Source organism: Melanerpes formicivorus, unplaced genomic scaffold (genome assembly GCF_026170545.1).
Source record: "Melanerpes formicivorus ecotype bairdi unplaced genomic scaffold, bMelFor1.0.p_v2 SCAF_2, whole genome shotgun sequence".
Classification (NCBI taxonomy): Eukaryota; Metazoa; Chordata; class Aves; order Piciformes; family Picidae; genus Melanerpes; species Melanerpes formicivorus.
This window is the reverse complement of record NW_027142354.1, coordinates 26137223-26247261: the sequence shown is the minus strand read 5'-3', so window position 1 is coordinate 26247261 and position 110039 is coordinate 26137223. Positions and strand designations below refer to the sequence as shown.

Genomic DNA, 110039 nt, shown 5'->3' with positions numbered 1-110039 from the left:
ACCCTAGAACTCTGGAGAGCCCAGATAATTCAAAACAGACAGCTGTCTGGTAGGAGTGACTTAGACCAATGACTGTCTGGGCTGGGAGAGGTCTTGGTCACTGAAGTATGGGTGTAGGCATGAGGGACCCGTCTTGGGGCTTGGGCAAGTTCCTTCAGCACTGGAAATTTGGAGAGCAAACATCGTTTCCAGTAGAGAAGTGGTCTACACATCTGTGATGAGGAACCACACAAAGCTCCAGGGCAGAAATTGCTTCATCTAAGTTACAAGCAAGTTTTGCTTGCTCCCCACCAGCACTGTTTTTGAACCAGCTGGTGGAAAAACCATAAAGGAGCATACATTACTCTTTGGTAAGCTTGTTCTTAGACATTTGTCCTCCTGTAATGTTACAGATGAAATCTCAGTGACTAGGAGCTTCCCTGGGGCTGTTACAGGATTTCCACGTAGTCAGTTGAGTTGACACCACAATTAACAGGTTGACCTAAAGTTTGGCTCTAGGCTGATGGTAAAGATACAGTACAACTTACCCCAAAATTGGGCACTCAGAGTGGTTTGATCTGGGATTTCTAGCCCCTTCCTCAACTCCCTGGGATTTATCCCTCCCCCTTCTTCAAATCCCTTTAGTTGTTTCTGGAGGAAATATAGACAGGATCTGCATGAAATTTAATATGCCAAATATGTCTCAGTGCAAGCAAGTGCCTGACACCTATCTATATTATTAAAATGTCTTGAAATTTTACATCTTGCAAGGATGGCAATGCATGACTTCAGTGACAGCAAAATCATTCTCTCAGTGAGATGGAAGCCAGAGAGGGCAAAACAGAGAACAAGCAATAATAAGCAGTACTCCTGTGTTGGCAGGGCAGCGGGCCAAGAAACTGTCATTTTATTGCTACTTTTACTGAGATTTTGGCCAGACTTAGTTTCTGGAGCCAGCTCAGTGTCTCAGACTGCAGGTCATGGGATTTGCTGAAGGGCTTAAAGGCAGTGGTGCAGCCCTGGGCAGCAACTACCAGCAGCTCAAGTGCCTCCAGCAGCCGCTGGTGGCTGCCTGCACTGCTGCCAGTCTGGTGAGAGCTCCTAGGTACCCTGACTCACCAGCAGTAGCTTGGTTTCTCCAGGATGAGGGAGTGAAAAAAAGAGCTGCAATTACTGGAATTATTTGCAGCATTCTCTGCTCTGGAGAAACTCAGTTGCAGCTGAACAAGGGTGGAAGCCAAAGAGTTTAAATCAAAGCAAAGGCCAGAAAAAGGTTTCTTAAATATAAGCTTATAGGTACACACTAGAAGTTTCCTTCTTGGCAGATGTAAGCTCTGAAAAATGTGGCAAGGAGAGCAGGATGTTCAGTCAACCCTTTAATAACAAACAGCTGTAATACAGTCTGGGCTTCCTACAAGTAAAATAATTTTTGCCACCAAGCTAAGTGGACCCAATGCTTCAGATCACATATCTGGGAAATGTCAGGATGCAGAGGACCCATGCAGTGAATTTTCTCCTTCTATTTGAACTTTGTTCCCTCTTCTGGCACCTTTCTTTCTCTTGCCTCTACTGCAATGCTGTGTCCCACTGCATCTCTTAGAATCATAGAATCACAGAATTGTCAGGGTTGGAAGGGACCTCAAGGATCATCTAGTTCCAACCTCCCTGCCGTGGGCGGGGACACCTCACACTACATCAGGTTTTTCAGAGCCACATCCAGCCTGGCCTTAAAAACTTCCAGAGATGGGGCTTCCACCACCTCCCTCGGCAACCTGTCCTAGTGTCTCCCCACCCTCATGGGGAAGAATTTCTTCCTAACATCCTATCTGAATCTACCCATTTCTAGTTTTGAGCCATTCCCCCTAGTCCTATCATTACCTGACACCCTAAAAAGTCCCTCACCAGCTTTCTTGTAGGCCCCTTCAGATACTGGAAGGCCACAACAAGGTCTCCTCAGAGCATTCTCTTCTCCAAACTGAACAGCCCCAACTCCTTCAGTCTGTCCTCATAGGAGAGGTGCTCCAGCCCTCTGATCATCCTCATGGACCTTCTCTGGACACTTTCCAGCACGTCCAGATCCTTCCTGTAATAGAGGCTCCAGAACTGGATGCAGTACTCCAGGTGGGGTCTTACCAGAGCAGAGTAGAGCGGGAGAATCACCTCCCTCGACCTCCTCTCTATGCTTCTCTTGATGCAGCTCAGGATGTGATTGGCTTTCTGGGCTGCAAGTGCACACTGGTGGCTTATGTTGAGCTTCTCATCCACCAGCACTCCCAAGTCCCTTTCTTCAAGGCTGCTCTCAAGCCCGTCACTGCCCAGCCTATATTGGTGCTTGAGATTGCCCAGACCCAGGTGCAGGACCCTGCACTTGGTCTTATTGAACCTCCTGAGGTTGTCATGAGCCCACTTGTCCAGCCTGTCAAGCTCTCTCTGGATCCCATCCCTTCTCTCCAGTGTTCTGAACGGTCCATCCATCAAACCCATACTTTACCAGCCTGGTGCCCAGGATGTGGTGCAGGACAGTGTCAAAGGCTTTGCTCAGGTCCAGGTAAATGATGTCAGCTGCTTCACCTTCATCTATTAATGTTGTGACCATGTCATAGAAGGCCACCAGGTTTGTGAGGCAGGATTTGCCCTTGGTGAAGTTGTGTTGACTGTACCTAGTCACAACTTCCTTATTCTTCTGCCTCAGCAGTGCCTGCAGGAGGATGTGCTCCATGATCTTACTGGGCACAGAGGTGAGACTGACTGGCCTATAGCTCCCTGGGTCATTCTTTCCCTTTTTGAAAATGGGAGTTATGTTTCCCCTTTTCCAGTCACTGGGGACCTCCCCAGACTGCCAGGACTTTTGGAATATAATAGAGAGCAGTTTAGCAACCTCATCCACTAGTTCCCTCAGTACCCCTGGGTGTATCCCATTGGGTCCCATGGACTTGAACACTCTCAGGTTCTTCATATGGTCATGAACCTGATCTTCACTCACCATGGGCAGTTCCTTCTTCCAGTCCTTGCCATTATCTTCCACTATTCTGGGAGCGCGGCTGGAGCCCTTGCCAGTGGAGACTGAGGTAAGGAAGGTACTGAGTACGGATGATGGAGATTGGAATCAATACAGCTGATCAATATGATCTAGTATTGCTCCTTTATTGCTTCAGTGTTGTTTGATTATAATGCAAGCATAGTACAGAGTGGACAGTAGAGCTAACAGGCTAGTAAGAAGTGCGTAGAAGAAGTGCGTATCAAGAAAACCTTTACAACTTATGTAAACTCGGAGGGCATTGCTGGCATGGCTTCATTGGTCCCTCACGAGTGACCACACACTGTACTACTATTGATTATTGGTTAAACTAGTAATAACATGTGAGATTGTTGATGCACGTGTGCGTCCTGTTGTCCCAAGATAACTCCCTGTGTTTATAGCTACCAGTGTCCTGCTTTGGTTACATGCTGTAGGCACAGCACTATTCTGCTACACTGCTAGCCACTTCCACACCCGCGCTGGACACAGCCTACCATCATGTCAGGCCCCAGGCCTACACTGCCAGATTGCTCACACTGCTCGTTGCCACCATTACCACAATTGAGAACCTCAGCCTTCTTCATGTGATTTGTTACCAGCTCACCTGTTTCCTTTCTGAGGGGGCCCACACCTTCCCTAGTCTTCTACTTACCATTAATATATCTATAGAAATTGTTACTGTTTCCCTTGATCTCCCTGGCTGTACTTAATTCTAACTGAGCTTTAGCTTTTCTAACCAGGTCTCTTGCTGCTCAGGCAGCTTCCATTCCAGCTGTTCTTTCCTCCACTCCTTGTAGAATTTCTTTTAGCGTGACAGTGTGTCCAGGAGCTCCTTGCTCATCCAGGCAGGTCTCCTAGCATTCTTTCCTGCTTTCCTCTTTGTGGTTATACTTTGCTCCTGAACACAGAGGAGGTGATCCTTGAACACTGACTAGCTGTCCTGGGCCCCTCTTCTTTCTAGGGCTTTGTCCCACAATACTTTGGCTAGCAGATCCCTGAAGTGATCAAAGTCTGCATGCCTAAAATCCAGGGTTGTAAGGGAAGTTTACCTATGACATCCTTTACCCAGGCACCAGGGAGACAGAGACCTCTCTATGAAGTGGGTCCGGTCTGCATGTTGGGCCCTCCGCTCCCCTCACCAGGAAGTCACCTACAAGGACCCTTCGATTTTTCTTTTCAGGGTCAGTTTTTATGGTTGGCCTGAGGTGAGAGCTGGCATTTTACATCAACAACAACAAAAAACCCCTTGTAAAACACTTACCTAGACACAAGCAGGAAATTTTCAAAGGTTGCCTTCACTCTGGTTATTTGGCTTCAGAGCACAAGTCCAGGAGACAGCTGAACTTCAGGGTCACAGGCACTCTTGCCACTTTTGGTAAGGAGGGAAGCTAAGGCTAAGGTCAAACCCTTGTGTAAACCTCTGGTTGGTTACTGAAATCACTGAACCAAAAAACCACAGAAGACTCTTTCCCTCCCTCACCCTGTGTTTTTTTTTATTCCCTCATTCATTTTGGAGACAAGCATTATAGGAAGACTGCAGTAAGCTAATTTCAGAGCAGCTATGTTTTTTGACTTTTTGGCATCCCAGTAAAATCCTGATCTGCCAAGGGCATTTGGCCCTGTATCTTGATTTTGTATGAAGGCCAAGTTTCATAGCCATTAGGCAGCAGATATGATAAATGCTATGGTTTAGAGGTTACCTACTGGAATCTTTTGCCCCAGGAGATATTCAGAGTAAAATCCTGGGGGATGCTTGCATAAAAAGAATGAGCTTTAAAAGTAACTTGTTGAAATGAAAGGGAGTAGGCATGGCTGCCAGGCTTCAGAAAAGCCTGTCTCAGGTGTAACAGGCAGTTATCAACCCCAGCAGTTGCCCTGAGAGAAGGTGTCTTTACTGTGCTGAACACATAAAATTGCCTTGGCAAGAAAATCAGGCAGGGTAAGCTGTGGTCTGTCCCGTGACATCGTCACCTTGAAAAGCTGAGAGGACAAGAAGGTGCAATGCTCCTGGGAAGAGGGTACAGAGGGTCTGCTGAAAGAGGGGGGAACTAATTGTGATAGTTCCTTCCATTATGGTCAAATACATTTGATCTCAGATCACTATTCTTTGGGGGCCATTCAGTACCACTGGGGAACTCCTGGATCAGGGATGCAAACAAATCTTGTGATCACCTCCCATCTCACATTCATTGACTCTAGAGTGCTGTCGAAGCTTGCCAGATGGTGGAAGGCCAAATGAAGATGTATATCCTCGTTGTGTACCACTTGGTTACACCATGTGTGGTGGTGTAAAGCCTATTTGTGAAAAGGTAACAATAATAGATTTTTCAATAAAAAAAGGTAGGAAGTGTCCTGCTGAGAAGAATCAGCTGTGCCTGGATTACCTGCTCTGTAAAGGCTTTCACTGGTACTAACTTACAAATGTAGGACAACAAAACTACTTGCCTGTCCTCACAGTAATGAGAACAGACTGATTCCCATGGGTCGTGGACAAAGCCTGGGGACCTGTGCGTGATTGCTGTCTACAAAGTCAAGTTTGTATCTTACAGATGTGACCTGTGAGCTCTTTGGGGGTGCTTTTGCCAAGTGATCAGCAGGACTCTGCCTGCTGCATGCTGCTCCAGCACCTGCAGCCATGACCTCAGAGGCAGCTCTGTGCTATCTGAACCTCAGCAACTATGACTCAAGTCACCAATAAACAAATTGGTAGCTGTCCTTCAGCAGGCAGTCACAGCACATTTTCTACTCTGCCTTTACTAAGCTTCAGTCAGACATGAGACCTGCTGAGTCTACGTGCTAAGGCAGCACCCACATGCTTTGGGTTTGCCTTTATTAGAGAGGATAGTTAAGACCGTGCTTATGTAAGAATGAAGCAAACTACAGGTAGGTCAGATGCTAAATATTGTTGGAATACCACCTGTTAATCGGCTGTTTGAGTCTCTCCAACTGAAATTCTTCTTCAAATGCATTTTTAGTTGTTGTTAGAAATTCAGCTGAAGAATAAACCAAATTGAGCTGTCTTACAAAGACATTTCTGGAAGAACTGGATGGGGGCATGCAGAACAAAAACTGTCCTTGTAGCTGCACATTTGATTCTCTTACACTTTGAGAACTTGCTGCATAAGACAGTAGGCAGAGAAGTGAGACTAACTGCTGGCTCTGACAGACTCTTCCTTTTTTGTGACATGATTTTAAAACCTGTATATAACCATCAACCAATTAAAAAATGGCCTGAAAGTTTGTCGTTGCTAGTTCTGGTCACTTGTACCACTTGCAGTGAGCCTGCTGATGGGAAGCAGTGAATAAATTCTTTATTTTGCTTTGCTTGCATGTGCAACTTTTGCTTTACTTATTAAACTGTCCTTATCTCAACCTAGGAGTTTTCTCACTTTGACTCTTGCAAGTCTCTCCCCAATCCTGCTCAGTGAAAGTGAGCAAGTGGCTGTGTGGTATTTAGCTGCCAGCTGGGATTAAACCACAACATTGTTCCTGCAATATTGATCCAGATACTACTTTGGACTGCCTGAAGATAATGAGGGATAAGGGGATATCAGGTTTGAGATTTCAGTCTCTACAAAAAGTTCCAATCTCATCCTGTCCCCAGCTGTCAGGTAAAATGATAAAGCAAAGAGAACTTCCCCAACAGCCAAGCTTGGAAAACAGGTACAGTGCATTGATTTAATCTTTTTTCTTGACCTGAAAAATTCAGTTTCTAAATTCTAGACAAAATCATTCTTGGCTGCCTCTCAAGCAGATTCAGGATGCCCCAAAGAACTCCAATGGCACTGAGGAAAGCAGGGTATAAAGGACAATACAGAAAGCAGCATGAAAGCCTTGAATGTTCTATTTAAAGTGACTTTATTAAAACATTGTTAATATAAAATGTGACCAAGTACATTTTTTTTTAATAAGAATGTTAATAAAAACATATTAAAGAAAGAAGGAGAATCAACTCTTGTCAAAGCACAGGAAAAACCTACCAGGATAAGTAAAAAGTTCTGCAGCATGTTCTACCAGCTGGTCCCAATGTGTACTAGGGTTGAGTTAATTGATGGAAGAGACAGGCAGCCCATGTTCTTCCCTTAGAAGCTTTAAGGTATTTAGCAGAGGCTTAAAATAGCTCTCCTCAGTAGTAGGAGACTATGCTTTCAGCTCTCCCTATATCAAAGTCAGATTAAAATGTGCTTCTTCACATTGGATTTGTAACTTTTCAGCAGTTGAACGTACAGCAAATTAGATTCACTGGTCACTGTAAACCCCTGGGTTAACATTTGTCAGCTTTACAAAGAAGGTGCAAGTCAATACTAATACACCTAAAGAATTTCTGCTGAAGTTGTTCTAGGCTGTATTAATGCAGGATGCTTCTAGCAAATGCTAAAAAAGGTCAGCTAAGAAAAAACCCAGCAAAGTCCAGGCTGGTAGAAACAGCAAGTATTGTCTCAACTGCTGAATGCAGAGACAATATTCATGAATTACAGGAGTTTGTGCATCTCAGGAAGCATGTAAAGAAGCTTGCAGAAGTTTAGTATGCAGTGACTTATACTCTGTGGCAATCCTCCCTTTCAGCTAAGAAACCTTTATAAGAAAATATTAGGAAAAAAATGAGAATTTGGCCTTGGTGGTTTGGTTTTGGGGATTTTTTTAGTATGTGCAGTGGGTGGCGGGCAGGGAGAAGGGGATGGCTTACAGCATTTCCTTGATCAGCAATTACGATTTAATGCACTACCAGCATCCTCTGCTTGTTCAGGGCAAGCAGCACACCAATTAGAGGAAGGATTCTTCCAGAACATCTCAAACTTTTTCTGTAATAGGCAGAAGAAAATCCTGCAGCATCCAGCTCTGCACATTTAACTGCCCCTGGCACTGAACCAAATGTCAAGTGCTAATCCATGAGAAGCCTAGCACAATTAAGGTCTAGGAGATGGTGACCTTCCTATAGCCTTGGCTGGGATCCATTAGAGCTCTGTGTTTTGCCTTCTACCCCAAACAAATGCTATGGGACTATTGCTGAGGTAAAGGGAAAGGTCAAACCTTTGGCATCGGAGCAGACCAGTCACTGGCTGTGCGTAGGGGGAGTTAAGGCTTCAAGGTGAGGTAAACACAGTGAGAATCAGTGTGTAAATCATGCTGCATATCACAGACAATAGATTCAAAGGACAAGCTAGTCTTGTTCTCTACATTTTAAACACCAAACAAAGGTCATTCAAATGCAGAACTGGAGGCAAGTCTGCTGAGGGCCACCTTGAGGTGCCTCGCTGCACCTCGGGAACAAATGCAACCCAGATGTTGAGCTCTTAAGGGAATGTAACCACACAGAGGAAAAAGCACCAAAGTTGATGAGTCCTTGAGACGATAAGCTGCTTAAAAAACAAAGAAGCCTTATACTGCTATGACCTCCCATAAACATAGTGGTTTCCTGACACATAGGTAATCTACACTCCAGCAATTCCCAGTGCTGTGTTGCCAGCACTACTCTAGTAAGGAGGCAGTGAAATCATTTGGCTTGTGTTCCCTGAAGAGAGTTTCTCCCGTTCATTTGGTGTTGTCCCATTTCCTTCCACCCACCCCCAAGTCTCTAATCCAAAGATCAGAAACACCTGTCATTTCCCCAGGTTATTTTTCTAATACTCTTATGTTATTTTAGCAGATTTGAAGGGTACAAACATAGTGCTTCTTTGGATCCATCATTTTGGTAATGCCTTTGCCCTCTTAAAAAAAAAAAACAAAAAGAAAAATTCAAATAAGTGGTACAAAAGTTACTTTCTAGCTAAATGAAATATAGAAATCAATGCAATTCTTTTGTATGTTTCTTTTTCATACTGGTTTTGTTCTGTTTGTTTACCTGGCCTATGGAATTATTTGCCTATTTGGAACCATCAGATGTGCAATGTTCTTTCCCACAAGCCACGCTAGCAAGGTTTTGACTGAAAACCGCAATCCAGGCCTGCAGTTTCCATTTCTAGAACATGGAGACTCATTTGTTTTTCTTTAACATGTGCATGGTAACTTCACCCACTCTCTCAATACAGTAGCTACGAAAAATTTTAACAGGTATTTAAAAACCCCAAGTGAAACCACACTTCTATCACTGTTTAAAAACCAAAAACGCATATGGTATTACAAAAGTTTATACAAAGGCAACATTTAAGAGTTTCAAAGTTACTTCTAGAAAAAGACACAAATGCTAGTAAATTAACATACAAGGAGAAAGATACTCCACTTCTTCCCCCAAATTGGTTTGATCTACAGTATCTTTTACCAGTTGTCTAGAAAATCAAAGCCAGTCTTCAAGATAACATTGCTTGTACTAGTCTGCAAGGGGAAAAAAAAAAAAGAAAGAGAAGATGTGGTTGTTAATTATGGTATTACAAACTTAGTACTTAACTGCCTAATATTTCAAATTCTTCACCATGCCTTAGGATACCTAAGGCCCACATCAGAAAAAAATACATTGGAAAATGGTAGACATGGAAAAGTATTCACAATGAGAATAAAAGCAACTCCAGACAAAAAAAAAATTCTTGTAGTAGTCTGTGGGCAAAATGTCATTTTTTCCTCCATGAAAGAGAAATAAGCATAGAATTATAGGGTTGGAAGGGACCTCAAGGACCATTTAGTTCCAACCCCCCTGCCATGGGCAGGGACACCTCATAATAGATCATGTTCAGATTGCCCAGAGCCACATCCATCCTGGACTTAGAAACTGCCAGGGATGGGGCTTCCACCACCTCCCTGGGCAACCTGTTCCAGTATCTCACCACCCTCACGGTGAAGAACTTCTTCCTTACATCCAATCTGAATCTACCCATTTCTAGTTTTGTTCCATTCCCCCTAGTCCTATTATTACCTGACACCCTAAAAAGTCCCTCACCAGCTTTCATGTAGGCCCCCTTCAGATACTGGAAGGCCACAAATAAGGTCTCCTCAGAGCATTCTCTTCTCCAGACTGAACAGCCCCAACTCACAGGAGAGGTGCTCCAGCCCTCTAATCATCCTCGTGGCCCTTCTCTGGACATGCTCATAAAGCACAAAGATCAATTTTTAGGCTGGAGTGAGAATTGCAGAAAATGAAACAAACAGAACATAAGCATTGCTAATTCAATGGATTGCTTGCTGCCATAGCAATCAGCTCTTTCCAGAAAACTAGTTTAAACTTTGCTGACAAGTTATTTACTAGGCTATCAAGAACATGCTCACTCCTGCAGTGCTGCACTTTTAGCCACGACATTTGGAAGTGATTTTAGCGTTCAAGACGATTATTCATGAAATACAGCTGAATCTCTGGATTCTCTTCCCAGAGCATGGCTCTCTTCCCCAGCACAGGGAGGAAAAGCAGAAATTAAGAAAATTCCATCCCATCCTCTGCTACTCTGTACACTTTTTCACATGGGAGGTTGATCCTCCCCAGAGAGAAAAATCAGGCTTTCCAAACTATTTCAGTTAGCTAGAGAACATTCACCAATTAATTAAAACTGTAACAGACCATTAACAGATAAAGCCTTTAACTAAAATTAAAGGACTGCTGTAGTTTGTAGCAAAATGGCTCAAGAAGCTTACATGCTAGCTTCAGAAAAGTACTAAAATAGCTTAAGTTTTGTTCTAAGTGATGCCACTTACTTCTTCTGCAAGTATTCACCTCATCTTTCTGACCTTACTTCATCTTTTTTAGGATTTAAACCACCACTGCTGGGAAATACAGTAGAGAGAAGCTATGCAGCATGCTTGCAATGTACAGCAACATGTCAGGCTTCTGCCAGAACAATGCTACAGATTCCAAACAGAACTGCACAGCTCTGAGGAGCTATTCCCTTCTTTCACAGCTTTCAGGCTTCGGATCTCTCCTTTCCCTCACCATGACATATCCTGTTATTCCTTTTCTTTTCTCACAGATCAGCATCTGCTTTTTAAATAACTTCATCTGGCTATTGAGCTGCCGAAGGTTATTTTTTGTTGTTGGGTTGTTTGGGTACTTTTATTTAAAAAAACATTGCAGGCTAATTCTGGAAGCTCATTCCATTTCTATTTTGGACTTTAAGAGAAAACATATTTGAAAGCAACCCAGCTGTCTGGGACAAAGCACTGGGAAGTGGCTGTTGGGCCACTTAAAACAGCTGAGAAGCTAGCTTGCCATTCACTATCGTGCTGCATGTACCAGTCAAGTATCCTAGACTCTACTTTTATCTACTTTTCAAGTTAAAACACTTATTTCCACTAAATTTTTCCAGAAAAACTAAAACAAAACAAAAACCCCTCCTTGAATCGATACAGCAAGCTTTTTACCACATGCTGTTAGGTTTTGCTGTCAGTTAGCCACTGGATACCGTGTCAGCATTTCTGGCATTCCATTTAAATGATGCCTTTATCCTATGCACTGTACTACATTACAGAATACTTGATTGAAGCAAACACTGGCAGTTAAGATTTGGATCATATAGATTTATTCAAATTAGCAGGATCAAAAGCCAGAAAGCTTAGCTTTATAAAGCTCAGTGCTTTATAGATTTTCTAATCTCCCAGAGCAGCACTGTCATAATTTAATGTGCTATATAATTTTTAAATGTAAGAACAGTGGATACAGCAGTACTTACCTGTCCAGGCATTTGTGGATCTGTAAGTATAGTACCATCAGTATCTTCCTTGTTTGTCCTAGAAGACGCCAGGTCCTGAGGTGGGTCAGGAAGAAAGAAGTCATCTAGAGAGCTAGGAGGGAGTTGAGTGGGTTGAGGTTTCTCCCATTCGAGAGATACAGAAGGTAAGCTGGGGGCAACAGACTTCTCTGGTTTAGTTGTGCTGGGCTTCTCAGCTTTCACAACCTCCTTTGGAGCAGACTCTTGTCTGTAAAATGAAGGAAGGGGTTTCTCTCCTTTCTCCATGGACTTGATCTGGCTGGGGGTCAAGGACTGGAACTCAGATTTGTCTCCTTCAAATTTTGAGCGCTCTGCATTTATCTTCCAGAAAGAGGACTCCTCTTCTTTTCTGGATGCTATCAACGCATCAGAGCCAGGGGTCTTACTGGCCTGAGAAGATTTTGGGACTTGGACACCCAGTGCTGCTTTAACGGGCTGCCTCTGTTCATTTTGCAACGGGGCACCACCTTGCTCTTGTATGGACAGAGATGCCACACTGAACTCCATCTGACTCTGTTCAGGGTTAAAGAAAAACAGTATTTCAAAGCCCTTCACAAAGACACAGCTTCAGACATCTGATCTTGATATACATAAACAATCCTTTTCACCACAGCTAGGCAATTCCCAGCCAGATGCCACAGCAAAACTAACTTTCTCTGCAAATACCTATTTTTGCAGCTACATAAAAATGGTAACTTTTGAGTCTGAAGGGCGAGCAAACATGAGTCCTAGACCTGCAGCAGAGGATTCAAAGAAATCAATTGCATTTGAGTTACTTGGTGCCATCCAAGGCAGCACACACAGCACTAAAACACTGGAATAGCAGCACTAATGCATCACTTGCAAATGCATTTTCAAAGCCACAGCTGTTTTGCATGAAAATAGAAACCAAGGCTTTAAAGGGTAGTTTAAAAGGCAGTCTTCCATTATAGTCCTTGAATTAGTTGGCAACACACTACAATGCCATAAGGATTAGATGTAATGGGTATATGCAAATACTATTCAAATGCCCCTCTGAAGGAAGAGGAAACGACTCCAGCAGGACCAGTTCTTCACTTATTCCAGAGCCCTGTTGTACTTTTACTTGCAGTGCAGATAGCTACACTTCTTTCTGAGAGGTAATACCGGGTCAAAGGAAGCAAGTGGTCACAGTTAAAGAACGATACAGACCTTGAAAAACTCACCCCAAAGCAAACAGTTGTTCAATATGTTCATTTTATTTAGCACCACTTCACTAATCTTGATTGTCCACTAGTTGGACACTCTTTAGGCTAGTAAAACTTCAGTCATTATGAGGAACACATATGTGCTACTGTACTTAGGAGCACAGCACTATTAGAAGAGCTAGAAAAGGACCACCAAATGTCTAGACTTTTTTCCCCCCTGTATACAAGAAAAAAAAATCCATTAAAAATTACATTTCTTGTTAGAGCTATGCTGTTGTCTTGACAGGCCTGGAGTTATGAAAAATTTCAGAGGGCATTTCAAATACTACCTTTGCTACAAACTGCTAATAAATATTTTGAAACTTCATTACAAAAGTGATGTTCTCCCCATACCAGTCCATTTTCTGGCTTTTCCTGGATAAAAGAACAATAGCAGCTAAAGAGTTGGAGTCTAAAACAAGTTCTAGTTGCACATAATTTTCACTAGCAATGTTTGATCTTAAGTCCTTCATCACTGCACCTGATAAGTTCAAAGGGATTCTAAATCCAACAGGTCTCACATGCCTGCTATTTAATATTCAGAAATTTCTCACTGAAGCACAAATCTTAACTCAGCAACTGATTATTTCTAAAACAACCTCTTTTCTTAAACAGTCAGCAGCTGCCTACATAGATCCATGGACTAACCTCTGACAGTTCTAAAGAATTAGGTACTTCAGACATGTTTTCCAAGGCCATAGACAAGTATTGAGTTCTGTGTTTTCATTAAGAATATTCTGTGTTATCTAAAGGTGCAGAACACAAAACAAGCTGCAAGTAATTACAGTTTAGCAAGGGTAAGGTGAGTGCAAGGATGCATGCAACTCTTACCCAACAGCTGAACACCCCACCCTGCCTGCATTTTTTACTAGGAGGAAAAACCTTAGTGATCCAATTTAATTAAAAAAAGAGAAGAAGGGGGGAAAGGGGAAGGGAAAGATGTAAAATTAAGAGCAGGTGATTTTTCCTTAGATAAATTCTGCATAAACAAACTATGGGTGCAGTGATGCCGAGAATTATATACAGTAAATGACATTCCCTATATTAAAGTACAGGGATTTATTTCCTAAGCTGATTTGGCAATACTATCAAATAGAGATTTTCCACCCTGAAGTTAAGATGCTTTAAGACTCTGGAAATCATAAAATCCCAGCTTAAAAAACCCCACAATACAATATAAAATAGACTGGCACTTCGCCAGTATCCAAGAGGAGAAAAAACAAAAGACATTAAAAAGTTTTATTTCTTGGAAGACTTAAGTACCTTGTCATGTAGGAATTAAAACAGTGCTACTTTCTATCCTTCAGCAGTCTTCCTTCTGAGTAGCCTGGCCCAGGGATCACACTGGAGATGACAGTAGCTAAAGGCCACCACAACAGCAGTCATTCTCAGTAAAATTCTTCCTTCACCCCCCAGCCCAAGAGAGAGGGAAGGTCAGTGCCCAAAGGGCAGAGGAGCCATCACAGCCCCAGATACACCATAATAGCACTGGGGAAAAAAAAAAAAATCCAGGAAAAACACTGATGGAAGGGATGCAGGGGGCTGTTAGAACAAAAATTAGAAAAAGGCAAACCAACAGGATGGCTTTGCCTTTCAGCAACAGACAAGCAAAGCCAGGCCTCCTGGGAAGTTCTTACAATTTGGAGCAAAAGCCACTGCCTGTGTTGTGTTTTATGTTCTTTTGAATGAGTCCAAATATCAACTTTGAGCTCTAGTTTGGAAGTCGCAGGCCACTTCTAGTGTGGAGAAAAGTGTGACACTGCAGCACAATTTCAGGCAGTTGCACTCCTTCCAACCCACTCGTGGATGCATGTTCTGGAGAGGATGCCCTCTTTGTCCTTCTAGAACAGAGACCGTGGGCTGTACCTTTTGATTTCATAAGACAGGACCACCCAACCTTTAAGGCTGTGTATTTGTTGCTTTGGGGATCACACCATTCATAATCTGGCACAGAATGATCTGATTAAAAATACTTCTTCAGGAGTTTGCTTTTTCCCTTAGGGAAGGCAAAGAAGACAAGACTACCCTGACAGCTTCTGAAAGGCCTACATCTCAGCATGATGTAAACACTGCCTGGAGAGGTCAGATGTATAATTCTGCTTCTAATATTTAGCTTGAAAAGATAAGGACTTCTGTAGACCAGTCACAAGTTATTCTATTTTCCTTCAAATATATAAATGCTTCTATTTGACTTTCAAGGTTACTGAAGACATCTGAATCCCTAAGAAATGTGGCCAATGAAAGAAAATTAGTAATATGCTGTATCCTTCAAGTTACAAAATTGGCAATAAAATACTAAAGACACCCTGTTCCTCCCAAATCAAAAATAAAACCAACAAAGCAGCAGTATAAGTAGAGAGATAATTTCAGAGAAGACCTATGTGTGAAAGACCCATGTGTGAAACACCCCATGCTGACATCTAAGTCATGAGTAGTAATGTATGTTTTAATGAGTCACCAGACACCAGAAATGTGAGTTTAATTAGCGTTCTGTTCTCAGTTTCTTCTATCAGATTGCAAATTGGCAATTGATTGGGAAGAAAACAACATTCAGGACAGTTACTCCAAAGAAAACATGTCCTTTTCCCTTAGGTTTGCCAGCTGTCAAATGCACACCTCTCCAAGCCCCTGCTAACTTAGAGAAGCAGCTGGTCCATAAAGGGTTGTATTGCATGTTTGCCTTCCCCAGGCTGAGGGAGAGCTGCAGCTGCACACAGCAGAAAAGCACTTTTGATACTCTACCAGCTGCCACTATGGGGAAGCCAACACTGAACACTATGGTAAGACTTGATGGTCAAAAGTGAATTGTCATTTTGGCACAGTTTGGGATTCTAGAGAGAGGCAGTTTCAGTCCCCAACTGCTTTCATAGATTTTGTATTACTTTGAGCTGCAGTTTCTGTATTTTAATTCCCCATGTATGGTACAAAATGCAAACACTTTCTTTTTCCTACCACTTGTTCAAGTTGTAATTCTGGCAACTGTTCAGCCTAGAAAGTCTTCAGAGTTTACAGACAGGCTAGTACAGTCTCAACTGCAATTTCCAGAATTTGTCAGAAATCAAATAACAGCAGTAGTGTTTCCAAGACATTGCAAGAGCTTGTTGTTCTCAACACATCTAGAGAGAGAGTGTGTGTGTGAAAGCACACATGAAGTAGTACTTTGAAGCAAAGCAAACCTGTAAGCCTGTGTTCTCTCCAGTCTCAACCCCTTGGTTGTAACACAAAGGCCACCTAGGTCTTGGATCACTTTTCTAATAAATTCAAGTAATATTAAAACTGCAAGTTGTAAGAACTCACCTGCCCACCTTGCCTGAAAATGATCATGTTAAGATATTTGGCAATTTTATTTAGTGAATTAAACAGTTTAGACCTCAGTTTCAAGGCAGGGATAATCCACTGAATTCAATACTGACTGTATCTACTCATGGGAAACAATGTATTCTCAAAGAGAGGCACCACACACTAAGAACCCAATGATCTCATAATACTGTATAAAAGCAGGTCTCAGTTCCTAAGTCTACATTGGAAACAAGAAGACCACAAAGAACTCAGTAGCTTTTTTTCTCAAGCATATTATTCACTCATCTGGAATGTGTAATATTTTACTGAACAGTCAAGCAAACACAGCCAAAACATGCTGTTTTCCTTGGCAGCCTGAAAAAAATAAAAGTTTAAGACAAAGACTGCAGTAAGACTGTAAAAGCAACTTCTTTTCAGCGCAGACTGATATATGCAGCACTATGAAAGCCAAGTGCAAAATTAGTTAGAAGATTACTTTGCTGAATGGATGAAAACCAAAATAAATATGGGATCCAAAGGAGCTGCATTTCTTGTTTTGCTTCCTGTGCATACCATGGGTGTTTTCAAGATCTTTCCAGAGCCAGAAAGAAATCCCTAGGTCAGTGGAGACCAGATTCAAGGGAAAAAATAGAGCAAAGTGCTCAAAACCAAATTAGTAATTTTAGTCCCTACAGAAAGACAACACCAAACATACATAGCATGGAGTTTCAGAGAAAACATGATAGGTGATATGAACTGCATTTTAGTCTGTCACAGTTACAGGTTAGCCTGAGCAAAACCACACTGACAGTATCTGGTATGTGCATGGCTTTACAAACACGAACAACTGTCTCAAGGTTGATGCACATAATTGAACCCTTAGCTGAGAACATCTGACTGTGTAGATTAAAATAAACATTGAGCACAGTTCCTATTACCACAAATTGAGGCATCTGGGCTCATGAACTAATAGTCAATAGTACTCTTATAGCACTGTGGTTTAAACATCTGTAGTCTAGATCAAAAATGCAAAGGAAAACTCTAAAACCTCAGGCATCACTCTTCTTTCCCTCCAAGGAAGCACTGCCAGTTATGCCAGCCTGATAAAAATAATCACACTGAAGTACAGTTTGTAACAAGCAGTTCTAGTATCAGGCTTCTAAGGAAGGCAGCGGGGGGGAAATGTGCCGCTTTCTTTTCATTTAAAAAGAATACAAACACAACCAACCAGGACTTGTACAAAGAATGATACTGAAGACTGTCTTTTAGTTTTAGCTAAACAGCTTGCAAATCACAGTTTTGTAAGTGCAACATCCTTTTTTTCTTTCTAAATAATCACTAGGATTAGATCACTTCTGCAGTCATGTAATTGGGGAATTAGGACAGGGAAGGCAGCAGGCAGATTACTGAAGAGATTGATGCTGGACACTGACTTTTTACTCTTTTTTCATTTGTTTGCTTTTGAACACACCTTGAAGGCTTCTTTTTGTTTGTTTGTTTTCTACAAATATCTAAGCACCTGCTGAAAGCAGAAGCGAGTTAAAGCACAAAAAGCCAGGACTTAGGTAAAAAAAATACAAGAAGGACTCACTAAAGCTACTTTCACAGCTATTCTTCTACCTGTATTAAGACCAACAAATTTTTAGATCTGCATGTGTCAATTTTAAGCATTTGGAATAAAACCTATTTTAGTTAACAGCATTAATTAGGAATAGATTTGAACTTCCTCCCATGCTGCTCCCTTTTTGCTTTCAATATGGTAGCTGAGATGACAGACTGAAATGGTGTTTTCTGTCCACTACTAAATTAATTTTAAAAGAGCACAACCAACAAAACACACCAAACCCCAGAAAGTTGTGAGTTCAGGAATAGCTGCAGAGAAATTTTATTTCCAAACCCAGGCACGATACTTGTTTTCCATTTATACCTCAGGGTCCGTGCTAAGTTTCACTGAACTTTTACTTCAAATAAACCAAGAAACCTCAAAGGCTAAACTCAGCCAAAAAATGTCAGCTTTCATCTCACTTAACCTGAAGCCATAAATAGAATGCCCTAAATTCATAAACCTGGCTTTAGCTCCAGTTAAAAATGTAACCCACATTTAAAGATGTCTTATGTTCATGAGGGGTCCACCCATGAACCAAATCACTCCACTCCCCCCAGTTCAGTCTCTAGTTTTCAAATGTCAGCTGATTTGCAGTACCATGAAAACTTCTTGGTTATTGAGCAGTTTTCCTTCTGAGAAGTACTCGCTTTCTATTACAAATGTTACTATTTTAAATACTCTCTAACAGATAGCTTAGCAATTTTATTTGCATTTCAGCTTTGTTGGCCTCGTTTAAGGGGTTTAAAATAAAAAGGTAAGACAAGAACTTTAAATACACATCAAGCTGCTAAACATGGTGGAGATAATTGCGAAAGTGTTTGCTGTGATACAAACAACTTTGGCTATGTTTTGCATTTGTGTTTAAAAGGACAACACAGAAAGTTTACTTTTGACAGAAGTTACCAAGACCTTCAATAATCTTCTGCCCAAAATGACAGTAATTTAGTACACCACTACCTGGAAAAGACTGACAGCTATGGAATTAGTGAATGCATTTTGCTAGCTACCATGCAATGACTATGGGTATCACATTTATCAGCTGAGAGAGGCTCCAACTTGAAGAAAACATGCCCTCCCCTCTTCTCACTACCCTGTCAGTTTTCCTGTAGGTTAGTTACAGACAAATACCAATATTGCTGCTTTGTTTTCTTAGTCTCAATGACAAAAATAATAAATAAACAAAACATAAGCCTACTACTTTTACTGATTTACATCTCTCCTTTCTCATTCTTTGCAAAAGCAGAAAGTGGACACCACACTCCCTTCCTTGGGTAAGGGAGAGCACACTCATGCAAAGCTGCGAAAGAAAGAAGGAATTTCCTCATCACAGCAATGACATGCAAAAATCTAAATTAACCCAAAACCTCTGCATTAAAGAGAGATCAAGGAAAAGGTTAGGAAAGAATAAGCCATCACAGGACAGAGCTCACAGAATGGAAAGAGCCTGAAAACCAGAAGTAACAGTGGGAACAACAGATCTGGCTCAGAAGACACCAAACGTTACCATTACAACGTGCCAACCGATAGAACAGCTCACTCAGGTTTCTCTGCTATTTCCCCATGCTGGACCAATTGAGCAAGGATGCTTTGTTCTCAGCCAGTATCACATGGAGATATTGCTTTCCTATATTATCCTATTAAATTACTGAATCACAGAGTTAACCAGGTTGGAAAAGACCTTCAAGATCATCAAGTCCACCCTATCACCCATCACCATCTAATCAACTAAACCATGGCATCAAGTGCCTCATCCAGTCTTGTTTTAAACACTTCCAGGGACAGCGACTCCACCACCTCCCCGGGCAGCACATTCCAATGGGCAATCACTCTTCCTAACATCCAATCTGAATCTACCCACTTCTATTTTGTTTCCATTCCCCCTAGTCCTGTCATTACCTGACACCCTCAAGTCCCTCACCTGCCCCATTTTCCCCCTTTTTCCCCTCAAATCCCAGAGCACCTGGACTCTACTGGAGTCTCCTCCCACCCCAGGTGTGGCCACTTTGCCCTCCCCACCCACTCCCATTTTTAATCCCCACCAGGAAAGGCAGAAGTCCTAAGCTGAGCCCATCTGGGCTGAGGATTCTCCTCTCATCACTGGTGAGTGCCCATAGTGCACATTGGGTGATGGTGACAACAAAGACTGGGGGGCCTAGTGGCCCCCTGGTTGTTAAGGACAGGATCGATGACTACTCCAATATCATCCACGAGTGCTGGCTGGGGCTGAGCTCCTCTCTGTGGTATCTTGGCTGCTTGAGGGTCTTGCCCCTGGCTCTGGGATGGCTGCAAAAATGGTGGTGATGGAGGAGGAGCTGTTTAGTCAGATGATAGGATGCTAATCACACTGTTTTTACCTGGAGGCCCCTTGAGTCTGCTCTCATCAATAAATCTCTGCTGTTGTGCCTCATTTGCAGACCATTTCTTCCCCCTCACTGCTTCATTTCAGAAATAAGGAAGGAAAGGAAGAAAAAAAGCAATAAAGCATTCTAGACAATGCATTCACTTATCAAGCAGCTCTGATGATAGGTTGAACTCTATCTCAAACGTCCCCTCCAACCTGGTTAACTCTATTCTATTCTATCAAATTAGTCAAGCAAGATTTTCCTTTAGTGAATAGAATAGAATGGAATAAGCCAGGCTGGAAGAGACCTTCAAGATCATCACGTCCAACCTATTATCCAACACCACCTAATCAACTAACCCATGCAACCAAGCACCCCATCAAGTCTCCTCCTGAACACCTCCAACGATGATGACTCCACCACATCCCCGGGCAGCCCATTCCAATGACCAATCACTCTCTCTTTGTAGAACTTCTTCCTAGCCTCCAGCCTAAACCTCCCCTGGTGCAGTTTCAGACTGTGTCCTCTTGTTCTGGTACTGGTTGCGTGGGAGAAGAGACCAACCCCCACCTGGTTACAGCCTCCTTTCAGGTAGTTGTAGAGAGCAGTAAGGTCTCCCCTGAGTCTCCTCTTTTCCAGGCTGAGCAATCCCAGCTCCCTCAGTCTTTCCTCATAGGGCTTGTGTTCCAAACCCCTCACCAACTTCATTGCCCTTCTCTGGACTTGTTCCAGCAAGTCAACATCCTTCCTAAAGTGAGTGGCCCAGAACTGGACACAGTACTCAAGGTGTGGCCTAACCAGTGCAGTGTACAGGGGCAGAATGACCTCCCTGCTCCTGCTGGCCCCACTGCTCCTGATGCAGGCCAGGATGCCATTGGCCCTCTTGGCTGCCTGGGTACACTGCAGGCTCATGTTCAGCCTACCATCGACCAGTACCCCCACTACTGGTTATGGAATAGATCAAAGAGTAAGCATGAAGCAAGATCTCCACCTTTAGAAATGGAATACTCAGCAGCTGAAGAATTTAGCTGAAAGACTGACATGATATGAGATACTGGGTGTGGGGGGGGGGAAAGGAAAAGCCCACACAAACCAAACAACTTACAGCCCATAATGCAAGACAAAATTGACTCTCTACAGTTTTGCTAAAGGAAAAGGTCATGCAACTTTTCAACCTCTAGCTGATGTGCAGCTTTTATCTCGGGTCTTAAGGAGGGAGCAGGAGGGAAGAGGGAAGCACAACTTGATTAGCTGAGACAATTTCTAAAGCAATCTCTTCCTCACCTCACTTTTCATCAGCAGTCACACAAGGAGTCACACATTCTGCAAGCCTCCATTCATTGCAGAAAAGGAAGAAACTAGAGCATGTATCCATTGTGGTCCCACATTTTGAGATGCCAGGAGGACAGTGAAAATACTCAGCAAGTGATAAACTGCAGGCTAGGTGGAAGAGCACATCACCAGACATACTAGCACTTAAGAAAAGACAACTTCCAATTAAATAGAAAATCCATTTGAGTGAAGATGCATCTCTTGAAGGATCTCCAGTCTGTGCATTACACAAAGCACTCTCTCTAGGAAGTTCAAGTGTTCTGAACAGAAAATCCTGTCAAGGTAGAGCTTAGAAATATGATTACAGCTGTCATATTCCAAAACCTGAGTTTTAGGGTTTGCACTAAAAACAGGGGAGAGGCAATACTATTGTCTCCAACATATGACTTATTTCACCCTATTGACAATGGGGTTCACACTCTTCTCACTATTTTTCTTTTCTTGACAGCTTCACCCAAGTACACTCATGCTAAAAGCCTCTTTAGTATTATACTACAAGACATTGTCTGCTTCTTCTAAGGGTCCTGAAAGACATGAGAGCTCTCCTGAGCTACCAGGTTTCCACTGCAGGAAATTCTCCACTGCCACTTGAACCACCACAGTTTACAAGGGAGTTTTAAGAAAAGCGAAGGCTAACAATAATTTCTCTTAAACTGCAGCACTGTAGGGTGCAAGGCTCCAGAAGTCACATCAAGTTCTAGGTTAATCAGCATTTGCAAAGCACAGATGGGATGCTAGCTTTGGGCAGTGACCTTGAGCAGGGAAGGCTGACAGCAAGTCTAGGGTCAACTGGATTAATTTAGTATTCACTGGTATTTCCAAAATAATTAGTCTGCATTATACTAAGATTATTTTTCAGAAGCTCATATACGATTATCTACATAGCTCAAGGGCAAAAAAATGGAAGAAATAGGGCAGAAGCAGCTATCTCTGGCAGACTAAGCCAGAAAACAAAATCTGAAATGTGTGATTACATTATCATGCCCACCATACCCAGCTGAGAAAGGTAAAGAGCTATGTTTTTGCACCCCAGTTTTCTTCAACAAGAACTGAACTTGATATCCCACCACAAATATGGCAAATAGTTATCTCCTCACATTGCAGGTTCAGACAGATGGAGAACACCGCCTCTGTGGTAGTCTTACAACAATCCCACTGTAAATAATGTTTTAACAAAACACCAGAGGTAAAGCAAGGGGGAAAAACAAACAAACAAACCCAAAACCAACGTATCATGGAAAAACTTCATATTTTGAAGGATCTGGTTTTTGGAGAGGAAGTAGGGCAATGCTTCTAGCACAATCTCAGGTTATCAAGTTTCATTGCATTCTAGAATGTAAGAAAAAGATGAAGCATAGGACAGGCTGTAAGAAAGAATCCAATGAAGTCACTAGATGTCTGTTCCTTTCTCACCCAACTTCCTAGCTACTTTACTCTTAACTTTAAAAGTGAAATACATTAATGTTTATACAGTATCTGAGACACTGGTCTTGGTGAACACGGCAAGCTGCTTACAAGGTTTACAATGGAAAACCAAATCATTTGTCATGAATCAGTTTTACACCTGCATTTGAAGCCAGAGTATCAATTTGTGAAGTACATTTTGTGTTTCTGTTGATGTAACTCGAAGCACACCAGCCCCCATTTCATTTGCAGGATGGTCACTTTACAATGTTCTCAAAGAATAAAGGTGACATTAGCCTACCAAGTTTCAAAATTAAGACAACATAAATGCACAATCAACAGTGTAAAATGACAAGCCAAAACTAAAAATAATATTGCTGCATATTTACCTTCGTTTCCCAGGAGAAGGGAGCCGAGTGTTCATCTTGCCAAGTTATGTCCTGAAATAAAATTCAAGAATGACTAAAAATCATAAGAGCAGCTTTATCTGCTCAGAAGCATCATACAGATGACATTATGTTGCACAGCTGAAAGCATAACAACCACTACCACAGAACATGCTAAAAACAAACAGCACTACTTAAAGATGGCACTGATTACGTTTTGATATTGACTGAGGGCAAGTTCTCTGAGGGGAAGATTTTAAATTAGTATACCCATTTAACCTACCAAGTATATGAAATGGTTTCCCTACAAAGAGCTTTAAAACACATTTCTGTTTTTATGCTAGGCATTTTCTTTAATAGTCACTAGCAACACCCTGGGACAGAAATAGTAAGAAAAGCAGGGGCTTTAGAGAAATAAAGTCATATTTCCACCCCTTCACAGACCAAAGAGCATGTGCGCATCCAGGCAGTCACATGGCAGCAGAACAGCTGCACATCCATCAGGCCAAGCCACAACTGGATCCAGCCGTGGTAAGACACATCATTGTGCTACTTCAGTGATGATCAGTCTGAAGAAAGCATTCAGTGCTGCTGAACGGGCGAGACAGCCTCCAGAGTAAAATCCCAACCTGAAATAGTTTCTTGGGCTTATGAAGCAATCCCAATTTGAGAAATTAAACCAAACTCTTCACACACGGCATGCCCTCCAGAAATGGATGTAGTACACATTGAAAAAGGAAGAGGTGGAAAAAAAGATAAATAATTATTACCCACATTTATTCAAGATTTGCAACAAAATGATCACACTTCTATTCCTAGTTGTGGGTGAGACTCATTTGTACACTGGATGGTCGCACTGGAAGAGGTAAGGAGTTGCACCCTCCACAATGAGTATACCACTGCTTGGCCACCCCAGTACTTCAGAGGAGGAACCGGAAATGGAATGGCAGATGGAAGGAGAAAAGCCAGAAATAACTATGCACAGGTAAGGAGAGGGCAGGACAAGAGCTGGAGTACTTGTTTCACATTTCTGCTGTTCAAAGAATAACAGAACTAGACTATGTTTTAAACTAACATAAAAATTCCACCTCTTATTTCTGACCTCTGCCTTTTCAGCAGCCAAGGACTACGAAATTACAGTTAGAAGTGTCTGAAATCATCTCCTAAACATGAAAACATTGCATTCTCCAACTATTACTCATTTGTAAAACACAAAGTTTCTAGTAGTGAAATGGGCTTGTGAAATATATTAGGGTGATTCTGTGTTTTTAAAAAGACCTGGGCTGATAGAGACGATCTAAAAGGAAAATCCTGGGCTCTGCTGGACCATACACTCTGGTCCAAAGAGAAATTTGGTGCAGGAAATTTTTGCCAAGGATACAAGTGTTATATCAGGTTCTCTCATTCCAGCAAGTGCATACTGGCATAAAGAAAACAGACAGTGTAAAAGTCTTGCTTTTTAGCATCTGTTCTAACTTCTATTAGCATTTGTATTGTGAAGTGCTGCTGACCACATGGGAATGCTACATCACTTAGGTGAGATGCCTAAAAGCCAAGTGAGTGTCAAATTATTTCAAAATCATTTTAGGACCAGATCCTTTGCCTATGAAGCTGGTGAAATTGCAGAATGCGTGACAGGAATCACAGTCTAGGAGGGAGGAGATGGGAGAGTTCAACAGTTACATGAAGTCTCACACTGTAACCCTAATGTCCACATGGGGTCTGGACAAATCAGTATTTCACTTTAACCACAGCAGCAGAGGACAGAAATTGAATCCAGAAAATTGAGTAACACTCCTGCAAGCTCACACAGCACCTTAAAGCTCCAGACACATAGGCATAGCTGTCAGTAGGTTTTCCCTAAGGAGTTTAAAGGAATCTCTGACTTCTTGCCTTTCACAGGACATGCAAATCAGCTGTGACCAGATTCAAGTTTATGGGCAAGCCAAGACCATCCTCAACCTGGATCTGAGAAAGCCAGCTCTTTATTTCCATGTATAATGAAAATGTAGACAGCACTTCTTCACCTACCACTCTGCACATCCTCAATTCACTGTGGCTGTAACAAGCCCTTCTGACAGAGGGCTACCTGCAGAAGGATAGAAAAGCAGCATAGGGAAGGCAAAGTGAATGTATAATATGGTCGTGCACAAGGATACGTCATTTTCTACAGGCCACAGCAAGTCAGCTTCCCACTTCCTAGAATCTGATGTCTTCTCAACCACCATTTCACTCACTGGAGCCTCAAACTCAAGTTTAGGCAGAAAAAAAACCCTTCTGAAATGAATTAATGGTATTTTGGTAGTGGCTGTTAAAAAATTCCTGTCAGAGACAAAGCCTAAGACTTCTGCAGATCATTTCAAAAGATGAAAGCAGTAGTCTATTGTTAGGCAGGAGAAGTTCACTGAAAGACAAGAACCATGTATTTTTGTCTTAGAAGGATGGCTTGTATCTCAGGCTGTAGAGTCTAGGACACCTCAGGGCCAGTAAGTCTGAGGAGCTTTTCCTACATTCAAGAGATTTTCCATGGGATCTAGCAAAGGATAAAATAGGATAAGACACAGTTTGAGGATACAAAGCTTCAAGTCATTAATGCCTATGGTTATTGGAATGTACTTGAAGCTAGGATGAAGGAGACAGTTGTTAGTTTCTGTCCACTATCGGGGAAGGTAGTTTGTGGTCTCCACCTCTTGTGCCCTCACACAGAAGACATGCTGAGGATCAAGTGAGAAACAGAAAAACAACATAATTCAACAGAAAGCAAAGTCTGATGTGCCGGATGTATGTTTGTCACCAACAAAATAAGTAACTTTGCTTTCTGTAGAATAAAGAAGTTCTCACAAGCCTGAAAAAAAAAAAGGCATAAAAGCATCAGCTATGATGATACTCACAAAAGTAAATGACAAGTGAAAATTCTACAGAAAAAAACCCAAAACTTCAAGGCTATTTATCATCAATACAGATTAGAAGAGATCCATATCTGGTCTGCTTTTGTTTTCAGCACACAACAAAGCCTTCTTCCAGAAAAAAGGCAAATAAATAAACTTTTGTTCAACAGTGTTAAAGAACCGATTTGTAAGAAGAAGGGCCTCATGCAACATATTTCCAAGCTAAAAAAAGAGAGAATGAGAGGCAAAAATCCAGTCATGCACTTGACTTCAGCAACCAGCTGCAGAATACATAAAAAAGAATCACAAACTATGTTTGCTATACATAGACAGCTTGTTGCAAAACAGCACCTGAATTTCAAAATGGAAGGCACTGGTAAAAATGTGCTAGCGTTTCTGGCACGCACATTGCTCGGTGCAGCTGACAGTAACAAGGCAGTCACCGACAAATGAAGTGTTATCAAAACACTGCCGTGCACTAAAAAGCACAAATCTCTATCACACCGAACACACCAAAAAAAACTGTTATATTAAATATTTGTTGGTTTAAAGCATTTTTAAGTAGGAGATAAAAAGGGTTGATCCTTGGGTTTGGTGCCAAAGTCCTAAAGGTTAAGCAAAACAAATACTGTGTCTGCCTGTCAAGCTTTCCTATAAAAAGATGATTAATTAAGCTAACCAAACTCTCTTACCTGTGTTTTCTCCATATAAAATGTCTACCCTTTCCTAAAGTACATGGCATTTTCTTCAATTAGAAGAAAAGTTATTTCCAGTCCAATTCTTTGAGCTGATGGGTACTCAAACACTCAATATCCCTTTATAGAAGAACAAACCCCAGAAAACTTAAAAAATCAGAAAAACAAGACTTTAAAGCCATGTGTATGTCACATACTTGTGGATAAAGAGTGACAGTATTAACAGAAGAGTGAGAACTTGTTGTAAACTGAGTATCTAAATTATCTGTCACTGAACTAAATAAACAGAAAGGATCCAGTGGTATCAAATAACATCAAATCAAATGTTTAACACAAACTGACCACTACATTGAAATTTTTCTAGCTGTTCCCCTCAGGGTGGCTTATAATTTATGGTGTATACCAAAACTAGCCCATTCATATTACAGCAATCAATACCAGATTCTATTTCCAGATTTTCCTCTTCTCAGATAACCCTAATTTTTTTACCATTATGAGCATTAGACATAAAATGGATAAATGCCAGCAACTGGAGGCTTGTTTGGAAAGAGGAAGCTGTGTGTGAAGGATGTGGCCTCCAACAGCCCTCAGTCAGAATGCCTAGGCTGTCTAGACAGAATATGATGGTGAAACAACAAATGTCTCTTGGTACTGAGCCTATGTGCAATGACAAGTCAATCTTCAGCCAACATGACAAAACTTCTTTCATGAGGGTGTTAAATGACCCTATTAGCCTGGAAGAGCTCAAAAACATGTGCATGACCTAGAACACATGACTCTGGAAAACAGAGCAAGATAGAGAAGCAAGAAATGTTTGGTTTCACTAGAAGGTGGTATTGGAAAATAGTAGGGCTTGTAACTCTATCAAGATTGTTGAACTGGTGTACTCTGAGGTCTATTTCAACTAATCCAACACTGTACTTGAGAAATAGTGTTTGGGGAATCCCTTTCTTTCATCAGTATTTTGGAGACCTTTTAAAACACCTCCAGTCCTTTGACAGCAAGATGGGAGAGTAAGAAAGAAACTCTGGTGTTCTGCCACTGATCCTCTTAGGTACTACATTCACAGTGCACACACAGCTTCAATTATTAACTATATGACTGGCACTGCTGCAATGAGGGTAAGATAATGGAGAAGGTGCAGTGGCTCTCAGCTGACTCTAGGCATTTGCTAAGAGTCACACATGGTGCTTGCTGCAGTGCTATAGCACTATGAAATGATGGGATTATGGCTACAGGATGCCACAGTCGTTTTACTGTACATCTATTTTCTGTCACAGCCTTCCCACACAGCCAGCATACTGAAAAGTATTTTGAAAATGGAAGACATGCTTATACCTTGAGAACTTACTGTCCTGGGCTACAAGTCCAGGAGACAAGCTTGGTATTAGAAAAGATACATGGAAAACTGTGGGGGTAAGAAAGAGGCAACCAATTATCCTGTGATATAAGACCACTATATGTATCATCTGAACCACTTTATCAAAGTGGTAACATGCATGAAACTGGGAGTGAAACAATGAGAGCCTTGGATGGGTAAATCTGTATCTACAGCATTCAGCCTTGTTTTTCTTTCTCAGGTCCTCCAAAGAACACAAGGTGGAAGAGATTAACTTTCCATGCTTAAAGCAATCACAGAAAGATCACTACAGATTTCAACATCATTTAACAGGGAAGATGAGCTGTGGCTGGAAACATGAAGCTTTTGGAGCAGGTGTCAGCAAGAACATCATTAGAGCACGCACACTGAAAGCACTGCAACATTTACAAGTGATTCCCAGGCATGCAGATTACTCCATTTCCTTGCCTCAGGGTCCCATACACTGTGAGCCACGGACAGCAGTGAGGACCAATCTAAGTGCCCTGAACAAGGGTTGGGTGACCATAGTACATGCAGCAGTTACATCTTACAAAGACAGCAGCAGTACAGCTCAGTAAACTGTCAGACCAGAAGACAGCAAGAAAATAAAGTTCAGTATAGACAAAGTATTTGCATGCCTAGAAGTCTGAACCAAAACGGTAAGAGATCAGCCTCAGTAGCTGTGTAACAGCAGGACAAGGAGCCAGGGCAAATATCCAAGAATCACGTTGAATGCCAGCAAGGGAGCAGGGGGAGAGGAAGCTATCAGATGAGGAGCCAGGAAAGGCTCTAAGACTCAGTAGTGCACTTGGAAGAACTAAAATGGAAATGGAGGATGCCAAAACAAGTGGAATCTCCTTTCTTCTGAAATTCAATTTATATTACCTTCAGCTTAGAAGTAAAGGAGGAAGTCAGTTTGGCCAGATGCTTCCAAAATTAAACAGCTGGCATTAAGTATTTTAATGAAGCATGCTTTCTTTGGTTAATAGCTACACAAATGCTAACACCACCACTATTTGTATCACAGCTGTATTTCATGGCAAGAGAGGAAAGAAAAAAAACTTGCCAAGTTTCAGATGGACTCTCTAGCTCTTCTGTCAAGCAGGATATTTTTATTTCCATATAGCACAGCCCAAAAACCTACAACATGCTTGCTTTCCTTCCTGATCCATGTAATTCAAAGCAGAAAGTACAGCAGAATCACCTAAGACTGGGAAAGCTGAACTTACTTTCTATAGTCGCTAAGGTAAATCCTTTCACAACTAACTTCAGGTTTAGCTTTCCTTTCAAAGATTACTTACGCAGCAAAATTTACTGTCTCAGACTCCTCTAAATCTCTTTTTCACCAGGGGTTATGGTCTGTTACTAGCAAGTATTTACCCAGAATTTCTGGTATCATGGACTAAAAAAGTCTGCGCTGTTCTTAAACTGCAGATACGACGTGTGTGTGGCACATCATCACACCTCCCTGACAGGTGAAATACAAGCAGCAGTCTTCTAGCACAAAGCTGATCGGGAACCATGATGCTAAGAATCTGTGTGCTTCAACCACTCCTCACAAATCCCATTGCAAGGTATACTGGTGAGGAGGCTAAAAGCAGCACTGGTCTCTTTAAATTAGATTGATTACACAAGCAAAGGAGACCTTTTTTTTTAATTATTATTTTTTCTGGTAGAAGACACATAAGTTAATAACCAATAGGTTACTTTTAAGATAGTGTAAGAACAGAGTGAAAGAGGTCAGCTCTGTAATCGTACCAAGATGTAAAAGAAAATAAAACAAAGTAAATCTCATACACAGTAAGAGAGAGACTGTATCTGAAAAGCATGGCCAGCAAGCACTGCTAGACCCTCCTCTTCAACAGATCACACTCAGCAACACAACCCACTGCCACCAGACCCGGTACCCTTACACCTATGGATTTCCAGAAGGGCTGCCACGCTTCACCATTAGACAGATGGTTCTCAGAAGGTTCAAAACCCACATTTTTTTGCCGTCTATCTTTCCACACCCATGTTTTTCTTGGCATGTGACATGGAACAGTCCGCATTTTTTTAAGGTGTCAAAAATATCAAGAGCTGTAACGTTGTCAGGGTTGTATTTTTAACTGTGTCTAAAATTAGAAACAAAAAAAAGGAAGGTATTTAATTCAGTGTAAACACTTCTTAGAGCTCATTTTCAACAGAGGGCTATTTCCAGAGCTAGGCATACCCATGCCCCATTTTCGGGGGTGGTGGTACCGGCCTCATCTCTAAGACTCCGTTTTGCAAAATCCACTTCTGCTTATCTCGGACAAACTCTAATTCGGTGCCTTTTCTGCTTCTATAGTCGGAACAAGTCATGGAGGGGAAGAGAAATCAGTCTCATCACTAGGGTAACTCCCCCACCACCGTTCTCAACTAGAATCGCCCGCTCCCTGCCACAGCCGACCGCTGGCTCGGCGGCGCCACACGCCCGCAGAAGCAGCCGTGAAGCCGGAGCAAGGTTACGGCTACCCCACCGCCGACGGCCCGTGCGGCGGCGGCGGGGCTTGGAAGAGCCCCAAGACCCGCAAGGACAGACCCCCCCAACAGGCGACCCAGGGCCAACGGCCCCTGCCCGAGCACTGAGACGAGGGGGGCGGGCTCCGCCGGCGCCCCTTCCTGCCCGCCCCCCGCCGGTACCTCGTCGCCGAAGCGCACCACCTTCTGGCCCGTGTTGATGCGGAGGCTGGGGTAGCAGGAGGGCGGAGCGGCGGTTCGGGAGGCACCGCGGTGCGCGGCGTAGCGGGCCTGAATGTGGGGATCCACCAAGCACTTGTCGATGATCTCGTCCTGCTGCCGGGGCGGCAGCCGCTCCCACTCGGGCCCGTAGCGCTCGCGGATCCGCTCCTTCTCCGCCATGATCTTGCGCGCCATGGGGCTCAGCGAGGAGAAGTAGCTGAACCGCTTGCGCTCCCGCTCGTCCAGCGGCCGGTTCCCGTTCATCACGGCCGTGCGGGAGGCAGCAATCGCCGCCGCCATAGAGGCCATGACCACCTCACCGCCGCCAGCCCCGCACACACTGAGCCGGGCGCACTCACACGGCGGGAATGGGAACCGCCTCCTCCGCCCTTCCCTGCTCAGCTCCGCTCCCCTCCTGGAAACGCCGCCTCCACTCGCTCCCTATAAAGGCCAGCCACCGCCCCGCACACCCCGCCTCCCGCACGCCCAGCACCCGCGGCAACCCCGGCCGGCCTCCCGTGCCGCGCCGGGCGCCCGGCACTCTCAGGCCTTTCGCACTCTGCCTCGCAGCTGGCCAGCTGGAGTATCGGCCTCCCCAGCATGCTTCTGTAGCGTTGCTGGCTGTAGCGTGGGGCTGAGCGGGTCAGAGCCAGCCCAGGGGTGCTTAGCCGGAGGCGAGTCCCAAGCTGCGGCCACGGCCACGCCCATGACCTTCAGTGCCTATGGTGTCACTCTCGCGTTCTCGAGGAGTCAAGCAGTAGTATTCCCAAGCTGCCGAGGTCAGGAACCGCAAGAAAAACTTGCCTCAGTTGGCAAAGCATTGTCAAAGCCCAGAACCCGCCTTTCCCAATTTCTAAGTAAGTATAACATGTTTCTAGCACAAGAGAAGGTCCGACGGGACAGGCTATTCCATCCCACTCATCGTTTTCAGCAGCAAGTCAGTCCAAAGCCTCTGTATTTTTTTTTCTTTTCCCCCAAATAAGCTGCAGCCTAACTGTAACAAGTCCATGAAGTAGGTATTACATTGAAATCGCTAGTGTTTTGGTTTTAGCATTCTTCCTCCAGCACACCTTTCTCCCATGTTCCCTTACTTAGGAGAATAGGGGCAGAAGGCAGTTGGTCAAAAATAATTGCAGCACAACACCAACATTTTTAAAAGAATGTTTCATTACAAAATTGTTCCATCTTTCTGAAAACAAGTTGTCAACATTATGACCAGCTTGTTTCCAGAGTAGGCTGTTTAGCCTTAACTCTTTTCTCCAAGTCTAATATACTTACAAGGGGATCTTGTGCTAAACCAACCTTCACTCCAGCATCCTGCTTGTTCTATTGGGCCTTCTCCATGCTCAGTGCTGTCCAAAGTCATCTTTATTGACCACGGGCGGCTGCAGTTGTCTGCCAGAGTTCCCTAATACACCAGAATTGCAGAGGATAGCCCATCAGTGCTGTGTAGTATCTTAAAAAAAAAACACATTGTCTAAGCATATCTTGGTATATGCAAAGGTTCCTAGATCCATTTTCCACAGCCACTTGATCATAGCAAATTTCATTAGTTGCAATTTTTATTATCCAAACATGGAACTCAGTATTTGGAAATTAGAAAATAATTCAGATGAAACTGTACTCAAAGCCATTTTAGGTACTTTAAAATACTGAATTCTCCCTTAAGCAAAGACATGTAAATAAGGCAGAGGATTTATTTGAGACTAAATCTATTTTGGCTTTTGTCCTAGATAGTTGCATGGGAATTATTACCTTCAAAACATATATTACATATTGAGGTTCAAATGAATGGGTTTTCATTGCTTAGTCCAGTTTTCCTCATTCTGCTTTCTTTAATAGAGAAATGGTTGAAGCTGCAATATATTAATGCTCCTGTTTAAGAGTTCAATTGATATTGCTAGACCAGCTGTCTGAGATGACATGGAAAACGGTAATTAGATTTCTCCACATATCTGGCTCTTAGGAGACAACTGTGGCTCTCCAAGTCATCACATACCAGCCCAGTTATATAATCCTGTTTTGTTTGTTAAACTTGTTTGAGAGCATTTGACTTGAGCTCCCTTTCTTAGTCATCTGTATCACGCCCAGAGAAACAAGCCTTTGAAACACGTATACACACACACGCACACTCACACCTACCCTCCTCCCTGCATCTCCCCTGAATTATCTTCTTTTTGTCTGGCAGGGGGGAATGGGTATGAAGTCACTTACAGGACTAAGAGAAATGAGAAGGAAATCTGGGCAGCTGCAGCTGTACACGGTTGGTTTGTCCATGGAAATTTCTTCTTCCCCACAACCCCCTCTAATCTTATCCCTGAAACGAGAATCCTCTTGTTTTTCAGTTCCAAGAACTGTCTGGTCAGTGCCAACATGTCCCCTTTCTTAATGAGTAATATAAAGTGTAAGAAAACTTTACAGGCTTCAAGATCATACCATTAGAACACAATGCATGAGTGATGTTAAGCACCTTTTCCTGGCTACTGTACCTGTTTCTCCATTAGGTAGGCAGAAAATAAGAATTCTTTCCCTCCATAATGAAATCTAACACAGGTTTCTGAAACATCTAGACCTTCAAAAAGAAGCAAATAGTGCTTACTTCTAGTGGGGAAGGTATTCAAGCAGGAGGAGGGTGGGAAAATACCTTTGTCACAACTGGACAGCAACCTCATTCTCTCAATGAAAATTCAAAGGCCTTCTTTATCCTTACTTGGAAAGTAGTAACTAGTTTGTCTTTTATGTAAATTCTGATCAAGAAAGTTCTAAATGCATGTTTATTAGCATCAGCCAGGCAAATTTGCCTTTAATGTTTTGGATAATGAACTTTATTTTAGAATTTTGTATGCAGAGCTGCCTTTCCACCCCCCTTAAAATGAGTTTTACCTACTCATAATTATACCTTTCCTTCTAAATGCTTAGCAGCATTATAAAGCAGATTAATGCTCAATAATGGCTAACAACTTGGATTCTAAGCGTTTCCCCAGCTTTTTTGCATTTTGAAGACTCATCTGTTATTCATCCCCTGATCAGATACACATACCTCAACTTAGCGTTTTTCCCTGCAAACAAGCAGAAGAGGAAAAAAAAAAAGCTTAGGAAAAATGGGCTCAGACATGGGCACAGCACTTGCTTTCTGATTGCAAAATGTTTCTACAGCTCAAACATTATTCATCAGACCAATAATGATACGAAACTGGGGAGAAGTGGCCAACATCCCATTAAGCTGTGCAGCCCTCCAACAAGATTCAAACAGGTTGGAGAGCTGGATGCAGACAAACCTCATGAAGTTCAATAAGAACAAGTTCAATAAGAACAAGTGCAGGGTCCTGCATCTGAGGAGGAACAACAGGCACTAGTACAGGTTAGGGGATACCCCGCTGGAAAGCGGCTCCATGGAGAAAAACCTTGGAGTGCTGGTGGACAGCAAGTTCTCCATGGGACAGCAATGTGCCCTGGTGGCAAAGAGGGTCAGTGGTATCCTGGGATGCATCAAAAGTGTCCAGCAGGTCTAGGGAGGTTCTTCTCTCCCTCTACTCTGCCTTAGTGAGACCACACCTGGAATACTGTGTTGTTTTGGGCTCCCCAGTTCAAGAGAAACAGAGGCCTGCTAGAGAGCCAAGAGGATGGTTAGGAGACTTGACCATCTCCCCTATGAACAGAGACTGAGTGACCTGGGGCTGTTTAGTCTTGAGAAAACAGAAGGGATCACAGTGCAGAGGGGTTTCAGAATACATGTTGTTTCATCCAAAAGATGTCCAGACAGGTAGATGCATTGCTAACATGCACTCCAAATGCAATGAGCAGCCAGTACATGAACTAGACAAGCAGATAAAAGTAAAAGCTCTGAAATGCATATAATGTGGAAAGCAAGCTACTCGTATTGGGTGGGATGTACTGTTTCCTAACTTACATGTAGTGTGCATCTAGTATGAAGGATTTTCACATAGAGAGTGAATCCTGGAAACATGTCATGTCCCTATTCTGCCAGTGATCAAGGTAACAAGTCCTGAAATCTAACTATAAGGCCTCAGGGTTTTTCTTCTAATGGATGTCAGAATTCATAGCAGTTTCTAACTTACCTTGTCACACTCCCCCCACCCCCTAACTTAAACATGCACACACAGGGGCATAGAGTCCACTTTGAACCCACTAAGTACTTGTGTGGAATAGTCAAGAAAAGACTCCCCATTCAATAAATCCTCCCCATTCCTCTATTACAGTAGGTCACCATTCTTGATACTTTGCTGTATTTTTCTTGATTAAAGAAAGGATTGAGATTGTTGTAGCCAGAGGAAAATAACCACAGTATTGCTGTTAGTACAGTTGTGGTATGCAAGCTGTTTCCCCATTTCCCTTGGTAAATAAATTATTCCTGAGTATATCATATTGCAAGGTTAGGACAGATATTTGCAATTAATTGTCCAACAAGGCCCTTAACTGGAAAATTAAAAGCAAGAAAAGAATATTTCTGTTAAAGGTGGCAGCAACAGAATCACATTTTATACCATCAGTATTAAACAAGTTGAAAGTTATATCTAAAGCAGAACAGTTCTGTAGACTTTCTGAAACACTGAATATTCAGGCAGGGGAAAAAAAAGGAAAAAAAAGTTGATCAAAGCCATGCCCATCCTGAAGTCATCTGACCTGAGAAGAGCTCTAAAGTAACAGAGCTCAAGCTAAAATGAGTAACACTCAGTCACAAAAATATCATCATCATTACAATCAGAAATTGGTTCATGGTACTGTCCATGTTGTTTGAACTGAATTAGTCCTGCCCCACAGGAAGCCTGCCTTTCCAGAATGCTGCCAGGCCCTTCCAATAAAAACAGCCCAAGGAGCTCTCCCAACAGACTGTCAACTTGTTGATATCTTTTGACAATGTCCACCTCACCAATGCATACTTGGAAAAGGAGACTGATGTGTTTCTGACATGTACTCACCAAGAGCCTAACTCCAAATACTTCATTTGTTTGTTTTTGTTTCCAAATGATGTTTTCCTGAAAGTCATTCTTTTAAGCTGACATCTGTTCCTTCACTGGATTGCACTAATGAAATGCCTTTGTGTTTACCATTTACTCACAAGTATACAGCTCATGAAGGTTTCCATGCAGAAGACAGAAGAGAACAAATGGGAAGTAGTATAGTGGTGTTTCCCACAAAGACTACTTTTCTGTTGTTTGTTTTTTTTTTTAATACATTTTCAACTGCAGTCTGTTCAGGTAACTGTGGTCCAGTTTCTTACTGCTCTTTGGTTTCGCCCCCGAACAACTGTATTTCTTGTTACAGTATGTCTCAGTACAAGAAATCATCTGTGTTAATTTTTTCCCCTATTATTAGTCACAGAAAGGTTCATTTTATTGTAGTGATAGCTAGTCAAGTAGGCTTACTCTATTTAAAAAAAAAGAAATAATTAAACCCAGCCCATTTTGACTATAATTTCCTCTTCAAAATAATTTATGAAACAGTACATCTCAGCCTTTTATTCTTGGCCTTTTATTTGTATAAATTATACAACAACTATAGTTTTTTTTAGACAATGAGATGAGTCTGTATTTAGTACTTCAATCATCGTTCTCAGGGTTGGAAAGGTCTCCGATACTGATGGTAGGCTCTTGTAAGAAGGTGAAATACTGAAAGAGGAGAAAAAAGATAATTATTTTTCTTTTGCTGAGTTTTATGGTTTCCTCAGAAGTTAACATGCTAACTTACACTTTTCTTCATCCCCTTCTCCAACAAATTTGAGACATGAAATCAAGGATCGGTTGCCCACAACCAGCTTTTGTTTCATTCTGTATTGTGAGTCAGGAGTCATGAGAAAGTAACTAACATAAGAGAGTCTTTTTAAGCAGCAGAACCTAAAGCAAAATTTTATTGCTTTAAGTCTTCAAGCCTTACTTACCTTACCCACTATTATTCTTCTAGTATCATAGACAAATTAGCCACTCAGGTTAATTACCATCCTATTATTACTTCAAGTCCTTTGGGCTGTGGTTCTACAGAGATTTTTCTCAGCATCAGGCAATGAACAAATTTTTCATTTTTCCACTCTGGTTCATTTCTTGCCCATTATACATCTCTCATTTGAGCCAGCAATACTATCAGCAGGACTACTCTATGAAATGTTATTGGTTAAAAATTAATTTTGGTTTTGGCCACTTGATGTGGCCCTGGGCAGCCGGATCTAGTTGAAGGTGTCCCTTCTCCCCTCTCACGTACAGGAGGGTTGCACAAGATGACCTTCGGGGGTCCCTTCCAACCCAATGCAATCTGTGAATCTATTTAGCACACCTCAGTTCCCTAATTTGGCTTGCTATAGATTCCCACAAACTTCAGCAGAACAACTGAGTGGGTCAGAAACACAGAAGCAGGGTAGAAATAGCTTAAGATGACTTTGCTCCCGAAAAAGAAGTTCCACTTTGATAAAGACATATCTTGGGGGGGGGGAAAGAACAAAAAAAAGGACATGAACAGGGGATTAAGAAATAAGTTGAGTATATGAACTGGGAGATTTGCATTAAAAATATTGTGGCAACTATAAATATTTTATATTTCCAAGACAACCAAGTCCCAGTATTTGTGCAGACAACTTTTAATAAAAACCAGCAACTTGCTACACTACAGTTTAAAAATGTCCCTCCTTGATAAATGTTGAATTTGACTTCATTTACATGTAGATTCTTAGCCCATGTCTGACAAAGATATCCTTAAATCTTTTTAATAGCCTTATTTATTTAGGAAGAGCTTTTATAGTCTAGTGAAATCCACCAGGCTGAGAACCACTGATAATAAAGTTAAACATCGATAATCAGTATGAGGTATTTGGCATTAGTAACAGTTGTAGAGTTTCTCAGCCTCCCAGAACAACTCAGGTTGGACCCAAGTTCGGGAGGTCTGTGATCTAACAAAGTAAGGTCAACTGTGACCAGAGTGTCAGAATTTTATCCTGTCAGGTCATGAAAATATTCAGGGATGGAGACTGCACAGCCTCCCTAGGTAGCCTGCTCCACTGCTTGGTTACTTTCAGTGTGAAATGATTATTGTCAGTCTGAATCACATTTCAACTCCTTCCAAGCACTGCCTGGCTCCAATTTCTCAATACTCACAGGCACTACAAAGCTTCTGCTGGGGCAAAGCCTTCTCCAGGCTGAAAAAGCCCAGTTCACATCTGTTAAGGCATATGCTCCAGCTCCCTGGCTATCTTGGTGTCTCTACTTAATTTGTTCCACTTTATCAGTCTTTACTGCAGATGCCCTCAAGCTGGATGCTTCTAGGTGTGGTCTAAAGTGCTGAGTATGCCCTAAATCTGATTATCCAAACAGCTGTATATCTGTCTAGCTGTCTATTTGTCCAGCTCATAATGTGCTGCCTTGGTATGAAAGTATTGTAGGAGTCCTTGCTGAAGTGAAAATAAACATCAATTGCTCCTTCTCATCACCAAATCTAGTCATTTTATCACACAAAGGAACTACACTGGGTCACACAACATTTCTCAAACCTATGTTCAGTGTCCCTAGTCACTCTCTCCTTCATATGCCCTGAAATGCTTTCCTAGAAAGTCACTTCATGATTTTCCTAGGGACCAAAGTGAGGCTCACCAGCAGGTCATCTTTCTGGGGTTCTTGAAGAAGGATGCAAGATTTCCTTTCCTGAAGTCCCCAGAAATGCCCCCTGATGTGCACAACCTTTCAGAGGTTATAGCTGGCCTTGTAAGGACACTGGCCAGTTCTCTCAGCATGCTTTAAGTGTCCTTGACCCTTGACTTGAAAGATACTAAAACTGGTTTTACCTCTGGCCCCATTTGTAGATTTTGTATGGGAAATAACTACTATGGGACAAATGAAATACACCAAATTAATACTTTTGACAAGGAATTAATGTGTTTAGTATTCAAAAAGCAATTAATATGAAAACAGACATTTTAAACCATTATAAAAAATTACATGCAGTTATACTAAGTAATATAATTCTGTATACTGAAAACTTCCATCTACTTTGAAAATATTCTCCCAGTTAAAATAACACTAAAGGAATTATTAGTTTGAAGAGGTAAGAATGGGGGCGGGGGAAGGTAGTCAAAACTTTCCCTGGCTTTATTCACTAAACTACCAGATATATTAATGGTAACAAATAAGAATAAAAATGGAGATTTGATCACTGGACAAAAAGATTATATCAACCTGAATAATTTTTCTCAGAAGATAACATATAAACAAATGTTTAGAGTACTAACTACTCTGTTAAACTAAACTACCGTGTTTGTAAATTCAACTCTTGTCTTTTCAATATCTAGATAGTGTTAAAAAACACAATCATTTACTAAACTCATAGTTTCTAAGTAACACTTTGTGTATAGATCTAAATTTTTTTATATAAGTCATTCATATTGTATTTCCCCATGCTCCATCTGAACAAAAAGACTTACCTTTTTAGATTCATCCAACTCTTTGCTATTTTGCTAAAAGCTTCAGACCCCGGTGCTGTCATTGCTTCAAAATCCACCAGCTGGAAATGCAAACAAATATAAAAAAAGATCTTAAGAAATTAGAGAAATTTTAGGCGGGAAAGTGCTCCTTCTTCCCTTATGCTGGATGTTCTCTTCAGCACCTTTGAGGCTCACTGGAATCTCACACATTCTTTTGACAATATATTAAAGGTGCTCTCACTTCTTTCATGCTGAATAGGCAACACAACTAACAGACTAATAATTGACTAAAGAAGGGAAACACTTTTTTGAGCAAGATGGTATAGTATTCAAACGCAGTTACTTAAAAACTAAGACTTTTTTAAATTAAGTAGAATACAGAGGACAAAGGAATCAAGAGAAGTTGCAAATACATTTCTACTTACCAAGCCCTAAACGCTCTGGAATACATAGAGAGAAAAGACAGAAAATTTCTGCTGTGTGTCAGAAGTGTCACCAATTCTGCTGAAGTGTTTTCACAGCCCTTCTCAAAGAAAGCTGGAAAGAATAAGCTCAGCACACTGGAAGTGCTTCAGTTACAAATACCTAACTATCGTGGGACACACACTGCTAAAGTTTGACTAACTAGAATTACTGCACAAACTATCTCTAAATCCTACATACTGTCAGGGCAGCAATGACATGTTCAAAGCTGTTTCAGGCTGTAAGAAACTGTAGGATGCAGATACCCCATGTGCAGTAAAGAAGTGTGCAAGTTCTGGTCATTCTTACAGCTTCTTCACATTTACAAGTGTTACTTCCTATACTTAGGATGATCCAGTGTATTTTGATACTTGCCCTTCCTTTAGGGATTTTTCCTGATACTTCTTTTCCACTTGCCATGAGTGCTCCCATGATCACTGAATAAGCTATCACACTAAAATAAAATAAAAATTAAACCAAATTAAGTATAGCAAGTCTTTCCATAATGCTATTTAGACTAGCAAACAGCACCGTTTCATAGAAGATTCATATAAACCCCACTGTACCAGTTACTTTACTTTAGAAGCAAAGCCAAGCATAAAACACAGGAAGTGAAATCTTTTCCACCACTGGAATGAAGTTACAATCCTGTGGAGTTTAACTCCTGAAAAGCACTCTTTCTGCAGTTGTCAGAATCATAATTTCAGACAAGACTCCATAGAGCAGAAAACAAAGCAAACTTCTGTTCCTAGAAAGCTTAGCTGTAGCCAGTTCATGAACTTTACTGCAATAGAGCTAGGGACAACGTTCAGTCACATCTTTTCTTCTTCCCCGCCCCCTCCCCAATTTAAACTTAATTCTTTAATTGTGAAATTCAGACAAAATTTCTCTTAGTTTTTACATTCTGTAAGATAAAGTCTGATTATTAAAATGAAATCTTGCAATTTTTTAGAATTTTATTCTCTACTGAATTTTGTTTAGTAATAAGCTTAAAGTCTTCAGTGCCTTGTAGAACAGAGAGTCATAACAGTCTTAGATGTAGCCAGGTTTGAATTAAACCAGAATATCCATTGAAGAAGTTTGTGATACATGGGACTTTATAGTTTTGTTTGGTGACCTTGTTACACTTGCAATAAAATAATCTACTGAAATACTGGTTTGGTGTATTTTCTTAAAGCACGTTATCTCAAAGATGTGTTTTGGTAAAGCTTCCTGACTGAAATTACAGTGCTGTTTCATAATATTGATCAGGAATCCAAGCATTACAATCATAAAAATTATACTTCTCAATTTGTGAGCTAAAGTCTGTAAACAGACTACCCATAATTTCAAATATACATGCAGCTATCAACAGCTACCATCAGCAATTGCAAACTGGCTTTTAGAACAGTTCCCACTGCTGTGGCAGCACAGAATGAAAGACTGTGCAGGACACAGAGCCTAACCCAGAGCTTTTTTAGCTTCTATTTATTAAAAAAAATATATTAAGATACACAACAGATGACCAGTCTATGCATGCATTCAAGATAACATACATGATAAAGACAATCACTAACCTAGATCCTCTTGAAAGTGGCATTAAATTATAGAAGTAATAAACTAACGACAGGATCAAGTTGCAAACGGCATCTACTTCCTAAGCAAGAGATAAATAAAAAAAAAAAAGAAAGAAAAAAGTGAATCACAGAATTTCACAGCCAGGTAATACCATGTATCAAGGGACACATACTGGAAAGTCTGACAGTACCGGCATTTCACATTTTTTTTAGAAGAATCATTTCAAGTGTGAATGTCAACCTAAAAAGCTGAAGTCCAATTAAAAGATGCTCAAGCAAATTTTGTTTTGTCATTAAAATCTATGTGAAACAGTTCATCTACACTGAGTTACAGGATGAAAAATGGAAAGCACAAGCTCAGCTGTAGTCAGATTGTTATTGCGGTACAAATCAAACCATTATAGTGCCTCTCATGAATTCATGTTACTTCTGATTTGTAGCCACCATGAGCCAAATCCTAAGCAGTGGTTATAAAGATGATGAAACAGCATACATAGACCCACAAGAACAATGCAGAACATAAGGTTGGAATAGGGGAGGGAGAAAGGAACACACTGTGATACCAAGATCTTGTCTGGACTCTCTCCAATACAGGAGAAAAGCATAGCGAATTTTAAAACAGCAGAAATATGGCAACTTCTTATGGTATTTGCCACATTTGGACTTAAGCAGTCGATTTTACTCAGATCTCTCAAAATTATTACAACAGTGACTTAAACAAGGTATAAAAACACACAGAATTTTATTGGCAAGTTTACCATTTCCACTAATACCGCCTTACCCCCAACTCTGCAGACAGAATTAGGATTTTTCCTTTAGCTGTTAGATCCTTATATAGTGCATCTATTTCTGCATGATACAGCTGTGTTCTCTCTTCTGTTGTCTGAGTTTCTACTGAAAACAGTATGTTCCCCACTCTATCAAGATGAAACAAAAAAGGGAAGTTAGAAGCTTTTTGAACAGAACTTGATGCATAATGTAATACCCAGGGTAATTGAGAAATGTACTACAATCAAATACAACACAATAACCTTTTTTTACTACCATTTTTCTTTAAGCATGATATTACATTTGTTACCCCCATTTTCATAAAAAAATATAATTAAAAATTACTGAACTAAAAAATGCTTTGTCACATTGTAAGTTTGTCTGAGAGAACACAAAGATTTCTGTCCACTCACAGATTAATTATTTCCATAGGAAAAAAACCAAACCTGACAAGCATTAGTCTTGCACTTGAAGTGTAGGTACAAAGTAAGAAATATTTCTATTTTATATAATGTAAAATACATTCTATACAAAAATCTTAGGCCCATGAAGATAAAGTGGAGTTTTGCTGGTTTAAACTACCAAAATGGAATTGCTTTGGCATGAAAGAGTTAAAAACCATGGATCAAAACACATTGACTGACACAGAAAAAATCTGTGCAGGACTGACATGTAAAATATTTTCCCCCCAAACAATGAGGCCATATATTGAATGTCATTTCACTGTATATAGGCATATGATTCAGAAGGGAAGTTTAGCTTCCATACCACTCACTGGAAGTACACACATTTTGGGGAAAATTCCAGTGCAGACACATTCAAATTTCATAAACCAAAGCTTTTAGTTAGTGGTAGAACAAAGCCTCTGAGCCTCAAATTAATGCTCATTCTTTAGGAAGACAAGGAGCCAGAAGCCATAAAGTGAGAAATTTACTATCTCAGCCAAAGAGTGGCGCAATGCCCCTTATTGGTATCTTCATACATCCAGGTACTATTTAAGTTGGCATTTGCAGATGGAAGGTCTGTAAGTATCTCCAAAAATGGCCAAAAATCCAAAGGGAAAATAACTTTTTCCATTCTTAGAACACAGAGATTTCCATTCAGGATATTTCAGTGACCATAACAGATAAGGTCTAACAAAAATAAATGTACTTTTATATGGATATAGACTGAATAAGAAAGTCTCTCCTCACTTTTGTGTTAAGAGAATCACCTCAGCTGAACCTGCTCCATCAACGTTACCCATATTCCCTCTGTTAGGGAACACAACAGGAATCAGAAGTCCTCAAATGAACAAATTTTTTTAGATATTCACAAAAGTACCTCTAGAGAAAAAGCCCACTTTATGAAAGTGGAAATTTTACTTGAGAAGATTAATTGCTAACACTTCATCATTACTTAATGTAACTGAATCCCTGAAAAAAACCAAACATACTTATCTCCTGTTATTGTAATTGTGAATCCATCATATTCTTTCCCTTGATCCTTGAGGCTGGGGACTTTTGTGTTCACAGTAAACCCATCCCTTGTTTTACTGTTAAACTGCTTTCAAAAGAAAAAAAATATTAGCATCAACACCCAAAATACAAGGAACAGAAATTAAAATAGATGAACTGAGGGAACAGGATGAAGAGTCATTGCCAACTACATTATTTAATTTATCCTGTATTTCCTGCTGAACTCAAATACTGAATGAGGTATACTGACAGTCAACTTTATATAGCATATATAGAATGGCACCATTTATGAAAAGCAACTGTACAAAGCAGTTTGAGTTGTACAGATTTCCCCCCAAGTTACATGTTGAAAGTGACCTTGTGGTGCAGCAATGTAAATGCAAAAGCAGGAATCTGAGAGCCTGTTTCATATTTACACTAAGAATCAGTTGGATTAGTCTAAGTGTGGGTTCCAGAATAAAACTTGCAGCAACAATTTCTTAACTGTGATCCAATTTCAATTAATGTTTATCCTCACCAGAAGGAAAAATACCATGATGTAGCTTTGTACATTTTTTAATCTAAGTGCAGCCAAACTGTTATATAAACCAGGCAACACTGCATTTAATTAAAGCCAAAAGCCCAGCTTTTGACATACCACATTCTCCAGCTACCCCAGTAACCAAACTACATCCATATTAGCAGACATTCCTTTTACACAGCCACTATTAACGACTGTTATGCAGTAGTGTTGAATGAATTACTCAGGCAATTATTTAAGATAGATTTTGTGATGCAGAATGTTTTCTTTAAAGAGAATCTGTGTTTATTTTAAGGAAACGAATCTGAAAGCCTCTAATGAAAGCCAGCATTCCACTGCAATGTAATTCGGAATGGGATACAGGAGATTCAAATCACAACAAAATGTACAGGTTAGGAAACCCAGAAAGAATATTTGCTGCCACCTGAGACATTTATTTCAAAATAAGTCATGCACAGTCCACAACATTTATATATTTATGTTATCCTCTTGGAATAACCTATTATTTTTATCTCCATTAATAGCATCACTTCTGGCCTGTAATTCAACATAGCCACATTTAATGCCCTGCAAGGCCCTATTTGCAGGTTTATGTGTCAGTAGGGAACACATAATTCTCTATCCACTCCAACATCTACTACTTCAGCCTAAGTTTTTGCTTCTTTTCAGTTAGTACCCAATTGGCATCATGTTTCAAGGCCAAGAATACAATAATATAAAATAAAGAATAAGGTAGCACAGCAATATAAAAAGGATTTCCACTCTTTGAAGACACTTGAATCTCTTTGAAGACACTTATTATAATACATATTTTTAAAAATAATTAAAAAACGTAGAAAAATGTAGTGCTTGAGCTAATGTAGCTTCTGTAAATTGCAGCATGAGTGAATGCTACTACTGTGAACAAATCCAAACACAGGCAGTCTAAAAATAATGGCAGTGCTGTATGTTCAGAGAGCTATGCTCTGTGGCAATCCATTAGCTTTACTTAGATGTAAAATTGCAATGTGGACACACCCGATAAGAAAGCGATGAGTTTGATTCTATTTAGAATGACTGTTTCTACCCAAATTTTATTATATGCTAAATGAAATCCTGTTTAATCCTTTAAAAATAAATACTTTGTAACAGCGTTTTCTAAATCCAAATACATACACACTGCTTATCCTGGATTAATTTGGGGCAGCTGGGGGAAAGGGGGGAAGATAGGCAGAGGTTGGTCTCTTCTCCCAGGCAGCCAGCACCAGAACAAGAGGACACAGTCTCAGGCTGCACCAGGGGAGGTTCAGGCTGGAGATCAGGAGGAAGTTTTACACAGACAGAGTGATTGCCCACTGGAATGGGCTGCCCGGAGAGGTGGTGGAATCGCCATCACTGGAGGTGTTCAGGAGGAGACTTGACAGGGTGCTTGGTTGCATGGGTTAGTTGATTAGGTGGTGCTGGATGATAGGTTGGATGTGATGATCTTGAAGGTCTCTTCCAACCTGGTTTATTCTATTCTATTCTACTTAGCTCAAGTCTTTTAGCTTTAGAGTATAAATCATTTTGTACATCATATACACAAAGCCCTTCTACAAAGACCACCATCAGCAAGAAGAAAACCTGCAAGTTTCCACACTTCTTTTCTGACTGTCTTCCAAAGGACAAGAATGTAAACCCAGATTTCATTTCAGATTAGCTATCAGTCACTAAGGGCAACTATTCCCTCATTTCCCTGAGAGCCCCAAAATATACTATTTTGAAAATTTTATTTCATTTACCTTCATTATGGGAAGAAGATCTTCTACTTTATGTACCTTTTCCAAAGCTTCTCGAACCTCTAATAGTCCTTTTGGGTTATTAGCACTGGGATGGGGGGAGAAATAAAAATGGAATTGCAATCATTGAACACATGTAGCATTTCTGGAAATCCATCTGTCTTTAACATAATTAGTCATGGTGAGGTAAGTTATGGAAAGTTATTTAATTATTTCTTATCTGAAAACTAGTTCCTTCATATTTGGCCACATGCTTTTCTCCTATTCAAATAGACATTTTCTCTTTTATTAGCTCAGCTTATTTTTTCATCTTAAAAGGTCAACTCCAAACTTTGTATTTATCTTTATTTGCTGTTGGCCACTCGAAAGCATTACCAGGGCAAAGATAAATTAGAGAGTTCAAAGCTAAACCAGTTTCTTAATTTTTAATGTTATAAGAACACTGTTGCCACAAATAAGCCAGAGGTGGGGAAGATGTTCTACTCAGAAGAAACAAAACATAAAAAGCAAAACAAAACCCACAAAAACCTCAAACAAAAACCCAAAACAACCACCAACCAAAACACAAACACGACTACCACCACACCACCAAAGGAAAAAAAGAAAGAAAAAAAAAAAATCCAAAACCCCACAACACCCAAACAATCAAGGTTCAAAACAGATGCCAATAATTTTCACATTACCTTTAGTCACATCTGTCATTCAAGATTCTAAAACTGCCTTCTAATCAAGGACAAATCCATCTATGTAACAGGTAATAAGGATTTTCTGCCCCTTTAAAACTACGTATCACACACCAGTCTCAATTAAAATTACCTTCCATATCTTCTTTTCTCTTTTGTCCTCATTGCTATTATTTATTTTAATCTCAAGATTCAGAGACACTGTACTTTATTCTACCAGGAGGAAACCAAGCAGCTTTAATAAATACTATTCTAGAAAGAACTGAGACCCACTAATGCCAAAACTGTGGGTACAAATTCAAAACTGTTATTAGTTTCTAGGTACACTGTAATTCACAGGCAACACTAGGTAATTCACAATTCTTTTTCCTATTAGTTTAAGTTTTTATACATGTCAATGAATAAGATTTTGCATTTCCAATAGGAAATAATTGCAGACATTAAGAAAGCTAGAACTTACTATACTTAAGAAAATACCTCTTGGATTTCCTGAAATTAGTATTACCAACCTGCAACTCAGTATTAGCAGAGGATTGAATCGGGGGGGAAAAAAGTGTATCAGTGATTTACCCATGATAAACAAGGATCCTATCTTTGATAAACCGAAGAATTTTCTCAAAATATTCCAGATACCGCATGTTGATGACCTGTCCCCTACAAAGGAAAGAAAAGGTATTTTAAAGTGTTGTTTTTCAACCCAGCATTACAGGGCTACAATACAAGTATTACTCATTAATATTTGACAGCATGTTACCCACAGATGCTTTGTAACTTAAAAGGAAAGCATTAGGTTTGTCGTAAGTGGCGAATTGTCCATTCTCCATTTTGAATACAGATGCCATGGTGAACTTGCAAAAGCTCACGTATCACTAGTGCTGTTCTCTGGCAGACATTTAAGGCGTATTTCCCCATTTTCCGTGTGCCAGTGTCCAGTAAATTTTGTCTGATAATTACCAATTTGTACAAGGATATAGTCTTCCTCAATTGTTTACACTTGTAGATATTACGGAATTCTCAGTGCGCACACAGATTTACTTTGACAACCAACATTCTCCAGTTTACATATTTGCCAATACATATGTGGATCTTCTCTGACAGTCCACATCCATTTTTATTGATTCACTTAAGCTCCTGTACACTGAAGTAATTTTGCTTTTGACTCCTAACAGTCACAAGTAGTAACTGTTAAACACAAAACATCAAAACCAGGGGACACTTTTTTCCCCCGCTTGGACTATTAAGGAAAAACTTGGTAGAAATCTGCTAGGATTAGAACCACTCTGAGAGGAAAAATTACATACCATTATTGCATTTGTAGGAGTCCTTCCTCTTCTCCCAGTCTACAAAACAAGATTTTATAAAGCAAATGTTATTGCTCTCTGAGGAAGCAAAACCACTGTCAATCACAGGAAGGTGTACACACCTAAATCTTTCCACTTTAAGTGATTTTTAGCAGCTTAAGTCCCTGTTTAATACTGACTCAATCTCTCAGTAGGCCTAGTCTCAGAATAATGGCAGACTCAGTCTTTAAAAACTGAACAGAATTAGAACATATATACATATCTGCACATAGGAAAGGGAGGTAGGGAAAGCAGGAGGATGAAGACAACCCATATAGATAATTTGCCCTTGTTGTACGTCCCATCATTTTCCATCTGTATTTAACAAAGTATCTGTACAACAGGCAGAAGCGTGTCAATACAAGGAACTGCATCTTCCTTTAGTGGCATCTTGGCAAATACATCCAAATCAGACCTAACATTCCACAAGGCCAGTAGCACCCACAAAATACTTCAGGTGGGTGGTCAGAAGTGCTTTGTATTTTTCCCCCCCACACTCTTTCTCCTTGTTAAACAAACATTGCCTCCCAAGAATTCAAAAGTAGCAGTGTTCCAGAGTGTGTCACAATTTTCATATGAATATTGAGTGTATCATTACTGTTTAGCTGATCTCAAATCCTTGTTTTGCCTATGAAATTATCATAAGCTTTCAAAAACATTTTCTTTAAATGGAATTTGGTAGCTTTCACAATTTAAGGCCAAGAGGAGGTAAGTCAAAGTTGCATTTGTCTATAGACTCGTGAAGTAGTGACATCTGATATACTTGCAATTTTGAGAATGTTAAGATCTGGAAGGCTATTAAACATTGTGAAGTGCAACATATTTCTTATACACCTTTTACTAAAGGTCCCCAAATTAACTAAAAAAAAAAAAAAAAAAGAGTAAAGGTTTTGTTTTCTGACACTCTCCAAACATTTTACCAGTCTTGAAAGGAATCTTTCATTCAGCAGTCACTGAATGCTGGTATCTCATTTGACAGGAATTACTGAACAACAATGGACTTCAAATGCAAAGAATTCTGAGTAAAGAAAAAGGTTATGTCAAAAGATATCTAATCCCAATATTCTGGCACACAGAAATACTGATGTACAATTTAGACCAAATATAACCAGAGGCAGCTTGAGCTCGGCATGACTACATCTGTGACAGATACTAAAACAACACCCAGGTGTTATTGTTACACTTATAATCTGACTGAACAGCTGATATCTTTGTATATTTAATAATCACGAAAGCTGCCACTTGTCTGGCTGAAGAATCTATTGTTGCATCTGGTTTACAGGTATCCATGCTATAGAAAAAAATTCATCCTCAGTCATACAGTTATGAAAATAACTGCAAAATCATACACCAGATGAAAAGCAACATATTACGTCTTCCTGAAAAAGTAAAAAGACCATAAAGTGATCACAGTTATCAACAAAAAGCTATTAGCCCTGTAGTCTCTATCTTCAATCACTAGCCATTTTACAGCTGAGTGGTGCAAGAAGACTATCCAAAACTGTATAATCCAGTAAGAGTAAACTGTCATTTAGAAACTATAATGGACCTGAACATGCTTCAAAAGTAAATAAAATCCTCCACTGCCACTTAATATATTAATTTCTTTTATCCCTCACTTCATATGAAATAATTGTGAGAGAATCCAAAAGCAGAAAGAAATCACTACAGAAGAACCGGGTCTCTTTAGCTTGGAGGAGACTGAGGGGTGACCTCATTAATGTTCATAAATATGTGAAGGGCAAGTGTTGGGAGGACTGATCTAGGCTCTTTTCAGTGATGTCCAATGACAGGACAAGGGACAATGGGTGTGAGCTGGAGCACAGAAGGTTCCATATAAATATAAGGAAAAGCTTTTTCAATGTGAGGATGACAGAGCACTCAAACAGGCTTCCCAGAGAGGTTCTGAAGCCTCCTTCTCCAGAGACATTGCAAACCCACCTGGACACGTTTCTGTGTGACCTGGTCTACGTGACCCTGCTCTGGCAGGGGGCTTGAACTAGATGATCTTTCAAGGCCCCTTCCAAACCCTAACATTCTGTGATTGCTTGTAGTGCAGAATGGGTTTCCCAATACAGAAAGAATGAAATCACCATCTGGTACTAAAGTATGATCAGTTCCTCAGGCAGCAGTATTTTTGCGGGTTCATATCTATTATTCCTTCCAAAAAAAGTCCCAAATCAATAGTTTTCAGAAGACCACTACCTGGGTGTCAAAAAAGCACCACCAAAATGCTGGTGAGATACTCAAAAGTCAAGGATGGAAAAACCCAAAGAGTTAGAACTAGATTCAATGTGGGCCTACCATTCTGAATGTTCATTAAGCTTATTTCAGATTTTATGAAGTCACCAAAATAGCTGTAACAGTAAATTATGAGTTTTGCTAGCATTCCCTGTTGTAAGAACAGTTACAGTATGTTTGCCAGTGAAAAACGGAGTTGTTGACACAGAGTTCCTATGCAGATTCTGGGACACATTTCCCCAGATTTAATGTTCAATGATACTTTCAACATGGTAATTGAGAGTTGTTATATGAATGCCCTTCTGCCAGCACAGATCACCGAGAAACTAAGCTTTTACTCTGACATGTAAAATAAAATCAAGAAGAGATGAAGTATGAAATGCATCCTTCTCTCAAAGTACAGATGGTTGTGAGTTTTGCTGCACTGTACATGTGAAGAGAGAAATGCAGCAACAGCAAAGATGGACAGAGCTTGGAACGCAAATGTGATACTTGGCTTGGGGGAAGGCAGAGGCCTGAGCATAAGACTGTTCAAGAAGCAGCACATCCTGCAAAGCACCTACATATCCAGGCTGGGGCTTAACACTACATTTTAACCACTCCCTGTAGTAAAGCAGAGGCTGATAGGGTCTAATCTGCAAAGTGGAAAGGAGGAGCATAGACAAATTCTTACTAGTCTTTGTATGTGAACATTAGAGTAATACTGATTTTCTCTGCCTGAAATAATTCTTGATGAGGCTTTGCTTCCCTTACCCTTTTTCCACACAGCTTCTCAAAAAAGAAAGAAATAAAAGCAGAATGACAGATCAAGGATTCAATATTTCCCATAGGGGAGGGGAAAGAAGAAAGGAAAAAGAAAGTTAATTAAGATGAAACCTAGCTACATATTTACTTAAATACACTCTGCTCCTGTGATTGACAGTGATGTTGCCACTCGGAGTCTTTCACACTTCTACCACATCCTGGGAAGTAGCGTAGCCATGGCTATAACACCAAGTCTTGCAGCATGGGAGAAGATGGAACGTACAACAGTGGTTGAATCTTTAAAATTTTACCTTGGTCTGCTTTGAAGATAACTATGGTTTTCCTCTCTATTTTAAATTGGTATTAAAGCTAATAGAACAGCATTGTTTCATTACTAAAATTTTAAAAGCAAAAAATCCAAATGTTCCACTAGGAAACAGGAAACAAATACTAAAGCAAAACAATAAGCAGAAATACATTCAATACTGTAATACTGTGTTTCATGAATGGTTTTTAAGTTTTGGTATAATCCCTCAGTGTGTGTGGGAAGGCTGTTTGGTAAAACTCTCATACCTGATTAAGTTAATGTGATTATTGAAACCTCTGCTAAGGCTTCGGGCAGGCATTTGGTCCAACCAAAGCACAGGCTGGTCAGGGTCAGCTATCCTGCAAAGACAAAGGATAGTAATATTGTCAAACACTTCACTCCATGTAATGTTTTTAAATTGAGGACTGTTCACACAGAGTAATTTCAGACAAAAGCTAGAATTCAGAGATCACAAAAAAAATCCCTTTTTATTGAAATGCATGTATAAATTTCTTAAGGGAAAAACCCAACTCATAGCATTTCATGCTGTAGGCATTTGAAACCAGTAGTTTTTGCTAGCCTAAACTGCTATGTACCCTATGCTCTTTCACAGCTTTGCCTTAACCACAAAATGCTATTCCCAACTCTTAGCCTCCTTTAACAAAGAAGAAAAATGGAGTATTTTCAGAAGTGCACTATACCATCCTCCTCCTTTATCAGAATACTTTCTAGTTACAGAGTGGAAGCAAGCGTTTATTGTCTCATCTGTGACTTCATCCCTTTAGTTTAGGGAAGCATGCATCATTATTACAACCAGTGTAAGGCTTGTTCTCTCTCTCCATTTACCATTACCTTCGCCACTTCACAGCAATATCAAACATATCTCTCCACTGCATCAGTCTGGTTTTGCCATTCATACGAACTTTAGAGTTTGCCCAAGTCCGCTGCACAGCTTGCATCACTTCTAGCGTGGCCAATCCCATTGCTGAGGGTGAGAAAGGAGAAGAGAGAGACAAACAAAAACAGAAAAATCAATTAGAGCCAAATATTCAGTTTTGTACACAAAAGAAAACTGAAGCAGGAAAGCAACATATTTACAAGAAAAGAATTGCTAACATAAAATCTGGGAGATCATGATCTCCAGTCCCCAATTAGGTCAAGAAACTGCTGACATAACATTGTAATTTTAAACTTTTTATCTGATCTGAAAGAAAGAGCATAAAACTAATTGGCAGATAACAAAAGTACAGCATTAAATTGTCACCACATTGATTTCCCCCTCCCCCAGATTTGCCGTATACCTCTATGTATTCTTTTATTTGGAAGAAATCCTGGAGTCTCATACTGCATCATGGAACCCAAATGATCTGCTACACATACGAGTTCTTGCACATCAGGCTTATAGCTTTCAAAATTCTGAAATAACACATCTCTTACAGAAGAGAAAAACATGCATAAGACACAGGTTGGCAACAAAAATCCTGACACTTGTAAAAAGCAATGTTTGTCTTATAATGACTACAATTTCTGTGACAAACACTCAAAAGCAATATAAAAGCACTTGTTCGTCCTCCCACCCTACTGAATGCACACATTACATTGCAGTTACACTCAATATCTCAAATGAAACCTTGGTCTTACTCTATTCAGTGGTAGATCTTATTACTGTCACAAACTTCAGACTTGCTCATAACAAGTGGTACCAAATAAAGTTCACAAAAAATACATTATCCTTCAGTGTTACACTCACCTTAACACTAAGTAAGAAAAGAATGTGTAGAAACCAGAAACCTTATTCCATAACTTCTCATATAATTGTGTAAAAGTTTCTTGGGCTAAAAAGGTGAATTTTATTTCATATATACAAAAGGCCATACATTTTTAACTCTGCAATTTCAATGTTTTGGGTTTTTTACACAGATACACAAATATGTATCTAGAAACTAGTTTACAGCATGAGAAACTGCTATCCTTCCTTCACCTATGTATTTTTGAAGCCTATTCTAATAACTCCCCTGCTTTGCTGACTGAAATCACTCCCCTCCTAAACTACTGGTTACCTAAATTACTCCCAATATTTTTTCCTAGAGAAACCCAGCTGCCATTAAAATGAATCTATTATGTATCTAGGAAATCGCACGTAACAAAATAAAAACTAAACACACAAGAAGGAACTGTAATGAGGGTACTACACAATGCTACAGAGAATATTTCAAACTTATCAATTCCTTAATTCAAGAAAAAAGAAATAAACAGTAAGACCATAGAATATGGAACAGTATGTGATTACTGATTATATGAAAGACAGAGATGAAGAAAATGATCATAGATGTAATTCTTCTTCTTTTATGAGCTAAGCCAACTCCAATCCCTATGACTTTGAAAAGGATTTCCACACTCAGTGGATTTCCACTTTCTCATAGTATTAAACATTTATTAAAATATGCTCTAAGAAGGATTTGGTATAGCGCTTTTAAAAAGTCAAATCAAAAAAAAGCCACAATCAGAGTAGGTGTAAAAATAAATGAATAACTCACTTTATATGTGGCTGTAACCCTGGCTGTTCTTCATAGTTTTCTATAAGAAAAGGAAGATTTTTGGCCCAGTGGTCCTTGAAATTTCCAGGAAGATCCATATCAATATTATACTCTGTCAGAGGAGTATCCAAATGTGCATGCAAGTATCTAGAATACTCTGGAGGAAAGAAATAAAATGAAATACTGTTTGCATAATCAGCCAACTCATGTAATTACATACCAACAAAAATCAGATTATGTTTGTCAGTTATCCAACATGACTTATTAAAGTCATTACTTTTAAATAATTTAGTTTTGCCATTAGCTAGTTTCCACGACAGAAATAAGTTCATTTCAACTAAGCATTGCAAAACTCTTCACCATTACACAGAGATGTATATTTAATTTGTGGTCTTAGTTTAGCCATATGAACAAGTAAGAATCAGTCCATAGATTTTTTAACATATACAGCAGTGTTCAGGAGAATGTACAAAAGGCCGTAACTACAAGCATGCTTGCACTTTCAGGGCTCTTGAAAGAAAATTTGAAAAAGCTAACCAACCAAAAACCAACCCAATCCTAACTTACCTCGGAGGTATTTAACTTTCAGATATTCTGGGCTGGCCTTCTGACCTGGTAGCGGATCATTTAGCATAACTTTAGTCTGAGCTTTTATGCCTTCATAAAACTGTCCCATTGCAACATGGCTGAGCCCTTTCATGTATTGGCATACTTCATTATATGGTTCTAGCTGCAGACATCTCTAGGAGATAAAAAGAACAAAGCATCCATAAATCACAGCAGAGAATAAGTATCATTGAATAAACTCCTTGTCAGAAGCCTGGATGAAAAGATTTACTGATTATTAACATCTGCTTACATCACAATTTTATTTACAATTATGTTGAGCACTTATACTGTTAGTGAATGTAAAATATTTCCAGCCTCACGGAAGGGCAGGTGAGAAAGGAACCACTATTGCAAATATGTGTTTTGTCATACTTGAATTTTTATGAAAATAGATGACATTAATGATACTAGCACTACAGAACTTTCAACATCTGTTGAACTAAAACACACTCCTGGCAATAGTAGTGACAAGTCGCTTTTTGCTTGTTCAACATACATATTGTGCCATTTCTTCCATAAATACCTACACTAGTTTTTGTATTAGTACACTTCTGTACATTAGTACATTCTGTTAGTCAACTATTTACTATATGTAAACCACATAGCAAATACCTATTTTAATTTTCTTAATTATATGCTCCAGTTCTTCAAGTGACCAATTACATGTCTTTAGAAGAGTATTTCCATTTTAAAAGCTGAGCTATATTTTCAATTACAACAGTATTAACAAATTGTGGTACAGTAGGTGAATACATAACTGCACAGAAAGCGTTCCACACACATATTCAGGAACGGATGCAATTGTTTCTACACCTCATTTCACCGTTACTGTTCTGTCTAGGAAATGAGATCATTATTTAATGCCAGTGGAGAAAGGCAAGATTTTATTTAGCTATGGAACCATGCACACTTTTTTTTTTTTAAACAAGCTCAATGAACTGCAACATATTCCAAGTTTTTCAAAAGAAAGAAAATACCTCTGAAAAAATTACAGAGATACTGGAACTTTATATGCTTACTGTAACTTCAAAATTCAAAGAAGGCTAGATTTTAACCCAAACCAAAATATTAGCAAGAACACATTTACCAGCTTTAAAAAAAAACCCAGATAAAACATTTAAATCAGAGCTTGGTATTAGAAAGTCATAAAACAGAGGAAGTATCTTAGATTTAGCAAACAACATTTTTCATTAAAAATAATAGGGGTTTATGTAACTTTAAGACAGGCTTCACAAAAAAAGTAATTTTAGTTCAGGTACATGTCACATTTTGAATGAAAAACTTTGACGTTTGTTCATTTTACTGCACTTGTTGGATACTAGTTCCTGTTAAAATATTTTGGTTTTATTTGGGGCCTGCTTACCTTGAAATTCTTTAATGCTTCATCTAAGCTACCATGATGATAAAGCATCATTCCTTTAAGCTGTAGTGTCTGAACGTGATTTTGATTTAGCAGCAAAGCCTTCTGGAAGCTCTCTGTCGCAGCATCAAAGTTGCCAAGTTCCCTAGGTGATTCCAGAAAGTGGAATTGAACAATATAAAAGGTAACAGTAACAAATGAAATTACTTATTAAAAAAGCTGTTTTAACACATCCAAAGAGGAACACAGCACCAATGGAAAACTTCTTTAACAAAAGCAGTAATTCTGCAACTATTCTGGTAATAACAGAACAGCTGTACAGTTTTTCACTCCCAGAAATTTGTACTCTGAAATACAACTGTAGAAGACCACAAATTTTCACAATCCTCAGTGGACATAGACCATAAAACCCCAGAGCTATACTATTTCTTCAGAAACTAAAAGAAACACAATTTCCACAGAAAGAACTCTTGGAAAAATTTCCAAATTTGTGACAGGTCTTTTAACTTCTAAACATAAACATGTTCTAAAAAATACAATAACTACTTAAATGCTGAATAAGAAAGCATTTGGCATTTGAAAGCTGAAACTAAATGAAAACACATTAACTGGAATTACTCCATGTGCAGGATAACTTACAATAAAAATAGCACAAAGAAACTACAATGAAAACATTAAAACAGAAGTTGGATGTAATTTTTCTTCAGTTTAATCCAGCACACCAATTTTAAGATCATGAAATTCTTTCCACATCAAATTATATTCGATGGAATTAATTCAAACAAGCAACGTTAGAAAGATCAAGACTTACTAAAAACAGTTGCCACAAGGAATTTTTAGACAGAACAGCAACTAACCACAGCTTCAAATAAATGCACAAACACTGAAGTCACTATATTTGAATCAAGAATCAATAGGTAAAATTCTATAACTCATATTATACAGAAAGACGAATCAGACTAAGAATTCTCTATTTGCACTATAAAAAGAATTCCTTAAAAGGCATGTTTTAAAGCATTGTATTCAAAACTTATCTGATGCAGAAGAAAGCAAGAACGCAAGAATTTGACAGCTGAAGTTAAGTGACCTGGTGAAATGAGGTTATTACTTCTGCCAGTTTTAAGAGGCGAAGTATTCATGGTTACAAAATTCAGACTTATAGCTGGACATCAGTTAGTGTCCTCACTTATTAACAATATTCTATTCAGTTTCTGGCCTTCTCTAACTGCTGAGCATTTATAAAAGTCAATGCTTTATACTTTAGTTTTTTTTAAAAGAAAATAAAATCCTTCCTATATTTTGTTCCAAAAGAGCACAGAAGTTTTGGATACAGGGGCCAGTGAAAGGGAGTAAAAGCCACAACTCTAAGCTCATTAGGAATACTCCATCTGAGTAACTCTCGTTTCGTAAAACAACAATGTGATGCAACATTAAATATTTTAAAGATTGCTTTTTTCTCTCCTTCAAAACAAAACTTATTCAGATTAAGGTTACTTGGGCACAGCTGATCACCTGGAGAGGGAATCTCACATACAAAATAAAAAAAAGCATTTACTGGAAACGTAGGAAGGCAAATGGCTATCCTCGAGGATAAATCACTGATTACTATTTAGCATCTTGAAAGTACTTGCACACCACAATAATAAGTAACAGAAAAACTCAAGAGGAAGTGAGTGATTCTACAGTGAGTTCAGAATTTAAATTACTGTGGTAAATAAGACAGAAGGCCACAAAGTAGAAAAAAAAACAAAAAAAAACCCTGCCACTGTCTTCAGCAAACGGTTTGTATGCCAAAGGGCACATAAAGTTTAAAGAGTGAGCACACAATCATGTAATGCTTCACATCACCATAACCAATTTAACCCTCCCTACACAAAACCCATTTATGTTTCAGCAGCACGTATGTTGTAGATTATTGCTCTGCAAAAAAACCCAGAAATGTAAAAGAGGATATAAAAAGATAATAAATAGACAGATCAGGTTCCAAAAAACAACTACAATGGGCAGGGATATTCAGTTGCCGATTGTGTTATATTCAAGCTACATCTACTTTTCTCCTTAGACATTATCTGCAGGCCATCTTTAAAGCAATGCATTTTGTTCAACTACAAATTAAATTTTACCTTTAATGTAAATTAATGAAAAAGTGACTAGCAACCATAGTAAAGAGAGATTGCATTTACATTAAAAATACCCTAAACAGGAAATTAGCTAAATCCTCAGACCTGTATGTCTCTTTGGTGTGAGATCAATTGATAGGAGGTCCAGTTGTTGTATGCAATGAGTTTTTCATGCATTTAAGTAGCATATTAGTCAACAGTTTGTATTAAACATTTCCACCACTTAAAAAATCACTTAACATACCTAAAACACATCTTACTGAAAATTGCTATTTACCTAATCTTTGAGTCTGACATAGCAAATCTAGAAATCATGTATATTGAACATATGCTGACATAGACACACTGGCTGGAGGAACTACCAAATAAACAAATTTGCAGTTCTGTAATAAACATATGAAAATTAAAGAGTGCAATTTAAAGAACACCATCAGATAGAAAACTGATTTCAAAACTATTTCTGAACGCAATTACCTGTAGGCTTGCCCTAGACTTTTATATGCATCTATGAAGTCTGCTTTCTGTTTCAGAGCTTCTTTGAATGATTCAATGGCTTCCTATGGAAAGTCAACAACAGAAGAATTTGTCACTTACTGCATTCACTTAATTTTAGTATCCTCAGTAGTTACTAGCCTTAGATTTGCATCAAAATATTTGGAAGAAACCGAAGGAGGCATACATTGACCACCTTAGGTGGAATTCCTTTGTCTCATATGCTATGGGAATGAGTGATTCTTTTAGTATTTTAACATAATTTGGAGATTAAAACCCTTCAAAGTTTGCTGCCAAAGTTCAATCTAGTCCCCAAGGCAAAGCTGTCTCTCCTTAGAGCGTTCCTTCTTCATTCAAAATACACCTCTTGATATTTGCAGTCCAAGACTCTGCCTTTCATTGTTCTGTTGCACAGTTAGCAAACACTCTCCCAAGGATTACAGAGTAAATGGTAATCATCAGACAATAGCCTGTACAGCTAATCTGAGGAATGCAATGTAATAAAAATTATTATTTTATTTATTTTAAACATACATTCAAAGAAATCTTCCTCTTCAAAGGATTCAATTAAAAAGTCAGGCTTTTAAATTGGATTGGCTATATAAATTGGTCTCAATTATAGAAACTTAGAATTAAGGATGGAATAGCCAACTATATAATGAAGGAATGACTGAAAACCACCTTAAAGTCTGTAGTGCAAGACATTAAATGCTGTAAGGAAAGAATCATTTGAATCTTCAGACAATTTAGAGATTCTTATTCAGAAAAACTACCAAATACATACTGAGCACTACAACATGCACAAAAGTACCCACTGAACAAAAATATAAGATAATCACCTGCCACTGCTGATAAGCTCATGTCCTCTAAATAAAGTTTAAGTCCAAGAAGTTTATTCCCAAAAGCAACAGTATCTTTTCAGTCAACTTCTCCCACCCTCATTCCAAATCTCAGTTTTCAGCAAGTCTGATAAAAGCCTAACAAATTATAATTACAGCCTTCCTTTAAGAGACAGGCTGAACCCGACTGGAAGCTAAAGGTATACCTGCAGAGTGCAGCATTTCAAGGAGCAACTGTGCCCCCTCAATTTAGATAAGGGCATTTCAGAATCAACATACAACTGAAATACACATACACAGATGCAGGGTTCTCTGTCAGCAATGTCTTAGATCACCTCCTAGCTCATTTGGAAAAGAATTGAAAACTATTTTTCAGTTCATCTCTTTGCACAAAACCTAGGAAGTATCCATTCTAATGAAAGACATTTTGAATAAAACCATAGAGATATTAGCAGTGCCAAATACAAACATCTTTCAAAGCACTCCATAAACATATTAGTTATCACTGATTTATCAAGATTCAGCAAGACCAGCAAGTATTTACATTTCATACCATGAAGCATTACAGTCAGCAGTGGAACCTTTTCTTACTGCGTGCACTCTTTTGCCTTAAAGAGTGCTCCTTACATGAGAGAAAATAGGCGATACTTTAGTAGAAATACATGATATTTCTAGTAGTATATAGAAGTAACTTCAAAAAGAATGAATTGTTCTACATAAACTATTATTAAATACAGCTTTACCTTTAAAAGTCCTCTGTGGAAAAAGGTTAAGCCTTTATAAAGCATAGCTATAGGCTGATTTTTGTTCAGTTCCAATGAGTGCTGAAAATCTTCATGGGCCATTGCATAATCCTGTGATAAAGCAGATTTTAAGTATTAGAGACAACACCATATGAATACAGAAGAATACATATTTTTATTTTCATCAAAATTAACTACAGAATTTTGTTTAATATATTCATTCAGTCTTGGGGATAATCTGCAACAATTGACAACTGCCAGTCAGAATACCAAATAAGGAATGCACAATACTCTTCCAATCTTACAGCAAGCGCTATATAAAGCAGAGCAAAGTGGAAAAACATCTGCAAAGCAAGTGAAATCAGAAGAATAAAGTGGGGAAATCAGCTATTTATCTTCAAAGACTGTGTGAATATTAAAGTCAGTTGTTTTACATTAAATTGCAAGAACAACATACACATATTACACAGCAAAAATAGAATGTTAGCAGTTTTGTAGGGTTTTTATGTTTGTTGTGTGGCATGCATTTTTTTCCCCCTAGGATATAGGGCAGTTGCTGCCTTGGCCAAAATGGTTTTCCTTTTCAGTCTGACATTCAACAATACTACTTATACGGAGCTGTAGGTTGTAAATTAAGTTTATCTTCAAACACCCAAAACAATCTGAGAATGTGCCTACAAGGTATTTGCACTGATTCTCTACATTAAGTACATATGCAGAGGGAATACTTGAAGAATACCTCTGAATTGTCAAAAAAAAAAAAAAAAAAAAAAAAAAATCAACTACAGGAAAATCAGGGCTTTTGCTGTTATTATGGTTTTTAAGGTAGAGAGGAAATAAACTCTTGAACAAAAGTAACAACTGGCACAAACAACAGTGACAAAAATCCACATCCAAAACCAAACAGGATCCCCAAAATCTACTAACCTCAGATATGAAGTAAAGAGTGCCTCTGTGCCTGTAGAGTCGTGCTGATGGTTGTAGCTGAATAGCTTTGGTGAGATCTGATAACGCTTCACTGATTCGTCCTAGCGGGGACAATATCTAAGAATACAGAAACATAGTTTAGACCAAATAGGCTGAAAAGATTGTTTAAGCAATACGATTATTTCTTTTCCATGTTCATCTGTAACAGAATAAACTTTATTTGCTAGAACAGGCTGGAAAGTTCTACACATTTCAGAACTTACTGCTTTTAAGCCTATTAAGGGAAAATCTAAATGCATTTTTCCTCAAAAAAATTGCAGAAACCTGGTATTCAAAACCACTCCTCCAAGTGAGCCAAAGCAAAATACTCTCTTCCAAGTTATTTCAACACAATCAACTGAGAATATAATTACTCTCCAACTTTTTTGAGAAAATATAACCCCCAGTGCAAAGTGGTCTGTTTTCTGAATTATTTCAATGCCTTTCACATATTAAAATCAAGATTAACAAAAGTATGAAAAAGTATTAAAACCAAGAAAATAGTGAATTACAACTCCATATTACAGCAGTTATTTTGCAGTATGCTGAATTTAATACATATTTATTCCTTTGTCTACAAAGCTGCTTCTTGAAACTCATTTTCTGTAATTTAATTGGCAAAACAAAGCACAATTTTCAAAACTAAAAACATCTGTGTATGTGAGCCATATTTAACATATATGCCTGAATATTAACCCAAAACATTTGATTAAAAACTCATTCTTTCTGAGTCTGGCATTTTACCACCTAATCCTAGCAGTACATTTACTAGGGTGATGCTAAGTGCAAACAGCAAAGTTTGAGTGATATTCTGATTCACTACATTAAAAAAAAACCCAAAACCACACCCAACCCACACATGATCTTACTATATAGCATGTTAAAACCTAAAGACTTAAACACAATATATGCTATTCTATCGGCTATAGTAACTCCACATGGCCTATGCTTCATTTTAAAAATAAACATTCCACAAATTACACTGTTTGAGAACAGTCCTCTTTTTAAAATGAAGGAGGACTGTTCACAGAAAGACACAGGTAAGAGCTTCAGTCACTGAATAAACACTTGAAAACACTGTATAACAGCAACTTCTCCCAAAATCTGAAAACAGATTTGAAAAGCTCACTTCTGCTCGCTGTTCAAAGACTTCAGGATGATCTGGTTCTAGACTAACCACTCTACTGAGCTCAAACAGAGCAAGTTCAGCATTTTTCATATCCTGAAAGAGAGAAAAATAAGGTAAATGACTGTGCATACTTAAGAGTAATATATCATGAGTAATATATTATGGAGAACAACTAAATTGATTAAGTTTTTGAAAGTGTACCAGTTTACACAAAAAGCCCTTCACAGTTTGCTAGTAACATTAAGATGCAGCATACTACAAACAGCTAAAAAAAGCACCCATTTTTCCTCAAATTGTAGAATAAGTTATTTAATTGCGGGGGGTGAAATCCACACCGGTTATATAACAAGTTCTGTATTACATTTCTATTAAATTTCATTGATCTTTTAATTATTTTTTTCCCCCAAGACAAAGAAATTTTGTATGTGCTTACTATCATCCTTTGTACCTTGAAAGCGTCACTCAAACTTTTTTTGAAGTAAAGCTGTTCAATATCAAACTGAACTGAGAAAAACTCATGCTGGTGTTACAAACATGCAAGGACTACTAAAGAATTACTATAATTTAACTTTAAAACAAATTAAAGTTGGTAAATGTATCAAGAGGAGCAATATGAAGCCTACGGGATTGCAAGAGCTGACAATGTTTCCAAGTTGCAACAAAAGACTTTTGTCTCCAAATCCGACTAGATGTGGGGACAAATTCAGTGAGGCCAAAACCTGCCTCTCAGAGTCAAGATACTGCCTGTTATCTTATTTGAAATTCCTTCAAGTGGCTGCCAACCTTATTAGCTACCACTAGCAATGGTGTCTGTATTCTCCTTCAGCACCCTTACTTCATGCTGCTTTACCTCCAGTCCTACAAAGCAAAGCACCCATGGCTATATGATGCAGAGCACCTATCAAGAGATGGACACGCTACAGTAGGACAGCACAGACTCTGGGATGTACCTATAAAGTTCTAATCAGTTTAGCCCCTCCTGTTACAGGCCTTCTTACAGTTTGGATATAAATAATTTAGATATTAATTTAAATAATTATCTACTCACATGTAGTCCTTTTTTTCCATATGCTATGCCTCGTCCATAAATTGCACTGACCAGATCTGGTTCTTCCTGTTAGGATTAAAAATACCAAAAACAGTTGTGGTTTGTTGGGGGTAGGGTGGTGTTGTGGTTTTCTTTTTGTTTTTGTTTTGTTTTAATAAAAATTATCTTTCTTCAATATGCATGTCTTAAGTAGTAAGCAACAAACAACTACAGCTGTCAGGCAAAGAAATAGATTGCATTACAGTTCATATTTTCATATGTTCACAACTTCCTATTCAATTTACTAGAATTGTTCTGGTGTATTTATCTGGAACATTTCCTAAAAGGAGTGTGGTTACCATGTCAGTGATGACCTACCAGAAGTTATGTGCGCATTAGTGTAGTCTGCTGTCCAAACTTGTAACCTTGCTGGTAATTATATGATTTCTTTTGTCTAAAGTCACTGAAGTGATAATAAGCAAATACAATTCAGCCATTCAAAGCTTGTTCTGTTATTAATTTAAATTTGAGATTTAACATTAGGAAGCAGGAAATTGTGATATCCCAATGAAATCTGTATTCAGGTAGCAAATAAACCTAGAGTTATTCTGCCAAAGTAGTTCTGCAAAATTCAAATAAACCTCCCTTGGGTAAGATTTAAGTCTGTGGCTTTCCAGCTTGAGCACCTAAAGGGATGCATCTTACATAGCAAATCTACTTCTTAGAACCACAGAATTGTTTCAGTTGGAAAAGAACTCTAAGATCTTGAGTCCAGCTGTCAACCTAAGACCACCATAACCATTACACCATGTACCAAGCACAATGTTCTTGAAGACTTCCAGGGACAGTGATTCTACCACCTACTTGGGCAACCTGTTCCAGGGGGAGGTGGTAGAATCACTGTCCCATTCTTGTTCAATGTTGCTTACTCTAGCCATGGTTTTCCATCCAAGTTTTAAGAATTACAACAGCACAACGATGCCTGTGCAGCCCATTTCCCTGAAAACCAGTCAGAAATTGCACTGTCTTCACAACTGCAACCAACACAGTCGTGATATGAAAGTTTGTAGTGTAAGCCTGCTCTCATTTAACTGGGAAAACTGCCAACAGACAAATGCTTTCACTGACAAAACGGATACACCACGGCACACCAATGCTGGCAGCTTGCCACATATGAGCTGATTCAAAGTTTACACTTGCCAATGTCAACTTAGGTAACTTGCCTACTTTTAATACAGTGACTAAGCAAGTCTCTTTTCTTCTGTTAAATGTTTTAATTCTCCCTTCATATGTATTTAAAATTGCCTGATGGAAGACAAAGCAAACAATCATAACCACATTACAGTATTTCAGGCATATAATAATAAAAAAGACACAACAAAAGAAAAAAGCCCCACAAGCATTCTAGTCCTCTGATAAATTCCTTGGAACAATTCCATTGAATTGTCACGCTTTCACTCAATTTAAGTACAGCCCATATGACATGTGCGTTTACAGAAATACAAGCTAGTATTTGCAATACTACTTTCAGCCTTGCATTTGTGTACTATAATCAGTTTAGACCCAAAAGCAGGTCCATACTACATCTAGTCCCAGGTTCCTAGCCACAAAAACAAAATCAGCTCTAGTTGAAGTTTTCAAACTGTTGGTGTTGGGTTTGTTTTAAAAGTAGCTGTCTTCTACTTCATAGAAGAGGATTCTGAATTCTTTACCTTGGTCAAAAAAAAGTTGAAGTGTTAGTTGTATTTTACTTATCTATTAAATTCACCAAATACTTACCAGTGAAAAACAAGGATAAACCCAGCATACAGAATCATTTATCATCAGCAATGTGGTACTTTCCACTAGCAATAAATGATCTGTCAGGGCTTCTTTTCTGATGTTACTGGCACTATGCTAACTCTTGCCAAAAATATCCACATTAAAATCTCAGCCTACTCAGTAAAAGGATAACTACAGGAATGTCACTTCTGCACATGAGATTTCTGAAGATGCCTTTTCTTTCTTTGTGTCAAAGTGGCACAAAAAGTTTATTCCTGTAAATGAGAAAAACCGCTCACCAAATAACAGGTGATTCAGTATCTCAGTTTTTAAGAGTATTGTTTGTTTGGATGGAAAAAAAAATGAACAAATAATATAATAATTACTCTCACAGAACAACTATTTTAATTTTAAAATCTTGACTGAATCTTTGTTTCAGTAAAAGCCATATATTTCAAGGTATAATTTCACTATGGTGATTTTTAGGGATCTAAATAACAAAAACTTACCTGCAGCATCGTTGAAAAATGTCGTATGGCTTCATCATACAAGCCATTGCCAATCAACACATATGCAATTGCTAAAAAAAAAATTACAAATATAAATAAAACAGAAAAAAAAAATCATATTTTTAAGAAAAAATCATTCTACAGTTTGGCTGCATTTAATATTAAGTGCTTACATTGCACTAAAATAGTCAAATGACTTCTGAACTGCCACTGAAATGACCTCCCTCAACCACTACATAGCATTCATTATTATTTCAATCATACTGTGCTCCTCAGAATTGTTTTGGGGATTTCCCTCTACTGAGAAGTGGTCCATGTTTGCTTCAAAAGTACTTAGGACCAGAAAAGGTACCTTAATCCCATTCAGTGGCCATAGAGGCTTTCTTAATTATAAGTGAGCCTGGCTAACACTGGGTAACTTTTTGTGACAATGCCATTAAGAACATCTGACTGTACTTCTTCGTACACATCTTGCTAAACTATACTAGCTGACAGTAAGCTTTTCCTTCATTTGAATTATCTAGAAAAACCTCAACTGAAGCAATTCTTGTATTTATAAAAATGTGAATGAAATACTACAGAATCTTTACCTATGTTAAAATCATGAAAATATTTAAACTTTTTGCCTACCTCCCAAATTTGGGGTAGAAACAGTTTGTTACTCTTTTAAAAGAAACAGAACACTGTTTTAGAAACATATCCCTGTAGCCTCCACAAGATGTGAAAACACAGTCAAGTCACAAGTCTGGAAAGCTTTGACTGTGCTTACAGATCTGCAGTTCAGTTCTGACAGCTGAATCGCTCAAGATTGTGACATTTAGCATGTATTAATCTCCCACAGTTCGTAACTCTGGATTAAGCTCTGTCTACACCACCCACAAAACCCCACGTATCTCACAGACCAGAGCTATGAAAGACAAAGTGCAGCTCTGCCTCGGGCAGTTTGCACAAACAGCTGACAGCAGGCCTAGGAGCAGGAGTTCACCTTTCCCCATACTTTTAATGAGTTTTAGCAGTCATACAAAGAGAATGGGAGAGGCATCTATCAGCTTAATTATTTACGCAAACATAAGAAATGACCAATAAGCCAGTTAGAACAAAGGTATTTTTAATAGGATACAGACATTTATCTTTCATGCAGGCTAAGCCACATTGTTTTGGCAGCATAGCTAAGCGCTGCTCATTAAAGCAGGAAAAAAGTTAAAGAGAAATAAGAAATGCATTTAAACCAGAGCTTGCCTCACCCTTGGAACATTTCTATTATGCAGAAGGAATATAAGCTTTTTCCACAATACATAAAGTTTCACTTGGTACAGATACAGCATTGCCAAAAAAGGAGTGAAAATCAGCAGTGAAGGACAGGTTGAAGAGCTCTTGAATTTTCCTCATTACATTCTCCTCCAAGACTACACAGTTCATCAAATTATCTTTATGGTTCTGATCCCAGAGCAAAGAACAGTTGGCACATAAAGTAAAATAAAACTACCTCAACCAACACAGAATTAAGGAAAAAAGCAGTAAAAGATAGATAGTGAAGACTTATCTTGCTGATAGTTTATTTTGTTTATTCAAGACTCTGGGAAAAATATAGGAAGCTATGACTACGTCTGTAAAAGGACAGCAAGCGATCGGCAGCTAGCAGCTGCTAAGAGCATCAGCTTTTACAATTTTATCTCTTTGATTGATCATTTAGTCTTTTAACTAAACACTGCAAAAATAACTAAGTTTTATGAAAAATCTAAGGGCTAACAATGGTCCATTAGCCCAAATATGTAGGTACCCGGCATTGCTTCACAATGCCCCATATATTTCACACTACTTTTCCTCAGAACACATGCAAACAGGAAGGACCCAGGGTCCCCACAGCATGATATACTTGAAAAAGTGGGAAGGTACATGCCATCTTACAGGCCATCTTGACAGGATAGGGACATTCTGGCAAGCAGATCCTAAAAGCATCAACTATTTTCTGCTGGGCTGAAGTTTGGTATTCTCGGCAGGATTCTATCAACATAGTTAGGTATGCTAGGAATAGGGGGAAAAAAATTAAGATACCAAATTTTCCTTGATAAATCCATGAAGGAAGAAATTATGTAATTTTAAAAAAATACTCATTTGTTTTAATTTTGCTAGACAACTCATGAGTAAAGTCTCCTTTTATTCTTATCTAAAAGACCATTCTGTCTTCCTTGACACACATCCTGAACAATCGCTTTGCTGCCTCAGCTTCCTGTAGAGGATACCAGTTTGGGGAAGTATTTACAACTCACTCCTTCCTGAAGTCCTTCGAGAAAAATATTTCCTAGTCTGTTTTTTGTTGTTGTTTTCCAAATCCCTCCACAGAAAAAGGGAAGCATGAAGTAGCTAAGACTGCTTAACAGGATGTAATCAAAATGCTTTTTTGAACACCTGCTTAAGCGGACATGGTGAAGAATTCTAGTGATCAGATTAGGAAAGATATTTTCAGGAAGCATAGAATAAACTAGATTGGAAGAGACCTTCAAGATCATCACGTCCAACCTATCACCCAACACCACCTAATCAACTAACCCATGTAATCAAGCACCCTGTCAAGTCTCCTCCTGAACACCTCCAGTGACGGCGACTCCACCACCTCCCCGGGCAGTCCATTCCAATGGGCAATCACTCTCTCTGTGTAAAACTTCCTTCTGACCTCCAGCCTGAACTTCCCCTGGCGCAGCCTGAGACTGTGTCCTCTTGTTCTGGTGCTGGCTGTCTGGGAGAAGAGACCAACCTCTGCCTGTTTACAACCCCCCTTCAGGTACTTGTAGAGAGCAATAAGGTCACCCCTGAGTCTCCTCTCCAGGCTAAGCAGCCCCAGCTCCCTCAGTCTCTCCTCATAGGGCTTGGGTTCCAAGCCCCTCACTAACTTCGTTGCCCTTCTCTGGACTCGTTCCAGCAAGTCAACCTCCTTCCTAAACTGAGGGGCCCAGAACTGGACACAGTACTCGAGGTGTGGCCTAACCAGTGCAGTGTACAGGGGCAGAATGACCTCCCTGCTCCTGCTGGCCACACTGTTCTTAATGCAGGCCAGGATGCCATTGGCCCTCCTGGCCACCTGGGCACACTGCAGGTTCATGTTCATCCTACCATCAACTAGCACCCCCAGGTTCCTCTCTGCCTGGCTGCTCTCCAGCCACTCTGACCCCAGCCTGTAGCACTGCATGGGGTTGCTGTGGCCAATGTGCAGAACCCGGCACTTGGATGCGTTCAATCTCATGCCGTTGGACTCTGCCCATCTGTCCAGCCTGTCGAGGTCCCTCTGCAAAGACTCTCTACCCTCTAGCAGATCAACTCCTGTCCCCAGCTTGGTGTCATCAGCAAATTTACTGATGATAGACTCAATGCCCTCATCCAGATCATCAATAAAGATGTTAAAGAGCACAGGGCCCAGCACTGATCCCTGGGGGACTCCACTACTGACTGGCCGCCAGCTGGATGTGACACCATTCACCACCACTCTCTGGGTTCGGCCATCCAGCCAGTTCCTAACCCAGCTCAGAGTGCTGCTGTCCAAGCCATGGGCTGACAGCTTGGCCAGGAGTTTGCTATGGGGGACGGTGTCAAAGGCCTTGCTGAGGTCCAGGTAGACTACATCCACAGGCCTCCCCACATCCACCAGGCGGGTCACCTGATCATAGAAGGAGATCAGGTTGGTCAGGCAGGACCTGCCCTTCCTAAATCCATGTTGGCTGAGCCTGATCCCTTGGCCATCCTCTAAGTGCTGTGTTAATGCACTCAGGATGACCTGTTCCATGATCTTGCCTGGCACTGAGGTCAGGCTGACAGGCCTATAATAAGAGAGATGCATATTTGCATGACCAGAGAAAACTCACTGTATTTTCAGGATTATTAGGATCACTTTAAAATTAATGCATCACTAAAGAGTCAGTTTAGTTCAAAATCACTCAGTGCTAATAATTAGCACAAACCTTACATAAGGCAGCTTACCCAGTTCTTCATTTGTGTTGTCATTATCGGTAGCAAATGGAAACCGTTTTTGCTCTGCAAGCAGCTTTGCTTGATTCTGTAAAACATCAGCAAACAACAGTAAAGAATTTAACAGAAATCCCATGCCTTAAATCCTTAAGAGAATTCCTTAAAACAAAAAGTTAAGACTAACGTGATTGTTACTCTAAAGTAAATTCATTCCTAGTCTTCCACAAGGAGAAAAATTATCTTCAGTCTGGTGCTGTTGTTATTCTCTCTAATGTACAGCTAACCAAACCTTTCAGATGAAAGGACATTGTCAGCATTTTACCAGTGGCTCATGTTTCTATATTACATCTGCTTAACATGAAAGTTTGGAATTCTTTTAAGACACATGCTACTTCATTGGAAAATGTACACTCTAATTCACAAATTATTCCTGTCTCCTGCAAAAGGAAGAATACCACAGGAGAGCAGAAGACTGAAAATAAAGCACTGAAAAGAATACCACTCCAGCAATAAGCAAGTTTAACTTAACAGTGATTTACTAAAGGAGTAAGGCTGTTCTTTTAATAATAACAACTATCAGCTACAGACTTTGTTCAGGCATTCGTAGCCTACGATTTCTGTTCCCCAAGGTGCACATCTACAAAAAACAATACCGCCAAAGACAACCACTCAGAAGTACAGAACCACTCTACTCTGTTCTTTATCACAAGTGGTTTCCACAGACAGCTCTAAGACTACCAGAGCAGTTTATCATAGAAAAATACAAAAATGCTTGTTTAATAGGTCTTTTCACTGTTCTCTTCTTTTGCTTCAGCACATATGTACATCTTTAATTTCAGGGAACACTGTTAAACACCTTAAACTGTAGATAATATATATTTAACTCATAATTTATCTACTGAGAGGACTGTATTTTGTCCTCCTCCCTTCCCTGCCTATCCTCATTACTTGTGCCTGTGATATATACATTTCATCACAGCACCAGCTCCTGATAAGCTGAACTGCTGATCTTTTTGAAACTTTGTTTTTTAAAAAGGGAAATTTCTTATGAACTAATACACATTTCACTGCCTTAGAAAGAATTGCTGGTACCACTAGACCGGCCTAGAAAGAAGATCTATCCAATATTTAATGAAGCAATGTGTAAGAAGAATATTCGAGTTAAATAATTGTCTTGGTGGCTTTGCAATAGAGTAGTTTCCAAAGGCTACCTTTGAAGAAATTGCTTCTACATTCCCCACAGCTAGGAACCTCTACAAATTTTCCAAGGCTTCTTCACATATTCACAAGGGAATTATTTGAAGGTTTTCAGTATCTCTGACTCTTGTGGACTGAAGTAGTAACATCAAACCTGTGTTCTGAGGTAGACTGAAAGTTATATTTGTTCAAAATCAATAGGTTAACAGCAGTGTTGCAAGAAAACCCCAATTCCAAAATAATTCTTCTGAAGTCTCTCTACCAAGAGGTATTCTTCTTTCACTAAAATATTCTCCACACATGTCTGCATGAAGACTCTAACTCTCATCATCTGTGCACAGCGTTATTTCTGTAGCAACTGCAGGTTCTCACTCTTGCTTCTACATGCATTTTGTGGCAAAGCTCCTCAGGCAGTTAACGTGAGTAAAAACTAACATCTTTCCCTTTTCCAGCCATAGCCCCTGCACCTCTAAAAATAAAAAAATGATAGAATAATCCAGGTGAAGATCAGCTTTCAGTGGAAATACCAGCTTTCATTAGTTAAAACTGCTGACAGGTGTATAGACTCATGATGGAATACAACAAAATCATACACTCATGAGCAACTCGAGTTCATAGATACTTAAGCCTTTTAATGACTTATACTGATTAATAAATTCAATTTGTTGCTATTTGCATGAACTTCATTCTGACTGGCCATTCAGCTGAAGTGATCTGCAACTTCAACAATCTATTAAAAATTGTTTTGTACATTATATTCTTGATACTTACAACAATTTTTTCTGTGTTGAAAGATAGCACAGATTCACAAGACGAAGACCCTCCAATGTCACAGTCTGACTCATGGAAGTGCAAAAATGATGAATCTGGAGGGAAAGAGAAAAAAATACCTTTAGGAACTCAAAGAATTACATGTATGTTTTGTTATCACATCTCACATTTCCTCATTTTCATCTGAATAGCTTTCTGACTGAGCATCCCCCAGGGCAGAACTTTCTGCCCACAGTGAGGGAAGCAATAGGCAACTGCTTTTATATCCTTAGTTTTAGCACTACTTCCACTTATGGAGGGGAAAAAAAGTCCTCAAATGGGAGAATAAGGGGAGGGGTAAAAAGGGAGGAAGGTGGAAACAAATAAGAAATATTTGGGGTAAGTATGTCCCCACTTGGTACTATGATTCTGTATTCTGACCCAACAAATCCAAGACAAAAATGCAATTACAGTTCCAGAGAGAAAAATAAATTGAATAGACCATAGAGAATTAGGGCAAGATCTGCTGCTGGCAGTCCAGAAAACACAGGTACAGTGTAAAAAGCAGACAAAATAGTAAACTGTAACTGACTGAACATATACAAAGCTCCTCACAAGTATACTACCAAGAAAGCTCTAACAAGAAATTGTAAGATTGATTCAAATTGTTGAAAAGTCAAACATATCTTGTTGACACATCAGAGGAAAAAGGTTAACAAATGAAACAAATAAGCAGATAACAACAATAACTAACAAAACCTCTAGATTACTATAGTGACCTCTAGATTACTATAGAGGTCACTACTACGTCTACATGGTGCTGTAACTGCTACCTGAAAAGGTTTGTTAGCTTTTAAATCTTCAGGTCTTAAAGCTTCTATTATTTTGAAATATTTCAAGAGTAACAATAAAAAGCAAACAGCATTATCTGTTAGATTCCATGTCACAAGTATAAAATTTTACCATCTCACTTAGGGTAGTAAATATAAGCTTAATGCCAAGTTTAAAAGGCTGGAAATCAACACATTTTTCTAATTCACTTTTACAGGCACTGTTATTCTTCCACTTTTCTTACATGAGAGCTGCAGTTAGTTAATTCCCTATTTCTCAAATACAGTGCTACAAGAGAAGAAAGTCTTCTAAGAGAAGCCACAATACCACCTAAAATAATTCCCTGTAAATAGAAACTTGGAACGAAGTTGAACTGGGAGAAGTTTTACAAAGGAAAGAGTGGTGAAAAGCAGAAGGTCAAAATTTAAAGTCAGGAAATCCTGCAAGAAGAGTGGCTCACCAGCCATAGCTTCCAGAAAAACCATTGCCAGGTTTCAACATAGTCCACACTGGCCAAACCCTTCTTTGCTATGGCAAGCATTATTAACACATTATTTGTTCTGTGTTGGTGTTCCTAAGTCAGTGATAGTTAAGAGCCACCCCTGCACTCACTGAGCTATTTTTACTTCACAAACCAAAACAGGTTTTGTGAAGGCACAGGCTATCCTCCAGAAGATTCTTCTGCGTAGCAACAAGAATTCATTGGATTTTTTTAATAAGGTGGCAATTAATAAGAACACTCTATCTGTTACAAGTTATAAGGGGAAAAGGACCTTTCAAATCTTTCAGTTCTTGAGGCAACAAATTGCTTTACTCATAGGGCAGAATGGATCCACTTTTGTCTGCAAGTTAGATACAGTCAAGCTTGTACCACAACTTTATGAAAAAGCAGAAACACCAACCAGAAAAATTATCCTGGACCTTGTAATAGCCTACAAGAGAAACTACTTGGGATAACAATATTCTCAGATGTACTAAAAAAAAAACCTGAGAGGTTAAGGGAATGTTTTAAATGGCAATTTATTTAGCTACAGGATTTAAACAGCAAAGAGTGACTTCAGGAGAATTTCTTGTATCAATCCCAGCTACACCAGTCTCTTTAAAACAATATCCATCATTAAATCAAAAACTAATCTTCCAAATACACCTCTGAAGGAGTATCCCCGAGTCATTCACGTCCTACTAACAGAAGGGATGCAATCAAATGCTTTGCCATTTATTAATTCACATGGTATACAGATGTTATCGCAACACTGGGTTAAAATCTTTTCAGTTTGATGCTTAACTTCAATTATTTGGAGCAATGGTCACCTGAGATAACTTTCATTACCTGATTTACATACTACGGCGCTCAGGCACTGCAGCTACCCCCCAAAAAAGCAGTTGATGTGAAATGCCTGCTTAATACAGTTGATACAGATAAAAATCAACCAAAAAACTTTAAGCTGTGAAGACAAAAGCACACATACACAGGGGGAGAAACTAAACTGATGTAGAAAACTCGTCACAAGGTATTTCTACAAAAGTTTGCTATTTTGAGTGAATTACACTAGCCTTACATTGTTCTTAGTGACCACAGCAGCTGTTGATAGCACAAACTTTATTAAAAAGGGAAGAAAAGAAAAACACAACCCTACAGACAGCTAAGCAGTCACAGCACATCACTGGTTATTCTCATATAAATAATTGAGTGTCTATATGGACTTAAATGGATAGAACAATTTTCTTCATCAGTATTACATGTACATTGTGATTCAGACTGGCACAGTTGTATAGCACATTCACAGTATGCTCATGATCAAAGATCATTACAGATTACTTAAATCCCATAATCCTGATGCAACAGATATTTAAGCACAGTCTGAACTGTGACTGTATTACAAGCCATCAATTAACTTGAAAAAGACCAGATCTGCCATCTGAACTTTGCGCTCAAAAGGAAAAAAAAGCATTCAGTTCACCAGCAAAAGCTGAAAATGAACCAAGCCATATTCAACTCCTAGTATGAGCACAAGGCGTTCGCATGGTTGTGTACTACTGAGTGCAAGGATTAAAAAGCACGCAGAGTCTATCAGCTTGAGAAGTCGGTGAGTGAGACAAGAGAAATCCTCCTGCGTGATACTATAAGGCTCTGCCGTTTACCCGTCAAGGGGTAAGAGCTTTTCCCACCTTCACTGCCATAGCGGCAGTCTCTGCTTCGGGCAACAAAACGGCACCACGTTACCCGGGGATGCAGCTTACACAGAAGATGCCTCGGTATGAGTCAGCTAAACAGCAGCAACGTGTACAGCCCGCCTTCCCGCCGCCAGGACCCCGCACCGCCCCGGGCTGGCGTCCCCTTGGCCACTCACGGCGCCTCACTGGGAAGCGAGGCCCGGCCCCAGTTTCCTCTTCTGCTCGAGCAGGACCTCCACAGAGTAAAAGGAAACGGGCGCACACCCCTGCGATTATACCTCCCACCCCCGGCCTCAAGGCTCCGCAAGACCAGCCAGGCTCCGCGGTGCCGCTGGGCTAATGGCCCCCTCGCCCCAGCGCTGAGGGGCAGTCACCCTGGCAACGCCCCCCGACTCACCGCACTCTGCTGAGTATTGCTCTGCCCACTCTCCTGCCGAAGCGCAGCCCCCCGCCGGAACCTGGCGCTGCTGGTGCAGATCCTGCTTTAGCAAGGATAAGGTCGGGTACTGCTCAGTCAAGGCAAACGCGGCACAGACCAGGGCCAGTACAGCCAGTGGCACCCACAGACCCCTGACGGCCACGGCGCCGCTGGCAGGTGCCATCTTCCCAGGGCGCATGCGCACCGCTTCCGGCTTGGCCAGGGACGGAGGGCACCCCCCCACACCCCCCCCCCCGCCGGACAGGCGGGGAGGAAGGCACCGCCGCGTTGCCCCCTGGGACATGGAGTTTCTCTTCGGCGCGACCCGGTCGACAGTGGCAGCAGAAAACCACAACTCCCGGAATGCACCGTGGAGCGGGCCCTACCCGGCTGCGTCCCTGAACGCGGAAGTCAGGCGGTTTGAAGTACTGACAGGCCGGGGCGTGCTCTCGCAGGCCATGGCAGCGTTTGGCGGTTATCGCTGCATCGAATGCAGTAGGGAAGCGGCGGAGCTGTACAGGGACTACCAGCGCGGGGTGCTCCGTATCTCCATTTGCGTGAGTCGGGCCGACGGCCAGGCAGTGGGTGAGGGAGGCCATAGAGGAGGGGTCCAAGCAGGAGGCTTCGAAGTCAGCAGGTGGCGACACGTGGTGGCCTGCCAGCACGCTGGCGCCTCGGTGCCGGGCGCCCCATGGCACGCCGCAGGCGGCGGAAACTGCCTCTGCTTCCTCGGCCTTTTCCGTGGCCCAAGTGTAGGTTTTCCTCTTGCTATGCTTCCCACGCTTCCCGCTGCCAGTTCCTCTGGTCCTGCAAAGGCAGCTGTACGGTAGCACGGGCCCAGCTGGCCTCTGTGCGCCCATACAGGGCTCTATGATGGGCCTAGGGCAGTGCTCTGCAACTTTTACTTGCTGAAAGACAGCTCTGAGCACAACTCTGTGGTTAGACAACTTAAGTGCAGCTGGGAACAGTTGGACCTAAATGCCATCTTTTGACATGGTGATTATGGTGATTATTTAATACACATGCATAAACCTGTGTACAGCTTGGCCAGCTGCAATGGTTGTACTTTACAAAATGGTATCAGTATGCTCTAGTCTGTTTACTGCTCTCCCTTTTCACTTTTTTTTCCATAGTGTTTCAATAATGTTAAAATAACTCTTCTCATTTACCATCACTAGTGTTTTCTTGGTAGTTTTGCAGTGGCAGCAAAAAAAAAACCAAATAAACCCCAAACATTTACCTTTTAAGCAATGTTTTCAACTATTTCTAAGTGACTGGTTTAGTTAGTGTTTCATAACATCCTGTCTACTCCTTACAAAATCAGGAAACTTGGTACTTCAAGAAATTGTTGAATATTTTGTAAGAATTTCATTGTGTATCATTCAAACTTCCTTTGTGGTTGTTTCCCTCAGTTTGTAGCCCATTTTGAGAGTGGTGATAGAAGATGGGTTAATTTATTAATCACGAAGCTATCGAGTTATCAACAAGAGGTTGTGAAAATGAGATATGTACAAATTACTGATGATAGTAGAGAGAGATGATTCATATCCTTCTCATCCTCGCCCAGCAATCATTTACAATGGCTTGTTGCTGTGGCAAATAAACCAGATGAAAATGTACATAAAAATCTCTGCAGACACGCCAAAACCTGGACAGATCATCATTATTCATAGGTAAAAGACAAAGTAATAGAGATTGATTTCTGCTGGCTTTAGATATGCATACCACAAGGAAAAGTTGATTTTAGTTGCTTTTTTATGTTAGTGTTACATGTCATGTTTTGTACTGGATATGTAGTGCATGTGAGTCATTGGCAGTCAAATCATGTAGTCAAAATTTTTCTTTGGTAAATGATAAAAATGTAAATTGTTTTCTTTGAAGCTGTTTCATGTCGAGCTTTAAACTTGCCTTTGAAATCAAGGACAAGTTGGATACAAAAAGACATGTATGAAGCTTATGCCTGCAACCATGTCACATAGGATTTAGCACATCTTGTAAACCCAGGTCAACAATTAAGGTTATTGATTTGGCTATGATAATCCCTAAAGCAATCTGGGAGCCAGTAGATGGCACTCATTCCTCTTAGCATTTAACCATTTGAGGACTGAAGATTCAGGTCTTCTGTAGCTGTAGCATCCCGTGTAGAACCAGACTGAAGTTCCAACTGCTATGTTTATCAGAGATGCTGAATTATTACAATAAGACTAATGAACATAGTAAAGGAAAGAGCAAAGAATTGCATGTTCCTAGCAAATTTTAATTCTGTCCAGCTTTCTTCATGAAGTTCAGATCAGTACCATTTTTCATTTACTCCTACCAATCTGTTTCTTTTCTATTTTGTGGGTTATCATAATTCATTTTCAGTCTTGCTCTTGTGTAGTGTGTGTCATATCATCTCTAAGCTTTTCTCTCCATTTCTGGCCACCCAGGGAGTGCTGAGAGTAGGTTCAGTTCCCAAGAGTAACAGGCAATGCAAAGCACATTAGTGAGAAACATTAGCTCATGGCTCATAAAGTGAAGATGAGAATATTAGAAGATTGCCAAGATAAAACCATTCCTGCAATTGAAGTGAATTCAGCTTTATCTGTGTATTGCAGGATAGCACTGCTGTTTCTCCAGCTACCAAGATCTCATGATTTGTAATAAGACTATTCTTGTTTTAATTTTTCCTTTCAGTCTGGAAGGGCAGCTTTGTCACTGCACTAACCCTCTGCAGGCTTGCTATTCCATGCAGGCAATGCTGTGCTCTGACTTGAAACGTTGGTTAGTGACAACAAAAGATTGTCAAGTACAGAATGTCATTTGATGCCTTTCACAAACTTTCGCAAGCAGTGTTGTAATGAGTTTCTGTGTTAGGAATCACCTTAACCTGAAAATAATTATACTTTAGAATTACTTCAAAAAATATGAAGACCCGACTTAACAGCGTGAAACATCATTTATATCAGGTTTTTGTAAAACTATAGCCCTCTAAAAATCTTTTTTAAAAATTGAAGGTCTAAGGTGAGATTAGAGCGTAGGATCACTCAGCCTGAAAAGTTTTAATTTGTTTTAGGGTATGGAGTATTGCTGCTCCATTGTAGCTGAAGAGTGAAAAAGTGAAAAGCTCATAGAAAGATTGTGTAGTGATACTCAAAATAAGGCTAATAGACATCATCGTGTGTGTGTTTAAAAAGCCATGGGATACTTGTATTTTTTTCCTGTTTTCAAGTAGTACGTGAAAATGCTGACGTGTTAAGGAAGAAAGAAAACAACCACCCAACATCTGCTTCAGAAAATTAGGAACAAGCAGAACATTGCAATGATCATCACTGGTTTATACTGACATACAGACCTGCCCTAATCTTATTTTAACCCTATCCTTTATAATTTAATAAATCTGCATATGAAAGGTCTTTGCCACTCTCAGGGTGTTCCTGTCATTCAGCACTTTCCAAAACATCACCTTAAGGTCCAACAATCTTAAGTTCTCCCAACAGCATCTTCTATCTAGTCCTGCATTTCTTTTTCAGGATATATTGAAGCAGTATATTGAAGCTGATCTGGGTGTGATTTTTCAGGTGGAACATTTAAATCTGAATGCCTAAATAAAATACCATTGTTTTGTATAATGTTATTAATCTGTTGAGGGAAAAAAATGGATCTTTCTTTTCCCAGAGGCAAATACTAAAAGCTTCCATTAGGGAACATCTGTTTCCAACCCACAATATTGAGTAGAATTTTTGAAAATCAGCCTAATATTCATCATGCTGTGTCAGTTTAGTTCCTGCTGTGTTTGTTACTGCTTTAAGATAATTAAGAGTTTCCTATTGTAATTTTAATGCAAGCAAGAATTAAAGACCTTACAAATGTTACTATCCACTCTGGAAATAAATCTGCAACAGATGCTGAAGAATCTAAAGAAGCCTTCTTTCTGTCAAACATAGAAGTCCACACAGTACCATGAAACTTCAGATGGAAAGGTCATGTCTTTTGTTAAAAGCTCTACAAGATGGCTAACTGTGACAAATTCCCCAAGTTCTGTAACTCTTTTTTTGGGGGTCTATTTTGTTTAGTCTCTGCCCCTTTCAGCAGAAGCCTAGCACAGACCTTGGGATTCGTGCCTTCCTCCTTGCGTGAGATTCACATTTAGTGAATGAACTTTTTTCTTATCCAGTATATATTTTTGCTGTGAAAATGCAGTTGCAAGAGATAGGTAAACTACTGCCCCTTCAAAACAACTTAATGTTACTTGAAAATGGATAATAAAATTCTGATAAAATTCACCCCCTCAAGAGGCTTTTTCAATATGTTTTTATTGAGTGTGATAACTAAGGGGTAGCAGGTCATGCGGGGTGGCATGGTGTGCAAGTGTGTTAGGTTTGCCTCCAACAGAGGGTATTTTTCTCATGGCTTTGCAACTCATGGGTCTGTTTCTAGTCCTGTGCTGTGAACATGCTGATGTTTTCCCTATTCTGAACCAGAAGCAATGGTGAAAGTAAGCATAGGTGGTTCTTTATAAAGAAGGGATTTTGTTGATTATTTTGAGATCATTACAACTTAAATAATCTGCAAATAATACAGCAAAGCTTCCCTGAATATATTGTGAACCAACCATTAAGCACAGTAACAAAAACTACTGTTCAGATAGCATTGCCACTCTAGTATTGGTGTTATAGGGGAAAGAACCCCACACCTGGCAAACCTGGAATAAATTCTGCAAAGTGTGATGAACATAAAGGGAAACTAGCATCTTGGCTTATTCAAAAATGGAAAGAAAAATGTGCCTTTTAAAAAAAAAAAAAAAAAGTGGTTTTAGAATACATATGTGTTACTGTGTTTTTAAAATGTTAATAGTTCCAGACCCTAACAAAAGAAAAGAAATCATTCATTGCAATATGTAGAGCTCTGTCAGAATCCCCCATGGGTTTTGTAATAAGAAAGCCAAATTGCCTGCACAGTGCACACTTAATTTAGCTTTTCTGCTGTTATAAAATAATTGAAAAGCTCTTTATTGCAGAAAGGCAGAGAGAATGTAAATCCCTTGAATGCCCAGCATTTATGTGGTAAGGTGAAAAATCCATGCAGTATGAAGGTAGTCCTAGAAAACAAAGCATGTTATTTTTCTTATTTACATAATTCAATGTACAGACCAAGTAACTACTGGGAAATGCATGAAAACAAATATTTTTAGTTTCCTGAAATGGAATGCATCTGAAACTTGGCTGTTTTGTTTTTCAACTTATTATGCCATTTAGCTGTATTCCTAATGAAGAACCATTTCCTGAAAGAAGCAGAGCTAATTACATGTTATTGTTTAAGGGTGCAACTGAAGTTACATAAATGTTGTTAAAATTTTCTGTATATATAGTCCATCAAAACAATGTAGCTTAATTTTGCCTAACTTGCAAACATTGGAGAAAAGAATACTAAACCAAGACTGCTTCCCTGGTGTTTCTAATGTCCAGATGTTTGCAAATCTATTCCTTGTCTGGTTTTCCTGTTTCGTTTTGTGTGGTTTTGTTTTTTTCATTCAAGATGAAGCTTGGTTATTCAATGTATATTTGTTGTTGTTGTGTCCTGTGATTTCCTCTTCAAGAGCATTTTTCTGTTCCATCACTTCCATCCCAAAATACTTTTACTTAAAAAGTCAGTTATGCTTTAATGTTGGAGAGAGCATTCTAAAATGTCACTTTCATATACTTTAGGAACTTTATCTTTCAGTGGCAGCAGGTATTTCCTCAAATATTTGTACACTGTATTGTATTTGGCATACATTTGTTTGTGAGCTCTGTTCTCAGTTGAGTATCTTTGATGAACAAAGCAGTATGTCTTCTGAGTAGTGTTTTTTTTAAAGGCTGATAGACATGATGTTGTAATTAATGTTTTGGTACTTCTTTTGTCTTATTTAATACAATGGAGATGCTAAAATATATGTTATTTTTGTTAACTGTTTTGGGTTACTTTGATCAGAAAGAAAACATTATTCAAATAATGGGAGAGTCCATAAGACAAACCCCTGTGGGGTCTCTCAAATTGCTGGAAGGCACAGCTTCCCTTTTATCTTAAACTCCTGGATGCAAATTTCCCTCTCCCTTTCCCCACTGGCTCAGATACTCAGGATTTACCGTCTTCCTGATATGCCTGCTACATGTACCCCTTCACACGTAACCCCCCTGCATCATACATCATATGTTCATTTAAATTAGGTTCTTCACTTCTCTGGGTGGAAAAGTTAATATTCAGTAGTCTATGAAGCCTGTGCTCCGTCCTAAAAGTTCAGAAGTTCAGACTGTGTTCGATGTCTGTTGTCTCCGGACAGCCCCCCACTGATTTATGGCAAGACCCCAGATAAGGCCCTTAGCAGAGGCTATTTCTAATTTACATACACATAGATAAGGTGAACAGTCTGGTTCTTTCTTTGTTATTTCAACTCCCTCTTAGCCAACTCTTCATTTGTAAAGGCTCTACCCATCTTAATCCTGTCACTACCTTTGCTGATTTTTTTAAAAAATAACAGACAAGTATAGTCAAATATTGCTAAATATTTGATTACTCAAACACTTTCTGTACTAATATCCATTTAAATTCATGAGAATGAAATACACTCAATACCCTTTCTTAGCAGAGCTCAGGATCAAGCTCTGTGTCAGTATCAAACATTTGCCATTTTTCCTAAATTTAGCAATTTAGAAGAAGATGTGTAAATGCAGTTTATGGTGTCAAGTGTGACAGTTTAGAACTGGTTACGATAACCAAGGCATTTCTTCAAGGAAGCCCAAAGAAGATTGAAAAAGCTAAGTGTGTGCTTTCTTCAGTCATGCTGAACAGGCAACTGACTATGGCTGTGCAGAGCTGCACTTGGGAAGGAGATGTGAGCACCGATATTAGAGCTCACTGTAAATTGCCTGAATGAAATCTTAAAAGTACATGTGCAAGCAGTTCTCCATAGCTGAGCTGTTAATCACTAACTTTCAGGGAATAGTATGATCAATGTTCATAAAATTATATCACTTTACCTAGATAAAGCAATCTAAACAAACCTGTATTTACTTAAAGCACATTGATCCTTGCTTGCAGTGATTTTGCTGAAGCCATGTTCTAGTCACGAATTTCCTTCATAGGCATTTGTCAGATGTTTTAGTAGTACAACTTGAAAAAATAACAAAAAAAACACAGGTATGAATAAAATTTCCTTCTAGGTGGTATATTAAACCTGTGACGTTGTCATAATATAGCAAGTGTCATCTTCATTTTGTCCAATTAGTCCATGGCAGATTCTGCAGGACAGTGGTTCATAGATCTCACAAGTCCCTGAATGAGTTTACACTGGCTAGGTCACTGGCTGAATAAGCATAAAGGATTCTTCTATCATATGGGTGAGACTCAAATAGAAATAAGGCATGGTAAGAATAGGGCTCTTACCTAGCTCTGGAAGACAGGCAGACCTGAATGTTTTTGTTTCTGTGTGTGAAAAGTCCTTGAAGATGGCTGCTCTTTTGTGATGATGACACATTTTTTTTTTTTTCCTGTTGAAGTAACATGAGAAACGGGATTCTTAAATGTTTGGTGGTGGTATGTTGAAATACTGAATTAAACATCATTCTCACAGCTGCAGAAGATTCAGTTGTGGCTGCCAGAAGCTGTGGAGCACAAGACCCACTCTTAAGGGTAGCATCAGAATTTGTGTATTCGTTTCTAGCAGTCTGCTTAGATATCTGCAGTAGAATTTCTGCATCATTGGTTTTGCTTGGAGGGTTGGTCCAAGATTTTAATTGTCTAAAATATGTGTCGGCAGTCAGTGAAAATCTTTCAGTACCTTTTAACTGCAAGATTTTGGGCCAGTGTATGGCTGGCTCCGTTCACTTGAAAAGATTGTTGTTTTCTCAGAAAGATTTTTGGTCCTAGTGAAGAAATGTCCTGTTATAGGAAAATTGAGAGCATCACTAATCTTGGGGTATCTAGGATATTCTAAATCTAACCTTTGTACATGCTTGTCCAGCACTTGTGTGAATAAGCCTGTAAAAAAATTCCTGCACTACCTCAGCCTAGAGATCTGACATCTGTAAATTACCACCTATAAGAAAATCTGTTCTTGATTTGTCAGTAGAAAGAAGTGAAGCAAGACACTGCCTTTAATGTGAAGCAAGACACTGCCTTTAATTATAGTTGCAATTTCATCCTCACTTTATTAAATCCTGTAGCTGTGGTCTTCTGTTAATTATGTCCTTTCTTCCATCTTGCTCGTGTTAATTTTAGACTTAGCAAACTGTTAGCTAAGTGTTAGTTAATTGAGTAAATTTTGTAATTTGTTACCTCTAACTTGTGTGCTGTCATACACAATATTTTCTTTTGTAATCTGAATGAGCTTGTTGGTTTTTTTCTTGAGCTGGACCAACAAATACTGATTGGTGGTAGCAACATTCCTTGGGCACTGTTCTACTTACACACTGTTTAGAAATGTCTCTTGATATAGATGTTGGACTTTAGATTCAATTTGCTAGTGAAATTTTGCTTTCTCAAGTTCTTGAGAAATAGCAAGGTAGAGTTAATTTTGGACATAGGAAATTCCTGTTAATTGGAAAAAAACCTTCTTGCCGTATCCTGGGAGCTTGTCTGAAGATGTGTGTTGTCTAATGTTGCATTTTTGATTGTTACAACATTTCAGAAAGCTCTGTGTGTGTAGGTTTCTCTTCTGGCAGCTCATTAAAATGGAAATAGAGATAATTTCTATGGTGGTTGTACTCTGGGCATGCATGGCAGCTAATGGAACAGCCTGGGGGAGTGGGATTAGCTGAGGACGGGCTGGAGGAAACAAGTAGCTGAACTGGAGGATCACCAGCAGGAGAAAGATGATCTGCAGGCAAGCACACTTCTGCAAGTGTACTTGTTTCAGCTGAAGTGGTTGCTATGATCAACTGCTGCCGCTCTTCAGTGCTCTGCTGAAGTTGTTTCCCCCTCAGGTCTGTTTGTAAGGATGTTATTTGACCATCCTGTCTACAGCTAGTATAATAGCTTTTTGATAGTCCTTCTCATTTAACTCAAGTCAAGAGTGATCACTCATGCAAGTAACTCAATAAATCTGAAGGGGGTAAATGATAAGCAGTTCCCACTAGTCTGGGTGACATAACCTGAATAGAATAGAATAGACCAGGTTGGAAGAGACCTTCAAGATCATCGCGTCTAACCCACCTAAACAACTAAACCATAGCACCAAGCACCCCATAAAGTCTCCTCCTGAACACCTCCAATGACGGTGACACCTCCACCTCCCCGGGCAGCCCATTCCAATGGGCAATCACTCTCTCTGTATAGAACTTCTTCCTAACATCCAGCCTAAACCTCCCCTGGTGCAGCCTGAGACTGTGTCCTCTTGTTCTGGTACTGGCTGCCTTGGAGTAGAGACCAACATCCACCTGTCTACAACCTCCCTTCAGGTAGTTGTAGAGAGCAATAAGGTCACCCCTGAGTCTCCTCCTCTCCAGGCTAACCAACCCCAGCTCTCTCAGTCTCTCCTCATAGGGCTTTGTGGCCGATTGACGTTGCCCCCTTAAGAAAGGGAATATGGTGGACGGAAGTTGGTAAACGGAAGGAATAGTCTAAACTATTTCATTGGTAAAGTGGGAGGAAGCACCTTCTGAACTGGGAGTGAAGTGGACATTTGCACGACTTTTCTGTCAGTCTTGCTTCCGCCTCTTCTCCGTGCAGCAGCTTTCTGTGCTGGGCTTTCTGCCAAGGCCTCGGCCTTGAAGACCAGATAACAGCCGGTATTAACTCCTTTCCAATTAACACAAACTGCTTCTAACTTTTTTTTCCCTCTCTTTTCTTTCTCTTTCTATCCCATTCTGGGGAAAGGGGGGGAAGAGAGGGAAGAGTGGAGGTGGGGGACCCCTCTGCCGAGGGGGCTTACTCTCATTTCTGTGTTACTCTGTTGTATATCTTTGTATATATTGTAGATATTGTAAATTTGTAAATATTCCCCCTGCAAATCCTACATTGCTTTGTAAATATAGCTCCACTGCTTTGCTAATTCAGCTTGTGAGTTTTTTTTTCCTTTCCCTTCAATTTTTTTTCCCTTTTACCTTACAAGGGGGAAGGGAGGAGGCTTCTTGGCCTTACCCCTTCCAAACCCACCACAGGCTTGTGTTCCAAACCCCTCTAGTAGGCACCACAGGAACCAGCATGTGTATCGGAGAAGTAACGGTCTAAGGTGTTACTGCTGCTTAGTAGCAAATTCTGGCTCTTTGGCTATATTTGTGTGTGAATACTATTGGTATTTGGCCTGTAATGGAAAATCATTTGAAACATGTGGACAAGTTACTACTACAGAAGAATACTCCCAACAGCAAAACCACATTTATTGTCTTTTTGAAAGGAAGAAAAATGCTGGATAGGAGGATAAAGCATTTCTGAAAAGAAAGAACTGATGGAAGAAATTAATTTTCTTTTAAAAAATTACCAAAAAATCTCCCTTTAACAAGTTAACCTTTAACAAGATCTTGGGAAAATTGTTTGTTTTGCATCTGCAGGGCATGAAATTATAACTAAGTACATCTTTGGATAGTGTATTAACTTTGTTAATCAGATGCTTGTAAAAATCTGTAATGTATCTTTTGTTTTTTAAGGGAAGTCTGTGTTATCTGTAGTGTCAATAGACTATTTTTCTGGATGGATTAAAAACCTATTGAAACTGAAGATTAGGAAGGAATAGTACAAATTGAACAGATAGCTTGGATTTAGACAGTTGTGCTAAAAGCAGAGGAACATTGCATAAGCTTTTTTTGGTTGGTTAGTTGGGTTTTCCGTTCAGTTTTGTTCGTTTGTTTTTCCCTCCCTAATTCCTGCTATTTTTTTGTGACTTTCAGAAATCATGCCAGAAACCTGTGGACAAATACATTGAGTATGATCCTGTTATCATCTTGATTAATGCTATTTTATGTAAAGCACAAGCATATAGGCACATTCTTTTCAACACAAAGATAAATGTGAGTTGCTCTCTCCCTCCCTTGAGACTTTTGTTGTTGTTGTTGTTGTTAAAGATATATTTAAATTTGGTAAGGTGATTGTAATAGTTGTAACATTTTAGAGATTGTTCTTTTCCTGCCATTTTCCAGATTCCAGCAAACCAAAGCAGTTAAATCATGAATGCACATGATATAACACATAACATTTCAAACTCCAGCTGCTCCTAAGAAAATTACTGTCTCCACAGTAGTGAAGCCCTAATACTAGCAAATACAGCAATCGTCTTAGATATTAATGAGAAGGAACTGTTCATGCAGTTTTCTACACCCTTTATCATGGTAATTGATGTTAAAAGGATGATGTACTAAACAACATTGGAAGAGAAAGATGTCATTTCCAAACTACATTTCTGTTGGAAACAATTCTTTCTGCAATGGGCAATAGTAGTATGACATACCATATTAACAATACCAGGCCAGTTTCTCACAAGTTTCTTCCTGACTAATTAACCATCCCCTCAAAATTATAGCAAAAGAATAGTGGCTTTCACATGAAGTGTTGATGTGGATTTACCTGGGCAGCTTAGTTGTCCTGGCCATGATGGAGTGTAGAGATGTAGCTTTTCTTCAGAATTGCATATTTTTACTTTAAAGACTGATATCCCAGGAGAGGGACTCTAATCTAGAGCAAACAACCCAAGCATTAAGTGTAATTCGTGTTGATACCTCTTAGCCAGTCCAGGTTAAACAGTGTAGATAAATATACTTGCCTTGTCCTCCCAAGTATAAATCTGACTAAAGATTTTTAATTAATTCAGTGCTTCTGGAGACTGATAACAGAGTCTTCTGTGAGGCTTCTGGAAGAACTATTCCATCTGTGAAAATTTGCTAATTTTTTTGCTAAGCTAGTGGCTCAACAGAAGTAATTTGCTTGCATTTCTAAACAAAACCAGTAAACATACAGACATTGTTTGGGTAGAGATGTTGAAATGTAATTTAAATACTAATTTTGTACTAATGCTTTAATTTATGCTGATTTAATACTAATGCTTTTATTCTTTCATTTACCAGATTCATGGGAAGCTCTACATATTTTGTTTGCTCTGTGAAGCTTATCTCAGGTGGTTGCAGCTACAGGATTCAAGCCAAAATACAGATCCTGATGACTTAATTAGATATGCCAAGGAATGGGATTTTTATAGAATGTTTGGTATAGCTTCTTTAGGTAAGATCAATGATTAGTTCATGTCACTGTCTACTCTTTAAGCATTGAATAATTTAATGAGTCTTTTGACAAGCCTATATTGCAAAAATTAATACAGAGTGGATTAAATAATTATAGGCATACTCTCTAATTTGCTTTCATTTAATGCAAATGCATATTTTCATCCTGACTACAGTTCAGACTGGTGTGGTCACCATTAGATATCAAAACACTACAGAATGCTAATATTCATTAATCTTCATCTGAACCCATTTACATAGTTTGAAGACTAATACAGAGCTCAGCCTTTTTGCACATTTCATGTTGACTTCAAGGTTTGTTATTCATTAAGGTGACACAATGTTATGGATTATCTCTACAGAAGTAAACAATAATTGGGAAAAGCCATATCTGGGGTTCTTGGGGGTTGTAATGAATACATGAAACCACAGAACAGAGTCCTCACTGGTAGAGACTAAATACTTCCATGTTCTAAGACTATATTTAAAGGCAGGGAAGGGTTTTCTTGGTTGTTTTTTCAGTTGATACTTTTATTCTCATACTTTTCCTGATCATGGCATTTAAATTGAGCCTGCAGACTAAAACAAGTATTTCCCTTAGACATTCAGAGATTAACTTAAGCCATTTATTGTCTAATATTGCTCTTGCCAGGTTTTCATAACATGTCAGTAAAAATGTTTGAACTCATTTTTCAGTAGTAATTTATCTATTACAATTGTCATGAGAGTTGCTTTAACATCTGCATTAATTTCAATGTTACACAGGATGCAGTGTCAAAAAATGTCTGATAGCTCAATGATATTTTCACCTTAATGTTTTGTCTCATTCTGGATGAAAATGCTTCATTGCTGGTGGCCTTTTCAAAGACAACCATAGAATCATAGAGTTGTTAGGGTTGGAAGGGATGTCAAGGGTCATCTAGTTCCAGCCCCACTGCCATGGACAGGGACACCTCACACTAGATCATGTTGCCCAGAGGCACATCCAACCTGCTATTAAAACCTTCCAGGGATGGGGCTTCTATGACCTCCCTGGGCAACCTTTTCCAGTGTCTCACCACCCTCATGGTGAAAAACTTCTTCCTAATATCCAATCTGAATCTACACATTCCTAGTTTTGTTCCATTCCCCCTAGTCCTATCACTACCTGACACCCTAAAATGTCCCTCACCAGCTTTCTTGTAGGCCCCCTTAAGATGCTGGAAGGCCACAATAAGGAATCCTCAGAGCATTCTCCTCTCCAGACTGAATAGCCCAAACTCTTTTAGTCTGTCCTTATAGGGGAGGTGCTCCAGCCCTCTGATCATCCATGTGGACCTTCTCTGGACATGCTCCATCACATCCAGATCCTTCCTGTAATAGAGGCTCCAGAACTGGATGCAGTACTCCAGGTGGGGTCTCACCAGAGCAGAGTAGAGGGGAAGAATCACCTCCCTCAACCTGCTGGCTATGCTTCTCTTGATGCAGCCCAGGATGTGGTTGGCTTTCTGGGCTGCAAGTGCACACTGGTGGCTCATGTTGAGCTCCAGTCTCCTCTTCGTTATTACTCTATTTCAGCAGTGCCTCCAGGAGGATGTGCTCCGTGATCTTACTGGGCACATTCCAGTCATGGGAATCATCCCACCAAGTTTCAGGGATAGCCACTATGTCATAGCATCCTAGCAGCACAGTGGCTCTCAATTCATCCTGTTTGTTACCCAAGCTGTGTGCATTCGCATAGAGGCACTTCAGCTGTGCTGGCTGTGCCACCCACTTAGGTGAATCCCCCTTAATTCCCTTGTGGTGTCCCAGTGCTTCATCCTTGGCTTGCCTCAGGGCAACAAGTGGAGAGCCCTTGCTGGCACTCCATCCCTCTGCCTCTGGTGAGCTGCCCCAGTGTTTGTCACAGGCAAGCATGAAATTAACACCCCTTCCCCCCTTTAAATCTAGTTTAGAGCCCTATCAATGAGCCCTGCCGGTTCCTGCCCTGGAATCCTTTTCCCTCTCTGGGACAGGTGCATCCCACTGGTTGCTTGCAGCTCTGGTGCCCTGTAAACTGAGCTGTGATCATAAAGTCGAAACCCCTGTAGGTGACACCAGTCCCAGAGCCATGAATTGACCTGTTGGCTCTTCCTAAATGTTCTCTCGTCCATCGCTTATGTCAGAGGGATCGAGAAGAACACAACTTGAGCTCCTGATTCCTTTAGCAGTTGTCCCAAGGTCCTGAAGTCTCTTTTAATTGATTGTGAGCCTCTCACTGCTGCATCATCACTACCCACCTGAAAAAACAGCAGTGGGTAATAATCTGAAGGACTCACAAGGGCAGGTGGTTTACCTATGACATCCTTTACCCGGGCACCAGGGAGACACAGACCTCTCTATGAAGTGGGTCTGGTCTGCATGTTGGGCCCTCTGCTCCCCTCAGCAGGGAGTCACCTACAACAAGGACACTTCGATTTTTCTTTTCAGGGTCAGTTTTTGTGGCTGGCCTGAGGTGGGTCGACTTTGAGAGCACTTCTGGCCCTTGTGGCACTTTTGACCGTTGTGAGCCCTCCTCCTTGCTCACAAACAGTTCCTCCTGCAGAGTCTCATACCTGTTCTGCAAGGGCATTGTGAGTGGTATGCTTCTTAAAGGAGCACGCTTGCTCCATTTGTATTGTTTCTTTTGTCAGGTAGTGACCTGTTCCTATTGTCCCTGCACACGTGAGTTACTGCAGGAGGGCTGGGGGGCTTGCTGATAAGAGGATATCAAATACTCTGCCCCACTAAGAATCAACTCCTATTCTGTATTTGTAAAGATCAGTTTGTGAAAGTTTTCAATTTCCCTCTGACTCTCCCTAATGCTTCTTAATCTACTAACCTCTTCCCTGAGCACCATCACTTCATCCTGGAGCATGTGCCAACCAGATGAGCAGGTCAAAAACCTGCTTACACCACACACATGCATAGTCAGTGTTGCCCCCTGTTGCTTGTGAAAGGCTGTGGCATTCCTCACAGCCTGTGGTCTGGATGCCAATACCCATTTTGGTGGGTGCAGAGAGCACGGTCTTCCTCCTCCAAGTAGTACTATCATACCTTCAGTAAAACTGAAGCACCTTGTGTCTTGCCCACACACCCAGCTCCAGACAACTACTGAGCTAATTCAAAAGGAGCCCATGGGGCTCACTCAGTATTGATTTTGTTTTACAGGCTAACAGAGAGTAGAAAAATCCCTCTTTTGTTAAAAGGGAAAAGTAAAGAAGTTCTTATGCTAAAATTCCTGTGCTGTATGGTGTTAGAAATTATGGCAGTCCTATGGACAATTCTGTGATAGAATTATGCTGAATGTCATGATACTGAATTACTTTAATAGTAGTATTTGCCTATTAAAAAGATCACAGGAGATGGAGGCCATGTTCAACTGTGTACAGTTCTGGGCCCCTCAGTTTAAGAAGGACATTGAGACACTCAAATGTGTCCAGAGAAGGGCAACAAGGCTGGGGAGAGGCCTCGAGCACAAGCCCTATGAGGAGAGGCTGAGGGAGCTGGGATTGTTTAGCCTGGAGAAGAGGAGGCTCAGGGGAGACCTTATTGCTGTCTGCAACTACCTGAGGGGTGGTTGTAGCCAGGAGGGGGTTGATCTCTTCTCCCAGGCAACCAGCACCAGAACAAGAGGACACAGTCTTAAGCTGTGCCAGGGGAAGTTTAGGCTTGAGGTGAGGGGAAAGTTCTTCACTGAGAGTGTCATTAGCCATTGGAATGGGCTGCCCAGGGAAGTGGTGGAGTCACCATCCCTGGAGGTGTTCAAGAGGAGATTGGACATGGTACTTGGTGCCATGGTTTAGTTATGAGGTCTGTTGTGACAGGCTGGACTCGATCTTTGAGGTCTCTTCCAACTTTGGTGATTCTGTGATTCATATTTATATATCTCTTTAAACAGCAGTAGCTCAGTTTCATTTGCAATGTATCATTTCACTGAAAGTCATCAAAAAAAGACTTGATTTTGACACTCTTTTTTCCAACTTCTCTTATTTCTTCTTAGAACAAACTTCATTTTTGGTTGGTATTTTTATTACCTTATGGTGGATGAGACCTGAGATGCTGAAGAGAAAATCTGATTTCATTTTACTTCTCAAAGCACTGCTGTTATCCAGCTATGGAAAGCTTTTGTTAATTCCAGCTGTTATCTGGGAACATGACTACACACCTTTGTGCCTTGCATTTATAAAAGTTTTTGTCCTGATATCAAACTCTCAAGCAATTAGAGGTATGATTCTACTTTCTTATAATTACACTATTTGTACAAAATGTTTGTGAGAGAATACAGCTGTTAATAGAAATAATGACTATTGTTGCTGTATTTTTTACTGGTATCAGATAAGTGCCAGAAATAGCTGAAGCTTAAAACTGTGTTATTTAGGCTAATAGAAAGTGAATAAAACAAAACACTTCATGAAAAAAAGAAAAAACACCTCATACCTCACTGTCATTGTTTTGTACATACTATGTTGTATCCATCAGATCCATGAGTTAGAATTTGAAACAACTCATAAATCATTGAAACATAAACCAAAATTCTTTTTCTGCCTGGAAAATGAAAAATTCATGTTAATTTTATGCATGGCTTTGAAATGCAGACTTTTAACAACTTTTGTGATTTCTTATACATACAAATTTTCACATGGTTTCTATGATCTTCTGGAATGGTAAGTGATAAATTCATTCTGTTTTCTTTCACAGTTACACTGAACTTGAACCGAATGCTCCCGTGGTTGGCGATCTTCTTTGGATTAGTTCTGGAAAATGGTGTGGTCTGTTTGTTCCAGAGAATGGGATGGGATGTTTGAAATGTTAGTGCAGATCTGAAGAAATACCAACATACATGATGATCATTTGCTGCCAGCAGGCTCCAAAGGCATAGTGATAAGGAAGGCCATAGGTAACAAAAACTTGCATTACTGATGACCGTAGACACTTTTTGGGTGAGTTAAAATGAGAAACTTCAGAAGTTTGGACGTTTAGTGTGGTAAGCCATAAAACTTCAGCCTTATCTTGTTTATTTTCTGATTTTACAATCTGAATCTGTTCCTATCCTAACAGCTTTGTAAATCTGGCTGCAGCAAAAAAAACACCCCAAAAACCAAAGGTACACTGAAAGTTCAGCACTGCTACCAATCACTGCATTCTTGCAGAAGGAGCAGGATGAATTGTTCACTTAAGAGGAAGGCAGAGAGTCAGTAGAGAAACGTAAAAGCCAAGTTTGATATTTCCTCAAAAAACAAATTTTCAAAGACAGAAGTAAATATGTGCAGACAACTTACTCTGCCTGCCTTTTCTCTAGTAAAACTACAATGGGAAACTGAGTTGTTATGTTTACGTGACCGTTGAAAATAATAAAATACATAAGTTCTAGAGTAATCTCTAGAAACTAGTTTTAAGTGGTTTGAAATTTTATGTGATGTCATAAAGGCTGCTGCTTTGTCCTGGAACTTGGAAAGAGTAAAAGGACTCTAATCTCCAGCATACAAGGTTGTTTGGGATACCACTTCTTCTGCCTTTAATATTAAACCACATCCCTCGCATGCAGGCCTTACCTGGCAGCAGGTTTAGCGGAAACAAAACGTGAAGTATGAGGCTGCTCAGCAAAAGAGCAGTACTTGTTAAAAACAAACAACAACACTCCCCAAAGACATGAAAAATCACATCAAACCTAATCAAACTATAATACATGTTTAGACCTAAATTAGTGAAGAAACATTTGTAGAAGTCTTGTACCTTTTTCCCCAGCAGGCAAAGAGAAGAGGGCTAGATGGCCCACAAAGTAACTGGCAGAATTGGTTTTCCACAAGACAGTAATTAAGACATGAACCTACTTCTTTTGTAGAGACCAGTTTCCATTACATTCCATACAAGGTTTAATAATCCTGCTTCCATTCCAGAAGGCTATAATGTCTATATGTACTACTTCCATTCTTCATTTTCCTCAGATGCAGTCTCCTCCTGTTTTGCAAAATGCATCAAATAACATTTTGCAGTATTTTCAGTTCCAAACAGGTTTAGAGTAAGTCTAGTTTATGACCACAGAAGACACCAGATGTGTTTGTCTGATGCAGTTGCCCATACTACAGCAAGCTATTGATCAGAAAAGCAAATTGTTGCTGATTCTGTTTTCATAGGTCAGAGGCTGACACCACTCATGCCATTTGTGCTACACTTCTTTCTGAGCAAGGCAAAATAATCCCAAATTGCAACCTCTTAAATTGGGACAGGTGAGCACTGCAGCTGTCCCCAACAGGCACATAACTTGGAAGATGTATGAGGAATCCACCTCTCTACTAGTGTGAATCAGTGGCCAAATGAGTGTGGGCATGCAGCCGCTTGTTGGGTGAGCAGTAGCTTTGGCAGCATGGTGCCTAGAGCGTGCCTTGCTTTACATAGTGTGATTTGGAGAGATACTCTGCCCCCAAAAGCTCTTGTAAAAATTTTATGTTGCCAAAGGTGCTTTGAATAGTGCTTGTATTCCTCCCACAGCACCAGCATACATCATTGCACAGAAGCTGCAGGTTGAGAAAGGGACAAAGGGAAACAGCAACAGATCATTTAGAAAAGCTTCAGGAATACTGAGATGGCCTTGCTTCTATTTTTTTCCTTCACCTTACATCTTGAGTTTAAGAAGGAATGAAGTTGTACTGCAGCAGAGAAAATGCTGGTGCCTGCTGAGCCAAACCCTGTTTGCTATTGTAGTCATCATCTGGCTTTTACCCAGCTCTCATTTCATCTTTGTATGGACTTAGCATTGCAGCTGATAAAAGCTTATCACCACTTTGTATGGAAATACCCATTCTTTTTACTGCCAATTTTGTTAGATATTTATTTATTGTTATTAATTATATGTGTCAATGCTATGCACAAAATATTAACTTTTTTCCTGAAATTTCTCCCTTGTCTGCTCTGGCACTAGTTTTAGTCTAAAGGCTGAGTAGAGCACTTTTAAATGCAACTAATGTAAAGGCAGGATTTTGCATTACATGTAATGTAAACACTACCCAGTCAGCAGCAAAACTGCAAATAGGATGTATGTAAATTTTGTTTGGAGACAGTTTCTTAACATTTAAAAATATTCAGAACATTTTCTGAGTTCTATTCAGAAGACATGAACACATTCCAAAAGAAGCCATGCTTTTTTATCATGGCACATGCCAATAACATATCAGTCATGTACTCTGCAATGCTATTTAGGAGCCACCATTGTCCTTATGCAGCTTTGAGGATGGAGAAGACAATTGAGAGCTACAGAGCTGCAGAATGAAAGCAGGTGTTATGCAGATTTTCAGTCTTCAGAGGCATCATTATTATCTAGCAGTGTAGGACATTCTGCCTTGTGTGGTTTTATGGCTACTCATTTGCCTGAACTAACGTGACAAATACACTGATACTTCATAGATCTAGGAGGAACTTAGGAATGCCCTCTGTGTGTGGTGGCAGGTAAGTGTGCATTTTTGATGCTTTTGGAAAAGGGCACCATAAAAGACTATTTTATGGGCCTGCCTGTTTAGAGCAGTCATCTCTCTCGCTTTTAGTCCTTTTTGTCTTTTGAGCTATTCTTTTTTCATAAGCTCTTTCTAGTTAAATAGTCATCTGTGCTGGATGGCATGTGACAAATAGCCTGCCCCTTTTTTATGCCTTCAGTTGCTTCATTAACTTATTGAAAAGGATTTACCTTGGTTAAAAAGTGCAACAGCCTGCAGAGGTGAAGTGCAAAGAAGAACTAGTGAAGGAAGAATGCTATTTATTGTAGATCTTTTTTTAATAGTCTAAGTGGTAACGTGAAATGGTGAAAGATACCTTCCAAACAGTGAAACCTATGAATTTCCATAGAAAAGCTATTGATAACCTTGTGACTTTGGTGGTTTGCACCCCATCCTTGAAATACACTTTTTAAAAGCAGAATTAATAAATCTAAAGAGAGATCATTTGTCACTGTGAATAGGAAGAGCTGTGCGACAAGGGAGCTTCTCCATTCTACAACAGTGTACACTGCTTTAGGTTTTGCTGGTGGAGGCAAGGGATACTACCCTTGTGACCTCACGCAAGCACAGGCAAGTGAGTCCTTTCTTCCACATCAGGTCATATCTTGAGCATATAAACTGTTAGCTCAGACTTCAGCGAATTGAAAGTAAAATAGGACATCTGCACTGGAAAACTAACAGCAGCTGATTTCTCATGAAACAAGAAAGCCATTGTTTTCAGGGGCTTGCATGGCTTTTGCAATCCAGCTCTCCCCGAGCTAGTTAGTGTTAAGCACCACAGTGCCATCTGGAGTTAAAAAGTAAAGCCCTTGTCTCCAAAGCTGGAAGGAACATAAAAGCACTAGAAGTATGTATTCTTTGATTGAATTTGTGATTTTTACAAAGCAAAAATTAAGCTTTTAAAATTAACATTCATTTTCAATTTGGAGAAAAGTTAGAATTAAGTTGATGATGAAAAAGGTCACAAAATACTTGGTTTTGGTGACTTAGTGTCAAGGTCAACTCAATATATGCACCATGAAAGCTGTAAAATGCAAATTATTTTAGCACAGCATCTCTTTGTTTAAGATATAAACACTCCTGCAAGCTGGGGTTATTCTGAGTGGTCTTGCTGAGCTCTGAGAAAATTCATGTGGCAAAAGACATGATGAGTGCATTCCTATGCTGCTAAAAATCAGTAGGAATTTTGTTGCTGAATTGATTTGAAACCCAGGTTGCTGCAGTTAGAATTTGGAGGAAGATGCTCATAACAAGATTCCCATTTTCTCTCCTGCCTCTTATGAAGCTGTTCTAACCATTTTAAACTTTCCAGTAATGCTTACTATATTACTGAAGTGGCTAGAAAGAAGATTTGAACATGAGGAGCTTTGTAAAATCTTTTTCCTAAACATGATCTGCACTAAATGTATAAAGTTCCTTTGATCCCAGTATAGATAAAATACAGGTCTGCAAAGCAGCTAAGAAATGCTGCCAATAATGTTTTAATTGCTGTTCACTAGGATAATAGATACTGTTTGGATATGTTTGCATGTTCTTTTCCCCTGGGTAAAAATGTGGTTTAAATTCCTCTCCATAGTAGCATAAGACTGTGAACTCACTCAGTTTGTACATGTGCTGCCTACTGCAGAAATAAAACCAGATAACCCCCAAAATTTCCTATAATTTCTAACTGTAATTCTGAATACATTTTTAGGCAAAAGAACTGTTGCTCATAAGCTGCATGGAAGTGCTGCTCTAGCTGTCTGAGCAGAGGAGTGGGGACCTGATATAAGACCTGAATCCTAATCTTAAGACCAACTGCTACTGTGACCTTGAGCAAGTCATGTATGTGGCTGCATAAAATTCTTATACCTTCAGCACCACAGGATTTGGGGGAGGATAAATTTTTTTGTCTTCTTTAAAAAGATAAAAATCATTAAGTCCCTCTCAGCTGCAGGTTGTTGGGAGTCAGTCAACACCATGACCATCAGCTGTTGAAACAGACATGCCAGGAGCCAGAAAGTGTGAAATATTGAAGGTGATGTGTTTGATGCTTCATTATGTTAAGCTGTACTTCTCACCCTTGCTGGCATACAGTTCTATAATATACATACCTGAAGACTTTTAGGGGTAATATACAGCAAATCATGAATCCCTTATTGTGGATTTTAATCTGAAATTGTTTAAAAAACTTGGAGTGGAGGGAGGTAGCATCTTAACTCACCTTACTATCAGCTATCTGAAAGGAAAACTAAGCTATCATATTTGACAGTTTGAATCTTTGAGGTAGAAAACATGGCTAGGTCTTGCATAAAAATTATCTTTAGAAATATTACAAACCATTCGTAGCTTTTCGGTAAATGAATCCAGTAACATTGCACAAATTTAAGGAAACAAAACCTCAACAACACAGAAGTGCTTCTAGTCACCTTGAACTCTCCTCAGAACTTCTAATTCATTCCATAAGCATCTGTGGGTGTTACCTTTATGGTGATTCCCTGCCACATGTGTGTAGCCCATCAAGTGCTGTCATATGTGCATTAGTCCTAAACTTTGATCCCTTCTTTAGTCTCTCACTTCACTTGCAGTATAAAGCTTTGTTTTTAACCTTCAAAGTCACTGGTGTATCATGTCTGGGCTACAGAAAAGATAGCATCTTTTTTCTCTCAGTAGGACAACAGCATTCGTTTGATCACTGGAAATCAAAAGACAATGGAAGTATAATAATAACTAGGAAGAAAACATTCCCCATAGAGAGTATTCACTACATAATAAAGAGCCACATACCAGCACTAGAAGAAAAGGCTTGGACTGTGCTGGGATGGAGCAAAAGTGAATGCATCACCTCGAGCATACTCCTTATGGATTTGTTTAACAACAGGAAGTTATGTTTCTCTGTGGAGACATTACTCCTACTTACTAGTGTGGAAATGGCAGGTGGGTTGCAGAGCAAGGAAAACACAATGCATCTCCTATTCATTCTGTCCTGGGAAAGAGCAAAATGAAAATGAGACGGTGCTGATTAGTGAAGAATTTTTTCAGCAAGGCTGGACACATGATTCAAAACTTTGCCTTTGGAAAAGCAAATTAACTTTGCTGTGGATGAAGGCAGTGGTATTTGTGTCTTGGCCACGTGACAAGATTTAGTTTCTATTAAAACATTTTTTCAAACTACTTTTTTTTAATGCTTTTTTCATTTTAAATGGCTTTTCCCCTAAAAATTTTACTGCTCAGCTCACTCGTGCAATTTATCTAAATGATGGTGAGAAGAAAGGTCAAGCCTCTTCTTATAGTCTGTGCATTGTCTGCCTGCCTTATCTGTGTGTGAAATTACACAGCTTCTGACCATATAAAGGTCCTACGCTGAAAGAAAAAGGCCACCTGGGAGAAGGGCATCATCTCCCCACAATAGTTTGACTTAGTCCAACAGGACAGACTTTTCAGTGGAAAAAAACAACAAACAAAACCCAAACAAAACCAAAAAGCCAAACCAAAACACCAGCATCAGAAACTTCCCTTGTTGTTGCTTATCTGCTTTCATTTTAAAATTGCTGGCTTGGTAATGCTAATCTAATTCAGCTGCAGGAGCTTTGACAGAAAAGTTGAGAGATGTGTTTTTAATCCTCTAAAATGCATCCTGATGTAGGACAGAAAAACAGGAAGCCCTCATACGCAGATCCTTCCTCACTGTAATGGCAGGGTGGTAGGTGCTGTCCCTAATTTCTTGCCATTATACCAAAAAGTGCTGGCTCCTCGAACTCCTTTGCAGCAGCTGCTCCTGAAGGCTCATCTCTTTGTCCTGAACTGGCAGCAGCCTCTGCCACCATGGGAAAAGTTTTGTTTTCACAGAATAGGCTAGGGCTAGAAGTGAACTCAGAGGTCGTTCGGTTCTTCCTCCAGCTGTTAGGCTGGATGGTGTCTCTTGACAGATGCTCTCACTGACAGCCAAAGATCCTGGCTCTGAGACGCCAAAGCTATGCTGTCCTTCCTAAATCAGGAGACTTGTCAGCTCTTACTGCATGCAGTCACAGTTTTACGTTCTGTTGGTTTTTGACCATTTATTTGAGCAATATGATTTTGTGAAAATACAGGGTTTCACTTGAGGAAGCCAGAGTGAACAGTGGCTTGATCTTACAGTCCTTTTGTGTCCTCTACTTTTAATTCCTCAGGTTGCACACTTCCACTTCCCTGCTGTCCCCTGCAACAGCCTTGCTAAGCCAGCAACATGAGGATCCATCAGCTAGACAGATTCCTTGGCTTTAAGGATGGCAGAGCATTTAAGACTTCTATATAAATAATGCAGCCTGTGCCTCTACAGATCTACTACATGCTGGTTTTAAGAGTTTACACACTGAGTTACACACAGTTAAAAGCTGAAACAAAAATATGATCACTGCCTACAAATGAAGGCATTTAATTCAGAAAATGAGAGAATGGGCATAGTGAATTGAGAAATTGTTCTTGTGTAATTTCCATGGTGGGCACTGTCAAGCAGATGCTCTTACACATTAGCATCTGTAGCAATAGTGAGCTATGCTTGGCAACTGTAATACTGACTGACGTATTCTGTCCATACACACCTGCACCTAAAAGCACAGAAAAGAGTATTAGTCTCTACAAGAAGATACTGAAAGCCTAGAACAGTCCTACATTTGCAACAGAAATAGAAAGGACTTTGAATGACTGGCTAGTGATAAGTGACAGAGGGGATAAAAAGATCTTATTGTGTAACCACAGAAAGCACTGGAGACAAGACAAATCCATTTACATATGAAAAAGACCTCAGGCAAATCCTGTGGAAAAGGACATGAGGCAGCATAAAAGAAATACATAAAACTGAATTCCTTCTTCCTCACCAGTTACTGCAAATTTCTGCCCTCATTTAATCCTGTACAGGAGTGCAGTGACAGTCCCCAAAACACACTAGAGCTTTGTTCATAAATGTCTTTTCTCTTCTAAAAATGCAGAGAGGTAAACATTGTATAGTGAATAGGTGCTGTATATTCCATTTCTCTCTACAGATTATTTGTATGATGCTAAGTATTTAAGGAAATGCATCTCCAGTTCGACCAAGTGTCTGTCAGAGCAAGGGTAATCCAAAGCTACAAGCCAAGACCATGGATGATTTGTACGATAGTAAACAGAAGAAAAAGAAATATCAAGACTCAGAAGAGACAAGTTCTTTCAGCTGATTCTGATAAAATGTCCTTCCCCTGTACCAAACAACTAGTTTTTTTAGAAGTTTACCTTCTGCATAATGTAGCATATAAATAATTTTATTCTATGCTATGAACAGCCTTGATGTTATTTAGTAGTAATGGAACAAGTTAGAAATGTGGTCCTGTTTAAGCTTGTCCTTTACCTGTTCAAAACTTTGCCACTGCGTGAACTTTCCGGTATCTTAAGCAACCCTAACAAAATTATAGGCCCTGAAGGCTTTCAGTACAAATAATTGGTGCTACAGGTTTTTGTTAAATTCCAGATCCAGTTAAACCAAAAATACTGTCAAGGGTTGAAGTAGAAAATAATGAAAAGTACTGTCTCTGCTATCCAGGTGCTTATACAGCTGAATTAACGACCTTATTGTGTTGCCTTTTTGTAAAGTATTTAAAAGGTTCTGCTGGTTGATGAGTCAGAAGAGTTTAAGCAAAAGCTGGTAGCACTTAGGCAGGTAACTTCTTTGTTTGTGACAGTGCCTGGTATCCTGAGCCAAAATGAGCTCTCAAACTCTTACTCATGTGTCTAGCCAAATAATCACAGGGATGTTTCTGACCCATGGGAAAAATTTATTGTGATTTCTGAAAAAGAATAGTAAGTACTGTGAGGAGGATTGAGCTACTTCTGCTAACATGATTGTGAGGCAGTGATTTGACACAGGCTCAGACTCTAAGCACTAACAATTCTAAACAGTCTGCTTTGGTCACATGTTTAAAAATTCTAACAATCCATGATTTGCATTGGGATTTCTTGTCTCATTTTAAATTGAGGATTTCTCAAAGATTACATTCTTTAGAAGATACTGTCTTAATAACATCTTTTAAACACATAGCAAAAGCTGAGCAAAGACTTGAATTAGTCACAAGCCTGTGTATTCTGACAGCAAATGGGTTTGTCTCTTTAAATTGCATACCAACCTTATCTGAAAAATGTAAATTTTACTGCTAAAAGCACATTCCTGTGTAATCAGATTTGGGCTTCATTACTCAGGCCTGGTTGTTTCCACATCTATCTAATGAATTTTCCTGAATAGAAAGGATGAAAGGAAGGGGAGAAAAGCAAGGAAAACAGACTTCTGCAGTGAATATTCATCTCCTCCTAAGTTCCTCTGTCATTAAAAAAAAAATGGCCAAACTCACTGCTGGTCATCTGGAGTGAGAGCTCCTTGCTAATCCTATTCCTTCCTTACAAGGCATAATTGTCCCTCATCCTGCAGGCAACAGTCCAGCACATATTGATCCTTACTGTTGAATCCATCACATCTGCCCTGAAGCACTTACGTTTTCTGTGGGACCACCATCATTCTTCCAGACAACCTCAACTTGTTAGAGTTTGTTACTGTGTGCAATCTGTGTCCACACAGGTCCCCCAATGTTCTTAGTGACATGGCAGAAGCTAGTCCTCGCAGCAGACCTTGGATGTTTCAAAAAACTAGTTGTGGAGTTGGAGTAACCAGGATCACAGAACAGCTAGTCAAGAAGCTTCAGCATGTAGTCTAGGGAGCTTTGAAACACTTAGAAAATATTAATATTTGCAAATAGGACAGGGCTTTTAACTAGTTTGCCAAGAAAGTGAATAAGTAATTCCCTTAGGCATGCCACAGTTAAATTTAGTAGCTGCAACTAAAGCAAAGATAACAATGGATGGAAAAACATACTTCTGAGGTGTTATTTTCTGAGAAAATGCAGGTAGTATATGAAAAGGAATATGAACCTCAGGCTGCTGTGGTAATATATGCTCCACAGGCAGGCATCATAAAGCAGGAAAAAATTCTTTCCAAGTGGCTGAAGAACACAGAGCTGCACATTGGAGAAGAAAAGGCCTGTTGATTGGGTTCCCTTTGGCACTTACCCGATTAATCCTCCCATTTCACATTCCTCCCCAGCGGTCAGCAGAAAGACAGAGCTGGGGGAATTAGTTTCCCTTGCTCTCGGAACAACCCAATTCCTCAAGCAAAATGAATGGCTTTAATGAGGCAGCAAGACAAATAAAACACATTCTTTCCAGTTGCACAAAACCGTGTACCTGTGACAAATGACTGTACCACTGAACATTCATAAGTGGTATATACCATACTCTAAAAAAAAGCTGGAAAAGGGTGCAAAAAATCTCCCAAGCTGGCAGCAGCAGAAATAAGGAAACATGAGGTATTAAACTATTTGTGTCCCAGGGCCTCAGCATCTCCTTCCAAACTGCCCACAGCTCCAGCCTTCAAAAGCTCTGATGTCTCTTACCACAACACTTCTTCCAGAATCTCACTGAGTCACAAAGGCAAACCTGAGCTCTTCCCTGGCACCTTGCTGCATCCTCTGTTTTCATCTTCACTCTCTAAAGACCATACCACCCACTGGCACCCAGCACCATGAGACAATGACTTGCCCCAGCTGCTGCAGAGCCTCCAGCAGCCAGGTGACCACTCAGCTTTTGCTTTGTGGCTGCTGAGTGCCCCAATCAAAATGTATGTTTCCTGGGTGGCCAAACAAATCAAAATGTGAGTTCTACCCGTGACCCTGTCTGTGGAAGCAGCAGTACGCCTCTCTCTTCTGCCAGCTGCTAATTTTACAAGGTTCAGAACAACTTTCCAACTTTCCATCAGATGTGGTTTATAGCAAACAGATTGACAGAAAATGCATGGATGGAGTCACTACATAAGAACTCAATAACTACAGTAAGTACAAGTTGGGTATGTAAAGAGGTACGAAGTGAATGAACTTTTTCATAAAGATGCCAGGGGCTTTGCTACTCTGTTGCACTGACAAGTTTGCAAACTGTATTGTTTACAAACAAATGCAAACATGATTTTTAAAACTTAGCTTTAGAAGGTCATGCAAAATTATTTGGTAACCTATGATTAGGAAATAAATTAATTTAAAATGTAGTATTTTTTGTCTTCCAATGTCACAGGACTACACTAAATTTTGTATTGAAAACTGAACTTCAGCAATCATCCCACGTCCTAGCTACCCATAAACAGTGTACTTTTACCACACCTTTATTGGAAAAATATTGAGGCAGCACTGATCTGGTTTTTTTTACAAGTTAATCAAACAACTATTGTGTTTTACTGGTTTATAAAGTAGTACAGTTGACAATATTTGTAGTGTGTATTTGAATACCTCTTATATTGTAATATAGAAACAATGCAGCTCTTCCAGCCTTGGAAATAAAAGACCAAGCAGCAGTTCTGATTTCAGGAAAAAGATCCCTGCTTTGAAGGCCATCCCAACTAATATCAACAGGGCTGACAAATACAGGCTGGGTAAGGAATTGCTTGAGAGCAGTCTTTATTAGAATAAAAAAAAATTTGCCTTAGGAATATATGCTATGACAGCTTCTTGCATGGGAGAGAAGTTACTAAAAGGGCCAAGGTGCTGCAAACTTTCCAACTACTAATAATACATCTTTTTTCTAATGCAGATCACGTTATGGATTAAAGCCTTGAGACTTTTATGCTTCTCTTGGTACAGAAAATACCAACCAAATATTCCACATTCCCCAACTCACAAACAAGCTACATTAAAATTAGAGACAAATAATTTTGCTTGTAAAGTTTCATTTATATAAGAGAAAGCACTGTGAATTTTGCTCAAGTCCATTCTCACCAGTGGCACTATTAATGACAATGCATAAGGACTTGTAAAGCAGATTATTTAGTTCTCAGATACAAGATTTTCTCTGTTGAATTAAACAAACAAGTAACATCCAATTAAAACAGAACTATGGCATTCTCATTCTAAGTATAGGCAGGTAGAACCTTTTTCACTACCATTTTAAAGTGCTTGCTTCAGTCCAGGCATAATGACTAGTCCTAGGTTTTCCAGGGGGAGGCTGGGGAGGAGGGAGTGTTTGGATTCACTGAAATGGTAAATTAAACTACTCACAACATGAAGAAGTTCTGCTAAATATCATGCTTTTTATTTGTCAGGAAAGAGCACAATAGCAGTACTTTAACAGATTAGAAAAAGCCTCATCTAAATACCAAAAGCACATCAAATGATATTCAAAGCTGATACATTCTTAAGTCAAAGCATGAAGCTGCATATACGTATGTGCGTATATATAGTCATACACACACATATTCTCACAACTTCTTAAATATAGATGTAGCCATGTGGATTATGTGTTTGCCTTATCCTTCATTTTTGCTTGGGTAAGTGATTAGACCAGAATTAACATAGGGGGGGAAAAAAATCCATCCATAGTCACAAACTAGATTAAGAATTTATACGCATACACAATTACAGCACAATCTTTATTCTTCTAGCCTTTGATTCCACTAAAATAAGCCAGTTTTGAAGAGAATGAACAAAAGTTTCACCTTGGAAGCCTCTTGGCTTTTATCACTGCAACATCCTAGCTTTTGCTAAAAGCTTAAGAGAGGATCTATGCCAGAATGTGTTCCCCAATACTTTCTGTAAGCTGTATGCATGCCAGACATGAACCATGCAAAAACCCTTAAGAGATTTAAGCCTTAAATTATTAGCTTGTGTCATGATTCAGGCACTGTTTTACAGCAGTCTGTAGAATTAAGAAATGAAAATTGCATTGGGAGCTGGTTTTACTCAAAATAGAGAAGGGTGAAGACTCAGATGGTTGGCAACTCTCCTTTTCCAAGCCAATTAAGCATTACATGTACACACTATGAAATAATAAAAACTTAACTGAGTACTTTTGTAAGTTCTGAAAACAAAAATAAGTTATACTTTCAAAGAGTGAGTTAGTATAAAAAAGTGTTAACATATGCAATGCATGTGCTCAAAATACTTATTTTGCATTTTTAAAAAGAGCTGTAGTTTACCTTACAGAAACTAAGTTCACCCAGTATAAAATATTGCAATTTGTCCCACTGTGTCATATGAGGTTTGCTTATTCTTCATATGATCGAGAACACTTGCACCAGAGTTCATGTTATTCCAAGCCACACAGTGGCAGACAATGTGTGAATCTGTGCTTTTACTATGCAGTGCAGTAAAAGCTAAGCAAAGCATTTCAGAATAGAGTTCAGCAAGTCGAAGAGCTACATTGATGTGAGGAATCCAGACAATAGTATAAAAGTTAATGCCAAGTGGCAGTACCAAGAAAGCAAATTAGATCAACAGAAAAAAACCTGCCAATATCCACTAACACATGTACATCTTGTAAGCTTGGAATACAAAAAGTCAAAATTAGCTTATGGAGGAAAAAAAATTACTTCAAGTGTGTAAACAATCCACCCAGTACAAAACTGGATGCAGCTGGTAAAAGCAAAACAGGCTTAATAGAGCTGCGGATGTGCGTGAATCCAGATGCCAGTTCAAAATGCATTTATTGATATTGTTGACTACAAAAAAAAGATAAATCACCTATAGCTATTTACACCACAGCAGAAACTTCCCTCCCACCCTATGAAGTTACTACAACTCAGGAAGTCGCTGCTGTCTTCTACAATAAAAATTCCAGTTATAAACTACCAACGTTTGTAAGTTGAAAACACCCACCTTGCAAATTAAATTGAAAGCTCTTGTCAAGCATGTCTGAGGACTCTTCAAAAGTTAAGAGTACAGCACTTTCCTCAAGTGGTATTTGCATGAGTAACTTGTACTGACAATGTGTTGAAATAAGTTAATTTAACACTACTCGGGATGGCTGGGTGTTTCTCCAGAGGAGGAGAGATCCATACAGATTCCAGTTGCTCTTGATAAGGTTTATTACATAGAGAGAAGGACCGAAGAACCTCAGTCAGCCTGGAGGTGATCTTCCTGCTAGAAGTATTCCTCCTCTTCATCAAAAAAACCATTTTCCAGAACATATGTGCAGTCTGCATTAGAGTCAGCTTGGCAGGCACCTTTGTATTCTTGAATCGACTCGTAAAGGGAGTACAGCTGACACAGTAATGACATATCCAGCTGCCGGAGACCAACCTGAGGCGGGAAGGATTCAAACAAACAATACTTACAATGGTGATTTTACTGGCAGTATAATGCTGTATGTCTTTCATTGCTAAATAAGAGTGTCAAGTTTATTTCCACCTTGAACAGTTATGAAATAATGATGTAAAATTAAATTTTCTCCCATGGGATAAACTAGACAAAAGAACAAGGTGCAGAACATAATCAAAGTGCTCTGCACATCCAGAGTAATGCGCAATGGCTCGAAGTCCAGTAGGAGAGCAGTGACAAGTGGTGTGCGTCAAGGGTCTGTACTGGGACCTGTGCTGTTTAATATTTTAGCAATGACAGACAGTGGGATTGAGTGCACCATCAGCAAGTTTGCAGATGACACCAAGCTGAGTGGTGGTGTCAATACACCAGAGGGATAAAGTGTCATCCAGGGGGACCTGGACAAGCTGGAGAGGTGGGCCCAGGTGAACCTCATGAGGTTCAACAGGAGCAAGTGCAGGGTTCTGCACCTAGGCTAGAACAATCCTCACTATCAATGCAGACTGTGAGATGAGGTGACAGAAAGCAGCCCTTGCTTGGGGATGCTGATGGACAAGAAGTTGGACATGAGCAGACAGTGTGCACTTGCAGCCCAGAAGGCAAATCACATCCTGGGCTGCATCAAAAGATGTGTTGCCAGCAAATCCAGAGAGGTGATTCTGCCACTTTACTCTGCTCTGCGAAGTCCTCACCTGTAGTACTGTGTCCAGGTCTGGAACCTTCAATATAGGAAGACATAGGCTTGATTTATAAGTAAGCACTAATACTCTGGTCCACAGACTTCTAAAATATTGCTTTCAGAGTTAATTAAGATTTGGAGCAACATTTAAAAAGCTGAACAAAGCTAGTCATTTAACTCATGGCAGATATTGTCACCTCTCCAAGTCAGATCACATTAAATCAGATATTGTCTTGTAGTAAATTATAACCACTACCCAGTTTAACATTTTCAAGAAGCAGATATTTGTGCCTAAATTTTCAAGTCTGTGTTAAGCTAATATGCCTTTCCTAGCTAAGCTCAGTTTCATCAAGTGAAAGGTTTTGCTACAACTCACATCCACAGAAAAAAAAACCACACAACAAAACAAAACAACAAACAACAGAACAATGTTAGCAGCCTTTACTGTAGTCTGAATGCCAGCCTACATTTTGCCCAGAATGAGCATTCTTACCTCAAAAAAAAAATAAACTCTCTCCTGTTTCAATTCTAAGGGCAGATACACTTAGCACACAAGAAAACTACATGAAAAAAACACATGAAGATCTTCCTTTGGCATTGCTGAACTATCCTATCAGCCCCTTTTTCTGAAGAATGGAAGGAGAAGAAAAAAAGGGGAAAAAAAAGTATCATACCTCACAATGCCATTCCAACTTAGAAAAATAGGATATGGGGGCTATCAGGATCAATACAAATTACTTGCTGAGGTCATAAAGCTGAGAGGTGATGTCCCAAACAGACCAAACGTGGACTTCAAAGAAGACATCAAATAAGATGTACAATGCTGCATTAGCTTGCTAGGAGACTGCAGACAAGCCTTTCCACCGCCATGGATCTGTGCTGTTTTTCTTACTCATCTGCAGTTTCCTCTGTAAGGAACACACAAACTTTCTGTCCCCTTGTTTAAGCACACATTCTGCAGGAAGCACACTCTACTCTTCCTTGCTCTCTATTATGTAAGAGGAAACCAGCACTTGTACAAAACTTCTGCAAAAATCTGTAAAATTAAAACTAACCAACCAAAGACGACTGCAGCAGAGGAAAGAGGAAGGCATTTGTACTATATCCAGATCCTCTGTCTAGGTCTGCTGAAGTAATTTCTTCAAACTTGTTAAGTTTACCTGCCCAATAACAAAGTCTGAACATCAACCTATGGAGGTGGCAGTCAAAGTTTGGTTAGCCCCACCTAAACAAGCTGCTCGCCTCAGGTAAGAAAGGATGCTGTGAAACTGGACTTAACACTGTAATATGCAAACATGAGCCCCATCAGGCAGGCTTGCATTAGAGCTAAATGTCTGAAGGACAAGACTGCAATGAAGAACTGTTCAAAGAGCAATTAAGACTGAGTTGAGACAGAAAACTCAACCAAGAGATAGACAACAGGTTCTTCATCTCCTGAGGAAAGCAAAAGCATTTCCATCAGCAACTCTCCAGTTTCATCTCTGTAAAGCACTCCAGCACTTTCTGTGAAGATCAGTTCTATGCCGAGTGCAATCTCCACCATAGAGCTGCTCAGCAGAATTAATTCAGCACGCCTTAACACCAAATAGTTATGTTTAATATTTTTCAGTAGCTGCCGTTAGTGTTCAACAGTCAAGAACAAGAAGTCTATTGAGAAAAGGGCAGCTTCTAACTGTTAACAGCTTTCAAGTATGATCTCTGAGGCAGCAAAAGCCTGAAGAAATGTCCAAGCCTGCTAGCCGGCATAAACTTTTATCCCCAGCCAATGTGCACTAGAGTTTTATCATAACACCTACAAGACAACCTGTAATGCAGTCCCAAACAATCAACTGTTACTCAGGATTATGGTTCTGAAGTGACCTCTCACTTCCCCTCTCCACCTCTAAAGCATCTAAATACATCACTTTGTAGTCTTCAATAACTTAAATACATAGTACCTTGCTTGATCATGCAGGGAAGGATGCTACTATGCATTTCTCCCTCATTTGCTATTGAAAATTTAAAACAAGGTCGTTACTCAAAAGGAGTACTATCTTTGCTGCAAGGAAGTGTTCAATCTAAATTATAAAGTGCTACCATCCACTTGACGAAGGGCAGCCTATTAGTACGCAAGAGTCTAATTTCTACAGGCCACAAATAAGTACACCTGGAAGTAAGGAGCCTGTTGCTTTCAAGTCTTTGATGTGTCCAGAGATAAACTATCTTTTTTCTTCAGAAGTGTTATCAAATTATCATCAAGGATAACAAGGCAAAGGGGAAGTATAGCTGTCAAGTGACTTCAACAGGATTTCATTTGATTTTTCATCAGGAAAAATAGATCAGACTTTTATAATGAGTTTTCTTTGCTTTTTTGGCATGGATTAAGATGACTATTAAAGATGACTCTTTGTTTCTCCTTTGAGCACTGCGGAACGAAGCCCTAGTGGTCAATAGCTACTTGTGCTTCCTGTACATCAATGCAACACAGCAATTCTAAACCACATTTTTAATATTGTGTCAAACTATTTGAACTACTTGTTGAAACACTAGTGGCAGACTAAGATTTCAGCACACTACATTGTCCTCAATCCATGGAAAGGTCTTTCAACAGAGTTTCTTGTGCTGAAACAATGAGAAAAATACCTTAAAATGGACAGATTTTCAACAATGTCATAGTTTGTGTATTTCAGAATGCTAAGTGCATAGTGCTTACTAATGGTCCTTACAATTGCAGCTGGCACCAGCAAAGTACCAACACCCAAATTAGTGTTTAATCAAAAGGTGTGCCAGGTCGCCCGGAGGAATTTCCCTAACACCACCACACTATAGAATCCAAACAAAGTCCTGACGAAAAAGATGCCTAATTGCACCTCACTTGAAATGAATGAATCAGTGCTGATGCCTTTTTTTTTTTGTTTAGCGACAGCCTTTTCAAATGGATGCCACTGAACGAGGTGCTCGTTCTCAAATCGCGGGTGGAGAAGCCCCACCATTACAGTCCCGTGCCGGGGGATAAAGAGATCTTGACTCTCCCCTTGACCTTACCGATGTGTTTCACGCTACCTGCAGCCCGGCCGCGCTACGCGTGGCTGCACCAGCCCGGCCCCCCACCCTCCGGGGCTGCCCGCTACTCCGATCGGGCGCTCTTCCGGCCCCTGGGCAGCCGTTGGGCGGCAGTAGCAGCGCCCCCCGCCGCCGCTGGCCACGTCTGCCGCCCCCGCTGAGGCCCAGCCCACCCTGCCCCGCTCACCATCTCTTTGCGGAGCAGGGCCAGCGCCGCGTCCAGGTTAGGCGGCTTCGGCGGCCGCGGCGAGCCCCGGCCGCCGCCGCTCAGCTCGTCCTGGATGCGGGACTTCTGCGCGTAGAGCCGCTCCAGGTCCCGCCAGCGCCCGCCCTGGCCGCCGCCGCCGGATGAGGAAGAGTTCAGCAGCCCGCTCAGGCTCTTGGGCAGTGGCGGCAGCCCCGAGCCGCCACCGGGCCCCAGCAGCCCCGGCCCACTCATGGTGCGGCACCAGCGGCGACTGACGGAAAGAGCCGCCTCAGCCCCGCTGCGGGAGGCACCGCCCGGAGCCCGCCCCGCCCACGGGCCGGGGCAGAGGGGAGAGGCCCGGCGGGCGGGGCGGGGGCGGAGGAGCCGGTGCGGGGCTGGCGGAGGGAGGCAGAGAGGGGAGGGGCGCCCGGCGTGGGCCGAGCCGAGTCACAGGTGCGCAGCGGTGCGGAGTGCGCCGTGGGCAGGCCCAGTCTCTGCGCGGCAGCGCGGCGGGTTTGTCTGAGGCGAGGTGCGGCGTGGCGGTCCGCTTTCTCTCGGACAAAGCCTGGCTGTCTGCCGGCCAGCTGGGTCCAGCTTCAGCCTGGGGCTTGGGCCGGGACCGGCGGGCCTGTGTTCCACAGAAACGCTCCCCGCGGCAGCTGCCTGCCCTGGGGCTGGGAGAGGCCGCTGCGACGACTGGGCTGAGCTCATGGGTTTGGTCCAGATGTACCGGGAGGCGGTTTGGGGAGGGGGTGAGATGCAGTGAAAGCAAGTGTGAAAGCGGATTAAATGCTGCAGGCGGTGGGCGGCTGGTTTCTCTGCGGCGACAGTGTTTCGGTCACCTGATGAGACGAAGTA

At 40.0% G+C, this 110039-nt stretch overlaps 4 protein-coding genes across 9 annotated transcripts; 1 reads left to right on the top strand and 3 right to left on the bottom strand.

Annotated features, from left to right (window-relative positions):
• Positions 1–6839: 6839 nt before the first annotated feature.
• On the bottom strand, positions 6840–31243 carry CUNH1orf198 (chromosome unknown C1orf198 homolog). The gene is made up of 4 exons (XM_068153952.1): positions 30787–31243; positions 23183–23233; positions 11587–12138; positions 6840–9310 (listed from the first exon to the last, which is right to left on the bottom strand). The coding sequence occupies exons 1-4, from the start codon at positions 31132–31134 to the stop codon at positions 9254–9256; spliced, it is 1008 nt and encodes a 335-aa protein (XP_068010053.1). The 5' UTR covers positions 31135–31243; the 3' UTR covers positions 6840–9253.
• A 5056-nt stretch (positions 31244–36299) lies between these two features.
• On the bottom strand, positions 36300–74704 carry TTC13 (tetratricopeptide repeat domain 13). 2 transcript variants are annotated; one of them, XM_068154047.1, is made up of 23 exons: positions 74485–74704; positions 71103–71197; positions 69147–69222; positions 65175–65245; positions 62926–62991; positions 61878–61970; positions 60710–60826; positions 59783–59893; positions 58183–58265; positions 55592–55733; positions 54187–54361; positions 53620–53776; positions 52384–52514; positions 51935–52067; positions 51349–51441; positions 47021–47104; positions 45771–45855; positions 43469–43578; positions 42047–42182; positions 41266–41345; positions 40085–40163; positions 39248–39327; positions 36300–36455 (listed from the first exon to the last, which is right to left on the bottom strand). In XM_068154047.1, the coding sequence occupies exons 1-23, from the start codon at positions 74702–74704 to the stop codon at positions 36332–36334; spliced, it is 2541 nt and encodes an 846-aa protein (XP_068010148.1). In that variant the 3' UTR covers positions 36300–36331. The 2 variants fall into 2 exon arrangements, with proteins under 2 accessions (XP_068010148.1, XP_068010156.1); XM_068154055.1 differs by having other exon boundaries at positions 43469–43575; positions 74485–74691.
• A 216-nt stretch (positions 74705–74920) lies between these two features.
• Positions 74921–102233, top strand: ARV1 (ARV1 homolog, fatty acid homeostasis modulator). Of its 5 annotated transcripts, none has more exons than XM_068153912.1 (7): positions 74921–75062; positions 85350–85469; positions 86520–86673; positions 90673–90897; positions 91371–95983; positions 96090–97075; positions 98308–102233. In XM_068153912.1, the coding sequence occupies exons 1-5, from the start codon at positions 74964–74966 to the stop codon at positions 91475–91477; spliced, it is 705 nt and encodes a 234-aa protein (XP_068010013.1). In that variant the 5' UTR covers positions 74921–74963; the 3' UTR covers positions 91478–95983; positions 96090–97075; positions 98308–102233. The 5 variants fall into 5 exon arrangements, with proteins under 5 accessions (XP_068010013.1, XP_068010018.1, XP_068010028.1 ...); XM_068153917.1 differs by having other exon boundaries at positions 91371–96176; positions 96812–97075; XM_068153927.1 differs by having other exon boundaries at positions 91371–96176; positions 96809–97075.
• A 1011-nt stretch (positions 102234–103244) lies between these two features.
• On the bottom strand, positions 103245–109531 carry FAM89A (family with sequence similarity 89 member A). Its single transcript, XM_068153939.1, has 2 exons — positions 109182–109531; positions 103245–105255 (listed from the first exon to the last, which is right to left on the bottom strand). The coding sequence occupies exons 1-2, from the start codon at positions 109431–109433 to the stop codon at positions 105097–105099; spliced, it is 411 nt and encodes a 136-aa protein (XP_068010040.1). The 5' UTR covers positions 109434–109531; the 3' UTR covers positions 103245–105096.
• Between the last annotated feature and the right edge of the window lie 508 nt (positions 109532–110039).

What these genes read in the sequence shown, in the direction of transcription:
- CUNH1orf198 (XM_068153952.1), bottom strand. Translation starts at nt 31,134, where the DNA reads ATGGCCTCTATGGCGGCGGCGATTGCTGCCTCCCGCACGGCCGTGATG. An exon ending in TGGTGCGCTTCGGCGACGAG is followed by an intron (nt 23,234 to 30,786) that starts GTACCGGCGGGG and finishes ATTTTATTTCAG; the next exon opens with GACATAACTTGGCAAGATGA. An exon ending in CCTTCTCCTGGGAAACGAAG is followed by an intron (nt 12,139 to 23,182) that starts GTAAATATGCAG and finishes AACCCTGAACAG; the next exon opens with AGTCAGATGGAGTTCAGTGT.
- TTC13 (XM_068154047.1), bottom strand. Translation starts at nt 74,704, where the DNA reads ATGCGCCCTGGGAAGATGGCACCTGCCAGCGGCGCCGTGGCCGTCAGG. An exon ending in AGTCTAGGGCAAGCCTACAG is followed by an intron (nt 55,734 to 58,182) that starts GTAATTGCGTTC and finishes GGAATCACCTAG; the next exon opens with GGAACTTGGCAACTTTGATG. An exon ending in AAGCATTAAAGAATTTCAAG is followed by an intron (nt 54,362 to 55,591) that starts GTAAGCAGGCCC and finishes TTTATCTCCTAG; the next exon opens with AGATGTCTGCAGCTAGAACC.
- ARV1 (XM_068153912.1), top strand. Translation starts at nt 74,964, where the DNA reads ATGGCAGCGTTTGGCGGTTATCGCTGCATCGAATGCAGTAGGGAAGCG. An exon ending in TTTTCAACACAAAGATAAAT is followed by an intron (nt 85,470 to 86,519) that starts GTGAGTTGCTCT and finishes TTCATTTACCAG; the next exon opens with ATTCATGGGAAGCTCTACAT. An exon ending in AAACTCTCAAGCAATTAGAG is followed by an intron (nt 90,898 to 91,370) that starts GTATGATTCTAC and finishes TTTCTTTCACAG; the next exon opens with TTACACTGAACTTGAACCGA.
- FAM89A (XM_068153939.1), bottom strand. Translation starts at nt 109,433, where the DNA reads ATGAGTGGGCCGGGGCTGCTGGGGCCCGGTGGCGGCTCGGGGCTGCCG. An exon ending in CCCTGCTCCGCAAAGAGATG is followed by an intron (nt 105,256 to 109,181) that starts GTGAGCGGGGCA and finishes TTCCCGCCTCAG; the next exon opens with GTTGGTCTCCGGCAGCTGGA.